The sequence below is a fragment of the Elephas maximus genome, chromosome X (genome assembly GCF_024166365.1).
Source record: "Elephas maximus indicus isolate mEleMax1 chromosome X, mEleMax1 primary haplotype, whole genome shotgun sequence".
NCBI lineage: Eukaryota > Metazoa > Chordata > Mammalia > Proboscidea > Elephantidae > Elephas > Elephas maximus.
The window spans coordinates 166,985,455-167,099,910 of NC_064846.1; the positions used below are offsets into that span (position 1 = coordinate 166,985,455).

General features: G+C 41.5%; 1 protein-coding gene across 1 annotated transcript; it reads right to left on the bottom strand.

The window, feature by feature from the left end:
• Positions 1-43,865: 43,865 nt before the first annotated feature.
• Positions 43,866-96,812, bottom strand: TLR7 (toll like receptor 7). The gene is made up of 3 exons (XM_049873117.1): positions 96,689-96,812; positions 96,230-96,333; positions 43,866-49,326 (listed from the first exon to the last, which is right to left on the bottom strand). Exons 2-3 carry the CDS (start codon positions 96,230-96,232, stop codon positions 46,180-46,182), a joined length of 3,150 nt encoding a protein of 1,049 aa, XP_049729074.1. The 5' UTR covers positions 96,233-96,333; positions 96,689-96,812; the 3' UTR covers positions 43,866-46,179.
• Between the last annotated feature and the right edge of the window lie 17,644 nt (positions 96,813-114,456).

Genomic DNA, 114,456 nt, shown 5'->3' on the forward strand with positions numbered 1-114,456 from the left:
GAACCTCAGGAGTGACTTCAGTACTGAGTTAAAAGGATGTCCGGGGAGGGGGCATACTCGGGATTTCTCCAGTCTCTGTCAGACCAGTAAGTCTGGTCTTTTTCTGTGAGTTTGAATTTTGCTCTACATTTATCTCCAGCTCTGTCCGGGACCCTCTATTGTGATCCCTGTCAGAGCAGTCGGTGGTGGTAGCCAGGAACAACCTAGTTGTGCTGGAGTCAGTCTGGTGGAGGCTGTGGTAGTTGTGGTCCATTAGTCCTTTGGACTAACCTTTCCCTCGTGTCTTTGGTTTTCTTCATTCTCCCTTGCTCCAGACGAGGTGGGACCAGTGGAGTATCTTAAGATGGCCACTCACAAGCTTTTAAGACCCTAGACGCTACTCACCAAAGTAGGATGTAGAACATTTTCTTTATAAACTATGTTATGCCAATTGAGCTAGATGCCCCCTGAGACCTTGGTCCCCAGCCTTAGCCCAGTAATTCAGTCCCTCGGGGAGTTTGGATGTATCTATGAAGCTTCCATGACCTTGCTTTGGTCAAGTTGTGCTGACTTCCCCAGTATTGTGTACTGTTTTACCTTTCACCAAAGTTACCACTTATCTATTGTCTAGTTAGTGTTTCTCCCTCCCCACTCTTCCCCTCCATCAAAGATTGTTTCTTTTTGTGTGTAAACCTTGCCATGAGTTTTTATAATAGTGGTCTCATGCAATATTTGTCCTTTAGTGATTGACTTATTTCACTCAGCATAATGCCCTCCAGATTCATCCATGTTGTGACATGTTTCACAGATTCATCATTGTTCTTTATCTTTGCATAGTATTCCATTGTGCGTATGCACTGTAATTTGTTTATCCATTCATCTGTTGATGGGCACTTAGGTTGTTTCCATCTTTTTGCTACTGTGAATAATGCTGCAATGAATATGGGTGTACATATGTCTATTTGTGTGATGGCTCTTATTTCTCTTGGATATATTCCTAGGAGTGGGATTCCTGATCGTGTGGTATTTCTATCTTTTTAAGGAAGCGCCATATTGTATTCCAAAGTGGTTGTACCATTTTACATTCTCACCAGCAGTGCATAAGAGTTCCAATCTCCCTACAACGTCTCCAATATTTGTTAATTTGTGTTTTTTGGTTTAGCGCCAGCATAGTTGGGGTGAGATGGTTATCTCAATGTAGTTTTGATTTGCATTTCTCTAATGGCTAATGATTGTGAGCATTTCCCCATATGTCTGTTAACCACCCAAATGTTTTCCTTGGTGAAGCATCTGCCCATATCCTTTGCCCATTTTTTAATTGGATTATTTGTCTTTTTGTTGTAGAGGTGATGGATTTTCCTATAGATTTTAGAGGTTAGACCTTTGTCGGATTTATCATAGCCAAAATTTTTTTCCCAGTCAATAGGTTCTCTTTTACTCTTTTGGTGAAGTCTTTTGATAAGTATAAGTTTTTAATTTTTAGAAGATCCCAGTTACCTAGTGTCTTAGTTATCTAGTGCTGCTATAACAGAAATATCCCAAGTGAATGGCTTTAACAAAGAGAAATTTATTTCTTCACAGTAAAGTAGGCTAAAAGTCCAAATTCAGGGTGTCAGCTCCAGGGGAAAGCTTTCTCTCTCTGTAGGCCTTCTCATCAATCTTCCCCCAGACTGGGAGCTTCTCCACGCAAGGACCCCAGGTCCAAAGGACGTGCTCTGCTCCTGGCACTGCTTTCTTGGTGGTATGAGGTCCCAAACTCTCTGCTTGTAAGATAAAAGGTGGTGCAGGCCATAAAAAAAATACCCCAGGGAAACTCCCTTTACATTGGATGGGGGATATGGCCCAAGGGTGTTACATCCCACCCTAATCTTCTTTAACCACAGGCAGAGATTATGATTTATAACACATAGGAAGATCACAAAATGAAGGACCATCACACATGGCCTAAAGAAGTTGACACATATTTTATGGGGACACAATTCAATCCATTACATCTAGCTTATCTTCTGGTGTTTGTGTATTGTTAGTTAAGGTTTGTGTCCTATTTATGCTGTGCATTAGGGCCTCTAATGTTGACCCTATTTTTTCTTCTATGGTTTTTGGTTTTATATTTAGATCTTTGATCCATTTTGAATTATTTATTATGTATGATGTAAGGTATGAGTCCTGTTTCACTTTTTTGAACAGATGGACATGCAGTTTTGCCAGCAGCATTTGCTAAAAAAGACTGTCTTTCTCCCTATTTAATGGACTTTGGGCCTTTGTCAAAGATCAGGTGATGGTAGGTGGATGGGTTTACATCTGGATTCTCAATTCTGTTCCGTTGGTCAATGTGTCTGTCATTGTACCAGTACCAGGCTGTTTTGACTAGCTGTATAGTAGGTTCTGAGGTCAGGCAGTACAAGTCCTCCTACTTTATTCTTTTTTCTGTAGTGCTTTACTTATCCAGGACCTCTTTCCCTTCCATATAAAGTTAATGATTAGTTTTTCCATCTCCTTAAAGAATGCCGTTGGTATTTGGATCAGGATTGCATTGTATTTATAGATTGCTTTGGGCTGAATTAGCATTTTCACAATGTTGAGTCTACCTATCCATGAGCATGGTATGTTTTTCCATTTATGTAGGTCTTATTTGATTTCTTGCGGTAACGTTTTGTAGTTCTATTTGTATAGGTCTTTTACGTCCTTGGTTAGATTTATTCCTAAATTTTTTATTTTTTAGGGGTATTATAAATGGTATTGTTTTCCTCACTTCTTTTTTTTTCTTTTTTTCCTTTCTTTATTTTTTTTAATAAACTTTATTTTAGACAGTTTCAGATTTACAGAAAATTGAGAAGACAGTACAGAGTTCCCACGTACCCCATACCCAACTGTCTCTATTATTGACATCTTACATTTGTACAGTACATTCATCACAATTAATGGACCAGTATTGATACATAATTATTAACTGAAGTCCATACTTTATATTTCCTCAGTTGTTCCCTAATCTCCTTTTTCTGTCCGAGGATCCCAGCCAGGACAGCACACACATTTAGTGATCACATCTTCTTTCAGCTGTGGCAGTTTGTGAGACTTTCTTTCTTTTAGATGACCTTGCCAGTTTTGAGGACTGGTCAGGTATATAGTAGGATCTCTGTCTATTGAACTTTGTCTGATGTTTCTTTTTTTTTTTTTAATAATTTTTATTGTGCTTTAAGTGAAAGTTTACAAATCAAGTCAGTCTCTCACACAAAAACCCATATACACCTTGCTACACAGTCCCAATTACTCTCCCACTAATGAGACAGCCTGCTCTCTCCCTCCACTCTCTTTGTGTCCTTTTTGCCAGCTTCTAAGCCCCTCCACCCTCTCATCTCCCCTCCAGGCAGGAGATGCCAACATAGTCTCAAGTGTCCACCTGATCCAAGAAGCTCACTCCTCACCAGCATCCCTCTCCAACCCATTGTTCAGTCCAATCCATGTCTGAAGAGTTGGCTTCAGGAATGCTTCCTGTCCTGGGCCAACAGAAGGTCTGGGGGCCATGGCCACCGGGGTCCCTCTAGTCTCAGTCAGACCATTAAGTCTGGTCTTATGAGAAATTTGGGGTCTGCATCCCACTGCTCTCCTGCTCCCTCAGGGGTTCTCTGTTGTGTTCCCTGTCAGGGCAGTCATTGGCTGTACCTGGGCACCATCTAGTTCTTCTGGTCTCAGGATGATGTAGTCACTGGTTCATGTGGCCCTTTCTGTCTCTTGGGCTCGTAATCGCCTTGTGTCCTTGGTGTTCTTCATTCTCCTTTGATCCAGGTGCATCTTAGATGACTGCTTGCTAGCGTTTAAGACCCCAGACACCACTCTTCAAAGTGGGATGCCGAATGTTTTCTTAATAGATTATGCCAATTGACTTAGATGTTCCCTGAAACCGTGGTCCCCAGACCCCTGCCCCTGCTACGCTGGCCTTCGAAGCATTCAGTTTATTCAGGAAACTTCTTTGCTTTTGGTTTAGTCGAATTGTGCTGACCTCCCCTGTATTGTGTCCTGTCTTTCCCTTCACCTAAAGTAGTTCTTATCTACTATCTAATTAGTGAATACCCCTCTCCCACCCTCCCTCCCTCCCCCCCTCATAACCACAAAAAAATGTTTTCTTCTCAGTTTAAACTATTTCTCAAGTTCTTATAATAGTGGTCTTATACAATATTTGTCCTTTTGCAACTGACTACTTTCACTCAGCATAATGCCTTCCAGGTTCCTCCATGTTATGAAATGTTTCACAGATTCCTCACTGTTCTTTATCTATGTGTAGTATTCCATTGTGTGAATATACCATAATTTATTTATCCATTCATCCGTTGATGGGCACCTTGGTTGCTTCCATGTTTTTGCTATTGTAAACAGTGCTGCAATAAACACGGGTGTGCATGTATCTGTTCGTGTAAAGGCTCTTATTTCTCTAGAATATATTCCAAGGAGTAGGATTGCTGGAAAAAAAAAATTTTTTTATGGTAGTTCTATTTCTAGCTTTTTAAAGAACTGCCAAATTGATTTCCAAAGTGGTTGTACCATTTGACATTCCCGCCAGCAGTGTATAAGTGTTCCAATTTCTCCACAGCCGCTCCAACATTTATTGTTTTGTGCGTTTTGGATTAACGCCAGCCTTGTTGGAGTGAGATGAAATCTCATTGTAGTTTTGATCTGCATTTCTCTAATGGCTAATGATCGTGAACATTTCCTCATATATCTGTTAGCTACCTGAATGCCTTCTTTAGTGAAGTGTCTATTCATATCTTTTGCCCATTTTTTAATTGGGTTATTTGTCTTTTTAGAGTTGAATTTTTGCAGTATCATGTAGATTTTAGAGATCAGGCACTGATCAGAGATGTCATAGCTAAAAACTTTTTCCCAGTCTGTAGGTAGTCTCTTTACTCTTTTGGTGAAGTCTTTGGATGAGCGTAGGCGCTTCATTTTTAGGAGCTCCCAGTTATCTAGTTTTTCTTCTACATTCTTTATAACGTTTCGTATAATGTTTATGCCATGTATTAGGGCTCCTAGTGTTGTCCCTATTTTTTCTTCCATGATCTTTATCGTTTTAGATTTTATATTTAGGTCTTTGATCCATTTTGAGTTAGTTTTTGTGCATGGAGTGAGGTATGGGTCTTGTTTCATTTTTTTGCAGTTGGATATCCAGTTATGCCAGCACCATTGGTTATAAAGACTGTCTTTTCCCCATTTAACTGTTTTGGGGCCTTTGTCAAATATCATTCAGCTGCTCATATGTGGATGGATTTACGTCTGGATTCTCATTTCTGTTCCATTGGTCTATGTATCTGTTGTTATACCAGTACCAGGCTGTTTTGACTACTGTGGCGGTATAATAGGTTCTAAAATCAGGTAGAGTAAGGCCTCCCACTTCGCTCTTCTTTTTTCAGTAATGCCTTATTTATCCGGGGCCTCTTTCCCTTCCATATGAAGTTGGTGATTTGTTTCTCCCTCTCATTAAAGAATGTCCTTGGGATTTTGATCGGAATTGCATTAAATGTATAGATCGTTATTGGTAGAATAGACATTTATATAACGTTAAGTCTTCCTATCCAAGAGCAAGGTACATTCTTCCACTTATGTAAGTCTCTTTTGGTTTCTTGCAGAAGTGTACTGTAGCTTTCTTTGCATAAGTCTTTTACACCTCTGGTAAGATTTATTCCTAAGTATTTTATCTTCTTGGGGGCTACTGTAAATGGCATTGATTTGGTGATTTCCTCTTCGATGTTCTTTTTGTTGGCGTAGAGGAATCCAACTGATTTTTGTATGTTTATCTTGTATCCCGATCCTCTGCTGAACTCTTCTATTAGTTTCAGTAGTTTTCTGGAGGATTCCTTAGGGTTTTCTGTGTATAAGATCATGTCATCTGCAAATAGAGATACTTTTACTTCTTCCTTGCTGATCTGGATGCCCTTTATTTCTTTACCTAGCCTAATTGCTCTGGCTAGGACTTCCAGCACAATGTTCAATAAGAGCAGTGATAAAGGGCATCCTTCTCTGGTTCCCGATCTCAAGGGAATGTTTTCAGGCTCTCTCCATTTAGGGTGATGTTGGCTGTTGGCTTTGTATAAATGCCCTTTATTATGTTGAGGAATTTTCCTTCTATTCCTATTTTGCTGAGAGTTTTTATCATGGATGAGTGTTGAACTTTGTCAAATGCCTTTTCTGCATCAATTGATAAAATCATGTGACTCTTGTCTTTTGTTTTATTTATGTGGTGGATTACATTAATTGTTTTTCTAATATTGAACCATCCCTGCATACCTGGTACGAATCCCACTTGGTCATGGTGAATTATTTTTTTGATATGTTGTTGAATCCTATTGGCTAGTATTTTGTTGAGGATTTTTGTATCTACATCCATGAGGGATATAGGTCTATAATTTTCTTATCTTGTGCTGTCTTTACCTGGTTTTTGTATCAGGGATATGGTGGCTTCATAGAATGAGTTTGGTAGTATTCTGTCCTTTTCTATGCTCTGAAATACCTTTAGTAGTAGTGGTGCTAACTCTTCTCTGAAAGTTTGGTCGAACTCTGCAGTAAAGCTGTCCAGACCAGGGCTTTTTTTTGTTGGGAGTTTTTTGATTACCTTTTCAATCTCTTCTTTTGTTATGGGTCTATTTAGTTGTTCTACCTGTTTGTGTTAGTTTAGGTAGGTAGTGTGTTTCTAGGAATTCATCCATTTCTTCTAGGTTTTCAAATTTGTTTGAGTACAGTTTTTCATAGTAATCTGATATGATTCTTTTAATTTCAGTTGGGTCTGTTGTAATATCGCCCCTCTCATTTCTTATTTGGGTTATTTGCTGCCTCTCCTGTTTTTCTTTTCTCAGTTTGGCCAGTGGTTTATCAATTTTGTTGATTTTTTCAAAAAACCAGCTTTTGGTCTTAATTCTTTTAATTGTTTTTCTGTTTTCTATTTCATATAGTTCAGCTCTGATTTTTATTATTTGTTTTCTTCTGGTGCCTGTGGGTTTCTTTTGTTGCTCTCTTTCTATTTGTTCAAGTTGTAGGGATAATTCTTCGATTTGGGCCATTTCTTCTTTTTGGATGTGTGCATTTATTGATATAAATTGGCCTCTGAGCACCACTTTTGCTCTGTCCCAAAGGTTCTGATAGGAAGTGTTTTCATTCTCATTGGATTCTATGAATTTCTTTATTCCATCCTTAATGTCTTCTATAATTCAGTCTTTTTTTGAGCAGGGTATTGTTCAGTTTCCAAGCGTTTGATTTCTTTTCCCGTTATTGATTTCCACTTTTATGGCCTTCTGGTCAGAGAAGATGCTTTGTAATATTTCACTGTTTTGGATTCTGCTGAGGCTTGCTTTATGACCTAATACGTGGTCTATTCTAGAGAATGTTCCATGTGCACTAGAAAAGAAAGTATAGTTGGTTGCTGTTGGGTGGAGTGTTCTGTATATGTCTACGAGGTCAAGTTGGTGGAGTGTGGCATTTAGATCTTCCGTGTCTTTATACAGCTTCTTTCTGGATGTCCTGTCCTTCACCAAAAGTGGTGTGTTGAAGTCTCCTACCATTATTGTGGAGCTGATAGAGTTTGTTTTATGTATCTTGCAGCCCTGTCATTGGGTGCATAAATATTTAATATGGTTATATCTTCTTGGTGTATTGTCCCTTTAATCATTATATAGTGTCCTTCCTTATCCTTTCTGATGGATTTAACTTTAAAGTCTGTTTTGTCAGAAATTAATATTGCCACTCCTGCTCTTTTTTGATTGTTGTTTGCTTGATATATTTTTTTCCATCCTTAGTTTGTGTCTCTAAGCCTAAGGTGTGTCTCTCGTAGGCAGCGTATAGATGGATCTTGTTTTTTAATCCATTCTGCCACTCTCTGTCTCTTTATTGGTGCATTTAGTCCATTGACATTCAGGGTAATTATGGATAGGTATGAATTTAGTGCTATCATTTTGATGTCTTTTTTTGTGTGTTGACGGTTTCTTTTTCCCACTTGATTTTATGTGCTGAGTAGATTTTCTTTATATATTGTCCTTTGCTCATATTGGTTGTTGTTGATTTTGTTTCTGCTGAGTCTGTATTTTTCCCTTGTATTTTATTTTGATGAGTAGGATAGTTTGTCTCCTTTGTGGTTACCTTATTATTTACCCCTATTTTCCTAAATTTAAAACTAACTTTTATTTCTTTGTATCGCTGTATGTTCCTCTCCATATGGAAGGTGTATGATTACATTTCTGAGTTCCTCTTTACTATTTTAATGTTGTCTTCTTTTATACAATAGCATCGCCGTTACCCTGTGTTGGGCTTTTTTTTTTTTTTTTTTTTTTTTTTAATCTTGCTTTGTTTTTTTGGATTTCCCTGTTTGGGTTGACTTCTGATTGCTCTGCCCAGTGTTCTAGTCTTGGGCTAATACCTGATATTACTGATTTTCTAACCAAAGAACTCCCTTTAGTATTTCTTGTAGTTTTGGTTTAGTTTTTACGAATTCCCTCAACTTGTGTTTATCTGGAAATGTCTTAATTTCACCTTCATATTTAAGAGACAGTTTTGATGGATATATGATTCTTGGCAGGCAATTTTTTTCCTTCAGTTTTTTAAATATGTCATCCCATTGCCTTCTTGCCTGCATGGTTTCTGCCAAGTAGTCCAAGCTTATTCTTATTGGCTCTCCTTTGTAGGTGACTTTTCTTTTATTTCTCTTTGCTCTTATAATTGTCTCTTTATCTTTGGTTTTGGCAAGCTTGATTATAGTATGTCTCGGTGACTTTCTTTTAAGATCTACCTTATGTGGAGTTCAATGAGCATCTTGGATAGATATCTTCTCATCTTTCACAATATCAGGGAAGTTTTCTGCAAACAAATCTTCAACAATTTTCTCTGTATTTTCTGTTATCCCTCCCTGTTTCGGTACTCCAATCACTCGTAGGTTATTTCTCTCGAGAGAGTCCCACATGATTCTTAAGGTTTCTTCATTTTTTTTTAATTCTTTTTTCTGATTTTTCTTCAAATATATTAGTGCCAAGTGATTTATCTTCGAGTTCCAAAATTCTAGCTTTTGCTTGCTCAGTTCTGCTCCTCTGACTTTCTATTGAGTTGTCTACTTCTGTAATTTTATTGTTAATCTTCTGAATTTCTGATTGCTGTCAGTCTATGGATTTTTCCAGCTAATACCTGATATTACTGATTTTCTAACCAAAGAACTCCCTTTAGTATTTCTTGTAGTTTTGGTTTAGTTTTTACGAATTCCCTCAACTTGTGTTTATCTGGAAATGTCTTAATTTCACCTTCATATCAAGTCACATAAACAGACCATGATCACCTCAACAGGCTCTCAAAACAAAGAATCCAGGGATCTTCTAGATGGAAGTGCATTCCTGGAATTACCAGATGCAGAATACAAAAGTTTAGTATACAGAACCCCTCAAGACATCAGGAAGGAAATGAGGCAATACGCAGAACAAGCCAAGGAACACACAGATAAAGCAACTGAAGAAATTAGAAAGATTATTCAGGAACATAATGAAAAGTTTAATAACCCTATAAGTTATTTATTTATGTTTGCTTACTGTGTCGTAGCTACTTGCTTTGTTTTGTTTTGTTATACCCCTGTGGGTTGCTTGAGTGAGCTAGTTTGATTATTTTTGCCTTTGGAGCTCTGGTGTCCTGTCCCCAGCTGGCTAGAGCTGTTATCAGGTATATCAGTCTAGGAGTCCATTCAGTTTTCTTGTATGAAGTCAGCTCAGGTTTCCAGGTAGCTGATATCAAGTGGTGTGTGGTACAGGCTCTGTCCTACAGTCTTAGAGGGGCAGGGGTGATTGGCGTGTATACCAGTATTTGATTGCAGCAGGGGGTCATGGTCTGAACAAGGCAGGGGCCTGAGAACCAACCCCCGAGCGTCTCTGAGGAAAATGCATCTCTGTTCCCTAGAGTGTGCTGATGGGTGGTTTCTGCAGAGGGACCATGGGCACCCAAAGTTTTTGGTTGTAAGGACTGGGAGGTACCAGTTATCTTTGGACCCCTGTCGCAGGTGGCTGGGTGACCTGAGTGGAGCTACCAGTCCTTAGATCCCTGTCGTGGGTAGGTGAGGGCCTTGTTTAATAGGCAAAGCAATGTCAAACATCAAACACCCACCTCTCCACCCCACTGCTGAAATGGTTGGAGTTTGCCAACAAGGGCCTATTCTCCCAAAATAGGCCCATACGGGTCCATGCAGAAGGGAAAGGTGTTCAAGGTCCACGGACGGTTTATGCCTGGACAGGAGCTGCTTCTGTCCTGAGCTCCCCCAGTTAATGGAGCTAGCAAATTATCTTTTCCCCCCAGATCCAAATTTTTTCCTTCCCCAAGGCCGGAAGGATGGCTCTTGGTGCTCACCAGGGTCCATCTCAGGCCCAGAGATTCAGCCACTGAAGCCGGCTTGGGGGTGGGGGTGGGCGTGGTAAAATATACACAAATCCTTAGCTTTTGCCGAGAGCACACCGTTCTCCTCAGGTTCCACAGGTGTGAGTGGGCCGTGTGGCTGGCTGCTTCTCCCTGAGGAAACTACGGCTGAACGCTAGTACCAGCCCACTGCTGCCCACTTCAGGAACGGTGCCTGAGGGCTCCCCGCTATTCAGGGCCGGTAACTCCTCTCCGCTACTCAACGGCCTCTACCTCCCCCTGCCCCTCAGTTCGTTGTCTAAGCTTACCTTTGATGCTCAGGGCTCCCAGCCTGTCACAAATATACTCATTTCACTTGTTTTTTTGGGTCTTTGTAGCAAAGAGGGCTCGATGGAAGAGTCTGTCTATTCTGCCATCTTGGCTCCACCTCCTCCTGACTTCCTTTTTGTTGTTGTCTTTATTGGTGTATAGGAATCCAACTGATTTTTGTATGCTTATCTTGTATCCTGCTATCTGCTGAATCTTTCTATTAGTTCCAGTAGTTGTCTCGTGTAGTCTTTTGGGTTTTCTATGTATGGTATCATATCATCCGCAAATAGGGACAGTTTAACTTCTTCATTACCAGTTTGGATCCCCTTTGTTTCCTTTTCTTGCCTTATTGCTCAAACTAGGACTTCCAGCACAATGTTAAATAGGAGTGGTGATAAAGGCCATCCTTGTCTTGTTCCTGTTTTCAGGGAGAATGTTTTCAGCCTCTATTCATTAAGAATGATGTTGGCTGTTGGTTTTATATAAACCAAAAACCAAACCCACTGCCATCGAGTCGATTTCGACTCATAGCGACCCTATAGGACAGAGTAGAACTGCCCCACAGAGTTTCCAAGGAGGACCTGGCGGATTTGAACTGCCAACCTCTTGGTTAGCAGCCATAGCACTTAACCACTACGCCACCAGGGTTTCCTGGTTTTATATAAAAAAAAAAAAAGGTTTTATATAGATGCCCTTTATTATGTTGAGGAATTTCCCTCCTATACCTATTTTATTGAGAGTTTTCACCAGGAATGAGTGTCGGACTTTATCAAATGTCCTTTCTGCCTCAATTGAGATAATCATGTAATTGTTTTCTTTATGTAGTGGATTACATTGATTCATTTTCTAATATTGAACCATCCTTGCATGGTTGGTGTGAATCCCACTTGGTCGTGGTGTATTTTTTTATATATATATAATGCTGAATTCTATTGGCTAGAATTTTGTTGAGAATTTTTGCATCTATATTCATGAGAGATATTGTCTGTAATTTCCTTTTTTTGTGGTGTCTTTGCCTGGTTTTGGTATCAGGGTAATGCTGGCATCATAGAATAAATTTGGAAGTATCCCTTCCTTTTCTATGTCCTGAAATAGTTTGAGTAGTACTGGTGTAAGCTCTTCTCTGAATGTTTGGTAGAATTCTCCAATGAAGCTATTTGGGCCAGGGCTTTTTGTTTGCTAGGAGTTTTTCTGCTTTTTTTTTTTTTTTTTTTACTTTTTCAACCTCTTCTGTTGTTACAGGTCTGTTCAGATTTTCAACCTCAGTTTGTGTTAGTTTATGTGGTAGTGTGTTTCTAGAAATTTGTCCATTTCCTCTAGGTTTTCAAATTTGTGCGGTATAGTTTTTCATAGTAGTCTATTATGATCCTTTTTATTTCAATTAGTTCTGTTGTAATGTTCCCCATTTCCTTTCTTATTTGGGTTATTTGCATTTTCTTGTTTTTCTTTTGTCAGTTTGGCCAATGGTTTGTCAATTTTGTTGATCCTTTCGAAGAACCAACTTTTGGTTTTGTTGATTCTTTCTGTTGTTTTTCTGTTCTCTATTTCATTTGTTTCTGCTCTGATCTTTGTTATTTCCTTTCTTCTGGTGGCTGTGCACTTCTTTTGCTGTTCTCTTTCTGTTTGCTTGAGTTGTATAGCTAATGTTTTGATTTTGTCCCTTTCTTCTTTTTTGAGGTGTGCATCTATTGCTATAAATTGACCTCTGAGCACTGCCTTTGCTGTGTCCCAAAAGTTTTGGTATGATGTGTTTTCATTCTGGTTTGATTCCATCTTTGATTTCTTCTATTACTCAGTTGTTTTTAAAGAAGGTGTCTTAGTCATCTAGTGCTGCTATAACAGAAATACCACAAGCGGATGGCTTTAACAAAGAAATGTATTCTCTCATGGTTAGTAGGTTACAAGTCCAAATTCAGGGCATCAGCTTCAGGGGAAGGCCTTCTCTCTCTGTTGGCTCTGGAGAAAAGTCCTTCTCATTAGTCTTACCTTGGTCTGGGAGCATCTCAGCACAGGAACCTCAGGTTCAAAGGACGAGCTCTGTTCCCGGCAGTTCTTTCTTGGCGGTATGAGGTCCCCCATCTCTCTGCTCACTTCTATCTTTTATATCTCAAAAGAGATTGGCTTAAGACATTACCTAATCTTCTAAACCTCATCAATGTAACTGCCACTAATCCATCTTATTACATTATAGTGATAGGATTTACAACATTTAGGGAAATCACATTTAGAAGATAAAAATGTTAGACAATCATACAAGGGAATCATGACCTAGCCAAGTTGACAGATATTTGGGGGAGACACAATTCAATCCATGACACAAGGTGTTATTCAGTTTCCATGAATTTGATTTTTACTACTAATTTTTGCTAATTACTACTTTGATGACGTTGTGATCAGAGAAGATGCTTTGTATTATCTCAGTGTTTTGGGTTTTGTTGAGGGTTGCTTTGTGGCCTAAGATTTGTTGTATTCTGGAGAATGTTCCACGTGCTTGGAAAAGAATGTGTACTTTGCTGCTGTTGGGTAGAGTGTTCTATATATGCCTATGAGGTCAAGTTGGTTGATTGTAGCCTTTAGATCTTCTGTATCTTTATTGAGTTTCTTTCTAGATGTTCTGTCCTTTACTGAGAGTGGTGTGTTGAAGTCTTCTGCTATTATTGTGGAATTGTCGATTTCTGTTTTCCGTGCTGTTAGAGTTGTATGTATTTTGGAGCCCTGTCGTTGGGTGCATAGGTATTTATTATGATTGTGGCCTCGTGGTGGATTGTCCCTTCAATTGTTGTATAATGTCCTTCCTTGTCTTTCAGGTGAATTTTTGTTAAGTCTATTTTATCTGAGATTAGTATTACCACTTCTGCTCTTTTTTGGCTGCTGTTTGCTTGATAATTTTTTTCCCCATCCTTTGATTTTTAATATATTTACGTCTTTGTTTCTAAGGTGTGTCTCTTGTAGACAGCATATTGATGAGCCCTGTTTTTTTGATCCATTCTGCCACTCTCTGTCTCTTTATGGGTACATTTAAGCCATTTATGTTCAATGTGATTATTGGTAAGTGTGAGTTTGTTGCTGTCATTTTGTAGTGCTTTTTTGTGGTACTGATGTTTTCTTTGTTTCTTTTACTCTCCTGTGCTGAATTCTTTTTGTTTGTGGGTTTTTTTCTATTTCTTTCATTTTGTAGATTTTCTGTTTACTGACACTTTGTTTTTCTTCTTTATTTTGATGAGTAGGTTTGTTAACTTTCTTTGTAGTTACCTTGAAATTTACCCCATCTTCCTTAGTCTAATCCAGTCTTTTATTACTTGATATCGCCTTGACTTCCTCTCCATTTGAAAGTTCTATACCTATACCATTTATTCTCTCTTTTATTGTTCTGACATTGTTGTCATTTACAGATTGTCTTCTCTGGTTCCCTGTTGTAAATCTTTTAGTTTTGTTTTATCCTTTGAGAGTTCATTACTTAGGTTGGTATCTGGCTGATGCTGTCTCGTGTCCTAGATTCAGGCTGTTGTGTGATGTTGTTGGTTCTCTAACTGATGCACTCCCTTTAATAATTCTTGTAAATTCAGTTTGGTTTTTACATATTCCCTTAATTTCTGTTTATCTAAAAATGTCCTAATTTCACCATTGTATTTGAGCAAGAGTTTTGCAGGGTCTATTATCCTTGGTTGGCAGTTCTTTTTCTTTCAAGGTTTTATATATGTCATCCCATTGCCTTCTTGTCTGCATGGTTTCTGCCAAGTAATCAGAGTTGAATCTTATTGTTTCCCCTTCATATGTGACTTTTCATTTTTCTCGAGCTGCTCTCAGGACTCTTTGTCTTTGGTTTTAGTAAGTGTGATTATGATATGTCTTGGTGATTTTCTTTTGGAGTCTATCCTATATAGGGTGAACTTTTCATCTTTCATGATATTAGGGAAGTATCCTGTCAGCAAATCTTCAATGATCCTTTCTGTGTTTTCCATTTTCTCCCCCTGTTCTGGAACAAAAAAAAAAAAAAAAAAAGCAAATTTTTGCTTTTGATTGTATCCCACATCATTCTCAGGGCTTCTTCATTTTTCTTCATTCTTTTTTTCTGATTTCTTTCTCAAAGTGGTATCCAAGGATTTATCTTAAATTTTGCTGATCCTGTCTTCCATTGTTTTAAATTTGCTCCTAAAACCTTCTATTGCACTGTCCATTTCTAAAATCTTGTTGTTTATCTTTTAATTTCTAATTGCTATTTTTGTGTGATTTCTAGTTCTTTGTTTATTTTGACATTTTGTTCCTGTATTATTTTCCTGAATTCTTCCATTGCTTTGTCTGTGTTTTCTCTGATTTTGTCTGTTTTTCTATGATTTAGCCTATTTTTTTCCTTATTTTTGTCTGCATTTTTCTTCATCTCGTAGACAACCCTGAATATTAGAGTTCTGAATTCCCTGTCATGTAGTTTCAATCCCTTTTCTTCTACCAGAAGGTCTTCTGGTGTTTTATTTTGGTTGTTTTGGAGCCATGGAAACCCTGGTGGCATAGTGGTTAAGTGCTGTGGCTGTTAACCAAGAGGCCAGCAGTTCGAATCCACCAGGCACTCCTTGGAAACTCTACAGGGCAGTTCTACCCTGTCCTATAGGGTCACTATGAGTCAGAATTGACTCGACGGCAGTGGGTTTGGGGTTTTTTTGTTTTTTTTGGAGCCATCCTGTCCTGTTTTCTTATATGTTTTGATATTGTCTGCTGTCTTTGGGACATTTAGGAATTATTTTCTTTATTTTTTTATTGTAAATTTGTTTTGTCTTGCTTTTTTTTTTCATTTTATTTGGTTATGTCTGGGCAGGTGAGCTGGACATGTTTGTTGCTTGCTCACCTGTGGGCATGATACTTTTCACCACCTTGTCCAGGTGGACAGGACTGGTCACTCAGCTATGGTGCAGCAGGGCAGGTTCAGCAGGGGTGGATGGGCAAGGATGGGTAGTTTGCAGCACGAACCGGGGCAAACTGGATGGGGCCGGGGGGCAGTGCAGCACGAGATCTGGGGGACTGCATTGGTGCTGCTCAGAGGCATGGCACTTGGTGCATGGTGCAGATAGACAGGAGGAAAAGGGTGTTTGTGGCCCTATTTTCTCGATGATAGTGAGAGCCCCCCTCTGCTCTGGAATTGGCTCTCTTTTTAAGCCTAGCGGGATGGCAAAACTGACCAACCCCCTCGTTAGGGTTCCATACACCTTATTTGCATGGTCCCACTCCCACAGGGGTTCCATGCACCTTATTTGCATTCTTAGCAGACTATCCAATCCCCTTGGTGGGCCACAAACACCCTATTTGCATAGTCCCACCTAATCATTTTGTGGTAGCCACAAGACCATGAATGGCTAGAAGGGCCATATTAAGTAATTCACTGCACTGCACCTGGCCTCACAAGCTCTGGCTTCCTGGCCACAACATGGGAGCCCATTATAGGCCAGTCTGTTGGGATTTCATAAAGCACGGGGCATGCATGGGTTATAATCACATACAGTACAGTGTCTATGCCAGGTAAACTCACAAAAATGAGTTATTTACTCAAATCAAATGAGCCTTCCCAGGCTTTCCCACACAACCAGTAACCCTAAATGATGAAATGGAATTGACACCAGGGCGGGAAAGTCACTTCGAACCAGGAGTTCAGTCCCACATGGAAAGGAGCCAGATGGTCTGCTGGACAGCCAACAAGCTTGGGCATCTCCTAGAGCGAGTCTTTCCTTGTTCCTGTCCTTGCCGTTCATGTTTATACAGATTTTCATTTCAAATCAGAGAAGACCCATTATTAACTGTTCCCACCAGGCGAGCCTGCCAGGCAACATGTGCGTGACAGATGCACCAATAATCTGCTGGGCCTGATGAGCCTCTCTGAGCCTCAGTTTTCTCATCCATCAGATGGGGATAAGAATAATAGTACCTTCCTCATTCAGCAAGTTCATACTTGTGAAACTCTTAGAACAGTACCTGTCATCAGGCAAGCACTCAACAAAGAGTATTCTTAGGATTGTTCTTTCTGCTTTCTGCCTCACAATGCCTGGAGTAGGCCTAGAGAACCACTCTCGGGGGCCATACCCAGCCCTGGCTGCAGCCCTTCCTTCCAGAGTTGATAAACCACCAGAGGGTTCGTGGAGCAGCAAATGGCTTCTCCACATCAGGGCTGCGTGAGAGCACCGCATATGAAAACAGCAGGGAACCCTGGAGAAGGCTCAAGGCCAAGGGAAACACCAGGTGCCTGGACTTAGTTATGTGTCACAATTAAAAAAAAAAGGAAGCAACATTAACGATAGAAAGGCTAAAGGGAAAGGAGGCATGTAAATGAAAAATTTTTTTGAGCAGAGGATTTGGATGGAGAAAGGCAGAGGGTTCTTTTCCACAATGGCCAGATATGATGTGGCCTCAAGCTGGTTGTAAATTGAGATGCAGATCTACAGGGAGGACAGCTGCTGGGGATTGTGTCAGGGAGGGCATGTTGCAGCTTCCCTTGGCACCTGAAAGCAGGCTGTCCTTCCCCGTCAGTGTAGACACAAGTGAATGGGCTGTAAGACATGTCTCTCATGGTCCCTCTGCACCATTTCCCACAATTCCAAAGTTCCCTTCCTACTTTCTCTCCCTCCCTGGCTCTTAGATCCCTTTAACCCACTCTTCCTGACCCTTTCAGTCTTACAACTCACCCTGATTTACACCTACCCCATTATGCTCACTCCCAACCTCAGCTGGTTGTTTTCCGTTTGTAGCATTATTTCACATTTCAAACAAAAACTTAAAGTGCTAGCCTGCACGACACCTCAGTGCCAGTTAGAAAATGGCGCCCCTCTGGGTGAATGTGTTTGTTAAAAGCACTCTTCCTATGGGCCAGTGTAGCCTTAAATCACGGCATGGAGCTGGGTAACAGAGGGAAGAGCTAAATTACAGTCCTCACTTGGTCTTGTGCAGGGGACAACCTGTGCAGCTGTATATGGTGGTCTAGCTAAACCAAATCAAATCTCATTTCATCGTGATATATGGAATACCTCTTTCCAACAGCATGTCTGACTTCACAGGTACAGGGACTAGGCAAGGTCCCTGTTGTTGTTAGTTGCTGTCAAGTCGATTCTGACTCATGGTGACCCCTTGTGTTACACAGTGGAATTGCTCCTTAGGGTTTTCTTGGCTGTAATTCTTAACGGAAGCAGGTCGGCAGGCCTTTTCTTCCTTGGTACTGCTGGGTGGGTAAATTCCCTTCTTGAGTTAGTCCTCAGGTTACAGAGCAATAATCTGAAAATCTGGGTCATCCCATCAGTTGTAACCCTTTCCTGTGTTTTTTGGTGTCTCCCAAATAAAGGGTTAAGACACCACAAAGAACCTCAGCACTTCAGATTTGGAAGGACCCCTCCCTTACTTCATGGATAAAGGAACTGAAGCCAAAGGTCAAGAGTGCAATAGTGGCAGAGCAAGTATTGGAACTCTCAGCGCTCCACTTCTGCTCTTGGGTTCTTTCAACTTCTCCCTTCATGAATGTCTTAAGTCAAGAGCCAAACAATATTAAATATTCAATCAGTGTTTTTTATTTTGTTTTGTTTTTATATAATTTTGTTATGGTAATATATATAGGAAAACATTTCCCATTTTAACGATTTTTAAGTGTACAATTTAGTGACAGTAACTACATTCACCATGTTGTACATTTGTCACCCATTTTTTTTATTTCCAATGGGGCCCTGGAGGCCCAGTAATTAAGAGCTACGGCTGCTAACCAAAAGGTTGGTAGTTTGAATCTACCAGCCACTCCTTGGAAGCCCTATGGGGCAGTTCTACTCTGTCGGAGTCAACTCAACTGCAGTGGGTTTGATTTTTGGTTATCTATTTCTGAAACTTTTTCGTCATCCCAAACAGAAACTCAGTATCCTTTCAGCAATAGTTCCCCAGCAATCACTATTTTGAGAAGAGGTTCCTGGTGGGTTTTCCAGGTCCTGTCAATCCTTTGTCCTTATTTCCCACCTCTTTTTTAAATTTTATTGTAGTAAAAAAACCCACCAGAGAAAACAAAGTTTGCCGTTTTAACCATTGTAAATGTACAATCACATACACCATGTTGTGCAGCCATCACTGCTATCCATTTCCCAAAGTTTGACATCCCCACAAACGAAAACTTGGTGCCCCTTCAGCAATAACTCCCACTCCCTCCTCCCTCCAGCCCCTGGTAAACCACTGATAAGCTTTGGTCTCTCTGTATTTGCCTATTCTAGATACTTCATGTAAGTGGGATCATATAATACTTGTCCTTTTGTGACTGACTTATTTCACTCAGCATAATGTTTTCATCGTTCATCCATGCTAAAGCATGTATCAGATTTCCACTCCTCTTTATGGCTGAATAATAATCCATTGTATATACATGCCACATTTTGTTTATCCACTCATCTGTTGATGGACACTTGGGTTGTTTCCACCTTTTGCCTGTTGGGAATAATGCTGCAGTGAACACTGGTGTACATGTACCTGTTTGAGTCCCTGCTTTCAAGTCTCTCGGGTGTATACTTTGAAGTGGAATTGCTGAGTCATATGGCAATTCTACATTTAACTTTCTGAGGAACCATCAAACTGCTTTCCATAGCAGCTGCACCATTTTACATTCCTCATAGCAGCTACATGAGGATTCCAATTTCTCCACATCCTCGCCAACACTTATTAGTTTCCATTTTTCTGATACTAGCCATCCTAGCCGGTGTGAGGTGGTATCTCATTGTGGCTTGGATTTGCATTTTCCTGATAACTAACAACCTTGAGCAAATTTTCATGTGTTTATTGGACATTTGTATATTTTCCTTGGAGGAATGTCTATTCAAGTCTTCAGTCCATTTTTTAATTGAGTTGTTTGTCATTTTGTTGTTCAGTTGTAGTCGTTCTTTATATATTATGGCTATTAAACATTTATCATATATATGGTTCCCAAATATTTTCTCCCATTCTCTAGATTGTCTCTTCACTTTCTTGATAAAGTCCTTTGATGCACAAAAAATTTTCATTTTGATGAAGTCCAATGATCTATTTTGTCTTTTGTTGCTTGTACTTTTGGTGTCATATGTAAGAATCCATTGTTTAAAACAAAGTTTTTAAGTTAAAATATACGCATGTATAAAAGTTTTATTCCTGGTTTCGGGGCAGTTTCAGTTAAGGCAACCCAAGTTTCTAAATAAAAACAATTTTTATTCATTATTTTCCCTAAGGGTCTCAATGCATTTGTTTCTTCCTTTCTGCATGTGCAGATCGCCAGGCCTTTCTTCTGAAATGCCTCTGGGTGGATTCAAATCAACAACCTTTCAGCTAGTAGTCAAGTGCTTAACCATTTGCACCACCCAGGGACTCCTTTGCATATATACAAAAACAAAACCAAACCAAACCCATTGCCACTGAGTTGATTCTAACTCATAGCAACACTATAGATCTGTCTCATTCTCTTCCTAAGATGGCTATGCTGTACACATTGTACGGATGTTACATTTTATTTAATGAGTCTCCCATTGATTGACATTTGGGTTTGTCCTAAGTTTCTGAAATTACAAACAATGCTGCAACAAACATCTTTGGAGAGAAGATAATAAAAAGATGTGTGTTCAGGTGAGGAGAAAAAGCCAACAAAATGAAAAAGAGTGATTATACAACAGATGGTGTGAATCTGATGGGCAAGTTTTCCAAGTAAGGGGGAGGAGTTAGAACCAGGATCAGGGAGGACGAGTTTTCGACTTACCTGGGGAAAGGCCACCTCCTCTTGGGAGAAAGGAAAGGAGGGTAGACTCTTTGGGAAGAATCTTGTGGTTGTAAGATGCTGAGGAAGGCAGGACATAAAACATATTTTGATGTAGAGAGGAGGAGGGAGTTTAAGGAGTCGCATATTGGTAGGCCTCAAATTTCTTGGTAAAGTAAGAATTAAGGTTGTGCTCTGGGTTGAGGGGGCGCGTGGTGGAAGGGTTAACACCAGAGACTGAAAAAGTGTAGGAAAATTTGGGTGGGAGGCAGCCACTCGATTCCAAAATATGAGGGCAGTCTGGAAAGCAAGAGAACAATCTGTTAGGTTGGAGGCCCAGGGCTTGGCATGGAGAGATGATTCGAGAAGGGCTACTTCTATAATTTAGGCTGCTTCTCCATGAAAAGGTCTTTATTCAATTCCTCACAATCCTGAGTACCTCTTCTTCTCCCGCCCCCCACAACATGTTTTCTTTTCTATTTCCCTCTAATTGTCTTTTTTTTTTTTTCAGTTTCCATCCCTCTAGACGTGGTGCTTTTAGCATTGGAGACAACCACTTTTGTTTCTTCATTTCTGCATGAGCACTCCAAGGAACCTCAGAGAGGTCTTAACGCTTCGGAAATGACTAGCGTTAATAACCAGTCTGCCACTAGATGGCGCAAACCCCCCAACACAAGCATTCCCCAGTTACTAACGCCCAATTTAGGGACAACTAAATTTTTTTTTAAATGGTGTGTAGTGGTAAAGTGCTACCGCTGCTAACCAAAGGGTCGGCAGTTCAAATCTGCCAGGTGCTCCTTGGAAACTCTATGGGACAGTTCAACTCTATGGGGCAGTTCTACTCTATCCTATAGGGTCACTATGAGTCGGAATCGACTTGACAGCACTGGCTTTGGTTTTGGTTAGGCAGCTAACCAGGAAACCCTGGTGGTGTAGCGGCTAAGTGCTACAGCTGCTAACCAAAAGGTCAGCAGTTCGAATCTACCAGGCGCTCCTTGGAAACTCTATGCGGCAGTTCTACTCTGTCCTATAGGGTCGCCATGAGTCGGAGTCGACTCGATGGCAACGGGTAGGCTGCTAACCAAAAGGTCAGCAGTTCAAATCCACCATCCGCTCCTTGGAAACCCTATGGAGGGGGGAGGGGCAGTTCTATTCTGTTCTATAGGGTTGCTATGAGTCAGCATCGACTCGACGACAACAGGCTGTTTTGTTTTGTTTTTTAGTACTTGCTTTAATGATATGTAAATTTGCCCTCACTTTGAAACGGTTGAACCAACTCCTACTGGCAGGAAAGGCCTTATCACAATCACCTACACTTCCTGCACGTTCAGCTTTTCTAAATCATTGAAAAGGCTTGGAGCCTTTTCTTGCACTAAAATAGGGCTAAATAAGAACCCTATGAACTTCTTTCAACTTCCCTACAAATTCGACTTAAAGACACAGGAATGGATCTCATATGTAATAATGTTTAGGATAAAAAGAGTCTACAACTTGAAATTGCCGTGAAGGTTAACAAAATACACACATGTATAAAAGTCTTGTTTTTGGTTTCAGGGCAGTTTTAGTTAAGGTAACCCAAGTTTCAAAATAAAAACAATTTTTATTCATCATTTTCCCTAAGGGTATCAATGTGTTTAAGATTTAAGAATAGCCAACACCAGCAACAATAATCTTTTGCTCCTCCCACATGGAGATAGGTAGAGGACTTTAACTCGCTTTTGAACTAGAGAGAGGTCAATTTCATAAATTAGAAATGATATGGAATAAAGCTCAGACTTCTCAACCTATTTTCCAAATTCACCTGCTGAGTTAGATTTTGAAGAGAAAAAGTACACATCAAATTATGCAAGAATATAGCCAGGTGGAAAATGACCTGATAGTTGAACACATTTCTAATGAATCTCAGTCCACCAACTCAAATGTGACCTCATCTCAAGATCCTTAACTTAATTCCGTCTGTAAAGACCCTTTTTCCAAATAAGGCTACATTCACAGGTTCCAAGGATTTGGATGTAGACATATATTTTGGGGGGCCACCATTCAGCCCACTTCATTAACCTTGGCTGCACCTTGAAATTTTCTGAATAGCTTTAAAAATTACTACTGCCTGGCCCCACCAGTGGAGATTTGGATTTCATCGGTCTTGGTTATAGCCTCTGGAGTTTAAAGATCACAGGTGATTAAAATATGCAGGCAAATTGAGAACCACAGCTTTAGGATTAGTGTTCAAAAGTGCGTCTCAAACTGGAGTGGGCATCAGAACCACCTCGTGGGGGGGTTTGTTAAAACATAAATCATTGGGCCCCACCTCAGAGTTATTGATTCTGTAGGTTTAGGGTTGGGGCCTGGGAATTTGCATGTCTAACAAGCTCCCAGGGGATGCTGATGCTGCGGGGACCATGCTTTGAGACCCTAGTCTAGTGAGTGGTTCTCAAACGTCCTTGGCTAATAGAATCACCTGCAGATTCCTAGGGCCTGAAATTCAGTATATCTGAAGGTGGATATTCCTGGAGCCCCTGAATCAGTATATCTGAAGGTAGAGTCCTGACATCTGCATTTTAAATAAGAGCCCAGATGATCCTGATACAAGTGATCTAAAGACTAAGCTTGGCAAAACTCTGCTGTAGACACAACTTATAACTTTTGACACTGAGATGACTCTGGGAGGCAGAGTAATCACTGAGGATGTCTTCTTTTTTCTTTCCCTTAAAGCTGACCTTAAGCTCCTGGCACTGACACTGTCTAGGGGAATATGTGCTGGTGTAGTTGAGTTATTTGCATTTTGTCTTCTACAGGCCTAAAGGTCTTAGGGGACCACAGGGGGTTTGTGGAGGTAAAGGTATTCAAGGACATCAGTTGGGTCTCCAGGAAACGCAAAGGGAGAAGGCTGTTCCTCTGTCCCTTCTGGAGAGAGAAGTGAAGATGGAAGGAAATAGGAGCACTGGGGGTGGGGGATCTGTTGGTCCTGAGAACAGACTTGCCAACTCTATGTGGAAATGACTAAGAAATGGATTCGACACACACACAAACACACCACCCTAATTTGTCACTATAGCAGACCCAGAAACTGTGCCCAAACCCTGGGAGGTGAGGACCTCCAGAATGACTGAATTATGCTTCTTGAGAGTCAGGTAGGTTGGAAACTCAGAGACCGAAAAGAAGCTGAGTGATAAAAAATAAAGTCGTCTTTTGCTCATTTGAGTTGGTGGACTGCCCAAGGGTCCATCACTATCATTGCCACAGGAGACCTAACTGCATATCTCCGGCTCACCTTTCTTCCTTGAGCTCCATAGGCTGTGACCAATTACTGACTCAGCATCTCAAAATTCAGTAGACTCAAAATTCAATGTGACTAAGACATACTGCCACCACTCGTCTGTCAGTTGGTCGTAATGTGTTGGCTTGTGTGTTGCTATGCCACCAGTATTTCAAATACCCAGACTAAGACAGACTAGGATGAAGGACCTGGTAGTCTACTTCTAAAAAAAAAAAAAAAAACTGGTCAATGAAAACCTTATGAATACCAGCGGAACATTGTCTGATATAGTGCCGAAAGATGAGACCCTTAGGTTGGAAGGCACTCAAGATACAACTTGGGAAGAGCTAGCTGCTTCCTCAAAGTAGAGTTGACCTTAATACGTGGATTACAATAATCGGAACGTGGAATGTATGATGTATGAATCTAGGAAAATTGGAAGTCATCAAAAACAAAATGGAACACATAAAGATCAATGATATCCTAGGCATTAGTGAACTGAAATGGACTGGTATTGACCATTTTGAATCAGACAATAATATGGTCTACTATGCCAGGAATGACAAGTTAAAGAGGAACGGCGTTGGATTCATCTTCAAGAACATTTCAAGATCTATACTGCAGTACAATGTTGTCAACGATGGGATAATACCCATATGCCTACGAGGAATACCAGTTAATATGACTATTATTCAAATTTACACACCAACCACTAATGCCACAGATGAAGAAATTGAAGATTTTTACCATCTTCTGCACTCTGAAATTGATCAAACATGCAATTAAGATGCATTGTTAATTACTGGTTATTGGAATACAAAAGTAGGAAAAAAAGAAGGATCAGTAGTTAGAAAATATGGCCTTGGTGATAGACACAATGCTGGAGATCACATGAGAGAATTTTGTAAGACCAATGACTTATTCATTGCAACTACTTTTTTTCAACAACATAATGACAACTATACATGAGGACCTCATCGGATGGAATACACAGGATTCAAATCGACTACCTCTGTGGAAACAGCAATGGAGAAGCTCAATATCATCAGCCAGAGCAAGGCCAGGGACCTACTGTGGAACACACCATCAATTGCTCATATGTAAGTTCAAGTTACAGAGGAAAAAAATTAAAACAAGTCCACAAGAGCCAAAGTATGACCTTGAATACATCCTACCTGAATTTAGAGACCATCTCAAGAATAGATTGGATGCATTGAACATTAATGACTGAAGACCAGACGAGTTGTGGAATGACATCGAGGACATCATACATGAAGAAAGGAAAAAACAAAACAAAACACCAAACCCACAGTAGTTGAGTCAATTCTGACTCATAGCCAAAGGTCATTAAAAAGACAGGAAAGAAAGAAAAGACCAAAATGGATGTCAGAAGAAACTCTGAAACTTTCTTTCAGCATGGAGTAGCTAAAGCAAATGGAAGAAATGATGAAGTAAAAGAGCTGAACAGAAGATTTCAAAGGGTGCCTCAAGAAGACAAAGTATTATAATGAAATGTGTAAAGACCTGGAGTTAGAAAACCAAAACAGAAGAGGGAACACACTCAGCATTTCTCAAGCTGAAAGAACCAAAGAGAAAATTCAAGCCTCGAGTTGCAATATTGAAGAGTTCTATGGCAAAATATTGAATGATGCAGAAAGCATCAAAAGAGGATGGGAAGGAGGCGGAGCCAAGATGGCGGACTAGGCAGACGCTACCTCGGATCCCTCTTACAACAAAGACACGGAAAAACAAGAGAATCGATCACATACATAACAATTTACAAACCCTGAACAACAAACACAGATTTAGAGACGGAGAACGAACTAATACGGGGAAGCAGCGATTGTTTTCAGAGCCTGGAGCCAGCGTACCAGTTAGGTACGGCACAAGCACAGAGAGCTGCTCCACCCCCCTGAACTAACCCCGGGAGGGGGACCAGCAGGTTCCACGCGCGGCGAGGGACGCAGCCGGTAGAAGAAGTACCCGGGAGGCAGTGACTGGTCTTGGAACGGGGAGAGCAGCGTCCCAGCCGGGGAACCGTCTCGCCAGGATTTGGACTGGACGCAGGTACGGCATAAACACGGAGAGCTGCTCCACCCCCCTGAACTAACCCCAGGAGGGGGCTCAGCTGGGTGGCGGGGGCGGCACGGCAACGCGGCTGGAGGGACGAGAAGTCCCCGGGAGGCAGCAACTGATTTTGGAGTCGAGAGTGCACCGTCCCAGTAGGGGAGCCTTGACGCTGGGCGTGGGGCTGGAAGTGGAGGATCTGACCTTGACTCCAGCGGGCCAGACCCCCCGGGGGCAATCTCCACACAGCCAGCACACATACGCGACACGCCCCGCGGGAATCTCAGATATAATAGTCATTCCGAGCAAGACAAGCAACTCTGGCTATATTCTGAGGTGCTACTCTCCTATCTCTCTGTTCCCTCCCCCACCCTCCCCAGGCGGCTTCATTAACATCCGAATAGCCTGAGCCAGAGGGAGAACTCTGATAGGGATCTGACTGCATTTTTTTAGCGGATTTTCTGGAAAAACTAGTTTCCCAGCGATGGCTCGGAAACAACAATCCATATCAAACCACTTAAAGAAGCAGACCATGACAGCTTCTACAACCCCCCAAACAAAAGAATCAAAATCTTTCCCAGATGAAGATACAATCCTGGAATTATCAGATAAAATAAAAAACTAATTTACGGAATGCTTCAAGACATCACAAATGAAATAAGGCAAACTGCAGAAAAAGCCAAGGAACACACTGATAAAACTGTTGAAGAACTCAAAAAGATTATTCAAGAACATAGTGGAAAAATTAATAAGTTGCAAGAATCCATAGAGAGACAGCATGTAGAAATCCAAAAGATTAACAATAAAATTACAGAATTAGACAACGCAATAGGAAGTCAGAGGAGCAGACTCGAGCAATTAGAATGCAGAGTGGGACATCTGGAGGACCAGGGAATCAACACCAACATAGCTGGAAAAAAATCAGATAAAAGAATTAAAAAAAATGAAGAAACCCTAAGAATCATGTGGGACTCTATCAAGAAGGATAACCTGCGGGTGATTGGAGTCCCAGAACAGGGAGGGGGGACAGAAAACACAGAGAAAATAGTTGAAGAACTCCTGACACAAAACTTCCCTGACATCATGAAAGACGAAAGGATATCTATCCAAGATGCTCATCGAACCCCATTTAAGATTGATCCAAAAAGAAAAACACCAAGACATATTATCATCAAACTCGCCAAAACCAAAGATAAACAGAAAATTTTAAAAGCAGCCGGGGAGAAAAGAAAGGTTTCCTTCAAGGGAGAATCAATAAGAATAAGTTCAGACTACTCAGCAGAAACCATGCAGGCAAGAAGGGAATGGGACGACATATACAGAACACTGAAGGAGAAAAACTGCCAGCCAAGGATCATATATCCAGCAAAACTCTCTCTGAAATATGAAGGCGAAATTAAGATATTTACAGATAAACACAAGTTTAGAGAATTTGCAAAAACCAAACCAAAGCTACAAGAAATACTAAAGGATATTGTTTGGTCAGAGAACCAATAATATCAGATATCAGCACAACACAAGGTCACAAAACAGAACGTCCTGATATCAACTCAAATAGGGAAATCACAAAAACAAACAAATTAAGATTAATTAAAAAAAAATACACATAACAGGGAATCATGGAAGTCAATAGGTAAAAGATCACAATAATCAAAAAGAGGGACTAAATACAGGAGGCATTGAACTGCCATATGGAGAGTGATACAAGGCGATATAGAACAATACAAGTTAGGTTTTTACTTCGAAAAATAGGGGTAAATAATAAGGTAACCACAAAAAGGTATAACAACTCTATAACTCAAGATAAAAGCCAAGAAAAACGTAACGACTCAACTAACATAAAGTCAAACACTACGAAAATGAGGATCTCACAATTTACTAAGAAAAACGCCTCAGCACAAAAAAGTATGTGGAAAAATGAAATTGTCAACAACACACATAAAAAGGCATCAAAATGACAGCACTAAAAACTTATTTATCTATAATTACCCTGAATGTAAATGGACTAAATGCACCAATAAAGAGACAGAGAGTCTCAGACTGGATAAAGAAACACGATCCGTCTATATGCTGCCTACAAGAGACACACCTTAGACTTAGAGACACAAACAAACTAAAACTCAAAGGATGGAAAAAAATATATCAAGCAAACAATAAGCAAAAAAGAAGAGGAGTAGCAATATTAATTTCTGACAAAATAGACTTTAGACTTAAATCCACCACAAAGGATAAAGAAGGACACTATATAATGATAAAAGGGGCAATTGATCAGGAAGACATAACCATATTAAATATTTATGCACCCAATGACAGGGCTGCAAGATACATAAATCAAATTTTAACAGAATTGAAAAGTGAGATAGATACCTCCACAATTATAGTAGGAGACTTCAACACACCACTTTCGGAGAAGGACAGGACATCCAGTAAGAAGCTCAATAGAGACACTGAAGATCTAATTACAACAATCAACCAACTTGACCTTATTGACTTATACAGAACTCTCCACCCAACTGCTGCAAAATATAGTTTTTTTTCTAGCGCACATGGAACATTTTCTAGAACAGACCACATATTAGGTCATAAAACAAACCTTTGCAGCGTCCAAAACATCGAAATATTACAAAGCATCTTCTCAGACCACAAGGCAATAAAACTAGAGATCAATAACAGAAAAACTAGGGAAAAGAAATCAAATACTTGGAAAATGAACAATACCCTCCTGAAAAAAGACTGGGTTATAGAAGACATCAAGGAGGGAATAAGTAAATTCACAGAAAGCAACGAGAATGAAAATACTTCCTATCAAAACCTCTGGGACACAGCAAAAGCAGTGCTCAGAGGCCAATTTATATCAATAAATGCACACATACAAAAAGAAGAAAGAGCCAAAATCAGAGAACTGTCCCGACAACTTGAACAAATAGAAAGTGAGCAACAAAAGAATCCATCAGGCACCAGAAGAAAACAAATAATAAAAATTAGAGCTGAACTAAATGAATTAGAGAACAGAAAAACAATTGAAAGAATTAACAAAGCCAAAAGCTGGTTCTTTGAAAAAATTAACAAAATTGATAAACCATTGGCTAGACTGACTAAAGAAATACAGGAAAGGAAACAAATAACCCGAATAAGAAACGAGAAGGACCACATCACAAAAGAACCAAATGAAATTAAAAGAATCATTTCAGATTATTATGAAAAATTGTACTCTAACAAATTTGAAAACCTAGAAGAAATGGATGAATTCCTGGAAAAACACTACCTACCTAAACTAACACATTCAGAAGTAGAACAACTAAATAGATCCATAACAAAAAAAGAGATTGAAATGGTAATCAAAAAACTCCCAACAAAAAAAAAGCCCTGGCCCGGACGGCTTCACTGCAGAGTTCTACCAAACTTTCAGAGAAGAGTTAACACCACTACTTCTGAAGGTATTCCAAAGCATAGAAAATGACAGAATACTACCTAACTCATTCTATGAAGCCACCATCTCCCTGATACCAAAACCAGGTAAAGACATTACAAAAAAAGAAAATTATAGACCTATATCCCTCATGAACATTGATGCAAAAATCCTCAACAAAATTCTAGCCAATAGAATCCAACAACACATCAAAAAAATAATTCACCCTGATCAAGTGGGATTTATACCAGGTATGCAAGGCTGGTTTAATATCAGAAAAACCATTAATGTAATCCATCACATAAATAAAACAAAAGACAAAAACCACATGATCTTATCCATTGATGCAGAAAAGGCATTTGACAAAGTTCAACACCCATTTATGATAAAAACTCTCACCAAAGTAGGAATTGAAGGAAAATTCCTCAACATAATAAAGGGCATCTATGCAAAGCCAACAGCCAATATCACTCTAAATGGAGAGAACCTGAAAGCATTTCCCTTGAGAACGGGAACCAGACAAGGATGCCCTTTATCACCGCTCTTATTCAACATCGTGCTGGAAGTCCTAGCCAGGGCAATTAGGCTAGACAAAGAAATAAAAGGTATCCGGATTGGCAAGGAAGAAGTAAAGTTATCACTATTTGCAGATGACATGATTATATACACAGAAAACCCTAAGGAATCCTCCAGAAAACTACTGAAACTAATAGAAGAGTTTGGCAGAGTCTCAGGTTATAAAATAAACATACAAAAATCACTTGGATTCCTCTACATCAACAAAAAGAACATCGAAGAGGAAATCACCAAATCAATACCATTCACAGTAGCCCCCAAGAAGATAAGATACTTAGGAATAAATCTTACCAAGTATGTAAAAGACCTATACAAAGAAAACTAGAAAGCTCTACTACAAGAAATTCAAAAGGACATACTTAAGTGGAAAAACATACCTTGCTCATGGATAGGAAGACTTAACATAGTAAAAATGTCTATTCTACCAAAAGCCATCTATACATTTAACGCACTTCCGATCCAAATTCCAATGTCATATTTTAAGGGGATAGAGAAACAAATCACCAATTTCATATGGAAGGGAAAGAAGCCCCGGATAAGCAAAGCACTACTGAAAAAGAAGAAGAAAGTGGGAGGCCTCACTTTACCTGATTTCAGAACCTATTATACAGCCACAGTAGTCAAAACAGCCTGGTACTGGTACAACAACAGGCACATAGACCAATGGAACAGAATTGAGAACCCAGACATAGATCCATCCACATACGAGCAGCTGATATTTGACAAAGGACCAGTGTCAGTTAATTGGGGAAAAGAAAGCCTTTTTAACAAATGGTGCTGGCATAACTGGATATCCATTTGCAAAAAAATGAAACAGGACCCATACCTTACACCATGCACAAAAACTAACTCCAAGTGGATCAAAGACCTAAACATAAAGACTAAAACGATAAAGATCATGGAAGAAAAAATTGGGACAACCTTAGGAGCCCTAATACAAGGCATAAACAGAATACAAAACATTACCAAAAATGATGAAGAGAAACCAGATAACTGGGAGCTCCTAAAAATCAAACACCTGTGCTCATCTAAAGACTTCACCAAAAGAGTAAAAAGACCACCTACAGACTGGGAAAGAATTTTCAGCTATGACATCTCCGACCAGTGCCTGATCTCTAAAATCTACATGATTCTGTCAAAACTAAACCACAAAATGACAAACAACCCAATCAAAAAGTGGGCAAAGGATATGAACACACATTTCACTAAAGAAGATATTCAGGCAGCCAACAGATACATGAGAAAATGCTCACGATCATTAGCCGTTAGAGAAATGCAAATTAAAACTACGATGAGATTCCATCTCACACCAGCAAGGCTGGCATTAATCCAAAAAACACAAAATAATAAATGTTGGAGAGACTGCGGAGAGATTGGAACTCTTATACACTGCTGGTGGGAATGGAAAATGGTACAACCACTTTGGAAATCTATCTGGCGTTATCTTAAACAGTTAGAAATAGAACTACCATACAACCCAGAAATCCCACTCCTGGGAATATACCCTAGAGATACAAGAGCCTTCATACAAACAGATATATGCACACCCATGTTTATTGCAGCTCTGTTTACAACAGCAAAAAGTTGGAAGCAACCAAGATGTCCATCAATGGATGAATGGGTAAATAAATTGTGGTATATTCACACAATGGAATACTATGCATCGATAAAGAACAGTGATGAATCTCTGAAACATTTCATAACATGGAGGAACCTGGAAGGCATTATGCTGAGCGAAATTAGTCAGAGGTAAAAGGACAAATATTGTATAAGACCACTATTATAAGATCTTGAGTAATAGTAAACCTGAGAAGAACACATACTTTTGTGGTTACGAGGGGGGGGGGGAGGGAGGGTGGGAGAGGGTTTTTTATTGATTAATCAGTAGATAAGAAATGCTTTAGGTGAAGGGAAAGACAACACTCAATACATGGAAGGTCAGCTCAAGTGGACTGGACCAAAAGCAAAGAAGTTTCCGGGATAAAATGAATGCTTCAAAGGTCAGCGGAGCAAGGGCGGGGGTCTGGAGAACATGGTTTGCAGGGACTTTTAAGTCAATTGGCAAAATAATTCTATTATGAAAACATTCTGCATCCCACTTTGAAATGTGGCGTCTGGGGTCTTAAATGCTAACAAGCGGCCATCTAAGATGCATCAAGTGGTCTCAACCCACCTGGAGCAAAGGAAAATGAAGAACAGCAAGGTCACACGACAACTAACAGCCCAAGAGCCAGAAAGGGCCACATGAACCAGAGACCTACATCATCCTGAGACCAGAAGAACTAGTTGGTGCCCGGCCACAATCGATGACTGCCCTGACAGGGAGCACAGTAGAGGACCCCTGAGGGAGCAGGAGATCAGTGGGATACAGACCCCAAATTCTCATAAAAAGACCAAACTTAATGGTCTGACTGAGACTAGAGGAATCCCGGTGGCCATGGTCCCCAGACCTTCTGTTGGCACAGGACAGGAACCATCCCCGAAGACAACTCATCAGACATGAAAGGGACTGGTCAGCGGGTGGGAGAGAGACGCTGATGAAGAGTGAGCTAATTATATCAGGTGGACACTTGAGATTGTGTTGGCAACTCTTGTCTGGAGGGGGGATGGGAGGATAGAGAGAGAGAGAAGCCGGCAAAATTGTCACGAAAGGAGAGACTGAAAGGGCTGACTCAAGAAGGGGAGAGCAAGTGGGAGTAGGGAGTGAGATGTATGTAAACTTATATGTGACAGACTGATTGGATTTGTAAACGTTCACTTGAAGCTTAATAAAAGTTAATAAAAAAAAAAAAAGAGGATGGGAAGAATACACAGAGTCACTGTGCCAAAAATAACTGGTTGACATTCCACCATTTCAGGAGGTAGCATATGATCAAGAGCTGATGGTCCTGAAGGAAGAAGTCCAGGCTTCACTGAAGGCATTGGCGAAAAACAAGGCACCAGGAATTGACGAAATACCAGTTGAGATGCTTCAACAAAGTGATGCAATGCTGGAAGCGCTCATTCATTTATGCCAAGAAATTTGGAAGACAGCTACCAGATCAACAGACTGAATGAGATTCATACTTGTGCCCATTCCAAAGAAAGGCGATCCAACAGAAAGTGAAAATTATTGAACAATATTATTAATATCACATGCAGGTAAAAGTTTGCTGAAGATAATTCAAAACGGTGCAGCAGTACATCCACAGGGAACTGCCACAAATTCAAGCCGAATTCAGAAGAGGACGTGGAATGAGGAATATCATTGCTGATGTCAGATGGACCTTGGCTGAAAGCAAAGAATACCAGAAAGATGTTTACCTGTGTTTTGTTGACTATGCAAAGGTATCTGACTGTGTGGATCATAACAAATTATGGATAACATTGCAAAGAACGGGAATTCCAGAACACTTAATTGTGCTCATTAGGAACCTGTACATAGATCAAAAGGCAGTCATTCAAACAGAACAAGAGGATACTGCGTGTTTAAAGTCAGGAAAGGTATAGGTCAGGGTTATATCCTTTCACCATACTTATTCAATCAGTATGCTGAGCAGATAATCTGAGAAGCCGGACTATATGAAGAAGAATGTGGCAGACCCATTAACAACCTACGATATGCAGATGACACAACCTTGCTTGCTGAAAGCGAAGAGGACTCGAAGCACTTACTGATGAAGATCAAAGACTACAGCCTTCAGTATGGATCACACCTCAATATGAAGAAAACAAAAATCCTCACAATTGGATCAATAAGCAACATCATAATAAACCGAGAAAAGATGGAAGTTGTCAAGGATTTCATTTTACTTGGATCCACAATCAACACCCATGGAAGCAGTAGTCAAGAAATCAAATGATGTATTGCATTGGGAAAATCTGCTACAAAAGACCTCTTTAAAGTGTCAAAAGCAAAGCTGTCACTTTGGGGACTAAGGTGCGCCTGACCCAAGCCATGGTATTTTCAGTTGCCTCATATGCATGAGAAAGCTGGACAATGAATAAGGAAGACCAAAGAAGAATTGAAGCCCTTGAATTATGGTGTTGACAAAGAATATTGAATATACCATGGACTGCCAGAAGAATGAGAAAATCTGTCTTGGAAGAAGTACAGCCAGAATGCTCCTTAGAGGTGAGGATGGCAAGACTTTGTCTCATGTACTTTGGACATGTTATCAGGAGGCTCCAGTTCCTGGAGAAGGACATCATGCTGGTAAAGTAGAGGGTCAGTGAAAAGGAAGACCCTTGATGAGATGGATTGATGCAGTGGCTGCAAAAATGGGCTCAAACATAGCAATGGTTGTAGGGATGGTACAGGACTGGGCAGTGTTTTGTTCTGTTGCACTTAGGGTTGCCATGAGTCGGCACTGACTCCACGGCACCTAACAACAACAACAAGACACACTCATGATCTTCCACCCCCAGATATAGGATTAGCCATAAGTCCATGGCTGTCTTCAATGCTATCTTCAGTTAACTCACTTGTCACATCTCAACTTAGATGGCCTTCCTTAGGGCAGCCAACCCCTCCCGCTTCCCAGTCTGACTCAGTTCTCTGAGTTGTTACAAGAGAATCATAAAATCTTATAGAATCCTCTTCCTTTCCTTCAATGCACTTAAATTTCCCTCATGTGTTGATTTGTTAATGGGCTTCTGAATGGTTCTCTGAGAACAGGGAATATTTCTTCTTTTGCTCACCAGTTTCCCCTCAGCAGTTAGCACCATGTAGGGAACAGGATAAATATGTGTTGACTGAGTAAATGAAAGAATGAACCAACGGATGAATACAACTGACAACTTTGCAATATGACATCTACATAATGTAGGATACAAATTTCATAGCTGTATCTTGTACCATCTCATAAATATTACAGGAAATTATGGAACCCAATTGGTAATAATGAGCCTTGAAAATTCTATGTTTAGTCCCCCTGAAGATAGGGACTCTGTCACCTTCGGTAAGATCCTCTGTATTTCCCTTTAATTTGCATCAACATTTATGGACTAACAAGTACATAGGACTGGGCTGGATGAACAAAACATAGCCCCTGGGCTCAGTGAGGGGAGAGCTAGAACCTCTGGTCTCAGGCTCTAAAAAGAAGAGCCTTTCTCATCTCTTGAATTCGAACATGGCATCATGTTCACAGACCTAACTCGTTAGCATAAAACCCACTGCCGTCGAGTCAATTGCGACTTATAGCAACCCTACAGGTCAGGGTAGAGCTGCCCCATAGGGCTTTGTTATATTGAATTGTGTCTCCCCAAAATATGTGTCAACTTGGCAAGGCCATGATTCCCAGTATTGTGTGGTTGTCCTCCATTTTGTGATCTGATGTAATTATCCTCCATTTTGTGATGTGCTGTAAATCATAGCCTCTATGCCTCTGGTTATGGTCCCATTTGGGAATGAGTTGTCTGTTACATTAATGAGGAGGGATTAGGGTGGGATGTATCTTCGAGTTACCATGTTAGTAGAGGGTGTGACTTAAGTCACCACCCTTACACCAGTCACCACCCTGACCACCCTTATTCAAGTCATGTCCTTACTTGAGTCACACCTTTTATCTTACAAGAGGGGAAAGGGGAGAGGAGTGAGCAGAGAGAGAGGGACTTCATTACCACCAAGAAGAAGAGACAGAGCAGAGTATGTCCTTTGGACCCCAAGTCCCTGTGCTGAGAGCCTCCTAGAACCAGGAGACGCAAAGAGAGAGCTGTAACACTGGAGACAGCACAGATGGCAAGGAGCAGATGCAGAGAAACAGCGACAGCAGAACCAGGGGACAGGTGTGAGATGGAGTAGAAGCTTACCCACGGAGCAAGAAAGAGCTGAGTGCCTTTGGGCAGGAGGCTTCCTGGAGGAATGGGCTGTCTCTGGGCACTTACTGGAGGAGCTAAAGAGCTTTGTAACACTTGCCCAAGTAGGGCAAGGGGCCAAGGGCCAGAGAGAGGCCTGCCTGCGGTCAGGGCCCAAAAGAGGCTGTCCTAATTGACACAGACCTTCCTCCAGAGCCAAGAGAGAAAGCCTTTCCCATGAGCTGATGTTCTGAATTCAGACTTCTAGCCTCCTAGACTGTGAGAGAATAAATTTGTTTGTTAAAGCCATCTACTTGTGGTATTTCTGTTATAGCAGCACTAGATAACTAAGGCTTCCAAGGCTGTAAATCTTTATGGAAGCAGACTGCCAGATCTTTCCCCCACGGAGTGAGTGGCAGTTGGGTTCGAACTGGCAACCTTTCAGTTAGCAGCCAAGCACATAACCACTGTGCCACCAGGGCTCTTTACTTATTAGTATAGACAACTTAATTGAGATTTTATTCATTTACTGTCGATTCAGAATGGTACTTTAGGGGAGTTTTCCTTTCTCTTTCCTACATTTCGACATCAGCCCCTGAAATGGGGAAGATGGGGACGTGTCCCTCTTCCCCCCGTCCCTTCCTATGCTTCTCACAAGACACAGAGTGACTTGTCTGAATGGCAGTATTGGGGAAATGGTCACTGCTCCTGTTTGGTCCAGCCACCCTCTTGGCTTTTGGTTATCTTGGGATCGCCTGCCCATGAGCAGAGGGCACCCTCTCTTTGCTCCCCCTGCCCTAAGTTATGAGATCTGGGGCAGGAAGCCCTGGCTCTGTAGTGAAGACTGCATTTCTTCTTTTCCACCTGTGACTGGTACATCAAATCCACTGAGTGGGGGGAGGGGATAGGGACAAGATGACAAGTCCGAGCTATGGCCACCAAATTCAGCAAAGGTCATATTTTAATCCCACTTGTCCCCAATGTGTGGAACCCTTGTGGTGCGGAAGTTAAAGTGCTTGGCTGCTAACCGAAAGGTCAGTGGTTCGAACCCACCAGCCCCTCCTAGAGAGAAAGATGTAGCAGTCTGCTTCTGTAACCATTTACAGCCTTAGGAACCCTATAGGGCAGTTCTACTCTGTCCTACAGGGTCACTATGAATCGGAATTGACTCAACGGCAGTGGGGGTTTTTTTGTTTTTTTTTTTAGTCCCCAATGTGTATTGCTCAGGTGGAAAGAGATGTAAGCACCCCACTCCCTCAAAGCCCGACAGTGATGAAAACTTTAGACTTTCTAAGTGGACTTGTAAATTCCTAGGTGTGTTTTACCAAGGCTGGACTTGGTGCAGCTCTGGAGGTCAGCTCCTCTCGTAGCGGGATAAACTCTGTCCACTACATCCTTGGGGTTCCTGGGTGGTGCAAACAGTTAATGTGCTTGGCTGCTAACTGAAAGGTAGAAGGTTCAAGTCTACCCAGCGGTGCCTCAGAAGAAAGGCCTGGTGACGTACTTCCAAAAGTCAGCCATTGGAAACTGTATAGAGCACAGTTCGCTCTGACACGCATGGGATCATCCTCAGTCAGAGTCAGCTCGACAGCAACTGCTTTCCTGGTTGTTACGTTCTCAGAAGAAACCACTTTATACTTTGTATGTAGATGTTGGCACGGTCTCTCTCAATGTGGCTTTTTACGTAAAGACTTATGAAAATAGGTGCAATTGTTTCAGCACTCAGTAGGCTATATCTGGAAGAATACAGACTCTTGTGCGACAATAGAGAAAACCAATTATACTCAGATTTAGGGGAGATGTCAGGAGGAAGGGGGCGGGGGGAGAACGGGAAGAACTCAGTTCTGATTCTTACAGGAAAAGAACCATCGCAGGGTTTTATGCACCAACATTTGGCACTACTTCATACTTTTTGGATTTTCTTCTTCTTTTTCTTGCGGGATCATAGGAAAAAGCAGAACTCAGGAAATCTGGGAACTTGGATCAGCAAAGAGGGACTTTCCTCAGATAGGTTTTCAGCAGGAAGTGGTCAGCTTTCTCATGGTACAGTGAAGATTATTCAAAATGAAATTTTATCTTTAAAAAAGGAAGCCTACAGAGACGAGCTATGGGTGTCTGGGACATTTCTGGAAAGTCTGATGGACTCACATCCAGAGAAAATGAAAGTAGATCAAGCAGTGATTCGGGGTATGTGATAAATGGAGGAGCTAACGAATTGCTTTTCATCTCCTTAAATGAACATTTTAGAAATAATATACGAATATAATACATGAAATGGTGAGCATAAACTTATTGCATAGCAGAAATGGTTAGTAGAAGATTCCCAGATATTGTGTGCCATAAGAAAAAGATTAAAAATATTCACTGTATAAGGAATTTCTTGTTAGGATCAAATAAACTTATTATGGATCTGAAATAATAAAATAAAAATTAAACAAGCTAACATTTCTGGGGCATTTGGTAGATGTCAAGGAGCCCTGGTGACACGGTGGTTAATGCTCGGCTGCTAACCAAAAGGTTCGTAGTTTAAACCCACCTGCCGCCTCCCAGGGAGAAAGATGTGGCAGTCTGCCTCAGTAAAGATTACAGCCTTGGGTACGCTATGGGGCAGCTCTACTATGTCCTGTAGGTCATATGTGAGTCAGAATCGACTCAATGGCAACAGGTTTGATTTTTGGTAGATGTCAGACCCTATGCTGAGCACTTTTCATGGATCGTCTTAGTCCTACAACTAACCTACATGGGAGGTGGCCATGGACTTATGGCTAATTCTATATACACACAGGTACATACAAACATAAATATATACACAAATGCATATGAATGCAAGCATATACACACACCTATATATATTTTTTATATATAAATAGATCGGGGTGTGTGTGTGTGTGTGTGTGTGAAAAAAGGACATCCATCATCTTTGCCTTGGCTCACCTTGTCTGTGGGTAGGTGGTCTTGAAACACCTGAGCATTATACACACCCAGCAGCAGTTTTCACTAACTGACAGTCCAGCAGGAGGAAGGAGACTTCTAACCCTCAACTACTCAGTTAGGGCAGACTTCAGAGATACTATTTATGGCCCCCAGGGTTGGAGGGAGGTGTCTGTGAGGAAGATAGGGAAAGGAGGAGGAATGGAGAGAGAGGGAGAGGTAGAAAGATTCCATGGTTACTTAAACCACAGTTTAACCTTAGGGATCGTGCTCTACGGAAAGAGGAAATATGTGGTGTGGAAAAGAGGGCTGCTCACGTTTAAGTCGGTGTTTTCACCAACTCTTCCATGCAAGAACAGTCCTATCTTGAGACATCAGGTAAAAGCAATGAAAGTGAGTGGTAGAAACAAAAATTCAATAGCCTGTCGGCTCCAAGGAGCCCTGCGGACATAGTGGTTAAGCATTTGGTTGCTAACCAAAATGTCAGCAGTTGGAATCCACCAGCTGCTCCTTGGAAACCCTATGGGGAAATTCTACTCTGTAATTAGGGTCGCTCTGAGGCGGAATCAACGCGACGACAACGGGTTTGGTGTTCTCAGGTCATCTCCAAACCTTTTTATATAGCATCAGTAAACAACGTTTAACATACACCCCTGTGTTAATACACCAAAACCAAGCCAAACCCAGTGCCGTCGAGTCGATTCCGACTCATAAAATACACCATGTAGATGACAAAAATAGCCACAAACAGACCTTTTAAAAGATGATCGTATCCAGTATTTTCTTCTCACACCTCATGGATCTCCAAGTGGAACATCAACTTCCACTACGGACCTCATGGTCCATTAGGTGGCGCTCTGCGCCATATTTATAGAGCCACAGGCAGCTTCTGCTTAGACACTAGGGAAATTAAGGAAAAGACATCCTTTTAACCTTAAATGTAAGCAGCAGCTCTAGCTGTCGGGAAGTAAGGGACTGACATTCCATCTGCCCTCTGCCCATTAAAAAAAAAAAATTTTTTTATCTCTACCTAAATCTTAAATTTTTAATCTACCCCAGTGTTCTTCTCCAAGTTGTCCTCACATTGTAGCCCTGACCAGAACTGCCGGTTCTAAATAGCTAAACCATATCCCTCAAAAATAGTGCAATTAGTGGAAAGATATTTGAGTTTAAGGCAGCTCCCCACAGAAAGGTAAAGGTGGATTGGCCGTATCTAGGAGGCACGGGCTTTCTTTGCTGAAGTGGTCCCTGTACTGACAGTCTTTGGTGTCCCAAAAGAAGATGAGGTACTTCTCAAACTGCACTCTGCAGACCAGCTGCTTCAGAAATGCAGATTTCTGGGGCCCAGAGATTAGGATCTCTGGTATGGGGGCCTGGAATCTGCATTGTCTGCAGGCTTCTTAGATGATTCCAGTTCTCAGTAGAGTTGGAGACCAACTAGAGAGGTGGCCACGCCTGGGCTGGTTCAAAGAGTTGGGTTCAGTTCTTAGTGGGGCCATTTACTTTTTCTGTGACCTTGGGCAGCTGACTTAACCTCTCTGATCCTACCTTCATTTCTGAGTTAACCTGTCATCTTTAAGATGCAGCTGCTAATGCCAGCCTTGTAGAGATGATGTGAAAATTTAATGGAATAAATGGAGCATTTAACTCGCATTTGCTCTTCCTCCTCCACCCCCCATTTGATAACATTGTCCGAGTACCAGTGACTTCATCTTGTACCCTTCTTTCTAAGAGTCTCCTCACTCTCGTGCTGCTCTGTCAATTCCTTTGTGGACCTGCCCTCATGGCTAGGAGCCACACTTGGGATTATTCTCCTCCCCATTCGGAACATGTGTACTGTGTTCTGTTCTCTTAGGTTTCCTCTTCAGGAAAGTTAATCATCTCACAAATTAATCCATCATGATGTGTTAATGGGCAGCAGTAATGTGTTAAAATTGTTCTTGACAGGTTCCAAATTAACTGAGGATTTCAATTATGATGCCTCAATCCAAAGGCAACTAAATTGTGGGAAATGCAGGCCTAGGAGAGAGGTGTAGGCATCATAGACCTTTTTATGTAATGCATATCACCCAGTCACACAGTCCTGCTTGGTGGACCTCCATTTGGATTTTGCCCAGGGGTGATTTCAGGGCAATAGACTAGTTCTGACTCTCAAATGAGTCAAGAAATTTTCTTAGCAGTGTCATCCCTGTGGACGATGGTTCTTAGATATGGGTTCAGGGAGATGCTACTGCAAACTTCTACTGCTCAAGATGCCAACTCATGCAGTCCAGTATTTCCAAAGCCCCTAAAATCGACCATCCTCTGCATTGCTCCCTACCACCCCCATGAGAAGGAAAGCAGTCATGTGAAGTCCCAGTTGATTGTCTGTCTGGCTTCACTCGGGAGTTGCCACTGCCAGAAGAACATTAAGAGTCATTTCTGTCTGTATAAGCAACTGCTCACCTCACTCTGCCCACTGGTGGGCTCTAGAGATGTCTGGAAACCGCCATGAGGCCAACAGAACTTCCTCTTCCCCTCCAGACCTTATCAGACTGTTTCTGGAGATTGCTTGTTATGAGACTCCTCAATCATTTTAACTCTGGGCTTTCCAAAAAACATTTAATTAATATAAATCACCAAAAGAGAGAATGGATAAACATAAGAAGAAATAAAACCACTAAAATGTCATTGCAAGTACGTTAGAAATCAATTACAACCTGAGATTAGGGTAATCTAAAAGGAAGAACAGCCAAGACAAATCCAGTTTCTTAAATCATATGCTTGCTTAGTTGAGATGAGTAGAAAGAAAATGAATTTAAATGGGGAAAAAGGTCCAACTTGTGTCACCCAAGGAAGTTCTCACCGAGCTGATTATAGAAGGCCATATTCACTGAAGCAGGTGGGGACTTACTCCGTGTGTGTGTGTGTGTGTGTGAGAGAGAGAGAGAGAGACAGAGATCTGTTTTAAACCAAAAGTATACAGAAAACCACCTCATCCAAACAGAAGAACCCACCTGCAACAACGGCTGCTTTCGTTTTATATTTGTGTGTTACACAAGGATTGCTGTGGGTGTCTAGAGCAAAAAAGAAAACCAAGAGAGATAAGGAGGCAAAAGATGAAAGCTGGGAAGAAAATAAAATCTAAAACAAGTGAAACTGCCCCATAGTAATTTCATTCTCACCACCGTGGATGGTTCCTACAGTCACCAGGGCTTTCCCCCAACAATCGCATTATGGGTTTGAGACTTTGTCTTTCTTTTTAACCATTCGCCTTCGCTGTGCTTGTCTGTTGGCTGGCCTCATGTTCTCGTTCACTACATTAACTCAGTGAAATGAGTTTATTTTTTGTCCTGGTGTTCTCTAAAGCCCATCTCTTTTGAGTCCCCCTCTGTCATGTTCTTTGGTTGTTTCCCTCCCACATTGCCATCTGTATTTCAGAAGATACAAATAGTTCCCAGTGTTCCTTAGAGCCAAGGGCTCAAACTTCCAGCAAATGCAACTGGTAGAGTGTCCCATAACTAAGCACTCCTGGGGTCTGGCACTTCAACACGCCAAGGAGGGGCACACTCCCACGATGTGTCTAATAATCTTCTCCAGAACCAGTGCTCTCTGATCACTTTAGCACAAGCAGAAGAGCAGAGCATAAATTGAACCTCATCCTCACCCTCGTTTTAAAAGCAGGCTATAAATACCTAGCAGGAGGGCAAACTAATTCTCTCATTCACCCTGAATAAGGATGAGATGGAGGAAGCAAACACAAATCATGTTTTATGGGAAAACAAAGACCTCATAGAAAAGAAGAGTATGTGGCCTTGCAATTCCCACCAAAGCTTCTTTAGAGATTGAGGACCAAGGTGCCCATATTCTAAGCTCATTACATCCTCTCCCATGCTGTATATCCCCTGACCACATTAAAGAGACCAGCTGGACCTACAAGAGTGTCCTAACAGATAGAGATACAAGTAGACGTCAGGTTGGGGCCAAGAGAACCTGGCTCAGGAACGGGGCTATGGTAGACTCATTCTCTCCTCTCCAAGGCTTTTTCTTAGCTATAACCTTTGTCCTTCCCAATGCCCCTCTCTGCATGGATCCTAAAAATGCCCAAGTCTACCTGAGGTACAGTATCTACCTGAGGAGGAAGGACACACCCTCATCAGGTCCAGAACATTTCTTTCATGAAATAGGGAATTGGGTGGGTTTCAAACTTTAAACTCATGGAGACTTAGACCCAGTTAGAAGTATGTGTTCTTAAGAATGCCCTGGCTCTTTCTGTTGTTGTTGCATACTCAAGCTGAAGTTCAAGACTGAAATTTTCTCAATGTTAAGGTTCAGGGTTGAAAGGGGCCAGGGGCCAAGACTTGATGGAGAAATGGAATTTAAAAAGAATCTGATAGTTCCCCAGGAGCAGAGCCAACCGGGGCAGGGGGGGCGGTCAGCAGAGGAGCAATGTACATTCAGTGCTTTATGGGGGACTTGGCAGTCATGCTCTCCTGGTAGCCTGAGCTGGTAGTTCTTGATCTGAGCCACCTATGTACCCCACAGAGGGCTCACAGAAAGTTAAAAGAGTGATTTGTCAAGATTACAAAGGAATTCAATTAAAGCCATCTGTTGATGTGCTTTTGGTTATTTTCCTACAATAAACCACTGTACTGTGGTTTCGAAGGGTATTTTCAGTTTCTCTTCCGCTTGATCCATTTCAAAAGATGTTTGAGTTGTCTTCAAGTGATTTATGGTTTACAAATTACCAAAATAACTTAAACTTTTTGTATTTATGTGTTTTAATAGAAGAAAATTTATGATGATCAGAAGTCAAATGTTTATGAAACCATCTGTTTTCACTGAATAGGAAAACATCTATTAAGCACAATCAAGCTTACAGAAATTGTTGAAGAGTTGATGCTAGCAACTTAAATTATCTCTCTATTCATTTCAGAGATTAAATTGGGAAATTGTGACCTTTATTAATTAGATAAATGATTTCAGGAAATAATTCATATACTATGTATTTAAAGCTATTCTTCTTACATGGTTAGGTGCTGTCGAGTTGGTGCCAACTCATAGTGACCCTATGTACAACATCCTCACAATCGTTGCTATGTTTGAGCCCATTGTTTCAGCCACTGTGTCAATCTATCTTGTCAAAGGTCTTCCTCTTTTTCGATGACCCTCTACCTTACCAAGCATGATGTCCTTCTCCAGAGACTGGTCCATCCTAATAACATGTCCAAAGTATGTGAGAAGAAGTCTTGCCACCCTTGCTTCCAAGGAACATTCTGGCTGTACTTCTTCCAAGAGAGATTTCTTCTGTCAGTCCATGGTATATTCCACGTCCTTTTCTGCATCTGGCTTGAATTTCAGGCAGTTCCCTGTTGATGTACTGCTGCAACCATTTTAAAACTAGTCTTAAAGTAAAACCTTTGGCATTTCCATACAAGAGGAAGGAAGGATGTCATTGCTGATGTTAGATGGATCCTGGCTGAAAGCAGAGAATGCCACAAAGATGTTTACCTGTGTTTTATTGAGTATGCAAAGGCATTCAACTGCGTGGATCATATCAACTTACAGATATCGCTGAGAAGAATGAGAATTCCAGAACAATTAATTGTGCTCATGAGATGCCTGTACATAGACCAAGAGGCAGTCATTCAAACAGAACAAGGGGATACTGCGTGTTTAAAGTCAGGAATGGTGTGGGTCAGGGTTGTATCCTTTCACCATACTTATTCAGTCTGTATGCTAAGCAAATAATCCGAGACGCTGGACTATATGAAGAACGGGGCATCAGGATTGGAGGAAGACTCATTAACGACCTGTGTCATGCACATGACACAATCTTGCTTGCTGAAAGTGAAGAGGACTTGAAGCACTTACTGATGAAGATCTAAGACCGCAGCCTTCAGTATGGATTACACCTCAACACAAAGAAAACAAAAATCCTCACAACTGGACCAATAAGCAACATAACGATAAACAGAGAAAAGACTGAAGTTGTTAAAGGATTTAATTTTACTTGGATCCACAATCAACGCCCATGAAAGCAGCAGTCAAGAAATCAAAAGATGCATTCCATTGGGCAAATCTGCTGCAAAAGACCTTTTTAAAGCATTCAAAGGCAAAGATGTCACCTTGAAGACTAAGGTGTGCCTGACCCAAGCCATGATGTTTTCAGTCGCCTCGTATGCACACAAAAGCTGGACAATGAATAAGGAAGACCAAAGAAGAATTGAAGCCTTTGAATTATGGTGTTGGTGAAGAATACTGAATATACCATGGACTGCCAGAAGTATGAAAAAATCTGTCTTGGAAGAAGTACAGCCAGAATGCTCCTTAGATGAAAGGATGGTGAGACTTTGTCTCATATACTTTGGACATGTCATCTGGAGGGACCAGTCCCTGGAGAAGGACACTGTGCTTGGCAAAATAGTGTCAGTGAAAAAGAGGAAGACCCTCAATGAAATGGATTGACACAGTGGCTGCAACAATGGGTTCAAGCATAACAACGATTATGAGGATGGCATAGGACCGGGCAGTGTTTCATTCCGTTGTACATACGGTCGCTATGAGTCGGAGCTGACTCAACAGCACCTAACAACCACAGAAAGCAATTGCCCCAAGACTGAAACCCAGGCACAGTTTTCCGATGATACAAACAAATCTGTAGATTATTTCTCTCATGAAGTAGAGGGAATTGGTCGGGTTTCAAACTTTATACTCATGGAGATTTGTACCCAATTGGAAGTATGTGTGTCTCAAAAATATGCTAGTTCTTTTTGTTGTTTTTGAGTACTAAAGCTGAAGTCCAAAACTGAAACTTTCTCAATATTGAAGTCTGTAAACCTCTGTTTCTCCCGCCCAAACCAAAAAAAAAAGGAAAGGAATCCATATAATTTTCAGTCCTGCCTGATAACTAACTAAATAAATGCTCTTGACATCCTCCTTGAGGGTTGACAATCAAAACCATTTAATGTTGGTGGGTCAAGATCTCAGGTAATTACAAGTATGTTGTGTTAGTCAACTAAGTAGTTTGAAAGATCATTGGATGAGATACTGTTACTTTGGATACAGCACTTTACAGTGCAGATAAAAATATGAGTAGATAAATTATCATCAAAGTTAAAGAGCATCACTTTATAGCAACACAGATAATTTTCTTTTTTATCCTTTGGTAGGTATATCATGTCTTGTGGTGGTAAAGACGTCTCTCACTATCTCCTCATGGACTCCAGCAGCAGGTCCAAGGAAAAAGAGCAAGCAGTACCAAAGAAGCAGCCACTTGCCTGTGCCAACACTTGGCCTGCACAGAAGGAGACTTTAGATGATGCAATTGGTTGAGAAGTGAGTTAACTGTTTGTTTGGGTTTTTATTTCTCTCAACTAACTATGGTACACATTGGTGCTGTATAGACAGAGCCTGGGCATTTTTTCCCTATTTCTGCACACACCAGTACTTATTAAGAGTAGAAGCATGGTTCTTCTCAATTTCGTGATTGCGTGTATATTTACTACTCACATTTACAGGAGAATCAGAGCCCCGTGTCCTCTACTTGCCGCCTTTCTCCCAATATATTTTATACAAGAGCTACAGAGAGAGACTCAAGTGCAAGAAGAGACGTAGACACATAAGAAGGAAGATTCGGATGCATAGGTAAATCCCATCTTTCCAACTCCTTTGTCTGACTGTGGTGACTCCCCTCTGATACAGGCAATCCCAGCTCTTGGAGAATTTCAAAACACTCTTGGTGAGAAATTGATGCGAGAATCTAGGCATCTAAATGTCTCCTTGGCTAGCTAGGTCGTCACATTTTGCAAAGAACAGCTAGACTGTCTCTTTGAACACTTGACTATAGGCCACGTGATTGTCTGTGGCCAAGGCATTTTTCAGACACTGCCAGAAGTATGGGTGAGCCTGTGGATTTGTTGGCCACTCAAGAACGGAACTCCCACAGAGTCTTTTCCGGAGCTGGAGAAACTTGGATTTCTGAAGAGGTTTCTCAAGGAATATCAAGATAATCACATCCACTTTTTCATCTATGAGCCTCTGATGGGAAAGGTAAAATGCTATCTTGAAGTTCTCAGTCTTTGCATACTTGTCTGTCATCACAAACACAGTCTTTTTGCTCAGCTGTATGCTCTGGGAAAGATTTTCCAGAACTGGCTGCCCTGGTAACCAGTCCCTTTCCTCAAGACATAAATTAAAATGTTTCTCTCTTGGGTCTTCCAATTTGGCCACCAGTTCATCCAAAACCCATTCTGTCACAGCTGGATCTTTAGTGTCGTACACAATGAAAGCATCATAACAAGAATCTGGTGATATCAAACGCCGATACCCCTTTATCTTGGCCTTGCAGAAATAGTAACTATACCACACATCCCAGAAATAGAGGTGGCTTGCTGTTGTAACCACCATCAGAAAGAGAGCAATAGATATGGAAAATGAATACAGAATCAGGTTAGTCAGATCTAACTCACAGGTGTACAGATCCAGGGAGACCACACTTTGGCCCCTGTGTGCTCCTGGCCCCACACAAGTCACATCAGTGGCCAGGTAAGGAATAGTGACCTCTGTATGGTTAACCCACCAGACAAACCACACAGCATCACAGGTACACAGAAACCGATTATGGTGTAAAAGCAACAGCTCCAGATTGTTGAGGACATTTTCTGGAAAGCTAGTCTTTTGGATAATCTGGATTTTATTTGAGCTGAGGTCCAGATATCGCAGCTGAAAAGCACCTTGTAGAAAATATTTTGTCAGACGCCTGATTTGATTATTCTTAAGAATCAGTTTCTTGAGGCTACTGGAACAGTTGGCTAATCTCTCAGGGACAGTCTTCAACTGGTTATTGCTGAGGTCCAAAGTTTCCAGATTCTTCAGAACTTCAAGTCTTCCCCAATTAAAAGACTTGAGCCCATTTTTGGCTAAGGAGAGGGTCTTTAAATTTGGAGGCATACCATCAAAAACTCCAGGAGGCAGGAAACTCAGGGAATTTTCAGAGATGTCTAATTCCTCTAAGTTTTGCAGGTTCTTGAAGAATTGTAAGTATCTGTTATCACCATCCTTCCAAAAAACATTCAAGTAGTTTCCTCTGAATTCCAGAGTTTTAAGAGAATTGCTCTCCATGGTCCTGCTGGAGGAGGTAGAGATGCCATTGTTGTTCATCATCAGTTTCTTCAGAACATTTAGGTTCTTGGTAAAGTTTAGCATGTGAGTAAGTCCTTCTGATTGGAAATAATGGCCGTTACTACTTATATCCAGAACTTCTAGGTTGCGTAGCCCCTCAAATGCTGTTGAGTGGAGTAAATCAAGTCGGTTGTTAGAAAAGTCCAAATATTTCAACTCCACTAGAGGCTGGAGTTCACTGCCATTAAGAGTTTGGCTAATTGAATTTCCTGACAAGTTTAAGCATTTAAGGAAGGAAAGATGTTGAAAATCAGAGGACTTAATAAAAAATATATTATTTTTACTTAGGTCCAGGGTCTGCCCATACATATTGCAATTTTCATTAAAGGGCAAAACAGGAGTCTCTTTGTATTTGAACCTGCAACTTCTTGCATAGTCATCGTATCTAAAATAGTGTCCAGTTTCGAGGACCTGGGGTCCATAACTGTCTACAGAAGTTCTGGAATTAGGGCAGAAGCCAACATCACTTGAGTCTCCTGAAGGTGATATTTTGTTCATTGAAAGATCTATGAATTTCAACCTTTCGAATTGTTTAAATATGCTGAGGTCAGCAACTTTTATAAAGTTAGTGCCAAGATCAAGAACTTCAAGATAGGGAAGACTCTGTAAAGGAAAGAGGTTAAGGCTTTTCAGCTCTTTAAAGACATACCCTTTGATCCGCAAAACTCTCAGGTTTCTCAGTGAAGAAAATTCATTTGATAGATTCATATGTGCATGATAGACCTGAAGTTCATAATTGAAAGACAGATCCAGTTGGACAAGGTTGGGAAGAAAATGCAAAAATTTGGCATCTCCAATTTCTTTGGCCAAGAAGTTTTGGGAAAGGTCTAGCTCCTCAAGTTTTTTAATGTTTTGAAACAATCTTTTAGGCACATGCTGAAGTGAGTTACTATGCAGGCGTAAAACTCTTAATTCTAGTAATGCATCAAAAGCATTTACATGGATCTGTAGGGGAGAATTATTTTCACAGGGTGTACAAGGAAATGGGACATTATAACAACGAGGGCAATTTCCACTTAGGTCAAGATGTTTCAGTTGGTTGAGGTTATTAAAATCATGTTCTTCAATTTTCGTGATAATGTTGTTGTAAAGATAGAGTTCAGTTAAAGTAGATGGCAACACAGTGGGGACAGCTGTGATATTGTTATCTTTTAGGGACAGCACTTTCAAATTCTTCAGGCTTAGGAAGGCATCTTTTTCGATTGAAAATGAAACATTACAAGGATTGCGATAATAACAATTTTGGCCCAGGTAGAGTATTTCTATGTTGGCCAGTTCCGTTAAATTCTCTTTCATTATGGAAAAGATGGTGTTGGCCTCAAGGCTCAGCAGTTTTAAGCCGGCAGGAAGACCTTGAGGTATCTCCAGAAGTTGGTTTCCATCTAGGTAAAGGGCTTTTAAAGAAGTGAGTCTACTAAAGCTTTTGGGCTTAATCTGCAGCCCCCTGGTGCAAATGTTGTCTTTCGGCCCCAGTCGAATAGGTACACAGTTGCATCTGAAATCAATTTCTACCAGATGTTCCAGCCTGCGGAAGGAGGCTGGTGAGATGGCCGGTATGTGGTTAATGGTGAGGGTGAGGTTGGTGGCATTGGTGGGAATACCTCCAGGAATTTCCATCAGATGCTTGTCTGTGCAGTCCACGATCACATGAGCCTTTGGAACATCCACCGTAACTTCACAGGGCAGAGTTTTAGGAAACCATATAGCCCCAAGGGGTTTGGAAATTAGGACCACATTCAAAAGGATAAGAAATAGTCTATTCAGTGTGCGCATCCAAAACACCTGAAAGATCAAGAAAGAACAAATTACCATTCTGAAGTATTCCACAAATCAGAATTCAACATTCTCATTTGCTGCCTCTCTTTTGCTGTGTTTTTAAATAAACAATTTAGGTATTGTTCTCGACTGACTAAACAGCACCTCTACCTCAGGACTGTATTTATCAGTTACTGAGGTTTGGAATAATTCAGTTACATGTTTAGCTTTTAGCATCTTAGCTTTTCAGGCGGTTACGTAGTTTTTAAGGTGGTAGAAGCAGCATTTTCCTACTGTTACTTAGAATGCTACAATGGAAGAGCCATTGTTTGGCTGCCAAAATTTAAAATTTGGGGGGTTAAGGAAGGTTAAAATGCAAATACACTTGGGAAGAATAACACATCAAAACTTTAGTACAACAGATGTTTGCTTGTTAAGCCTTCCCTGGTACACGTTACAAGTCTTTCAGAATATTCAAGCTTGATGATATTCTAAGTAGTATGATAAAGAAGGCCCATTGTCTCCATTTTATAGATAAAGGCATAGCTCAGTGATACTAGCTGATTTGCTAAAGGTCATCCAACTAGTAAATGACATTTGACTATCAAAGATACACTCCTGCCATTTTGTCACTGCCATTCTATCAGCTGGCTCTCCTCATGGATTGATGATTTGATGATCATCCCCAAGATGATTTCAAGATGAGCATTCTCCCTGCACAATGGGTTCACACTGTAAGTGTATTTGGAGAGGAGAGAGTGAGTCAGGGCACTGCCTGGGTGACCTGTAATCAAGGCAACTATATAATTGATCCAACAGGATACTTCTGAGAGTGAAAGGTGGAGGAGCTGTTAATAATTATGCCCAGACAACAGGCATAAACTGAGACTCAATCAGGCAAAGCAGGATGTATGGGCTTCTAAAATCTAATGGCAAACATTGGGCATCCCGGATTAGCATGAGAGACTGGGACGCTGGGGAGAAAGATCTTACAAGGGAATATGGGAAGCACTGAAGGGCTTTGCTAGTATCACCATATTACCTTGAACCACTTGAACTTTTTCCCTACCTTAGAAAAATAAAAAAAAAAACCTTAGAGGGTGGTTTAATCATAGACTTGCTTTCAAGTCTCAGGGTTTCCATCAATATTTCACTCACGAATACTGTTTTTAGTTTAACTGATGCTTATAAATGGAATGATACAGCTGTGCCTCTACAGCAGGCTTCTGGCTTGGCTGATGTTTTTGTCCTTCCATTTGACTGGGTCAACCAATCATGCTGGTATCTAATAAACGAAATTCTTACTTCCCTTAATCCTTCTAATAGAAAAGAAATAAGCAAAATTTCCCTTGGTTTTCTTTTCTCTAGTGCAAGACAGCTCAGAATGATGTCAAAGAGCTTGTTCACACATCTTTACATACCTAAAGTTTGTTGGAGTTAGAGGTACAAAATTGTCTTTTTTTTTTTCACTTTCACCACCTTTTCTTCCTCCCCATCATTAAATCCATTCACTGAGCCTAGTTGACCTCCTTCATTGTCCTTCCTCCAACTTTGGCCCACTCCAAAGCCTCATCCTTGTCCCCAGACTCTTTCTCTCTAATCCATCCTATATATCAAGCATCCCAAACACTAATGACTAATCAGTCATTACCTCACTCTGAAATCTTTAAAATGGTTTCCATTTTCTTTTAAAAATTTTTTCACAGGATGAATCTAAACTTTTTTTTTTTATCACGGCATCCCAAATCTTCCATAATTTATCTCCTACGTACTTGTCTAGGCTTACCTAACATAACTCCCCCTGACTTGCAAGTCCATACACTTAGAATACTCTTCCCTATCATCTCCATCCATCAGAACTCCAGATATCTCTTGAGGCTATCCTTCACAAACCGAATTACTCAGATTCCCAGGAAGACACGGCAGTAGGCCAGGGCTACAGAAAGCCCTTAGAGAAATATGGTATATCTTCCTAAAGCATCAGTCTTACACAAAGATTTAGAGAAAATATTCACCACTCAGGGAGGAGGGGTTGAGAAGAGATGAAGGAAGGGCTGTGGGGGAGGGAGGGGGGGGAGGAGAGAAGTAGAGTGAGTTATTTGTATGGTTCCTGATAATAGGCTCCCAGGCCGCCCTGGATCCCACTCCCAGCTATGCTTCTGTCAGAAGACATCATGGGTTCACAGATCCCACTATCAGAAGGCAATAGGGAATGCTGCTAAGAGTGATATTGTGGACCAGGGAGCCCAGTTATATCTCACAGGGGGCCAACATGGAGAAAGGGCAAGCATGAACCAGGTGTCTTCTTCCCATCCTATTCCCATGAACCTAGATGAGATCCTGGATAGAAGTGGGAGGATCCCTGAATTAACTGAGTTAAAAACATGAAGTGATTGAGACAGAAACAATCAAACTGAGTTTTTCAGGACGTGCCTAGTTTAAGTATTTTTGATGAGGAAATTTCCATTATAGAAAAATAAAATCACACTTAACCAGTGCTGTGATGGTAAGTGTTTAACAACTGGCTTTCCTTCTTCCCTCCAAAATAGCCCTGATTTGTTAAGTCCTAATTTGTAGCATTTGCCAATTTCCATAGTGTAAATACTCCCACTGTGGCCAATTTCGAGCTACCAGTGTGATGTCACTGAGTGCAGAGCTGGGAAGAGACACGCAGAATCGCTCTCATGAGACTGTATGAGCAAGATCCAGGACGCCACCGACTTAAACACATCTGAGACAATGGTTGTGAAAGTTGTAGCCTCTACACACTGACAAATTGTAGAGTAGAATACAAAATTAATCAGAAAGCCTTTTATTTTTTTCTTATTTCTAAAATTTTTCTTGTACCTGTCCATTTTTGTTCTTCAGTGCAACCACCTCCCTAGTCCAATCAGCCATCAGGTCTCACGTGGACTCCTACAATAGATTCCTAACTTGTCTCCCTGATTGCTCTTTTCTACAATTCATTCATTAAACAGCATCAGAAAACTCTTTATAAACATGAATCAGATCGACCACATGGCTTCCTATTACACTTTGGATGGAATCCAAAGTCTTTATCATTGCTTAAAATATCATGCGTGTTCGGACTCTAGCCTACCTCTCTGGCCTTGAACCATCTTTCCCCTCTTTAGGCACACACTAGCCACCTGGCCTGCTTTCTGTTCTGCATCTGAGCCATGTTTGTAACCACCTCAGTCTTGACACTTGCTCTTCCTACTTGCTGAAAATATCTTTCCTCTTCTCTTCCTATGCCCAGATTATCCTCATTCCTTAGGTGTCTCCCCAAGTGACACCTTCTCAGAGAGGCCTCCCTAACCAACCTATCTAAATACCTTTCCATGTAATGAGGGCAGTATCAGTTAATTTATGTAGCACTTACAATATGCCAGGCATTATTTTAAATGCTTGGCATAAATTAATTTATTTAATTCTCACAATAACCCCATGAGGGGGTAATCACAGGTCCTTAATTCTTTATCCAAAATCTTTGGAGCTAGAAATGTTTTAGAATTCAGAATTTTTCAGATTTTAGAAGGTGGTATGCATGTATCCTGTGCTACGTCATACTCCTTTTAGGACCTGGGGCAGCACCCCATAATCAAACACACAAACATTTCTGCAGTGAGGCACAGGCTTGTTCACAGTAAGCAGAATTAAAAAACAAAACAACAACAACAAAAAGCTATCTTATTCAGCTTTGGTCAAGACTCACCTCCAAATGACTTTAGATCATGTAGTGTTTTTAGGACCAAGCTTTCAGTTTGAGGATTTTGGAACTTCAGCCTTCTATTCTTGTTTCCATTAGTCAACTGAGGCACAGAGATGTACTCTTTATTACACCATCTTGCTTTATTTCCTTCATAGCCCTTAGCACACTCAGAAATTATCTTGCTGATTTATGTGCTTATTTGTTTATTGTCTGTTCTGCACCAGACTGTAAGCTCCAAGAGAGTAGGGCCTTACATATTCTCATATAAAACAATGCCTGGCACTTAGTAGGTGCTCCGTTATGTTTTCTAAATACGTGAATGAAAGAAGGAATGCATGAAGGAAAACAAGTAAAGTAAAACATAAGACTTCAAAGAAATTTCTTCTTGGAGGAGGTTCTTCAGGCTATACCCCTGGATTCCTCAGGGGTCATGTTCTGAATCTTCTATGTTCCCAGGCATTCCTTGGGGAGAAGTGAACCGCAGGCTCCACTAGCCTGAGTCCAGCACAACTAGTTGGTGCCTGGCTACCACCAACAACTGCTCTGACAGGGATCACAATAAAGAGTCCCAGACAGAGCTGGAGAAAAATGTAGAACAAAATTCAGATTCACAAAAAAAGACCAGACTTACTGGCCTGACAGAGACTGGAGAAACCCTGAGAGTATGGCTGCTGGACGCCATGCTAACTCAGAACTGAAGCCACTCCCAAAGTCCATCTTTCAGCCAAAGATTAGACAGGCCTATAAAACAAACAATAACACACTCAAAGAACGTGCTTCTTAGTTCAATCAAGTATATGAGGCCAAATGGGCAACACCTGCCCAAAACCAAAGACAAGAAGGCAGGAAGGGACAGGAAAACTGGACGAATGGACACAGGGAAGCCTGGGTGGAAAGGGGGAGAGTGCTGACATATTGCAGGGATTGCAACCAATGTCACAAAACAATTTGTATATAAGTTTTTGAATGATAAACTAATTTGCTCTGTAAACTTGCACCTAAAGCACAATAATTTTTTTTAATGCAATGTGTAAAGACCATTAGCTCTTTCAGCACAAGATGCTGATACTTGAATATATTTATGTATAATTAGGTTAACTATATGTCCTTGGAAACTCTATGGGGCAGTTCTACTCTGTCCTATAGGGTTGTTATGAGTCGGAATCGACTCGATGGCATTGGGTCTGGTTTCTTTTGGTTTATATGTTGTTCTTACTCCATGGGATATTTTCTGATCCTCCCAATTATTTTTATTATACTCACAGACTCCGGAGATTGCTATATGTCTCCCAATATCTTTTCCCCTTTCTCTCATCTTGTAGTGATGGAACCTCCATTTGTAGTTGGGAATATGTCACTCTGAAAAAAGACTACATTTCCCAGACCTACTTGCAAGTAAGTGTGGCCATGTGGCTAAATTCTAGCCAATGTGATGTGAGAGGAAGTGTTGTGTGTAATTTTGGGGAAATGTCCCTTAGGAAAAAAAGAAAAAAATTTTTTTTTAAATGTCCTTAAAGGGAGGGGCTGTTCCCTTTCTTCCTCTCTACTTCCAGCTGGTTTCTTGTTTCAGATGATGCAAATGAGGAAAATGTGGAGCAAAAAGGGAAATGATCTGGGATCCTTGTATGAGCTGATGGAGCAAAGTGGAAATACCAGCTCCAAACTGTTAACTTATAGGAGATTATGAGAAATATTAATATTTTTGTGTTAAAACCTGGTCTGTTGCCATTGAGTCGATTCCGACCCATAGTGACCCTAAGGAACAGAATAGGACTGCCCCATAGGGTTTCCAAGGAGTGGCTGGTGGATTTGAACTGCTGACATTTTGGTTAGCAGCCATGTGACTTAACCACTGCACCACCAGGGCTCCATTTTTATGTTAAGCTGGTGTTAACTGGATTTTTTTTTATTAACTTTTATTGAGCTTCAAGTGAACGTTTACAAATCAAGTCACACTGTCACATATAAGTTTATATACACCTTACTCCGTACTCCCACTTGCTCTCCCGCTAATGAGTCAGCCCTTCCAGTCTCTCCTTTTGTGACAATTTCGCCAGCTTCCCTCTCTCTCTATCCTCCCATCCCCTCTCCAGACAGGAGATGCCAACACAGTCTCAAGTGTTCACCTGATATAATTAGCTCACTCTTCATCAGCATCTCTCTCCTACCCACTGTCCAGTTCCTTTCATGTCTGATGAGTTGTCTTCGGGAATGGTTCCTGTCCTGTGCCAACAGAAGGTTTGGGGACCATGACCGCCGGGATTCCTCTAGTCTCAGTCAGACCATTAAGTATGGTCTTTTTATGAGAATTTGGGGTCTGCAACCCACTGATCTCCTGCTCCCTCAGGGGTCCTCTGCTGTGCTCCCTGTCAGGGCAGTCATGGGTTGTGACCGGGCACCAACTAGTTCTTCTGGTCTCAGGATGATGTAGGTCTCTGGTTCATGTGGCCCTTTCTGTCTCTTGGGCTCTTAGTTGTCGTGTGACCTTGGTGTTCTTCATTTTCCTTTGCTCCAGCTGGGTTGAGACCACTTGATGCATCTTAGATGGCCGCTTGTTAGCATTTAAGACCCCAGACGCCACATTTCCAAGTGGGATGCAGAATGTTTTCATAATAGAATTATTTTGCCAATTGACTTAGAAGTCCCCTTAAACCATGGTCCCCAAACCCCCGCCATTGCTCCGCTGACCTTTGAAGCATTCATTTTATCCTGGAAACTTCTTTGCTTTTGGTCCAGTCCAGTTGAGCTGACCTTCCATGTATTGAGTATTGTCCTTCCCTTCACCTAAAGCAGTTCTTATCAGCTAATTAATCAGTAAAAAAACCCTCTCCCACCCTCCCTCCCTCTCCTCCTCGTAACCACAAAACTATGTGTTCTTCTCAGTTTATACTATTTCTCAAGATCTTTTAATAGTGGTCTTATACAATATTTGTCCTTTTGCCTCTGACTAATTTCGCTCAGCATAATCCCTTCCAGGTTCCTCCATGTTATGAAATGTTTCACAGATTCGTCACTGTTCTTTATCGATGCGCAGTATTCCATTGTGTGAATATACCACAATTTATTTAACCATTCATCCGTTGATGGACACCTTGGTTGCTTCCAGCTTTTTGCTATTGTAAACAGAGCTGCAATAAACATGGGTGTGCATATATCCGTTTGTGTGAAGGCTCTTATTTCTCTAGGGTATATTCCGAGGAGTGGGATTTCTGGGTTGTATGGTAGTTCTAACTGTTTAAGATAACGCCAGATAGATTTCCAAAGTGGTTGTACCATTTTCCATTCCCACCAGCAGTGTATAAGAGTTCCAATCTCTCCGCAGCCTCTCCAACATTTATTATTTGGTGTTTTTTGGATTAATGCCAGCCTTGTTGGAGTGAGATGGAATCTCATCGTAGTTTTAATTTGCATTTCTCTAATGGCTAATGATCGAGAGCGTTTTCTCATGTATCTGTTAGCTGCCTGAATATCTTCTTTAGTGAAGTGTGTGTTCATATCCTTTGCCCACGTCTTAATTGGGTTGTTTGTCTTTTTGTGGTTGAGTTTTGACAGAATCATGTAGATTTTAGAGATCAGGCGCTGGTCGGAGATGTCATAGCTGAAAATTCTTTCCCAGTCTGTAGGTGGTTTTTTACTCTTTTGGTGAAGTCTTTAGATGAGCATAGGTGTTTGATTTTTAGGAGCTCCCAGGTATCTGGTTTCTCTTCGTCATTTTTGGTAATGTTTTGTATTCTGTTTATGCCTTGTATTAGGGCTCCTAAGGTTGTCCCTATTTTTTCTTCCATGATCTTTATCGTTTTAGTCTTTATGTTTAGGTCTTTGATCCACTTGGAGTTAGTTTTTGTGCATGGTGTGAGGTATGGGTCCTGTGTCATTTTTTTGCAAATGGATATCCAGTTATGCCAGTACCATTTGTTAAAAAGACTATCTTTTCCCCAATTAACTGACACTGGGCCTTTGTCAAATATCAGCTGCTCATATGTGGATGGATTTATCTCTGCGTTCTCAATTCTGTTCCATTGGTCTATGTGTCTGTTGTTGTACCAGTACCAGGCTGTTTTGACTACTGTGGCTGTATAATAGGTTCTGAAATCAGGTAGAGTGAGGCCTCCCACTTTCTTCTTCTTTTTCAGTAATGCTTTGCTTATCCAAGGCTTCTTTCCCTTCCATATGAAGTTGGTGATTTGTTTCTCTATCACCTTAAAAAATGACATTGGAATTTGGATCGGAAGTGCATTGTATGTATAGATGGCTTTTGGTAGAATAGACATTTTTACTATGTTAAGTCTTCCTATCCATGAGCAAGGTATGTTTTTCCACTTAAGTATGTCCTTTTTAATTTCTTGTAGTAGAACTTTGTAGTTTTCTTCGTATAGGCCTTTTACATCCTTGGTAAGATTTATTCCTAAGTATTTTATCTTCTTGGGGGCTACTGTGAATGGTATTGATTTGGTTATTTCCTCTTCGATGTTCTTGTTGTTGATGTAGAGGAATCCAAGTGATTTTTGTATGTTTATCTTATAACCTGAGACTCTTCCAAACTCTTCTATTAGTTTCAGTAGTTTTCTGGAGGATTCCTTGGGGTTTTCTGTGTATAAGATCATGCCATCTGCAAATAGAGATAATTTTACTTCCTCTTTGCCAATCCAGATGCCCTTTATTTCTTTGTCTAGCCTAATTGTTCTGGCTAGGACTTCTAGCACAATGTTGAATAAGAGCGGTGATAAAGGGCATCCTTGTCTGGGTCCCATTCTCAAGGGAAATGCTTTCAGGCTCTGTCCATTTAGAGTGATATTGGCTGTTGGCTTTGCATAGATGCCCTTTATTATGTTGAGGAATTTTCCTTCAATTGCTATTTTGGTGAGAGTTTTTATCATAAATGGGTGTTGGACTTTGTCAAATGCCTTTTCTGCATCAATTGATAAGATCATGTGGTTTTTGTCTTTTGTTTTATTTATATGGTGGATTACATTAATGGTTTTTCTAATATTAAACCAGCCTTGCATACCTGGTATAAATCTCACTTGGTCGTGGTGAATTATTTGTTTGATATGTTGTTGAATTCTACTGGCTAGAATTTTGTTGAGGATTTTTGCATCTATGTTCATGAGGGATATAGGTCTATAATTTTCTTTTTTTGTGATGTCTTTACCTGGTTTTGGTATCAGAGAGATGGTGGCTTCATAGAATGAGTTGGGTAGTATTCCGTCATTTTCTATGCTTTGAAATACTTTTAGTAGTAGTGGTGTTATCTCTTCTCTGAAAGTTTGGTAGAACTCTGCAGTATAGCCATCCGGGCCAGGGCTTTTTTTTGTTGGGAGTTTTTTGATTACTGTTTCAATCTCTCTTTTTGTTATGGGTCTATTTAGTTGTTCTACTTCTGATTGTGTTAGTTTAGGTAGGTAGTGTTTTTCCAGGAATTCATCCATTTCTTCTAGGTTTTCAAATTTGTTAGAGTACAATTTTTCATAATAATCCGATATGATTCTTTTAATTTCAGTTGGGTCTGTTGTGATGTGGCCCTTCTGGTTTCGTATTCGGGTTATTTGTTTCCTTTCCTGTATTTCTTTAGTCAGTCTAGCCAATGGTTTATCAATTTTGTTAATTTTTTCAAAGAACCAACTTTTGGCTTTGTTAATTCTTTCACTTGTTTTTCTGTTCTCTAATTTAGTTCAGCTCTAATTTTTATTATTTGTTTTCTTCTGGTGCCTGATGGGTTCTTTTGTTGCTCACTTTCTATTTGTTCAAGTTGTAGGGACAGTTCTCTGATTTGGGCTCTTTCTTCTTTTTGTATGTGTGCATTTATCGATATAAATTGGCCTCTGAGCACTGCTTTTGCTGTGTCCCAGAGGTTTTGATAGGAAGTATTTTCATTCTCGTTGCATTCTATGGATTTCCTTATTCCCTCCTTAATGTCTTCTATAACCCAGTCTTTTTTCAGGAGGTATTCTTCAGTTTCCAAGTATTTGATTTCTTTTCCCTAGTTTTTCTGTTATGGATTTCTACTTTTATTGCCTTGTGGTCTGAGAAGATGCTCTGTAATATTTCGATGTTTTGGATTCTGCAAAGGTTTGTTTTATGACCTAATATGTGATCTATTCTAGAGAATGTTCCATGTGTGCTAGAAAAAAAAGTATACTTTGCAGCAGTTGAGTGGAGAGTTCTGTATAAGTCAATGAGGTCAAGTTGGTTGATTGTTGTAATTAGGTCTTCCGTGTCTCTATTGAGCTTCTTACTGGAAGTCCTGTCCTTCTCCGAAAGTGGTGTGTTGAAGTCTCCTACTATAATTGTGGAGGTGTCTATCTCACTTTTCAGTTCTGTTAAAATTTGTTTTATGTATCTTGCAGCCCTGTCATTGGGTGCATAAATATTTAATATGGTTATGTCTTCCTGATCAATTGTCCCTTTTATCATTATGTAATGTCCTTCTTTATCCTTTGTGGTGGATTTAAGTTTAAAGTCTATTTTGTGAGAAATTAATATTGCTTCTCTGCTTCTTTTTTGCTTATTGTTTGCTTGATATATTTTTTTCCATTCTTTGAGTTTTAGTTTGTTTGTGTCTCTAAGTCTAAGGTGTGTCTCTCGTAGGCAGCATACAGATGGATTCTGTTTCTTTATCCAGTCTGAGACTCTCTGTCTCTTTATTGGTGCATTTAGTCCATTTACATTCAGTGTAATTATAGATAAGTGTTTAGTGTTGTCATTTTGATGTCTTTTTATGTGTGTTGTTGACAATTTCATTTTTCTACTTACTTTTTTGTGCTGAGACGTTTTTCTTTGTAAATTGTGAGATTCTTATTTTCATAGTATTTGACTTTATGTTTGTTGAGTCGTTATGTTTTTCTTGGCTTTTATTTTGAGTTATGGAGTTGTTATACCTCTTTGTGGTTACCTTAATATTTACCCCTATTTTTCGAAGTAAAAACCTAACTTGTATTGTCCTATATCGCCTTGTATCCCTCTCCATATGGCAGTTCTATGCCGCCTGTATTTAGTCCCTCTTTTTGATTATTGTGATCTTTTACATATTGACTTCAATGATTCCCTGTTTTGAGCATTTTGTTTTTAATTAATCTTAATTTGTTTTTGTGATTTCCCTATTTGAGTTGATATCAGGATGTTCTGTTCTGTGACCTTGTGTTGTGCTGGTATCTGATATTATTGGTTTTCTGACCAAACAATTTCCTTTAGTATTTCTTGTAGCTTTGGTTTGGTTTTTGCAAATTCTCTAAGCTTGTGTTTATCTGTAAATATCCTAATTTCGCCTTCATATTTCAGAGAGAGTTTTGCTGGATATATGATCCTTGGCTGGCAGTTTTTCTCCTTCAGTGCTCTGTATATGTCATCCCATTGCCTTCTTGCCTGCATGGTTTCTGCTGAGTAGTCTGAACTTATTCTTATTGATTCCTTGAAGGAGACCTTTCTTTTATCCCTGGCTGCTTTTAAAATTTTCTGTTTATCTTTGGTTTTGGCGAGTTTGATGATAATATGTCTTGGTGTTTTTCTTTTTGGATCAATCTTAACTGGGGTTCGATGAACATCTTGGATGGATATCCTTTCGTCTTTCATGATGTCAGGGAAGTTTTCTGTCAGCAGATCTTCAACTATTTTCTCTGTGTTTTATGTCCTCCCTCCCTGTTCTGGGACTCCAATCACTCGCAAGTTATCCTTCTTGATAGAGTCCGACATGATTCTTAGGGTTTCTTCATTTTTTTTTAAATTCTTTTATCTGATTTTTTTTCAGCTATGTTGGTGTTAATTCCCTGGTCCTCCAGATTTCCCAGTCTGCATTCTAATTGCTCGAGTCTGCTCCTCTGACTTCCTATTGCGTTGTCTAATTCTGTAATTTTATTGTTAATCTTTTGGATTTCTGCATGCTCTCTCTATGGATTCTTGCAACTCGTTAACTTTTCCACTATGTTCTTGAATAATCTTTTTGAGTTCTTCAATTGTTTTATCAGTGTGTTCCTTGGCTTTTTCTGCAGTTTGCCTTATTTCATTTCTGATGTCATCCCTGATGTCTTGAAGCATTCTGTAAATTAGTTTTTTATATTCTGTATCTGGTAATTCCAGGATTGTATCTTCATTTGGGAAAGATTTTGATTCTTTTGTTTGGGGGGTTGTAGAAGCTGTCATGGTCTGCTTCTTTATGTGGTTTGATATCGACTGCTGTCTCTGAGCCATGATATAGTAGTGATTTATTCTATATTTGCTCACTGAGTCTTATCTTGTTTTGTTTTCTTTCAATATATGTGGATGGGCTACTAGATTGTGCTGTCTTGTTTGTTGTAGCCCTTGACTTACTTATGACCTATTACCAGCTGGTTTGGGCTGTTGCCAGATATATATGCCTGAGTCTATTCACTCTTCTTGAGTAGAATCTGATTTTGGGTCATCAAGTGTGTGCTGCACCCTAATACCTATCCACCTCGAGAAGTAGTGGTGATAGTTGTGTGCACCAGATTCTATTAGCAGCTGGGGTTCACACTCCAGGGGGGGCAGGATGCTGACAGGCTTCCCCCAAGTGTCAGTGAGGTAGGTGTGTCTCTATTCCTATAGCACCTTGGTGGGAGGGCTCTGCAGCTGTACCTTAGGCCCCCAATGCAAGTACCTCTCCTGATTGGTAGGTGTCACCCTCTTTAGACCCCTAAGGCAAGAGGCTAGGTGGTCTGGGGGAAGCTTCAGCCCTCAGTTCCCTGTTGTGGGTCAGTTAGGGCTCTGTTGAATAAGCAGAGATATGAGACCTGGGAAACTTGTTTTTCCAGTAAATCCGCTAAAAAAAAAATGCAGTCAGATCCCTATCAGAACTGCCTTTGCATTATTACAGCCACCTTGTTCCCTGTAAGGATGAAAGCCCGAGATTTGGATCATATATGCTTGGCTGCAGCTGGTTCTGTGTTTTTAGTCCAATTAGGGTAGTATTTTTGGTCCCTGGGTTTTTTGTGGTTGCTTCTCTCAGGCCGGAAGAATGGGTTAGGAAAAGACCAAAAAAAAAAAAAAAAAAAAAGGGAAAAGCAAAGCTGCAGAGCCGAAGCCGTTCTCCCTCTGGCTCAGGAAATTCCAATGTTAATGAAGCCACCAGGAAGGGAAGGGGAGGGTTCAGAAAAACAGGAGAGAGTACACCCTGGAATAAAGCCAAAGTTGCTTATCTTGCTTGGGATGACTATTTTATCTGAGATTCCCGAGGGGCATGTTGCCTATGTGTGCTGGCTGTGTGGAGATTGTCCCCGAGGGTCTGGCCCGTTGAAGCTGCGGTCAGATCCTCCGCTGCCAATCCAAAGCCTAGCGTCAAGGTTCCCCTGCTGGGACGCTGCACTCCCAGCTCCAAAATCAGTCGCTGCCTCCCGGGGACTTCTCGTCCCGCCAGCCGCGTCTCCGCACCGCCCGGAGGACTGGATGGGCCCCCTCCAGGGGTTAGTTCAGGGGAGTAGGGCTGCGCCCTGTGTTTGCACCGTCACAAGATGTTGTGTTCAGCTCCCCTGGGCCCAGTCCAAACCCGGCGCCAAGGTTCCCCGGCTGGGACGCTGCACTCCCGACTCCAAAACCAGTCACTGCCTCCCGGGACTTCTCCTCCCACCAGCCGCATTGCCACGCCACCCACGTGGACTGACTGGGCCCCTTCCTGGGGTCAGTTCAGGGGGGTAGGGCTGCGCCCCGTGTTTGCCCGGTCACAAGATGTTGTAGTCAGCTCCCCTGCACCCAGTCCTAAGCCCGGTGCCAAGGTTACCTGACTGGGACGCTGGCTCCAGGCTCCGAAAACAGTCGCTGCTTCCCTGTAGTTGTTCGTTCTCCGTCTCTGTCACTCAGGTCAACTCTTTAAATCTGTGTTTGTTGTTCAGGGTTCATAGATTGTCATGTATGTGATCGATTCACTTGGTTTTCCAAGTCTATGCTGCAAGAGGGATCCGAGGTAGCGTCTACCTAGTCAGCCATCTTGGCCCCGCTTTCCTTAACTGGATTTTTTTATGGTGTGAAACCAAGCCTACTTTTAACCAGTGTAGAATGTGGAACTTGAAAATAAGTTGCTGCCTGTTATGGATGGGATTGTGTATCCCAAAATGTGCTGTAAGTCCTAACCCCCAAACCTGTGTCAAGGCTCCAGGAATTGACAGGATACCAGTTGAGGTGTTTCAACAGTCAGATGCAGTGCTGGAAGCACTTGCTCATCTATGCCAAGAAATTTGGAAGTCAACTACCTGGCCAACCGACTGGAAGAGATCCATATTTGTACCCATTCCAAAGAAAGGTGATCCAACAGAATATGGAAATTATCGAACAATATCATTAATATCACCAAAAAAACCAAACCCCCTGCCGTCAAGTCGATTCTGACTCATAGCGACCCTATAGGACAGAGTAGAACTTCCCCATAGAGTTTCCAAGGGGCACCTGGCGGTTTCGAACTGCAGACCTCTTGGTTAGCAGCCATAGCACTTAACCACTACACCACCAGGGTTTCCCATTAATATTACACACAAGTAAAATTTTGCTGAAAATCATTCAAAGGCAGTTATAACAGTACATCAGCAGGGAACTGCCAGAAATTCAAGCCTGATTCAGAAAAGGACATGGAAAAAGGGATATCATTCCTGATGTCAGATGGATCTTGGCTGAAAGCAGAGAATACCAGAAAGATGTTTACCTGTGTTTTATTGACTATGCAAAGGTTTTTGACTGTGTGAATCGTAAGGAACTATGGGTAACATTGTGAAGAATGGGAATTCCAGAACACTTAATTGTGCTCATGAGGAACCTGTACATAGATCAAGAGGCAGTTGTTCGGACAGAACAAGGCAATACCGTGTGGTTTAAAGTCAGGAAAGGTGTGTGTCAGGGTTGAATCCTTTCACCATACTTGTTCAATCTGTATGCTGAGCAAATAATCTGAGAAACTGGACCATATGAAGAAGAACAGGGCATCAGGATTGGAGGAAGACTCACTAACAACCTGCATTATGCAGATGACACAACTTTGCTTGCTGAAAATGAAGAGGACTTGAAGCACTTATTGATGAAGATAGAAGACATAAAGAAAAGAAAAATCCTCACAACTGGATCAATAAGCAACATCGTGATAAGCAGAGAAAAGATTGAAGTTGTTAAGGACTTCATTTTACTTGGATCTACAATCAATGCCCATGAAAGCAGCAGTCAAGAAATCAAAGGGGAGGTGGAGCCAAGATGCCAGAATAGACAGATGCTTCTTGCGAGCCCTCTTTACAACAAAGACCTGAAAAAGCAAGTGAAACGAGTGTTATTTATGATAAGCTAGGAGCCCTGAGCATCAAAGGCAAGCTTAGAAAATGAACTGAGGGGCAGGGGGAGGAAGAGACGGTTCAGAAGTGGAGAGGAGTTACCGGACCTGAATCATGGGGAGCCCTCAGGCACCGTTCCCAGAGGGGCGGCTGCGGCAGGCTGGTACTAGCGTTCAGCCACAATTTCCTCAGGGAGAAGGAGCCAGCCACACAGCCTACTCACACCTCTGGAACCAGAGAAGAAAGGTGCTCTCGGCAAAAGCTAAGTAATTGCATATATTTTACCGTGCACCCACCCCCACAAGCCGGCTTCAGCAGCTAAATTCTCTGGGCCTGAGATAGGCCCTGTTGAGCACCTAGAGCCATCCTCCTGGCCTTGGAAAAGGAAAAAATTTGCAATTGGGGAAAAAGATAATTTGCCGGCTCCACTAACCAGGGGAGCTCAGCACAGAAGCAGCTCCTGTCCAGGCATAAATGGTCCGTGGACTTTGAGTACCTTTCCCCTCTGCATGGACCTGTGTGGGCCTATTTCAGGAGAATAGGCCCTTATTGGCAGACCCCAACCATTTCAGCTGTGTGGCAGAGAGGTGGGTGTTTGATGTTTGACATTGCTTTGCCTATTAAACAGGTCCTCACCTACCCATATCAGGGGTCTAAGGACTGGTAGCTCCACTCAGGTCACCCAGCCACCCGTGACAGGGGTTCAAGGATAACTGGTACCTCCCAGTCCTTACAACCAAAAATATTTGGTGCCCATGGTCCGCCTGCAGAACCCACCCACTTGTATGCTCTAAGGATCAGGGACACGCTTTCCTCAGAGACACGTGGGGGACGATTCTCAGCCCCCATCTTGTTCAGAGTGTAACCCCCTGCTGCAACCAGATACCGGTATCTACACCAATCACCCCTGCCCCTCTAAGACTGTAGGACAGAGCCTGTACCACACACTTGATGATCAGCTACCTGGACACCTGAGCTGAATTCATACAAGAAAAGTGAATAGACTTCTAGACTGATATACCTGATAACAACTCTAGCCATCTGGGGACAGGACATCAGAGCTCCAAAGGCAAAAATAACCTAGCTCACTCAAGCAACCCATTTAGGCATATCAAAACAAAACACAGCAAGAAGCTGTGACACAGTAAGCAGACATAAAATAAACTAATGCAATAACTTATAGATGGCTCGGAGACAACAGTTAGTATGGTCACATAAAGAAACAGACCATGATCGCCTCAACAAGCTTTCAAAACAAAGAATCAAGGGATCTTTTAGATGAACGTACATTCCTGGAACTACCAGAGGCAGAATACAAAAGATTAATATGCAGAACGCTTCAAGACATCAGGAAGGAAATGAAGCAATACACAGAAAAAGCCAAGGAACACACAGATAAAGCAATTGAAGAAATTAAAAAGATTATTCAGGAACATAATGAAAAATTTAATGAGCTGGAAAAATCTGTAGACAGACAGCAATCAGAAATTCAGAAGATTAACAATAAAATTACAGACGTATACAACTCAGTAGAAAGTCAGAGGAGCAGAACTGAGCAAGGGGAAGGCAGAATTTCTGAACTTGAAGATAAATCACTTGGCACTAATATATTTGAAGAAAAATCAGATAAAAGAATTTTAAAAGATGAAGAAACATTAAGAATCATGTGGGGCTCTATCAAGAGAAATAACCTACGAGTGATTGGAGTACCAGAACAGGGAAGGATAAGAGAAAATACAGAGAGAATTGTTGAAGATTTGTTGACATAAAACTTCCCTGCTATCGTGAAAGATGAGACGATATGTATCCAAGATGCTGACCAAACTCCACATAAGGTAGATGTTAAAAGAAAGTCACCAAGACATATTATAATCAAACTTGCCAAAACCAAAGATAAAGAGAGAATTTTAAGAGCAGCGAGGGATAAATGAAAAGTCACCTACAAAGGAGAGCCAATAGGAATAAACTTGGACTACTTGGCAGAAACCATGCAGGCAAGAAGGCAATGGGATGACTTATTTAAAAAAATTGAAGGAAAAAAATTGCCAGCAAGAATCATATATCAGCAAACCTGTCTCTTAAATATGAAGGTGAAATTAGGACATTTCCAGATAAACAGAAGTTTAGGGAATTCATAAAAACCAAACCAAAACTACAAGAAATACTAAAGGGAGTTCTTTGGTTAGAAAATCAATAATATCAGGTATCAGCCCAAGATTAGAACACTGGGCAGAGCAACCAGAAGTCAACCCAGACAGGGAAATAAAAAAAAAAAAAAAACAAAGCAAGATTGAAAAAAACACTCAAAACAGGGCAACAGCGATGTTATTATGTAAGAGAAGACAACAATAAAAAGGGACTAAGAAATGTAGTCATAGATCTTCCATATGGAGAAGAAGATAAGGCGATACAAAGAAATAAAAGTTAGGTTTAAATTTAGAAAAATAGAGGTAACCACAAAGGAGACAAACTATCCTACTCATCAAAATAAAACACAAGAAAAAGATAGAGACTCAGCAGAAACAAAATCAACAACAACGAATATGAGGAAAGGACAATATATAAAGATAATCTACTCAGCACATAAAATTAAGTGGGAAAAAGAAACTGTCAACAACACACAAAAAAAGACATCAAAATGATAGCACAAAATTCATACCTATCCATAATTACCCTGAATGTAAATGGACTAAATGCACCAATACAGAGACAGAGAGTGGCAGAATGGGTTAAAAAACAAGATCCATCTATATGCTGCCTACAAGAGACACACCTTAGACTTACAGACACAAACAAACTAAAACTCAAAGGAAGGAAAAAATATATCAAGCAAACAGCAATCAAAAAAGAGCAGGACTGGCAATATTAATTTCTGACAAAATAGAACTTTAAAGTTAAATCCATTATAAAGGATAAGGAAGGACACTATATAATGATTAAAGGGACAATATACCAGGAAGATATAACCATATTAAATATTTATGCACCCAATGACAGGGCTGCAAGATACATAAAACAAACTCTATCAGCATTGAAAAGTGATATAGACAGCTCCACAATAATAGTAGGAGACTTCAACACACCACTTTCAGAGGACAGGACATCCAGAAAGAAGCTTAATAAAGACACGGAAGATCTAAATGCCACAATCAACCAACTTGACCTCGTAGACATATACAGAACACTCCACCCAACAGCAACCAGGTAGACTTCCTTTTCTAGTGCACATGGAACATTCTCTAAAATAGACCACATATTAGGTCATAAAGCAAGCCTTAGCAGAATCCAAAACACTGAAATATTACAAAGCATCTTCTCTGACCATAAGGCCATAAAAGTGGAAATCAATAACAGGAAAAGCAGGGAAAAGAAATCAAACACTTGAAAACTGAACAATACCCTGCTCAAAAAAGACTGGATTATAGAAGACATTAAGGATGGAATAAGGAAATTCAGAGAATCCAATGAGAATGAAAACACTTCCTGTCAGAACCTTTGGGACACAGCGAAAGCGGTGCTCAGAGGTCAATTTATGTCAATAAATGCACACATCCAAAAAGAAGAAAGGGCCAAAATCAAAGAATTATCCATACAACTTGAGCAAATAGAAAAAAAGCAACAAAAGAAGCCCTCAGGCACCAGAAGAAAACAAATAATAAAAATTAGAGCAGAACTAAATGAAATAGAAAACAGAAAAACAATTGACAGAATTAACAAGACCAAAAGCTGGTTCTTTGAAAAAATCAACAAAATTGATAAACCACTGGCCAAACTGACAAAAGAAAAACAGGAGAGGCAGCAAATAACCCAAATAAGAAATGAGATGGGTGATATTACAACAGACCCAACTGAAATTCAAAGAATTGTATCAAATTACTATGAAAAGTTGTACTCTGACAAATTTGAAAACCTAGAAGAAATGGATGAATTCCTAGAAACACACTGCCTACCTAAACTAACACAAACAGAGGTAGAACAACTAAATAGACCCATAACAAAAGAAGAGATTGATAAGGTAATCAAAAAACTCCCCCCCCCAAAAAAAAGCCCTGGCCCTGACGGCTTCACTGGACGGCTTCAGTGCAGAGTTCTACCAAACTTTCAGAGAAGAGTTAACACCACTACTGCTAAAGGTATTTCAGAGCATAGAAAAGGATGGAATACTCCCAAGTTCATTTTATGAAGCCACCATATCCCTCATACCAAAACCAGATAAAGACAACACTAAGAAAGAAAATAACAGATCAATATCCCTCATGAACTTAGATGCAAAAATCCTCAGCAAAACTCTGGCCAATAGAATTCAACAACATATCAAAAAAATAATTCACCATGACCAAGTGGGATTCATACCAGGTATGCAGGGATGGTTCAACGTTAGAAAAACAATTAATGCAATCCATCATAGAAATAAAACAAAAGACAAGAATCACATGATTTTATCAATTGATGCAGAAAAGGCATTTGACAAAGTTCAACACTCATCCATGATAAAAACTCTCAGCAAAATAGGAATAGAAGGAAAATTCCTCAACATAATTAAGGGCATTTATACAAAGCCAACAGCCAACAGCATCCTAAATGGAGAGAGCCTGAAAGCATTCCCCTTGAGATCAGGAACCAGACAAAGACGCCCTTTATCACTGTTCTTATTCAACATTGTGCTGGAGGTCCTAGCCAGAGCAATTAGGCTAGATAAAGAAATAAAGGGCATCCAGATCGGCAAGGAAGAAGTAAAAGTATCTCTATTTGCAGATGACATGATCTTATACACAGAAAACCCTAAAGAAAACTACTGAAACTAATAGAAGAGTTCAGCAGAGGATCGGGATAGAAGATAAACATACAAAAATCAGTTGGATTCCTCTACACTAACAAAAAGAACATTGAAGAGGAAATCACCAAATCAATACCATTTACAGTAGCTCCCAAGAAGATAAAATACTTAGGAATAAATCCTACCAGAGATGTAAAAGACTTATACAAAGAAAACTACAAAACACTTCTGCAAGAAACCAAAAGAGACCTACCTAAGTGGAAAAACATACCTTGCTCATGGATAGGAAGACTTAACGTTATAAAAATATCTATTCTACTAAAAGCAATCTACACATTTAATGCAATTCCAATCAAAATCCCAAGGGCATTCTTTAATGAGATGGAGAAACGAATCACCAACTTCATATGGAAGGGAAAGAGGCCCCGGATAAATAAGGCATTACTGAAAAAGAAGAGCAAAGTGGGAGGCCTTACTCTACCTGATTTTAGAACCTATTATACCGCCACAGTAGTCAAAACAGCCTGCTACCGGTACGACAACAGATACATAGTCCAATGGAACAGAATTGAGAATCCAGACATAAATCCATCCACATATGAGCAGCTGATATTTGACAAAGGCCCCAAAACAATTAAATGGAGAAAAGACAGTCTTTGTAACATGGTGCTGGCATAACTGGATATCCATCTGCAAAAAAAATGAAATAAGACCCACACCTCACTCCGTATGCAAAAACGAGCTCAAAATGGATCAGACCTAAATATAAAATCTAAAACGATAAAAATCATGGAAGAAAAAATAGGGACAACACTAGGAGCCCTAATACATGGCATGAACAGTATACAAAACATTACTAACAATGCAGAAGAAAAACTAGATAACTGGGAGCTCCTAAAAATCAAACACCTATGCTCATCCAAAGACTTCACCAAAAGAGTAAAAAGATTACCTACAGACTGGGAAAAAGTTTTTAGCTATGACATTTCCGATCAGTGCCTGATCTCTAAAATCTACATGATACTGCAAAAACTCAACTGCAAAAAGACAAATAACCCATTTAAAAAATGAGCAAAAGAAATGAACAGACACTTCACTAAAGAAGACATTCAGGTAGCTAACAGATACATGAGGAAATGCTCACGATCATTACCCATTAGAGAAATGCAGATCAAAACTACAATGAGATTCCATCTCACTCCAACAAGGCCGGCATTAATCCAAAAAACAGAAGGTAATAAATGTTGGAGAGGTTGTGGAGAGATTGGAATTTAAAAAGGTACAACCACTTTGGAAATCAATTTGGCGCTTCCTTAAAAAGCTAGAAATAGAATTACCGTGCGATCCAGCAATCCCACTCCTTGGAATATATCCTAGAGAGATAAGAGCCTTTACACAAACAGATATATGCACACCTATGTTCATTGCAGCACTGTTTACCATAGCAAAAAATGGAAGCAACCAAGGTGCCCATCGATGGATGAATGGGTAAATAAATTATGGTATATTCACAGGATGGAATACTATGCATCGATAAAGAACAGTGATGAATCTGTGAAACATTTCATAACATGGAGGAATCTGAAAGGTATTTAAAAAACGAGTGAAATCAGCCAGTTGCAAAAGGACAAATATTGTATAAGACCACTGTTATAAGAACTCAAGAAATAGTTTAAACAGAGAAGAAAATATTCTTTGATGGTTATGAGAGGGGGGAGGGAGAGTGGGTGAGAGAGGAGTATTCACTGATTAGATAGTAGATAAGAACTACTTTAGGTGACAGGAAAGACAACACACAGCACAGGAGAGGTCAGCACAACTGGACTAAACCAAAAGCAAAGAAGTTTCTTGAATAAACTGAATTCTTTGAAGGCCAGTGTAGCAGAGGCGGGGGTTTGAGGACCATGGTTTCAGGGGACATCTAGTCAATTGGTGTAATAAAATCTATTAAGAAAACATTTTTGCATCCCACTTTGGAGAGTGGCGTCTGGGGTCTTAAAAACGCCAGCCAGCGGCCATCTAAGATGCATCGATTGGTCTCAACCCACCTGGATCAAGGAAGAATGAAGAACACCAAGGACACAAGGTAATTACAAGCCTAAGAGACAGAAAGGGCCACGTAAACCAGAGACTACATTAGCCTGAGACCAGAAGAACTAGATGGTGCTCGGCTACAACCAATGACTGCCCTGACAGGGAACACAACAGAGAACCCCTGAGGGAGCAGGAGAGCAGTGGGATGCAGACCCCAAATTCTCATAAAAAGGCCAGACTTAATGGTCTGACTGAGAATAGAAGGACCCCGGTGGTCATGGCCCCCAGACCTTCTGTTGGCCCAGGACAGAAACCATTCCCAAAGCCAACTCTTCCGACATGGATTGGACTGGACAATGGGTTGGAGAGGGATGCTGGTGAGGAGTGAGCTTCTTGGATCAGGTGGACACTTGAGACTATGTTGGCATCTCCTGCCTGGAGGGGAGATGAGAGGGTGGAGGGGGTTAGAAGCTGGTGAAATGGACATGAAAAGAGAGAGTGGAGGGAGGGAGCAGGCTGTCTCATTAGGGGGAGAGGAATTGGGAGTATGTAGCAAGGTGTATATAAGTTTTTGTGTGAGAGACTGACTTGATTTGTAAACTTTCACTTAAAGCACAATAAAAAAAAAGAAATCAAAGGTTATATTGTATTAGGCAAATCTGCTGCAAAAGATCTCTTTAAAGTGTTAAAAAGCAAAGATGTCACTTTAAGGACTAAGGTGGGCCTGACCCAAGCATGGTGTTTTCAATCACTTCATATGCATGTGAAAGCTGGAAATGAATAAGGAAGACCAAGGAAGAATTGATGTCTTTGAATTATGGTGCTGGTGAAGAATATTGAATATACCGTGAACTGCCAAAAGAACGGACAAATCTGTCTTGGAAGAAGTACAACCAGAATGCTCCTTAGAAGGGAGGGTGGCTAGACTTTGTCTCATGTACTTTGGACATGTTTTCAGGAGGGATTAGTCCCTAGAGAAGGACATCATGCTTGGTAAAGCAGAGGGTCAGTGAAAAAGACAGATTGACACAGTGGCTGCAACAATGGGCTCAAGCATAGCAACAATTGTGAACATGGCACAGGACCTGGCAGTGTTTCATTCTGTTGTACATAGGGTCGCTATGGGTTGGAATTGACTGGACAGCACCAAACAGCAACAAACATACCTGTGGTTATAATCCCTTTTGGGAATGAGTTGTCTTTGTTATGTTAATGAGACAGTGTTAGTGTATAGTGCGTCTTAAGTCAATCTCTTTTGAGATATAAAATGATTAAACAAGCAAGTGAGCAAGCAGAGGTGGGGGATGATAGATGCCATGCCACATGAAGATCACCGAGGAGCCAAAGGAATAGAAGTTGAAGAGGCAAGGACTTTCCCCTAGAACCAACAGAGAAAAAAAAACCTTCCCCTAGAGCTGGCACCTTGATTTTAGACTTCTAGCTTCCTAAACAGTGAGAAAATAAATTTCTGTTTGTTAAAGCCACCCACTTGCAGTATTTCTGTTATAGCAGCACTAGATAACTAAGGCACTGCCCGTGAGAGAACCTAAAGTATGTAGCATTGATGTACTTAGGCTGTGGGCAACAAAGACTCAAATATTGGAGGCTGGAAAGCTGGTTACCCGTGTTATACCATTGCAAGACAGTTGATAAAATTATCACCTGTGCTACTTTGGAGGCCAGAATATGTGGCAAATGTGACTTTACTCTTAGGGGGACATGGTTGGCAGTATCCATAATGATGATGTATGTTTGCGCCTTCTTACTGTTTTCAACAAAGGCTTATAAAAGAAATGAACTAGAGCTGAAATGAGCCAGTCTGTAAACAGGGATGGAAGGAAATACAGCTTTGCTGAGAGATTTTCCCTGTCTGCTGCCCTGAACCCTGTTAATTAAGAGTTCCTTAATTTGGGGCCTCGCCGGGTTGAAAAGGCCAACCGCTTTACTCTAGTCGAAAGCAGATGTAATGGGTAGAGGCAAAGTAGCAGCCTAAAGTGGAAATAAGAGTGTGCCCACATGCATTTTTCAAGCACTTTCCATTAGGCATTTTCTAGCAGACAATGAAAGCCAGTCTGGGGCAACAATCTGATTAAGAGTGTGGCCTTCCGTTTGACTCAGACAGCCTCTGGGTTGTTGTACTAAATTGAGAGAGAGCAACATTGACAGAACTCTTTAGACTTAAAGTTATCAAGAGCTGCTCCGTCTAATACGATTGCCACTAGTCCCATGTGGCTAGTTAAATTAAAATTAATTATAAGTCCATGAAATAAAAAATTGACTTTTTCAGTCATACCAGCCGCATTTTAAGTGCACAAATGCCACGAGTCTAGTGTTTACTGCATTTAACAGTGCAGACACAGAACATTTGCGTCATCCCAGAAAGTTCTATTAGCCAGTGTTCGTCTAGACCAGGCGTCGGCAAGCTTTTCTCTAAAGGACCCGATAGTAAATATTTTAGGCAAATTCGAGGATATTATGTAGGTACTTGTATAACCATTGTAGAGCCCTGGTGGTGCAGTGGTTAAGCATTCAGCTGCTAACCAAAAGGTTGGCAGTTCAAATCTACCCGCTGCACCTTGGAAACTCTATGGAGCAGTTCTCCTCTGTCCTATAGGGTCGCTATGAGTCGGAATTGACTGGACGGCGATGGGTTTGGGCTTGGTATATAACCATTTGTTACATAAATGAGCCAAAGATGGCCTCTGTGTATTGCCCACAAGTTGTTTACTTCTTCGTAACAAGCTGAAGCCCGTTAGCCTCCCCACCCAAAAAAAAAAAAAAAAATCAGCGCCAAACTCGTCTGTACACTTTAAATTGTTCTAAAAATAGCTCCAGTAAGCAGATTTTTAGCCACTTAGAGTTTGTCTGCTTTACAAACCCCTCAAAACTGTGCCCAACATCTGGTAGCCCTAGATAAGATAAATCGCTGTAGCTATAAGGACCTCCAGCTTTGCTGGTCCTCCAGAGCTCTCTGACCCAGCGACTCCCCACCTTGCTCACTTTCCTCTGGCAGACTTTCTGTTGCGGGAGACCACCGCCTGCATGCCACTGTCCGTCCGTTGGCCCCAGTAAATAGCTTGTTGAGCAATGCTGCTACCTCATGGTCATATCTTTTTCTTTGATCAGCCCCGATTTAAAATGTAGCTAGTTAAAAATTTAAAAATCATTCTTAGTTCACAGGCCTTACAAAAAGAGGTAGTGGGAGAGTTTTAGCCCACAGGCGGTAGTTTGCCAACTCCTGGTCTAAAAACAGAAGACTGTGTTATACTTCTGCATGAAATTAACTCTAAACACACTCCAAGACTACTAAGCGTTAGGAGTTGTATTACCTGCAAAACCTGTAAGTCCGTTCATATGTCACTATTTTCAATCAATCATACCTATTAAATTATTTAATCTGTATCTCAATTCTTCCACAATCAACGCCCATGGAAGCAGCAGTCAATAAGTCAAATGACACATTACTTTGGGCAAATCTGCTCCAAAAGACTTCTTTAAAGTGTTAAAAAGCAAAAATATTACTTTGAGGATTAAGGTGCGCCTGACCCAAGCCACAGTATTTTCAATCGCCTCATATGCAGGAGAAAGCTGGAAAATGAATAATGAAGACTGAAGAAGAATTGATACATTTGAATTATGTTGTTGTTAAAGAATATTGAATATAACGTGGACTGCCAGAAGAAGAAACAAATCTGTCTTAGAAGTACAGCCAGAATGCTCCTTAGAAGTTAAGATGGCAAGATTTCATCTCACGTACTTTGGACATATTATCAGGAAGGACCAGCCCCTGGAGACAGACATCATGCCTGGCAAAGTAGAGGATCAGCGAAAAAGAGGAAGACCCTCAATGAGATGGATTGACACAGTGGCTGCAACAATGGGCTCAAGAACAGCAACAATTGTGAGGATGGTGCAGGACTGGGCAGTGGCTTGTTCTGTTGTACATGGTGTCGCAATGAGTCGAAACTGATTCATCGGCACCTAACAACAACATCTCAATTCTAAGAAAAAGTTCCATTTATAATGAAGAAAGTGAAGTGCAGAAGTTAAATAACTTGTCCACCCACCTATCAGCAGCTGATATTTGACAAAGGCCCAAAGTTCATTAAATGGGGGGAAGACAGCCTCTTTAACAAATGATGCTGGCATAACTGGATATCCAGCTGCAAAAAAACAAAAATAAAACCCATACCTCACACCATGTACAAAAACTAACTCAAAATGGATCAAAGACCTAAATATAAAATCTAAAACAATAAAGATCATGGAAGAAAAAATAGGGACAATGCTAGGAGCCCTAATACATGGCATAAACAGAGTACAAACCATAACTAACAATGTACAAACACCAGAAGAGAAACTAGATAACTGGGAGCTCCTAAAAATCACACACTTATGTTCATCAAACGACTTCACCGAAAGAGTAAAAAGACAACCTACAGACTGGGAAAAAAGATTTTGGCTATGACATATCCAATAAGGATCTAATCTCTAAAATCTACAAGATACTACAATACCTCAAAAACAAAAAAGACAACTAACTCAATTTAAAAAATGGGCAAATGAGTGTGCTTCTTAGCTCAAGTGAACACATAAGACTATGTGGGCAGCTCCTGCCTGGAGGTGAGATGAGAAGGCAGAGGGGGACAGGAGCTGGTTGAATGGACACGGGAAATACAGGGTGGAGAAAAGGAGTGTGCTGTCACATTGTAGGGAGAGCAGCTAGGGTCACATAACAATGTGTATGTTTTTGTATGAGAAACTGACTTGAATTGTAAACTTTCACTTAAAGCACAATAAAAAAAAAGAAAAAAATGGGCAAAGGATATGAACAGATACTTCACCAAAGAAGACAGTTAGGCGGCTTACAGATACATGAGGAAATGCTCATGATCGTTAGCCATTACAGAAATGCAAATCAAAACTACAATGAAATACCATCTCACCTCAACAAGGTTGGCACTAATCCCCAAAACACAAAATAATAAATGTTGGGGAGGTTGTGGAGAGACTGAATACTTACGCACTGTTGGTGGGAATGTAAAATGGTACAACCACTTTGGAAATCGATTTGGCACTTTTTTTAAAAAGCTAAATATAGAAGTTCCATACGATCCAGCAATCCCACTCCTTGGAATATATCCTAGAGAAATAAGGGGCCTCACACGAATCGATTTATGCACACCCATTTTCATGGCAGTACTGTTCACAATAGCAAAAAGATGGAAATAACCTAGGTGTCCATCAACAGACGAATAGATAAACAAATTATGGTACATACACACAATGGAATACTATGCAATAATAAAGAACAATGACGAATCCACGAAACATCTCACAACATGGATGAACCTGGAGGGCATTATGCTGAGTGAAATCAGTTGCAAAAGGACAAATATTGTATGAGACCACTATTAAAAAATTCAAGAAAAGGTTTAAACACAGAAGAAAACATTCTTTGATGGTTACAAGTGTGGGGAGGGAGGGAGAGGTGAATTCACTAACTAGATAGTTGGCAAGAATCATCTTAGGTGGAGGGAAGGGCAACACACAGTACAGAAGTCAGCACAACTGGACTAAAGCAAAAGCTAAGAAGTTTCCTGAACACAACCAAACACTTTGAAGGACAGAGTAGCTGGGGCCGGGTTCTGGGGACCATGGTTTTGGGGGACATCTAGGTCAATTGGCATAACGAAATTTATTAAGAAAATGTTCTGCGTCCCACTTTGGTAAGTCTCGTCTAGGGTCTTAAAAGCTTGCGAGCGACCATCTAAATGCATCAATTGGTCCCAACCCACTTGGAGTACAGGAGGACGAAGAACACCAAAGACACAAGGAAAATATTAGGCCAAGAGACAAACCCGTACCTGTTGCCGTTGAGTTGATTCCGGCTCATAGAGACCCTACAGGACAGAGCAGAACTGCCGCATAGAGTTTCCAAGGAGAGGCTGGTGGATTTGAACTGCTGACCTTTTGGTTAGCAGCTGTAGCACTTAACCACTACGCCACCAGGGTTTCCCAAGAGACAAAAGGGACACATAACCCAGAGACTCCATCAGCCTGAGACCAGAAGAACTAGATGGTACCTGGCTACCACCAATGACTGCCCTGACAGGGAACACAGCAGAGAGTCCCTGACGGAGCAGGAAAAAAGTGTGGAGCAGAACTCACATTCACATAAAAAGACCAGACTTAATGGTCTGAGACCAGAGGAACCCCTGGAACTATTGCCCCCAGATGCTCCGTTAGTCCAGAACTGAAACCATCCCTGAACCCAACTCTTCAGACAAAGATTAGACTGAACTACAAAACATAAAATAATACTTGTGAAGAGTGCGGTTCTTAGTTCAAGCAGATACACAAGACCAAATGGGTGGCTCCTGTCCAGAGGCAGGATAAGAAGTCTGGAAGGGACAAGAGCTGGTGGGATGGACACGGGAAACCCGGGGTGGAAAGGGGGAATGTGCTGTCACATTATAGGGATTGCAACTAGTGTCATATAACAATATGTGTACAAATTTTTGTATGAGAAATTAACTTGAGCTGTAAACTTTCAGCTAGAACACAATAAAATAAATAACTTGTCCAAGGCAAGAGCCAGCATTGGGACCCAGGCAAGTGGGATAGAGCTGGCATTCACAGCCACTCTGCTACTATACTGTCTCTCAGCAAGTCTTGGTGTCGACTCACCCATCTTTTCCTCTAGCTGGTAAACACTTTCAGAACCTTCTTTGTCTTTACATGTACCCTATCATTATGATGCCTGCCACATAGGGAGTGCAAGAGAAATGTTTGCTGAATAAATCAAGGCTTTGGCCTTTCTTAAAATCCCCTGGAAGACACACATTAAACTATCACAATTAGTAGAGTTTTCCCAAAGATCGGGTTTTGGCAACGGAATGAGGAGAGACCTGGAGGGCTTGGGGCGCCTAAAGGAAGGATCGAAGGTGGGAAAGTGCCACAGATGAAAAGGAGATGGTGGCAGAGGAAAGAGGAGGGATAGAGCTGCTTTGTTGTTGTTGTTGTTAGGTGTTGTAGAGTTGGTTCTGACTCATAGCCACCCTATGTACAACAGAATGAAACACTGCCAATCCTGCGTCATCCTCACAATCTTTGTTATGCTTGAGCCCATTGTTGCAGCCACTGTGTGTCAGTCCATCTCACTGAGGGTCTTCCTCTACTCTACCAAGCATGATGTCCTTCTCCAGGGAGAGCTGTCTAGGGACTCGTATATAATCCCTTTCCTCAGAAGCTCTGTCTCCTTGAACCTGAAATCCCAGTGACAGCACAGAGTTCATTTGCCTTTCCTGGGAAGAGTCTCAGCCAGGATGGGGCGATCCCTGTGCTATGCTCAGTAGCTGAGTCGAAACCGCACTGGCCTTTGTAATGCCGTGTACCAAAGAGCCCTGAGGCAGGCAGCTCTTGGCTCTGCAAACCTGCTGCCCTGGTATCGGAGATACCAGCAAGTTCGCATTCTAGAATCCATGCTAAAAGGAAGATAACTGCAATGAGAAAGTTTGGCTCTGATTCTCAAGCAGGTGAGGTGGAAAAAAAGAAAAAATGTGACTCGATGAACAAGACTTCCTAAATTTGTTGCTTAAAGAGAAACAGTGCCTTGGAAGCTCCCAAAGTTAAAAGATATTATTGAGAAGGTTTTTTCTTTCTTTTTTTAATGTGAAATATTCCTTTATTCCAAGGGAAATTTCCTTAATTGTGGAAATTTCTACTTCCAAACCTTTGGGATCTACCTTAGCTTCAATTATCATTATTTTAAAACTTAAGAGGTCCTCATGGAGCCAGGTCTAGTTGTTCATTCGATACAAATAACCCACGTTATTTTGGTTTTTTGTTTGTTTGGGCACCCCGCTTAACCATTTCAATTTTAACTTGTGGCGATCCCATGTGTTGCAGAGTAGAGTTGTACTCCATAGGGTTTTCAATGGCTGATTTTTCTTCCAAGAAGGCTCTGGGTGAACTGGGGCCTCCAACCTTTTGGTCCGTAGTGTGGTAACTGCTTACACCACCCAGGAACTCCATTGTTTCGCAAAGATTTCCAAAAGACACGCATCTTTCAGTCATTTGACTTGTAGAATAGCATAGCACAGGCCCGCCTTTGGTAATGAATGACAGCCAGTTACACACGCAAATACTCTGGGTGAATTTCAATGCTCAATTAGGGAGCTAATTACGGTAAAAATGGGAACGGTTGCTTATGTATGCACAGGTGTTTCTATTTTCACGGCAAATCACCCCTTTTTTTTTTAAAACGGAAAATGTAGCCTTCACATTGAAGAGTCATCAGACAATCATTTGTGGTTTTGTTTCTTTATAACAGCCGTCTTTTATTACCTGCTTATAAATGCCAGGTGCTAATTTTTTAATGTAGTCACAGTGTTTATATCCCATCACCAAACACTCTCAATGAACTTGAAAGGTCATATAAGTATTCCCATTTACTGGGGAGGGAGCAGAGCTCAGAGAGGCAATTTCAAAGATTCAAACCCAATTTCAACCAATCATATTCAAATCGCCTCATATAGTTACAGTAAACGCATTTGGTGTAACATGTGTCTGCCATCTTGGTTAGGGAGCCCTAGTGACACAGTAGTTAAGCGCTTGGCTGCTAACCAGAAGGTCAGTGGTTCAAATCCACTAGCCACTCCAAGGCAGAAAGATTACAGCCTTGGAAATCCTATGGGGCAGTTTTACTCTGTCTTATAGGGTCTCTATGAGTTGGAATTGGCTTGACAGCAACGGGTTTGGGTTTTTGCATCTTGGTTAGTTTCCTTTTCAGTTAAATGATTCTTGACATTCTAATTTCTCTATGTTGTGCTTCTTACATTTTTGTGGGGGCGGGTTGTTTGTTTTCATAAGAAAAATTTCCAAGAATTAAAAAAAGGTATATTTATGTTTAAAACGGGACCAGTTAGAATGAAAAAAGAGAGAATGAGACTTTTTGGATGATATATTTCTTATGAATTGCATTTAATGTTCAGCAATGATAAAAACAAAACAAACAAACAAAAAAACAGTTGCCATCGAGTCGACTCTGTCTCATGGCAACTCTATGTGTGTCAGGGTACAACTGTGCTCCACAGGATTTTTAATGGCTGATTTTTTGGAAGTAGATTGCCAGGCCTTTCTTCTGAGGTGCCTGTGGGCGGACTTGAACCTCCAGCCTTTCAGGTAGCAACCAAGCACATTAACCATTTGTACCACCTAGGGACTCCCCAGCAATCATACATTAAGATATTTTATGAATTTATAAATTGAAAGGCATACTAAGGTTTCCTTTCATAATACTTACATACTTATGTATTCTCTCAACAAACACCATTGGGAATGTAGCCTGTGCAAGGCATTGTGCTAGACAAGGTAGGGGAATGATGATAAGTCAAACACCATTCCTGCTTCTGCATTGTCCAGAGCCTGTATAGCTCCTGAGCACAAAACTCTCTGCTGTCAGGGAAATCCAGGGCAGAAAAATAAGAGGTGGCGGGACAGGGCAAAAGTCAGGCCTGAAGGTACTGATGCCTGCCTGCCCTTCAAACCTAAGCTTTAATAAAAAACTCTCCAAAGTCAAAACGTATTGGTGGGGATTGAATTCTGTCCCTCAAAAAAATGTTGAAATTCTAATTTCTGTGCCTGTGAATGTGACCTTGTTTGGGGAAAGGGGGTCTTCCTTTTAAGATGCTATCAGTTAAGTCATATTGGAGTAGGCTGGGTCCTAGTCCTAATCCCTTTTGAGTGGAAACAGAGTCACACACAGGAGAAGGCACCATGTGAAGATACATCTGCAAGCAAAGGAATGCCAAATATTGCCAGCAGCCACCAGAATCAGGAAAGAGACATGAACAGTTTCTCTCTCAGTGCCCCAGAAGGAATCGACATGGACGAGACCATCATTTGTCCTTCTAACCTCTAGAACTGTGAGAAAATACATTCCTGTTCTTTAAAGCCACCCGCCTTATGGTATTTTGTTATAGCAGCCCTAGAAGGCTAAGACACGTATGTATCTACTTGGGTGAATTATTTTTATGGCAGAACTCAAGCCCATATTCAGAACTGATTTTTCATGATTTTAGATCCATATTAGAGTCCCACCAGAGATATGATAGAGATATGTAGAGATATGATTGTTGTTGTCGTTAGGTACCATTGAGGTGATTCCGACTCATAGCAACCCTGTGTACAACAGAAAGAAACACAGCTGGGTCCTGCACCATCCTCACAATTGCTGCTCTGCTTGAGCTCATTGTTGCAGCCACTGTGTCAATCCACCTCGTTGAGGGTTTTCCTCTTTTCCGCTGACCCTGTACTCTGCCAAGCATGATGTCCTTCTCCAGGGACTGATCCCTCCTGATAACATGTCTAAAGTATGTGAGAGTAATCTCAACATCCTTGCTTCTAAGGAGCATTCTGGTTGTACTTCTTCCAAGACAGATTTGTTCGTTCTTCTGGCAGTACATGGTATATTCAATATTCTTAGCCAACGCCACAATTCAGAGGCATCAACTCTTCTTTGATCTTCCTTATTCATCGTTCAGCTTCCACATGCATGTGAGGCAATCAAAAACACCATGGCTTGGGTCAGGCCCACCTTAGCCTTCAACGTGACATCTTTGTTTTTTAACACTTTAAAGAGGTCTTTTGCAGCAGATTTGCTCAATGCAATGCCTCTTTTGATTTCTTGATTGCTGCTTCCATAGGTGTTGATTGTGGATCCATAAAATGAAACCCTTGACAACCTCAACCTTTTCTCCGTTTATCATGATGTTGCTTATTGGTCCAGAGATATAATTACTCATAGGAAAAAACATTTACCAAGATGTGTCTAACTTTAGCTTTGCAGGTGGTGTTTTTATCTTCAAAATTTTGCAAGCTTGCAAGATTTATCAATGTAATCTGAGGAGTTAGAAGGACACTTATGCAAGTAGGAACTGTTAGACAAATAGCAAAACTGAAGAAATGCGGTTAAGTGGTTTGGGTCTTGCAAGAATTTAGAGGAAGGCCAAGATTAGCCTGACTTCTCATGTTCATTTATTATGGAAGTTAGTCTCTTAGGAACTTAAAGTCAGATCAGGATCCATCAGCCACTCTGTCTGATGAGGGTTACCGACTGGATTCTTCTAAACCTTGATTTTCTTGTCTACAAAATGTGGGGCTTGAGCTTGCTGATCTCAATGGCCCTTTTCTATTGTGGTTATTCTATGATTCTAAAGATTGGCCCAGAGCCTCCTGAAACTTCATTGTCTGGATCAGCAGTGGGTCTTGGTAGTCCCTGCGAACTGCTGCTCAACAATCTAGTAGGCTGAGACAAATAGTAAATAATAAACACAAAAATATCTAAGAGTAATAAGAAATTATATCAGATGTTAGGTGATAACTGTTATGAAAAAGAAAACATGGGAATTGGGAGTGGGGTTGTGACTACAAATAGTCGAACCACCATGAAACTTTCAAGGATTCCACAGAGGGAAAAACATACACACATACACACAAACAAAAACAAAAAAACTAGCTCATCTTTTATTATAGTAAATACTCTATATCTAAAGATAATTTTTTTTTTTAGTTTTATTCAGCTCTCTGAAATAGTAGGACTGGTAACAAATGGGAAACTACCAAGAGTGGAATACCATGTGCAGTGGGTTGAATTGTGTCCCCTCAAAAGATATGTTGAAGTCCTTACCCCTGATATCTGTGAATGTGACCTTGTTTGGAAATAATAAAGTCTTTGTTAAGATGAGATCATTCTGGATTAGGGTGGGCCCTAAATCCAATGACTGGTATCTTTATAAGAGAAAAGAACAGGAGACTTGGTGACCCAGAGACACAGAGACACACACATCATGTAAAGACGGAGGTAGAAACTGAAGTGATGTAGCTACAAGCCTAGTGTTATGGATTGAATCATGTCCCCCAAAAATGTGTATCAACTTGGCTAGGCTATGATTCCCAGTATTGTGTGAGTGTCTACCATTTTGTGGTCTGATGTGGTTATTCTTTGTGTAAACCTCTATGATGTTAATGAGGCAGGATTAGAGGCAGTTATGTTAATGAGGCAGGACTCCATTTACAGGATTAGGTTGTATCTTGAGTCAATCTCTTTTGAGATATAAAAGAGAGAAGCGAGCAGAGAGGAGAGGGACCTCATTAACACCAAGAAACAAGAGCAAGGAGAATAGGTAGTCCTTTGGAAGCTCCTTGACTGAGGAAGACTGATGACAAGGACCTTTCCCCAGAGCAACAAAGAAAGCCTTCCCCTGGAGCTGACACCCTGAATTCGGACTTGTAGCCTCCTAGACCGTGAGAGAATAAATTTCTCCTTGTTAAAGCCATCCACTTGTGATATTTCTGTTATAGCAGCACTAGGTAACTAAGACACCTAGGAACACCAAGGATAGCCAGCAACCACCAGAAGCTAGGAAAGAGGCATGGAGTGATTCTTCTCCAGAGTCTCCAGAGGGAACCAACCCTGCCGACACCTTGATTTCGGACTTCTGGACTCCTGAACTGTGAGATAATAAATTTCTGTTTCAAGCCATCTAGCTTGTGGTAATTTGTTACAGTAGCCCTAGGACACAAATACTCCATGCATCCCTTAAAAAGAAAGTGGGTCTTTTCCCCTCTGGAGTGAGGGAGAGTGAAAGAGACCAAAGACTCAAGGCAGCAGTGAGTCCAAAGGACTAATGGACTACATGAATTACAGACTACACGACACCAAGACCAGAAGAACTAGATGGTGCCCCGCTACCATTACCAACCGCTCTGACAGGGATCACAACAGAGGGTCCCAGAAAGAGCAGCAGAAAATTGTAGAAGAAACAAATCAAATTCACAAAAAAAGAAAAAAAGACTAGGCTTACTGATCTGACAGAGACTAGAGAAACCCCTGAGACTATGGCCCTAAGATACCCTTCTGACCTGGAAATGAAGCCATTCCCAGATACCACATCCCAGCCAAACAATAGGCAAGCAAGCACATAAGATAAACAATAATACCCGAGAAGAATGTACTCCTTAAAACAATCAATTATAAGATGAGAAGGCAGAAAGGGGTAGATAATCAGGACAAAAGAAAATGATGAAACCAGGTCGGAAATGGGGAGAGTGCTGACACACTGTGGGGAATGAAGCCAAAGTCATGGAGCAATTTATGTACAAATTATTGAATGGGAAACGAATTTGCTCTGTAAACGTTCACCTAAAGCACAATAAAAAAAGAAAAGGAAGTGGTAATGGGTATTGACCTGAAAAACTATTTAAGATATACCGTTGGGTTATAAAGGAGCCTTGGTGACACAGTAGTTAAACCGATTGACTGCTACTGAAAGGTTGGCAGTTTGAAACCACCAGCAGCTCCACTGGAGAAAGATGCGGTAGTCTGCTTGCATAGAAATTTACAGCCTCAGAAATCCTGTGGGGTCACTATGAGTTGGAATTGACTCAACAGCAGTGGGTTTGAGTTAGGTTATAATAATTAATATGTATTTTTAAAGCAGTGTCAAAATAACATATATGGTATGATAGATATACACACACTATATGTGATTATATGTTTGTATTCACAAAGAAAAGCGTGGAAAAACATACAAGAAACTTTTAAGGGCCATTTCTTCTAGGAAATGGTATGAAGGGGGCCTTTAATGGGGAGGGGAGAATGATTTTTACTTTCATGTTATACCCTTTTCTGCTCTTTGACATTTTTTTACAGACAACAAGCATTTTTTTTTATTAAAAAATTTTTTGAAAATAGAATTACAGAGGCACTGATAAAAACTCATCCTAACAATGTCAAAGGAAATTGTGAAAGATGAAAAATTCAACATTTATTGACATTTCCTATGTGCCACATACTTTTCTAGTTGCTTGGGACACATCAGTGGACAAAATAGAAAAGATTTCTGCTCTTCTGGAGCTTACATTCTAGCAGGTTGAGACAGATAGTAAATAATAAACACAAATATATATAAATATAATAAGAAACTACGTTGGATGTTAGATGATAACTGTTAAGGAAAAAGAAAACATAGAGCAAGGTAAAGGGGATCAGGCACTGGGGGTAAGGTTGTGCTTATATGTTGGGTAGTTTGGGTGGGCATCATGGAGAAGCTGATATCTGAGAAAAGACCTGAAGAGATGGAGGAAGTTATCCATGCAGATATGCAAGGGAAAGGCATTGCAGGCAGAGAGAACAGCCTAATGCAAAGGCCCCAAGTTGGAAACGTGCTAGAATATTCCCAAAGTTGACAATGAGGCCAATATGGCTAGAGCAGAGGAGTAGAAGAATAACAGGAAATGAAATTAGAGAGCGAGGGGGCCCAAGCACTTAGGGCCTTGCCCGGCATTCTGAGCATGGTGGTCTCTACCTTGAGCGGATTAGGGATTCCTTGAAAGTTTTTGAATCAAAGAGTGATGTGGTCCAACTTACATTTTAGAAGGATCATGCCGGTTACTGTGTAGAGAATAGACAATAAGGGGTAAGGGTGGAAGCCCAGAGACAAGTTACGAGGCTATTACAGTAATTCAAGCAAAAGACAAAGATGGCAGTGGTGGAGATGGTGAGAACTGGCTAGATACTAGATATATTTTGAAGGTGTAACCAAGTAAAATATGACTTCAAAGTTCCTGGAAGAATGGAGGAGAGGAATTGGAGACAGCAAACATTTCTAGGTTTCCTGCACAGGGGAACAAAGACACAGGACAGTAGTTCACAGGGGCAGTAGAGTCAGGAGAATTTATTTTAGGATGGAAGATATAACAGCATGTTATAATGTTGGTGCAAATGACACACTTAAGGTCATGAGAGCAAAAAAAAATTAATAATAATTATGATGATGTAATGATATAGGAGAGAGAGGGCAGATTGCTGGAGTGTTGACCCTAAGGAGGGGAGCATGGAGGAGACAGTGCACCAGTGACCAGTGGAGAGATTGGCCTTAGCTAGGAAAATAAAACTTTCATTCTTAGTATAACCCATTGCCATCTAGTTGATTCCAACTCATAGCGACCCCATAGGACAGAGCAGAACGGCCCCATAGGGTTTCCAAGGCTGTAATCTTTATAGACGCAGACTGGTGGGTTTGAACCGCTGACCTTACAGTTAGCAGCTGAGTGCTTTAACCACTGCACTACCAGGACTCCTTCATTCTTAGTATAAAGGTTCACGAATCCTTTGATACACCTCCTGTCTTCTTTTGAGCCTGCACAGCCTTTTGACTGTTTTGATGGATAGAATAGCAGAAATAATGTTGCAGGACTTCCAAGGCCAGGATAGGAAAGGTGATAGAGTTCTCTCCTAGTGCTAGCTCTCCCTTGTGCTCTCTTTCCTTGCTTTGGAGTCCTGAGCTGCCATGTAAAGTCTGGCTCCCTTAGCCACCATACTGGACAGACAACATGGAGAGACCCTGTGGAAATAGAGGCATCTGAGGAACCCCAGCTGCTCCAGTCCCCAGCTGTTGAGTCTCCCAGCTCAGGCACCAGACCTGTGAGAGAGTGAGTCTTCAGAATATTCTAGCCCCAGGCCCTCTCTGACTGCAGCCGTGTGAGAGACCCGGTAGGAGAAGAATCTAATTAACTCCGTCAACACTTAATCCCAGAACAGATAACAGAATGTGATTGTCATCATTTCAAGCCATTGCATTCTGAAGTGATTTGTTACCCAGCAACAGGGGGTCCAGTGGGATACAGGGGGTGCAGATGCTGTAGGTAGGTACACAAGGGGGTAGGGAACATACGGAAGCTCTCTTCCAATTGCTTCAGTTTTTTCAGTGACATAGAAAACAAGGTTATCAGCTAAGAGTAAGAGACTGGGAGGAGATGGCAGAGGTTCAAAGGGAGAGGAGAGTAGCAGGGTGGCTCCATAAGGAAGTAGAGTATGATTGCCTGGAAGCAACAGGACAGCCCTCAAAGGAAACAAAACCAAATAAAAATGCTTTCTCTACTCAGTTTGTATTTCCCCTTCCAGTCTTTATCACATATTCTTTGCATAGGCAATATCTGGTTGTACCTAATTATTTTCAGAAAAAGTCTTCACAGAAGGATAATAATCTTGAGACGTGAATATATGAGGCCTGGGGGGCACTTTTTTGTACTGAGTAAAGAGAGGATTTGCTCCTCTCCTGACTTCACACATTTACCCAACCAGCCAACCAACCAACAAACCAACGGACCAGTCAGAAGGCCAAAGACACTGGGCACCTCCTATGGACTACTATGTCCCAGGTTTCAGAGGACAACGGTTCCATGCACTCAGCTCCTCCTTCAATTCATTTTCAAGATCACAAAGCAGAAAAAAACCCAAGTTGCCCAAGTTTCAGAAGAAGTGCTGGCATATGCATTCTTGATGGAAAGAGTTGCTTGGGCCAAGCTGTAGGAACAAGGGAGTTTATGTCATGACAGGGAGCCAGCAGATGGATTAGGCTGGGTTGAACCAGAGATAATGGCTAGAGAATAATGAGAAGAGGACATGGAAGAGGTAAGGAGTTGGGGGCGCAATTGTTGAAAACCCTTGATTTGAACTCACTAACCTTTTGCCCTGTTGTTATGGCACTGGATGATTTGATAACTAGATTTGTACTGTGTGTATCTCCTTGGAGCTAACCAAGAGCTGCAAATAAGGGAAGTTACTTAAGTGCTATTTGTTTTATAGACTGAGCCTCCACTGGGAACTGCCCTAATAGATTTATGACCAAATATCCCCTTTGTATGAATTTTGATGTATTTCTAACTATAGACTAAAGTCTCATTATATAATAACAACAAAAAATGAAGTACATAACACATTACTTTAAAAAGAGAGACTTTTTATCATTTGCTCCCTTCCATTTTAACCCAACAGACTTACTTTCCAAAGTAAAAGCATAAAATGATATAGGGCAGTCTCACATAAATTAGGAATCCCAACAGGCACAAAAGACCATAGGATAGTAAATCTTATTTGACCTTACACCTTATCCCCGTGTTTTCCATAAACCAGGAATCAGAAAACATTTTCTACGTTTACACACAGAAGGAAACAACCTTTGGTGATTATGAGGGAGGGGAGGGATGGGGAGGGAAAAACACGAAGTAGACAATACAAAAAAAAAATCCATTGCCGTAGAGTCGACTCACAGTAACCCCATAGAACTGCCCAGTAGGGTTTCCAAGGAGTGATTGGTGGATTTCAACTGCCAGCCTTTTTTTTTTAGCAGCCCAAGCTCTTAACACTGAGCCACCAGGGCTCCGTAGATACCTTTGGCGAAAGGTAAGACAGTACACGATACTGGGGAAGTCAGCACAACTTGACCAAGGCAAAGTCATAGAAGCTTCATGTTGTTGTTGTTAAGTACCGTAGAGTTGGTTCCGACTCATAGCGACCCTATGCACAAAAGAACGAAACACTGCCGGGTCCTGAGCCATCCTTACAATCGTTGTTATGCTTGAGCTCATTGTTGCAGCCACTGTGTCAATCCACCTTGTTGAGGGTCTTCCTCTTTTCCGCTGACCCTGTACTCTGCCAAGTGTGATGTCCTTCTCTAGGGACTGATCCCTCCTGACAACATGTCCAAAGTATGTAAGACGCAGTCTCGCCATCCTTGCCTCTAAGGAGCATTCTGGCCGCACTTCCTTCAAGACAGATTTGTTCGTTCTTTTGGCAGTCCATGGTATATTCAATATTCTTCGCCAACACCACAATTCAAAGGCTTCCACTCTCCTTTGGTCTTCCTTATTCATTGTACGGCTTTCACATGCATATGATGTGACTGAAAATACCATGGCTTGAGTCAGGAGCACCTTAGTCTTCAGGGTGACCTTTGCTCTTCAACACTTTGAAGAGGTCCTTTGCAGCAGATTTGCCCAATGCAATGTGTCTTTTGATTTCTTGACTGCTGCTTCCAGGGCTTTTGATTGTGGATCCAAGTAAAATGAAATCCTTGACAACTTCAGTCTTTTCTCCATTTATCATGATGTTGCTCATTGGTCCAGTTGTGAGGATTTTCGTTTTCTTTATGTTGAGGTGCAATCCACACTGAAGGCTGTGGTCTTTGATCTTCATTAGTAAGAGCTTCAAGTCCTCTTCACTTTCAGCAAGCAAGGTTGTGTCATCTGCATAACGCAGGTTGTTAGTGAGTCTTCCTCCAATCCTGATGCCCTGTTCTTCTTCATATAGTCCAGCTTCTTGGATTATTTGTTTAGCATACAGATTAAATAGGTATGGTGAAAGAATACAACCCTGACGCACACCTTTCCTGACTTTAAACCAATCAGTATCCCCTTGTTCTGTCCAAACAACTGCCTCTTGATCTATGTAAAGGTTCCTCATGGGCACAATTAAGTGTTCTAGAATTCCCATTCTTCGCAGTGTTATCCATAGTTTGTTATGATCCACACAGTTGAATGCCTTTGCATAGTCAATAAAACACAGGTAAACATCCTTCTGGTATTCTCTGCTTTCAGCCGGGATCCATCTGACATCAGCAATGATATCCCTGGTTCCACGTCCTCTTCTGAAACCGGCCTGAATTTCTGGCAGTTCCCTGTCGATATACTGCTGCAGCCATTTTTGAATGATCTTCAGCAGAATTTTGCTCGTGTGTGGTATTAGTGATATTGTTCTATAATTTCCACATTCAGTCGGATCACCTTTCTTGAGAATAGGCACAAATATGGATCTCTTCCAGTCAGTTGGCCAGGATGCTGTCTTCCATATTTCTTGGCATAGATAAGTGAGCACCTCCAGTGCTGCCTCTGTTTGTTGAAACATCTCAATTGATGTTCCATCAATTCCTGGAGCCTTGTTTTCCGCCAATGTCTTCAGAGCAGCTTGGACTTCTTCCTTCAGTACCATCGGTTTCTGATCATATGCCACCTCTTGAAATGGTTGAATATCGACTAATTCTTTTTGGTATAATGACTCTGTGTATTCCTTCCATCTTCTTTTGATGCTTCCTGTGTCATTTAATATTTTCCCCATGGAATCCTTCATTATTGCAACTCGAGGCTTGAATTTTTTCTTCAGTTCTTTCAGCTTGAGTAACGCTGAGCGTGTTCTTCCCTTTTGGTTTTCCATCTCCAGCTCTTTGCACATGTCATTATAATACTTTACTTTGTCTTCTCGAGAGGCCCTTTGAAATCTTCTGTTCAGTTCTTTTACTTCATGAATTCTTCCTTTTGCTTTAGCTGCTCGATGCTCAAAAGCAAGTTTCAGAGTCTCCTCTGACATCCATCTTGGTCTTTTCTTTCTTTCCTGTCTTTTCAGTGACCTCTTGCTTCCTTCATGGATGATGTCCTTGATGTCATTCCACAACTCATCTGGTCTTTGGTCACTAGTGTTCAATGCATCAAATCTATTCTTGAGATGGTCTCTAAATTCAGGTGGGATATACTCAAGGTCATATTTTGGCTCTCATGGACTTGCTCTGATTTTCTTCAGTTTCACCTTGAACTTGCATATGAGCAATTGATGATCTGTTTCACAGTCGGCCCCTGGCCTTGTCCTGACCGATGATATTGAGCTTTTCCATTGTCTCTTTCCACAGATGTAGTCAATTTGATTTCTGTGCGTTCCACCTGGCGAGGTCCATGTGTATAGTCGCCGTTTATGTTGGTGAAAAAAGTTATTTGCAATGAAGAAGTCGTTGGTCTTGCAAAATTCTATCATTCGATCTCAGGCATTTTTTCTATCACCAAGGCCATATTTTCCAACTACTGATCCTTCTTCTTTGTTTCCAACTTTCGCTTTCCAATCACCAGTCATTATCAATGCATCTTGATTGCATGTTCGATCAATTTCAGACTGCAGAAGCTGATAAAAATCTCCTATTTCTTCATCTTTGGCCCTAGTGGTTGGTGTGTAAATTTGAATAACAGTCGTATTAACTGGTCTTCCTTGTTTTGTTTTTTTTTTTACGTCTTCCTTGTAGGCGTATGGATATTATCCTATCACTGACAGCATTGTACTTCAGGATAGATCTTGAAGCGTTCTTTTTGATGATGAATGCAACACCCTTTCTCTTCAAGTTGTCATTCCCAGCATAGTAGACTATATGATTGTCCGGTTCAAAATGGCCAATACCAGTCCATTTCAGCTCACTAATGCCTAGGATATCAATGTTTATGTGTTCCATTTCATTTTTGACAATTTCCAATTTTCCTAGATTCATACTTCTTACATTCCAGGTTCCAATTATTAATGGATGTTTGCAGCTGTTTCTTCTCATTTTGAGTTATGCCACATCAGCAAATGAAGGTCCTGAAAGCTTTACTCCATCCACGTCATTAAGGTCAACTCTACTTTGAGGAGGCGGCTCTTCCCCAGTCATCTTTTGAGTGCCTTCCAACCTGGGGGGCTCATCTTCCAGCACTATATCAGACAATGTTCCACTGCTATTCATAAGGTTTTCACTGGCTAATGCTTTTCAGAAGTAGACTGCAAGGTCCTTCTTCCTAGTCTGTCTTAGTCTGGAAGCTCAGCTGAAACCTGTCCTCCGTTGGTGACCCTCCTGGTATCTGAATACCGGTGGCATAGTTTCCAGCATCACAGCAACACACATGTCCCCACAGTACGACAAACTGACAGACACATCCAAACTCCCTGAGGGACCAAGTTACTGGGCTGAAGGCTGGGAGGACCATGGTCTCAGGGAACATCTCGCTCAATTGTCATAATACAGTTTATAAAGAAAATGTTCTACATCCTAGAACATTTGGTGAGTAGCATCTAGGGTCTTAAAAGCCTGTGAGCGGCCATCTAAGATACTCCACTGGTTCCACCCTATCTGGAGCAAGGGAGAATGAAGAAAATCAAAGACACAAGGAAAAGAGTAGTTCAAAGGACTAATGGACCACAACTACCACGGCCCCTACCAGACTGAGTCCAGCACAACTAGATGGTGCCTGGCTACCATCCCTGACTGCTCTGACAGGGATCACAATAGAGGGTCCCAGACAGAGCTGGAGAAAAATGTAGAATAAAATTCAAACTCACAAAAAAAGACCAGACTTACTGGTCTGACAGAGACTGAAGAAACCCCGAGAGTATAGCCCTCAGACATCCTTTTAACTTATTACTGAAGTCACTCCTGAGGTTCACCCCTCAGCCAAAGATTAGACAGGCCTATAAAACAAACAATAACACATGTAGTTCAGCCATGTATACGAGACTAAATGGGAACACCAGCTCAGGGGTAAGGATGAGAAGGCAGGAGGGGACGGGAAAGCTGGATGAAAGGAAATGGGGAACCTAGGGTTGAGAAGGGAGAGTGTTGACATGTCGCAGGGTTAGCGACCAATGTCACAAAACGATATGTGTATTAATTGTTTAATGAGAAACTAATTTGCTCTGTAAACTTTCACCTAAAGCACAATTAAAAAAAAAACGAAAATCTTTTTTTTTAAATGCTCTAGAAGTTCTCTTTTGATTGCTTCAATTTTCTCAGTGAACATTTCACACAACAGAATATTTTAGGCTTTGTGGGCCAAAGGGTCTCTGTCATGACTGCTCAACTCTGCCGCTATCACATGAAAGCAGCCACAGACAATACAGAAGCAATAAAAGTATTTGTGGACACTGAAATGAATTTAATATAATTTTTACGTGTCACAAATAGTATTCTTCTTTTGATTTTTTCTAGCCGTTTAGGACCTAAAAACATTGTTAGCTTGTGAGCTGTACAAAAACAGGTGGAAGCTGGATTTCATCCACAGACTGTAGCTTGCTGATCCTAGTCTTAGTTTGGTGGCTTTCTGAGATATAAATGACCCATTCTTGGAGTACAAAGAGACTGGTCGGTTAATCTGTGCTGATGACTGCTGTGGATTAAACTGTGTCCCCCCAGAATACGTGTTAGAATCCTAACCCCCATATCTGTGGATGTAATCCTGTTTGGAAATTGGGTTTTCTTTGTTAGGTTAATTGGATGTTAATTAGTAGAAAAAAAAACCAAACCCAGTGCCAAGTCGATTCCGACTCATATAGTGGGGTCTAAATCTAATCACTTCTGAGTTATAAAAAAGCAAATTAGACACAGAGATGCTTTCGCACGGGAAGACAAGGAAAGAATTGACACAGCCAAGGATCTGATGTCGACTTTTAGCCTCCAGAATGGTGGAAAAATAAATGTCTGTTCTTTAAGGGCATCCACTTGTGGTATTTCTGTCCCAGCAGCACTAGGAAACTAACACAATGGTTTTCAAATCCAGCATGACTTTGCAATATATTTTTTTAATTCAGATTTTGATTAGTTTACTAAATGGATCCCTTATTACCCCTTTACTTAGCCATGAAGGAATTTGCTATGGTTAAGAGCAGAATGTTTTAACTTTTAAAATTGCTTAACTATCGTTGAAGTCTTTGCATGTTTCCTTCTAATGCTAATCTCCCTGGCCCTGCATACATTTCACAGAACAGGAAGCATTTTTGCAACAGCCAGGCCTTTGCCAGGGGAAAGATTTAACTTGAAATCCTTTTCTGCCAAGTACTGACTCTGGCAAAGCACTTGACCCCAGTGGAGCCTCTAACTTCTCAACTGTGAAATGCTTAGACTACAGGGCTGCTCTGTGAGCTTAATAAGAAAATATATGGAGCACATTTAGAAAAGCATCTGGCACTTATCTTGCATGTGCATGAAAAAACCAGGAATACCCGGCCTTTATAGATTTCTAGTTTGTTTTTCCATTTAACATTATATCAGGAGGTCTTTTTTTTTTTTAATGTCATTGCTTCTGCTATGAGTCAGAATCAACTCGACAGCAATGGGTTTGGTTTTCTTATTCTTTTTTAAAAACGTGATTTCATGGTTACATAATATTCCATTTAATGGGTGTGCCACATTTGATAAACCACCCCTCTCCCATGGGCATAAGATATTTTGGACATGAGGTTTCTGTTTGCCATGCTGCACAGACTATCTTTGTAACTAGTTCGCCAAATCCCTGATCGTTTCTTTAAGAAGATTTTCTAAAAGTGGAATTTCCAGATCAAAGGATCTGAACAGCTGACTATTAATGAGGTTGAATATTTCTCCATTGCTTTTTGGCTGTTTGTATTTCTTCTTTTGAGAATTGCTTTCATGTCATTCCTGGTAAAAGGAAAATCAATTTCCTCTCTTAAGTAGTAAAATAACATAGCAAAAACCTGCAAACATTTCCTGAGTGTCTTCTGGAGCACAGTGAGTGCTGGGCTTGGTGTATGTCTAACAGAGTGGTTTCCAGCACGGCTTCTAGGGGTCAGGCCACCTGATCTATGCCCACTCACCAGCAGGGCCAATGTGCTCAAGCTTCTTAACCTCTCCAAACCCCAGTTTCCACATCTGTACCTCACAAGGCTGCTTCAAGGTACAAATAACCAAACCAAAAACCAAACCCACTGCCTTCGAGTCGATTACAACTCATAGCAACCTTATAGGAGAGAGTAGAACTGCCCTATAGCGTTTCCAAGGAGCGCCTGGCGGATTCAAACTGCCGACCTCTCGGTTAGCAGCCGTAGCACTTAACCGCTACGCCACCAGGGTTTCCCAAGGTGCAGATAGAATCCTTTGTATCAAGCCCTTGGTGTAATGCTCAGCTCATGCTAAGTGTTCAGTAAGCATGAGCTAGCTTTATTATCCACCAGTCATCTGTCACTTTTGCATACTGTGGTGGCTTGCATGTTGCTATGACATTGGAAGCTATGCCACCGGCATTTGAAGTACTAGCAGGGTCACCCATGATGGTCAAGTGTCAGTGGAGCTTCCAGACTATGACAGAGTAGGAAGAAAGGCTTGGCAACCTACTTCCAAAAATTAGCCCATGAAAATCCTATGGATCGCAATAGAATATTGTCTGATATAGTGCTAGAACATGAGCCCCCTAGGTTGAAAGACACTACACAACAGCTGCAACAAGGGACTCAAACATACCAGCTATGACCGTGAAGATGGCTCAGGACCAGGCAACCTTCCATTCTGTTATACATAAGGTGGCCATGAGTCAGAGCCAACTCGAGGGCAGCTAACAATAACAACGTATTTATTATTATCATCCTTACCTCAAGGTGCATAGGCAGATGTAGACATATGTTTGCATTAAAATAGACAGCTGGGTTTCTAGGAAATGAAACTATAAGCAGTACTTTCCTTTGTAACCTAGAACCCCCATGGTTAGCTCTTCATTATACCTCAGGGGTATAACACAAAATGAACCCCAGAGCCAATATGCAGATTTAAAGTCAGAGTGGGTTCCTGGTTGCTACTCTCCATCGTGGAGTCCCTGGGTGGGGCAAACAACTACTAGCCAAAAGGTTGATGGATTGAACCCACCAAGAGGTGGCTCAGAAGAAAAGCCTGGCGATCTACTTCAGAAAGGTCACAGCCTTGAAAACTCTATGGAGCAGTTCTACTCTGCACACATGGAGTCGCCAAGACTCGGAATCGATTCGACAGCAACAACAATGCTCTCAATTTTGTATTTAATTTGGGTGACAAAATAATTTCAGGAAAGAGCCACTGACGCCTTTTTCTGATTAGTTTTCATTACACCTAATAATTAACTCATATTGGCATCACAGAGCCCTGGTAGCGTAGTGGTTAAGAGCTCAGGCTGCTAACCTAAAGGTTGGCAGTTCGAATCTACCAGCTGCTCCTTGGAAACCCTATGGGGCAGTTCTACTCTGCCCTACAGGGTCGCTATGAGTTGGAATAAACTCGATGGCAATGGGTTTGTTTTTTGTTTTTTTGGGGGGGGCGGTTTACTGGCATCACATTTGACAGCTTACCAAGGACATGAACAAATATGTTATTTGAGCCCGACAGTGGCCCTGGAAGGTAGTTGGGGAGATATCCTTATGGTCATTTTATAGTTAGGGAAACCCCAGTGATTTGTGTGGCTCTGAAACCAAAAACACAGGATGAGAAAACGAGATCCACCGAGGTTATTTCCCCAATGCAAACATCTGCTTCTCCCCACTGCCGCACATTTTACCTCTTTTAGGCGGTTGGACTGAGCAAGCGTTGATTAATCTGGAATTACACAATAGCCCCATGATTCATCTTGATTATGAAATGCCAGAAAGCTGTTCCCACAGCAAACAAAGTACAGATTCTTAAGCATCACTCTTGGTGGCTGCTTTTGGTTCTTCCCATAGAGATTACAGATAACACTTTTGGGGGGTCTCTTAGCTATCCTTACCATTTTTAGTCTTCTTCCCAAATGGAATGTTGAGGACTTCTGGTAGAAGAGAGCAGAGCATGAGAGAGGACAAGGTCAGTGGAAGATGAGCCCAGCAGCATCCACTAAGATAAAGAGAAAACACCTAACTTCACATTTCAAAGAAGACAAAATGCTGTAGCTTAAAATCGTGTTTGCGATGTGCTCTTGAAAACATCTATTAATAGTATTTACTTCCTCAAAGTTATATAGACTGAAGACATACTCCTTGAAACCACTTCTAACGTTATTAAAGGTCTAGCTTTATCTTCGAAGAATTAAGGTTTTGGACTACCAAAATGTGTCTTTATAATCTAAAAAAAAAAAGTGGGTATATGGTTTGGGTTCCCTCTCCTCCCCTCCCCACTCTGAGCTCCCTTATAACAGCTTACACATCTAGTGTGCTTAAAATATGTGAATTTGTCCCGATGTTTAAAGTACCTTTCTAGGTTGCATTGAGTGGTTCTATGTCTGGAGTCTTCTGAAATGAGGAGATGGACAGCAGGTAGCTTTGAGACAGAGACTCCGGGCTGCCAGTGCTGGAGTTTCCAAGTGCAAAAACCAAGCTGGGGGGCGGTGCAGCGGAGCAGCAGGGAGGAGCGTGAAGCCACCCACCCCAGACATGAGAGTTGCAGAAACATCAGGTTCCTCTTACTTCTCCCATCATAATTGTCTAAACCCAAACAACTTGGTAGACCAACCCTTATTCTCTTCTAGAGCAGGGTTTCTCAATCTCAGCAGTACTGACATTTTTGGCCAGATGATTCTTTGCTGCATTGTAGAATGTTTAGCAGCATCCCTATCCTCTATCCACTAAATATCGGTAGCACTGCCTCCCTCCAGTTCTGACAACCACAGATGTGTATAGACATTGCAAAAATATCCCCAACCCAGTGGGAGGCGGGGCAAAATCGCCCCCACTGAGTGACACTGCTTTATAGAAATCTTAGAGACAATGTCTAAATTTACCTTGTTCTGTCCAGGCCTAGCTAGAAGGGATCCTTTTGTTTGTAAAAGGTGTGAAATGACTGTTGAAGAAAGTCAGCTACCCTTACAGTATAGTGTCATTCTCCAACAGTGGTCCCCAAGAGAACTGTTCCCTTCTTAACTGATTATCAGTGGTGGTTCAGTGGTAAAAGCCTTGTCTTCTATGTGGGAGTTCAGTTCACAGCCAATGCACGTCATGCCCAGCCACCACCCGTCTGTCAGTGGGGACTTGTGTGCTGCTATGATGCTGAACAGGCTTCAGCAGACCTTCCAGACTATGATAGACTAGGAAGAAAGGCCTGGTGATCTACTTCCAAAAATCAGCCAGTGAAAACCCTATGGACCACAGTGGTTTGATCTGAAGCCAATCACGGAAATGGCATAGGATTCAGCAGCGTTTCGTTCTGTTGTGTATGGTTCGCCATGAGTCAGGGGCCAACTCAACGAAAGCTAACAACAATTGTAGGTAGAGTCAAAATATTAGTAGTTATGCTTAAAGTTCTTTAATCCACCTAGTTTTTACCTGGGGGGAATTTGGAAAATGCAGGGTTTGGTGTGGGGAAATCAGTTGATTATGATCAGGATTTATATAGTGGATTGAAAAGTAAATGGTGCCCCAAATCAACTGGAAAGCTATTCAATACAATAATAATAGACATTTACTGAGTCTCGGTTATGAGTCAGGTACTGCTTTAACCGCTTTGTATGTATTATCTCATTAAGTACTAAAACAGAACAACAGCAACAACAAAACATATGAAGTAGTTACTCTTTTTACTTTTTTTTTTCCACAAATAATTTCACAAGTGAATTGATGCAGAAAGGTGAAATGTCTTGCCCCAGGTCACATAGCAAGTCCTCACACAGCCAGTAAGAATCAAAAGCCTCCTCATCAAACCACTCTGCCATGCAAATGATATGTAAAAATCAACAGCTTTTGCACATATGAACAATAAATGATTCAAACTGGTAATGGAAGGAGAGCTCTCATTCCAAATAGTTACAAATATATGATATTCTTGGGAAGAAAATTGACAAGAAACACATAAGCTCTCAGGTGGTAATGAGAGGGTCGGGGACTATGATGCTTCACCTGGAGGGCTGGATAGTTCCATTTGCCCCTCCAAGTCTACTCTCCCCTCCATTTCACCCTGCTCTGTGCCCCAGAAGGCTAGGCTGAATGAACTCCATCAATAGCCCTTTGCTTGCTGGTTTCTGGTTGGGACTGGCCAATGGGAAGCCCTGGTTGGAAATAGGCGGGCAGGAGGAGAGAGAGGCAGGGGTATTTATTCCTCTGGCTCCCTCTCTGCTGAACAGCCCTGTGTTGGCTGCATCCCGCTAATGAAGCTCTTGCCAAGCGGTGCTCTCTTCACAGCCACTCCAGTAATGGCTCCCCTCTCTTGCCATTGCAGGGCTGGGCATTGAAGACTTCCCTGAGGTGCTGCCCCATCCTTGTTGATTACCCTCAATCCTGCCCAAATTGTTAGAAATAGTCACTGTAAACTCATCTATTTCTCACTTTGAGTGTGCCATCTGTTTCCTGCCAGGACCCTGGGGGACGAAAAGAAAATGTGAATAAATGAAAAACCATACATTGTTATTGTAGCTAGAGGCCAGAAATATGTAAAAATATGGACATTTTGTGTAAATTGATTTGTGAATGCCATGCAATCCCAATCAAATACCAATAGGATTTCATGAGAAACTTCCCAGATTGACCCTAAACTGGGGGGCTTTTTGAAAATTGCTTGGGCGTTTCTGTTTATCACAAAGATTGGAGCGATGTTATTCATGGATTTCATGTCCTTTAGTATCTAGTAAGGGGTACGTTACCAAAAAAAAAACCAGACCCATGCTGTCAAGTCGATTCCGACTCATAGTGACCCTATAGGGCAGAGTAGAGCTGCCCCGTAGGGTTTCCAAGGGTGTCATCTTTATGGAAGCAGACTGCTACATCTTTCTCCCATGGAATTGCTGGCAGGTTCGAACTACTGACCTTTATGGTTAGCAGCCAAGCTTAGCCACTGTATTTGTTATACGAAGGTGACATTGGGTCTGGCTGGGTTAAGACCACATGTGAGAATACGTAGGCAACGTCTGAATGAAAAAATAACAAGGGGAGGATTCCTCTTCCAGATATATAAGCACAGTATAATGCTGCATTGACTAAAATGGTGTGGTAGCAGCACATCAAAGAAACAGAGGAGAAGTCTGAATTAAGTACAGCATATATCGGATATTAGTTTAAAGCCACATTAATGACAAAAAAACCAAACCAACCCAGCTCCAACCAGTTCCCCAATTCCAACTCATGCAGACCCATGTGTTTCCGAGTAGAACTGCACTCCACAGGGTTTTGAATGGCTATGATCTTTAGGAAGCTGATCATCAAGACTTTCTTTTGAGGCATCCCTGAGTGGATTCGAACTGCCAGCCTTTCAGTTAGTAGCAGAGTGCTTAACTATTTGTACCTCCCAGGAATGTCTCAGTGACAAAAGTGGTTATTAAAATAATGTTGAGCAACTGGCTTGGAGTTTAGAAAAAAAATAAACCTAGATTCCTACCTTGTTTCTTACATCAGAATTAATTTCATGTGATTCAAAGCTTTAAAATGTGAAACATTGAACATTAAAAGTACTGGAAGAAACCATAGATAACTTGTATAATCTTGAAGTGGGAAAGTCAAAGTATGACAATAACACAACCAAACAAAAAAACCACCACCAACAACCCCAGAGTCTTAAAGAAAACATTGAAAAATTTGATGACATAAAAATAAATCTGCTTCCTCCTCTACAAGTGAGGGATGAAGCTGTGTGATGGGTAAAGACACATCTAAGTTTCAGGTGGTAAGACCCTGATATTAGGCATTTAGCATCTTGCTTTTGCTTCCTTGTGTTATGTATCTCTTGATTCCTAGCTCCTCAATCCTCAATATTACAGACTCCTTGAGTTAAAAACTCATTGTCCCCAATGTCCTGTCTATGTTGTTGCTATAGTTACCATTGAGTCAACTCCGACTCATGACAACCTTATGTATAACAAGACAAAACATTGCCTGGTCCTTCAGCATCTTTATGATCCTTGGTATGTTTGAGTCCATAGTTGTGACTCTTGTGCCAATCCATTTCTTTGAGGGTTTGCCTCATTTGCCTTCTGCTTTACAAAACACGATGTCCTTTTCTAGTGATTGATCTTTCCTGATGACATGTCTTCTAAGACTGATTGTCTTATCTATTGTTGTTGTGTGCTGTTGAGTCAGTTCCAACTCATAGCGACCCTACAGGACAGAGTAGAGCTGCCCCACAGGGTTTCCAAGGAGCAGCTAGTGAATTTGAACTGCTGGAGGGCAGCTGAGCTCTGAACAACGGTGCCACCAGGGCTCCGGTTCTGTCCCTAGCAGATACTTAACAAACAGTGAACTAAACCGACCTGAGTGGTAACGCATAAGATGGCCTACAAATTGGAACATACCTATACTAAAAAGAACGGTTCTTTATCTGAAATTAAAATTTACCTGGGCGTCCTATATTTTACCTGGCAACCCTCTTTTAGCATCATATTTTAATCTAGAGATTTAAACACTAAAGGACTCCTGGGATTGAGTCTCTGAATTTCAAGGGCAGGCAGACTTGAGACTGCCACCCAGAGTGGTGGCTATGGAAAGTGCATTGTTGCATCCCACCGGACCAGCGGCAGGAGAGGCTCACAGGGGCACAGGTCAGATTCTGAAAAAAGAGGCAGTAAACCATGTTGATCAGACAAGGCTTCATTAGGGAAAAAAACAAAAACCAAACCAGTTGCTGTCGAGTCAATTCCAACTCATATTGACCCTACAGGACAGAGTAGAACTGCCCCATAGGGTTTCCAAGGAGCGCCTAGTGGATTCGAACTGCCAACCGTTTGGTTAGCAGCTGAACTCTTAACCACTGCGCCACCAGGGCTCCTTTATTAAGGAACTTACATACAAAGGCGGATGCCAAGATTCTTGAGACGGACAGCAAAGCATCAAGTGTCACCCAGGTAGGGGTCCGAGCACGGCAGTGCGGGGTGGAGGTTTATATACTCAATGCTTTCGTGCAAGGATACGTGCAAGAAACCCAGGAAAAAACATGTCTAATACCATGATGGATGGGATTGTTTTGTACTAGTTAACGAGTTCCAATTGACATTACCATGAAGTCGGGTGTTTGGTGTGTTTTTTCCTGGCCCAGGTCACTGCTCAGTAAGATAACCTGCTTCTTCCGCCGAGTCCTTTTTGGGAAGAACCTATCTCATATTGTTTAGGGCTCTCTCAAGCATACACCTGGGTACAGGAGACCTGGGTTGGAGTCCCAGCGATGTCATTTGACTCAGACCTAAGACATCAAAGTAGTTCAGTAGAAACTTCATTTCACACACACCCTCTTAAAGCTGGAAGGAAACTTCCTGACTAAAGAGGAACCTAAGTAGATTCCTTAGACCAGTTGCTCTAGTCCATCTAATGCTGTGTCCCAGATGGGGCCGTATAAAGCCTTATGTTTCCCCATGCAGATTGCATGATCTGGGTGAGCATGCAAGCGAAAGTGAGGAATTAACACCACTGCTTCCCCAAGTCCTATTGGTGGGTTCCACCCTTGTGGCTGTAAGTCAGTCTGCTCCATGAAAAGCAAGGACTTTAATGACAACTTCATGGTATTTTTATACCAAGTCTTCAGTTGGATACAGCCATGTAGATTTTTCAAATAGTAATATTCTTTATTACCAGTTGTCTTTAAGCCGATTCTGACTCTTGGTGACCCCCACATGTGGGTGGTACAAATGGTTAATACTGCTTGGCTGCTAACTGAAAGGTTGGAGGTTCAAGTCCACCCACAGGATCCTCGGAAGAAAGGCTTGGCAACCTATTTTATTTTATTTATTTACTTTTAATGAACAGAAATTTATTTTGTCACAATTTAGGAGGCTAGAAAACAGAATTCAGGGCACCAGCTCTGGGGGAAGGTCCTTGTCTCTTTTCAGCTTCTATTTCTAGGTTCCTTGGCAATCACGTGGTGTGGATCTTCCCCTTCACTTGTGCTTGCTTTCTGGTGATCTACTTTAGAAAAATCACCCACTGAAAACCTTATTGAGTACAGTTTTACTCTGGCACACATGGGGTCACCATGAGTCAGAGTAGACTTGATGGCAACTGGTTATTATTTTTAATATTCTGTATTAGAAACCTGCAGATCCCTTGAGCCTGCTTTTTGTAAAGGACACGTGGAAACCAAACACAACCTACATACTTCCTTGGTACAGAGTATTGTTTTTAGTATTGTAAAGCCCCAGTGTCATAATTAACAGTGTCTTTTTTCTTTTCTTTTCTCATTCCCTTTTTACACTGAAATGGGAGGCTCCTCACTGCTCAGCCCTGTAAGTTTCACTTTACCGAGAAATGAAAACGACGGGATATGCAGATTTACATCACCCAAAGCTTCCTTCCTGCCGAGGGCTGGTCTCAAATAGGCACTGACATTCACCAAATAAGCCCACAGGGTCAGATACTTTGAGAAATGCAAATAATGGAGTAGGTGATGGTTAAAAAGAGCAAAGCTATTTACAGATGTAATGCTTTCCAAGTGGCTCTGCCGGCTGCCTTGGAAAATCAGAAACCATTTCCCACGAGTGGGCATGGGTCCTCTGTAGACCCGTAAATGGATTCATTTGTAGTGAGATGCTGTATAATGGAAAGAGCATTGGCCTGGGACTCAAGACACGTGGCCATCTGTCAGGGATTGAATTGTGTCCCCCCAAAATGTGTATTGTAAATCCTAACCCCTATACCTGTGGTTATAATCCCATTTGGGAATGGGTTTTCTTTGTTATATTAATGAGACAGTATTAGTGTAGGGTGCGTCTTAAACCAATCTCTTTTCAGATATAAAAGATTAAGCAAGGAAGCAAGCAGAGATGGGGGAAGATAGATGCCACGCCACATGAGATCTCCATGTAACCAAGAAACAGAAGCTGAAAAGAGACAAGAACCTTCCCCCAGAGCCAACACAGAGAGAGAAAGCCTTCCCCTAGAACTGGCGCCCTGTATTCGGACTTCTAGCCTCCTAAACTGTGAAAAAATAAATTTCTCTTTGTTAAAGCCACCCAATTGTGGTATTTCTGTTATAGCAGTGCTAGATAACTAAGACACCATCTGATAAATACATTACTCACACCTGCACTTTATCCTGTCTGTGATTCTATTGAATAATAAGCACTATCACTCAAAATGCTTAAGGATAAAACACCTGTGAGGCAGCTATTGTTAAAACCTGATTTGTCCACAAGGAAGCCAATGCTCAAAGAACTTATATACCCAGTAATAAGCAAAGCTGGGTTGCAAAATTGACTCCACTGCCCATGTTCTTTCTGTAAGTCATCTATCAGCCAGCACCTCAGCACTAGATGATAACAAAAAGTTCTTTTTGAGGTTATCATTCTAAAGGCTTATTATTGCTATTTGAGGTGACCAGTCCATGTGTTTCCCCAATTCGAGAATTGTATTACCCTCAATAAATCTTTTTGCTTTTACTTTAACAGAAGTGAGCTTTCTTACCCTCAGACAGAATCTTAAATATGCTAAGAAAAAAAAAAACCCAAACCCATTGCTAACAAGTTGATTCAGACTCATAGCAACCTTATAGGACAGAGTAGAGCTGCCCCATAGGGTTTCCAAGGAGCACCTGGTGGATTCGAACTTCCAATCTCTTAATGAGCTTAAAGAGCCTGAACCTTTTATAAGGGGCTGCAATCAAACTTACCTGAACTTAACCCAGAGGGAGACATTATTTTTATGATACTAGAAGCACACAAACCTGCCCTAACCCCTGGAGGAAGACACCATCTCTGTCTTCCAAGGCAGTTTTCTATACAAATGTTTTGGAAAGATAGTCCTGAACAAAGGCAGTCAGAGCTTCTGATCACAAAACCAAACCAAACCCATTGCCATCGACTCGATTCCAACTTATAGCCTTATAGGACAGAATAGAACTGCCCTATAGGGTTTCCGAGGGGCAGCTGGTGGATTTGAACTGCCAACATTTTGGTTAGCAGCCAAGCTCTTAACTACCACGTCACCAGGGCTCCTCTGATCACAAGATGTACAGAAATTCAAGAAAACCATGGAGAATTGTCTCAGCAAAATAAACACATCATTTAAGTTCAAATAAAATGTTTAAGTCACATATAACCCATAGCCATCGAGTCCATTCTGACTCATAGCGACCATGTAGGTCAGAGTAGAACTGTTCCATAGGGTTTCCAAGGCTGTCACCTTTACAGAAGCAGACTGCTGGTGGGTTCAAACTGCCAACATTTCGGTGAGCAGCTGAGCACTTATCCACTGTGCCACTAGAGCTCCTAAGTCACGTATAGATCCCTTAAAAAAATGACTCCTCAACTTAACTGACTTTTTATTTTGTTTTTTATTTAACTAGCAAATTCTGTTAAAAAAAATAGCGTTTCTGATGGGGAACACAACAGAGAGTCCCTGACGGAGCAGGAGAAAAATAGGGTGCAGAACTCCAATTCACGTACAAAGACCAGACTTAATGGCCTGACTGAGACTAAAGGAACCCCTAAAGACATGGCCCCTGGACTCTGTGTTAACCCAGAACTAAAACCATTCCTGAAGCCCACTCTTCAGACAAAGATTAGACTGGACTATAAAACATAAAATAATACTCGTGAAAAGTGTGCTTCTTAGTTCAAGTAGATAAAAAAATATATATATTTTTATAATATATATATTTTTATATATTATAAAAACTAAAGACTAAATGGGCAGCTTCTGTCCGGAGGTAGGATGAGAAGGCAGAAAGGGACAGGAGCTGGTTGAATGGACACGGGAAACCCAGGGTGGAAAGGGGGAGGGTGCTGTCACATTATAGGGATTGCAACTAGGGTCACATAACAATGTATATAAATTTTGTATGAGAAACTAACTTGAGCAGTAAACTTTCACCTAAAGCACAATTTAAAAAAAAGTGTTAAATAAAAGGGCTTCTATTATTTTTCTCTTGATTCCAGCTTCCCTCCTGAAGCTGCTACTTCTTTCAGGAGATTCTCATGTTAATAAAGCATTGGGAATTAATTACATATTAAGGAGTTTGTGTTGAACCCCTTATTCAAATGATATAAGTACTTTTAATTTTAATAATTTTTGGTAAAAACTATTTTCACCAATGGAATTTTAATAACACAGAACATTATCTTATTATATTTTGTGTTTCTAGAAAATCCACTCCTCGACAACAAAAAGACAAACAATCCAATCAAAAAATGGGCAAAGGACATGAACAGACACCTCACCAAAGAAGACATTCAGGCAGCTAACAGACACATGAAAAGATGTTCTCGATCACTAGCCATTAAAAAAGGAGAGAGATGCAAATCAAAACTACAATGAGATACTATCTCACCCCTGCAAAAATGGCACTGATCAAAAAAACAGGAAACGACAAATGCTAGCGAGGTGTGTGGGGAGATTGGAACTCTTATACACTGCTGGTGAGATTGTAAAATGGTAAACCACTATGGAAAACGGTATGGCACTTCCTCAGAAAGCTGGAAATAGAAATGCCATATGATCTAGCAATCTGACTCCCAGGTATACGTCCTAGAGAAATAAAAGTAGTGACACAAATAGACATATGCACACCCGTGTTCATTGCAGCATTATTCACAACAGCAAAAGATGGAAACAAGTGTTCATCAGCGGAAGAATGGATAAAAAAATGTGATACCTACATGCAATGGAATATTATGCAGTGATAAAAAAAGATGAGTCCGAGAAATGTCTTATAACATGGATGAATCTGAAGGACTTTATGCTGAGTGAAATAAGTCAATCACAAAAGGACAAATATTTTACCATACCACTTTTATAAAAACTCAGGAATAGGTTTACACACAGAAAGCAACATTCTTTGATGGTTACCAGGGATGGGAAGGGGAGAGAGGGAGAATCACTTACCAGATAGTATTGTTGTAGTTGTTAGGTGCCGTCGAGTCACCCAACTCATAGCGACCCTATGTACCACAGGACAGTGCCCTGGTCCTGTGCCATCCTCACAATTGTTGTTATGCTTGAGTCCATTGTTGCAGCCATGAGGAATGTGCTCCTTAGAACAATCAACTATGCCTGATCCAATGGGCAACATTTGCTCAGGAGCAAAGATGAGAAGGCAAAGAGGGGCAGAGAAGCTGGAGGGATAGAAACAGGGAAGGCAGGCTGACACATTCCCAGAATTGCAACCAATGTCACGGAACAATTTGTGTATGGATTGTTGCATAGGAAACTAATTTGCTGCATGAACTTTCACCTAAAACACAACAAAATGTTCAAAATGAAAGAAAACCAGCATTGTCGTTTTCTTTCCATAAAACCAAAGCACTGGAAACAACTCAAAATATCCAAGGCAACTAAACAGTGCCTGGCAATTATAGCTGTTGAATAATTGAATACGAACATCAGAAACATTCCTTTTAAGTACACTGGAATCTTTAGATAAGTCAGAAGCTGTTATTCTCTCCAAATGTCTTCAAAGTAGGCATAACTTTTCAGCTGAATACAAGATTTATAATAAATTACATTTATATATTGAACTGCATTATTAAATCTGATTGTAATTTAACAGAGTCAAGAACCATTTTTACTAAAGAAGGAAAAGACTCTTCCCCTAAGCAATGGGCAGGGATCACTGTATTAGCATGGACTTGATCATGGGGAGGTGAGGAGGCAAGGGGGCGGTGGCGGTGGTGGTTTTGGGGGCAAGGCTCTGGCATCAGTTTTTTTTATTAATCAATATTCTTTAAAGCTCCCTAGATGGCTCAAACGTACAACCAAGTTTGACAACTACTGTCGTAGGGGAAAAAAATGACAAAGTTTAGTAAAGCAAAAAGAAAGTCTTATTCAGCATATATTTAAAGAGGCAAAAGTAGGAAAGGGGACAAGCATGCTGCCACAGCCATATCTGTCCCATTTCAAGGAACTATTACAGAATGACCAGTATATACTAACATTACAAAATGGGCAAAACCATTGAAAGCTTCACCTTTTCGCAGGTTGGCTAGAAACTGTGATCCTACATTTTGAATTGTCTCTGTCAACAATCATTGGTACAGGTTTCAGTACTGACAGTCAGGAGGGTCTTCACTGGTCCAAAAATTTTTCTGTTTATTACATGCTAATAGAAAAAGACAAGAGCGGAAAGTCTTTTGTGTTCTGTTTGATTGGCTTATGTGAAAGGTTCCCTGAAAGATATTTTCCAAGATTGTCCTAGCTATTGTCTTTATACCTCAGGGCCCAGTTGATGTGTCCTCGCGAGTCCTTGTGAGTCCTGCTCCAGCTGAGTCACATTCTCTATGCTCAAGGACCGGGAATAATGATTCCAATGTTAGTTTCTAAATCACTACTAACCTAGAGGACTTAGCTGTCCAGAGTACTTCTCAAACTTTGGGGTGAATCCGAATCATGTGCCTACCAGCTCCCCACAGGCCACGCCCTCGCCCAGGCTGTGTGAAAAGGACCAGGCAGATACAATGAGTGCAATCAAGACTTTTTTTCCTGGAAGAACGAAACGGGACAACCAGATCAGCAGAAGCAAGTATTCCAGATTCTAATGGAAGTTATCATACCAGATTTTGTGCTTTTCCTCACAGCCCTGAAGCTTAATAATGAGCTCTGTCATTGTTACGAGATGGTGATTAGAATTACCAAGGTTAGTGCAAAAATCTCCCGGTGAAGAATCAAGGGGCCCCATTTTCTAACCCCAGCTTTTCTGTTAAGGAACAGTATGACCTGTCATGCCATCTCTTTGAGCCTTGGTTTCCTCTCTGTAAAATGAAAGTGGAATCACTGAGCCGCAAATGTTCCATCTAATTCCAAAACATTGTGACTTCATGGCCTTTGCCATTTTCACACATAAGAGGTGGATTACCTTCGGGATAACAATTCGTCTTCATTCTGGGCTCTCACAACTGGATGAAAAATAGCTGAAGGGCCAGGGGACCCGCGACCTGCACAGGACACCAACCCATCTGCTCTCTCGAGGTCACTGTTAAAGCACAGACTCAAATTCAGTCACCTCTTTGCAGGTTGCTCCATTAGCATATCCATTTCTTGCAAGAAAACATCATGACCCATTCTTATAGCTGGACCCACTCTTAGAGGGAAGTCAGGGAAGAAGAAATTTAGGGACTTTTTCAAAATCACACCCCAGGTTCATGGCACTCACGGGGAGCAGTGGCGTTCGTCGTCCTGCCTCAATAAGACAATGCGATTATTTTCATATAAATTTCACATCATACCTAAACACTGGCGTTTAATTTTGTAGTGATGTAGGACTGCTATTGTCTTATCCGCTTTGTCCTTTGGATTGGACCAGGGGCCAGAACAGCCTACTCTGGAATTCTGACCTGAAGCCTTAGGAAAGAGAATTGAGGACGAAGGTCCCAGTTAAAATAAATCAGTAGTTCTCAACTGAGGGTGATTTTGCCCCCCAGGGGACATTTGACACTTTGTGGAGACAGTTTTGGTTGTCACAACTGGGGGAGGAGAGTGCTATTGGCATCTAGTGGGTGGAGACGAGGGATGCTGCTCAACACCCTACAGTGCAGAGGACGGCCCCCACCACAGAGAATGACTAGTGGGTGGAGGCCAGAGATGCTACTCGACACCCTACAGTGCACAGGGCAGCCCCTACCACAGAGAATGACTAGGGCGTGCAGGCTGGGGATGCTGCTAACACTCTACAGTGCACAGGATGGCCCCCACCACAGAGAATGACTAGTGGATGGAGACCAGGGATGCTGCTCAATATTGTACAGAGCACAGGACGGCCCCTACCACAGAGAATGACGAGGGGGTGGAGACCAGGGATGCTGCTCAACACCCTACAGTGCACAGGACGGCCCCACCACAGAGAATGACGAGGGGGTGGAGACCAGGGATGCTGCTCAACACCCTACAGTGCACAGGACAGCCCACCCCAGAGAATGACTAGTAGGTGGAGGCCAGGGATGCTGCTCAACACCCTACAGTGCACAGGATGGCCCCACCACAGGGAATGACTAGGGGGTGGAGACCAAGGGTGCTGCTCAACACCCTACAGTGCACAGGACGGCCCCACCACAGAGAATGACTAGTGGGTGGAGACCAGGGATGCTGCTCAATATTGTACAGAGCACAGAACGGCCCCACCACAGAGAATGACTTGGGGGTAGAGACCAGGGATGCTGCTCAACACCCTATAGTGCACAGGACGGCCCCCACCACAGAGAACAACTAGGGCGTGGAGACCAGGGAGGGTGCTCAACACCCTACAGTGCACAGGACAGCCCACCCCAGAGAATGACTAGTGGGTGGAGACCAGGGATGCTGCTCAACACCCTACAGTGCACAGGATGGCCCCCACCACAGAGAATGACTAAGGGGTGGAGACCAGGGATGCTGCTCAACACCCTACAGTGCACAGGATGGACCCACCACAAAGAATGACTTGGGGTTAGAGACCAGGGATGCTGCTCAACACCCTACAGTGCACAGGATGGCCCCCACCACAAAGAACAACTAGGGCATGGAGACCAGGGAGGCTGCTCAACACCCTACACTGCACAGGACAGCCCACCCCAGATAATAACTAGGGGGTGGAGATCAGGGATGCTGCTCAACACCCTACAGTGCACAGGATGGCCCCACCACAGAGAATGACTAGTGGGTGGAGGCCAGGGATGCTGCTCGACACCCTACAGTGCACAGGATGGCTCCCACCACAGAGAACAACTAGGGTATGGAGACCAGGGATGCTGCTCAACACCCTACAGTGCACAGGACAGCCCACCCCAGAGAATAACTAGGGGGTGGAGATCAGGGATGCTGTTCAACACCCTACAGTGCACAGGATGGCCCTACCACAGAGAATGACTAGGGGGTGGAGACCAGGGATGCTGCTCAACACCCTACAGTGCACAGGACGGCCCCACCACAGAGAATGACTAGGGGGTGGAGACCAAGGATGTTGTTCAATACCCTACAGTGCACAGGACAGGGCAGCCCCACCCCAGGGAATGACTAGGGGGTAGAGACCAAGGATGCTGCTCAGCACCCTACAGTGCACAGGATGGGCCCCACCACAGAGAATGACTAAGGGGTAGAGACCAGGGATGCTGCTTAACACCCTACAGTGCACAGGATGACCCCACCCCAGAGAATGACCAGTGGGTGGAGACCAGGGGTGCTCCTCAATATTCTATGGAGCACCGGATGGCCCCCACCACAGAGAATGACTAGTGGTTAGAGACCAGGGATGCTGCTAAACATCCTCCAGTGCACAGGGCGGCCCCCAACACAGAGGATGATCCAGCTTCAAACATCAACAGTGTGAAGGTTGAGACGCTCTGATGTAGGTAGTCAGCGGGTCAGTTCCCACATCCAAGCCTGTATTTCCTCATGTTTCATAGGAAACAGCACAATTGCTTTCTAGGGTTCTGTCTACCACTACAGTTCTACTTATTATGTATCTGTGCTGTCACTGTACTTCTCTGAGTCTTCTGATTATTTGAATTTGGCATGAAGAAGATGTGTGGGTGTGGGCGTGTGTATGTCTAAGTGGCCACGTAGTATTGGTTAATATACCTAGATGAGATTAGCTTTAGGAACAAACACGGTAAGAAGACATTGACTCTGGAAGAACGCAATTTGTTGGGAAAACACACATCTCTGCCAAGCTTTGTAGAATAAGTACACCACCGCCTGGAGAATGTGATTCACACATACATACCACCTTCACTCCCTCTGCTCCCCTCCCCAGCCCCATCACACACACTTGCCACCCGCAGAACATGCCATATAAACTCTGAAGGGTAGATACCTGTAGGGCTCATGCATGCACTTAACTTGTCTTGGATTTCCGTGATAGCCTACCCAAGCGTGATGATCGGCTGAGCTTGTGCGCCATAAAGGACTCTTTAGCAAGTGAGCAAATGAATGAATGAATCAAAGAAATGAGACCCATTCCATTTTGCCTGTGGAAATAAACATCGAGGCAGGCCAGGGGACTACAAATGTGAATTTCCAGTTTGAGATAGGATGAAAAGATGTCTGAGTCAAAATATTCACCTGTCTCCTATGCACAAGGAGCCCTGGTGGCCTAGTGGTTAAGCACTTGGATGCTAACCAAAAGGTCAGCGGTTTGAATCTCCAGCCACTCCGCAGGAGAAAGACGTGGCAGTCTGCTTCCAAAAAGATGACAGCCTTAAAAACCCTATGGAGCAGTTCTTCTGTGTCCTATACGGACGGTATGAGTCAGAATGGACTCTATGGCAATGGGCATTTCCCATGCAGATAACAAAGCACCTTCAAATTGTGAGGGTTGGAGCTGTGTTTATGGCTGCACCTATGCAAATTGGTAAGGAATTATTGACATAAAAAATCACGCCACCTATGCTAACTCGTTCCTCTCTGCATTCTTCTTAATCCACAGAATTTTTTTCTGAGAATCTTGTATTCACGAGAGTTTGCTGCAGGAACGCTATGAATGCATTTAGGGGCAGAAACGAAGGCAAGGCTAGACCACCAATGCTGCAGGGAGGGCCTCTGTCTATCCTTCTTGCAACACGTTAGGCTGTTGCTCTGTAGCCCTGGTCCTAAATAGAGGTCTTTCAGAGGCCTAAGCAATCAGTGGGGTCCTTGGATGACACAGACAGCTAAAGTGTTCGGCTTTAAGTTAGCAGAAAGGTTGGAGGCTCCAGTCTACCCAGAGGTGCCTTGGAAGAAAGGCCTGGCGATCTGCATCTCAAAAACTCCGTCATTGAAAACCCTGTGGGGCACAGTTCTACTCTGACACACATGGGGTCACCCTGAATCGGATCAACTCAGTTGAAACTGGGTGTTTTTTTTTTTTTTTGGTTTAAAGAAATCCGTACTGCCCATGAAACCCATTAGGATTGTCGCTTAGTTCCTCCAATGAGGACATGTCAGTGGCTCATCCTGAGTTCATTGTATAGCAAAAGCACACCAAAATGTGTCCAAAAAATAGTCATTCTGATGACTGCAAAGAGTGGCAAATTTAGCTTTAGTCATCAAAATTTGTCTGGAATTCATGGTCAGTCTTGGCTGCAGCGCAAGAAGATATTAGACTTACCACTCCTAGCCTAGGGAAAATCACAGAACTATGTACCCGAGGGGCACAACGGTGGTTCAGTGTTAGAATTCTCGCCTTCCTTGCAGGAGATCCGGGTTCAATTCCAGGCCAATATATCTCATGTGCAGCTATTACCCATTTGTCAGTGGAGGCCTTTGGTGTTACTGTGATGCTGACCAGGTTTCAGTGGACCTTCCAGGCTAAGGTGGACTAGGAAGAAAGGCCTGGTGACCTACTTCTGAAAATCAGCCAATGAAAAACCTATGGGTCACAATGGTCCGATCTGCAACCCATCATGGGGATGGCAAAGTACCAGGCAGTATTTCATTCCATCGTGCCTGGGTTGCCATGAATTGGGGCTGACTAGACGGCAAGCTAACGGTAAAACCAACACGCCCCTTCAGACACAGATGTCCGTGTCATCACAAATGTAGTAATTCCTCAACACAACGGGTGTGCTCGGCCTTCTGCTTGCACTGTCCCCGGGGTCTCTAAAGACCACTTAGGGTGCTAAAGGTAGCTGTGCTGAAGGAGTGAGAACCAAGCCAGGTCACGAAAGCATTTTCAAAACATGACCCCCCTTTTTCCCTCTCATTTTTGATACCTCTTCAGCTTCTAGGATGAGTTGAGTCTCCACACTCTAGGAAATGAACTTAGAAAGAACCATGATGCCCCAGGTGGTTGGCACACCGTTGGGCTTGGCACGTAGCCTCCTTCTCTGTCATTCCAGGCGGCCAAAAACTCAGAGCCCTGCTCCTGGGATTCCTTAGTCAAGGCGGCACTGGGTTCCAGAACCATTCACCTTAACAGAGAGGGAAGTAGGGTGACCAACTGTCCCAGTGTGTCCAGGACTGAGGGGTTTCCCAGGACACGGGATTTCCAGTGCAAAAACTGATAAGAGTCCCAGGCCAACCTGGAGGAGTTGCCCAACGGATAGCGAAGTAATCATCTTCACCACCACCCCCCCTCCAGGAACCACAGCCTGCAGTCAGTAGAAATCTTCCAACTGAATGTAGACTAGATGGTGTGGACTACTGAAGCTGCTCGAGACAGCAGCCATCATCCACCCTCTCATTTACTCAGACTCAGAGAGGCATAGACATTTTCCCAAGGTCACATGGCTTGTCAGCAACCTATCAGGAACCAGACTCCAGATTGCCACACTCCCAATTAAGAGAACGTTCTACTGTGTTACCTTTTTTTTTTTTTTTTTGCTTTCTCTTTTCCTTTTCATCATTCACTTTTAAAACATGAGTTCAGCTGGCTTTCCTTTGGGCCAGAGAGCTCAGCTCCTGAAACTGTGGCAACTGCTCTTGCCATTTATATTGACACCACTTTCAGTTGCGTTTATGTTGAAATGGAGAATGGGGGCTAGAACCAAATCGTGCTGTTGGAAATGGCCTCAATTGACCACCATCTCCCTCAGCACTCCTTCCTACCAGTCATTTCTACAGCCCATTTTAAGTATTTTCAATATCCAAGGTTTTATTATCATCTAAATGTGACCCTCAGCTGAGGCAGTCACATGGCCCATGACACAGCCCTTTGAAAATGGTGGGGGAGGGGACTGTGTTCATGACTAGCTCACAGGCGCTTGGGTTAGGACCTACAGTGTAGGACAATCTTGCTTCTTCATACCCACTTACATTCTTCCAAAAGGAGGATTGGAGATTCCAGCCCTAAAAATTGGAATTAATGTGTGAACAGTTCTAAGCACTTTACAAATATTCTCTCATTTAATCCTCACAATCATCCTATGAGTTACTACCTCATTTCACAGATAAGGAAACTGAGGCACGGAGGACGGGGGAGGTTAAGCAACTAGCCCAAAGTTGCTTAATTTCAGTCAGTGCTGGGGTCTGTGTTCCTGAACATCGGGCTTTTGCAGAAGAGAAAGCAGAGCTGAAAGTGACTGCCGTGGAAAGGGAATCACCGAGAATGTGCTCTTGGAAAGCCACGGCAGGAAAAAGGATGTGTTCCTGGGTGGAGGGAGATCAGTCAGTAAGATGAATATTTGTAGTGAAAAGGTATCATTCTGTTGACTTCTCCACTCAATTTAGATGA